Here is a 142,942-nt window from a genome sequence, read left to right as displayed (position 1 = left end):
TAAGACTCTGTCTTAACTTCAAGCTGAAAATCTGACTGGAAAATCCTCTCTGATCAGGTTCTCTGGCTTCAGCAAGACCCCAGCTACTCAAAAGTCAAGACACACTATTGCAAACATCGAGACACAACTCGTCCGAGCTCTGAGTGACAGCTGGATATTGGTTTTCTCCAAACTACTCTGGCTGCAAACAACCCGCAGCACAGCGAGGGAAACGGGGAACTCTTCATCGACGTGAACTAGCAGCTGATGCTGCTCCTTCTTTACCTTTCCACACCTCTGCCCCTGAAAACCCCAATATCAGACCTGCTGCCAGCCTCCCTGTGTTTTTTTCCATTTGCCACCGTCGTGCTTTGCCAGGCCTGCTGCATCATACTTGTTTTCTCACTCCAGTCCTATTGCATCAGAAACCCAGGGACGGAGGAGGAAGCAGGATGACAAACACGAGCATCCCTCGCTGCAACGCCAACAGAGGCGGAGGAAAGTGCCGTGCCAGGGTGGGGGGTGCCATTTCCTCAGGGCAGAGCGTAAATTGTGTGGCACTACCAGCCCACCCCACATTTGTGTCAGCCTTTTGCTGAAATGCTTGTAAGCCTGTCATTGCTGAAGTCTTTTTGGCAGCCGAGTCTTTAAATATAGACTCTAATCACAACTGCACATGTTGTAGAATCAGCCTAAAAACTGATTAACTTTTATATAAGCTTATGTTCAAGGGGCAATTCAAGATGTGGGAGCTGGCACCAGCTCAGGGTCTGAGTCTGTGTCTCTTTGCCACGAATACCATAAAAACAGTGTATGGCATACTAAAAGAGAATTTCCAATTATATATAATTGGAAATTAAGAGGAAGAACCATGGAACAGCCTTCATAAATTAGGTGGACCATCAGGCTATATTACATATACATATACGTATAATCCAATGGAATGAACTGCTGTGAAAACGCTTATTTTACTGAAGAGGCTTCACATGTTTTATTATTCAGCAGTTTTATTTCATCAACAGGGGGGGTTTCATTTCATTTTGAGAAAAGTGCAGGAGGGAAATATAAACCACTCCAGCTCACATCGGCTCTGGAAGGAGAGGGATGGTGTGGGAGAAGGAGGTATTTGTCAGTGTACGTATCCAAACCCACCACTGAGGTACCCTGTGAGTTCAGTTCAAACACATTATGGTAGATGTCCACAACATAGCTAATGTCATTCGGGACAGCTGTCATAGCTGATCTACAGCAAGGTCTACAGCTGAGGCCCAGCAAAAAAATTCCACCTCAGAAACTGAATTCCAGAAAAGTCTACACTTTTGCTTGAAAGAATCGCCACTCACCATGCTGGGAGGCATGGAGTTAGAATTGATGGCCCTTTGATCTCTTCTGGTCCTTTAATTGCACCCCATGAGTTTCTGAGGAACTGGATGTTATTTTCCATGCAACCCTCCTACAAAAATAATCCCTTTATTGGTCTGTAGTCCCTACTGGTCAGATTTCATATCCCAAGTCCCCAGTGCTTCTCACTGACTCCTGGTGCACTGAAAGCGAACTGTAAAGCAGCTAGTGTTTGAACAGCTGCCAGGAAGCGCTCCTACTCGCAGGGCTACTGGCTCGCTTTCCCAGGCAGTGGGTGCTTCATCTTTAAAATCAATCTGATGCACTGGCACAAGCCCAGAGAGTGTTAGTCCATCTGCTGCCTAACTCTTCCAGTTTGTTTGCAGAGGCTTGCCATCAGCTGTTCAAATCCCTCTTTTTTCCCCCTCCAAGGAATTTCCTCTTTTTTCCTCCCCTAGCCTTCCAGGATCCAAATAATCCCCACTTCACTTTTGCTATCTTAATCAGCCTCCAGAAAGCCATGGAAAGAAGCTTAGGAGCACACAGTGCAATTAACACTACTTCTCATTTAGCTGGCATGGCAAGCACTGTACAATGGGGTAGGGGAGGCGGGAGAAGCTCAAGTTTCCGAGACAGTGTTTGGCACAGTCAGTCCCCGAGCTGAACACCATTTCTCTGTGGAGCTAGAGAATGGGATTCTACTTCCCATGCTTTCCTCCTGCCTGTTGTGGTCAACAGCAGACTGCAGATCACTCCTGGTAAGAGACCAGTAGAAGACCCCACCAGTCACCTGCTGCCTGGTGGTGGTCTCAGCCAAACTCACACTGCTTTGGTACTTGTAATCAGAAGTACAGCTACTGCAGTGAGCAAGGAGGTTGGGAACTATGGGAAAGATAACGCTGCTGGTGGTCACAACAACTTGTTCTGTGGCTGCTAGCTGGCAGTCTAAGGCGATGTGATTTTCACAGCCCAGTGAGTGCCTGGAGACCCCTGGAGAGGGGCTTGCCAAGCCTCAGCCCTCTGCAACGGGTGTTAATCTGAATGACAGATTCAGTGCTAAGCCTGCCCCAACAAAGTCTAGAGGGGGATCCCATCCTTCGTGTAACACCTGGGTGAACGCAGGTGTCTGCTAGAGGAACAGGGCTCTGCACCGCCATCTCCATCCCTACCCTCCTCAGCAACTTCTGAAGGCCTTGTCGAGGGAGGATACCCTGTCCCAGCCAGGTAAGATTTGGGGCTGTTCAATCTCTTGCGTGGAACCTCAGCTAGCTGCAGGAGCAGGATGCGTGGCCTGGCTTGCTCCTGCCTGACCCCCACAATAGTCCTCTGAGAAAAGCAGCATCTGACCCATCCTCCTCTTCTCAGTGCAGAGCAGAGGTGAACACCAGCATGGACAGACACTGACCACGACCCCACAGGAGAGCCACTTGAGGATGGCACCGTTTTCCCTTTAGGGCTTCCCAGGGTTACCGAACACCTCCCCTGGGACAGGAGGAGAGATGGGGTGGGCTTTACCAGAACGCAGTTTCTCTCTCCCGCCTCTCCTGCTTGTGGCCGCGCTGTGTGACACAGTGCTTTGGTCCCGACTTGCAGTGCTCCGGCTGCTCCAGCCCTGAACAAAGACGGCCATTCAGCCCAGACCGCACAGTGGTTTAATGCTACAGATGAACATCTACCATTGTTGCCAGCACTGCAGCCCAGAGAAATTAAATGCAAATTGTCTTTGTCCCCGAGCACAGACCCCCATTTCTTCAGCCCCTGGAGCCTAACAAACACCCTCTGTGCTCCCCATTTGTTCTCTGTGCATCACCTGCTTGTCAGCTAATACCCGGCTAGGCTGCGGGATTTAGCCTTGGGTGCAGCCTGCTCGTGTGCAACAGCATACAGATAATCTTTCAGGGCTGTAGCTACACATATATCTTGTACGGTGGGATGTGTTTCAAAATAAAAACATCAAAGATCAGCCAGTGGGTCAGCGGGCAACACAGCTGAAACACAGCAGGTTTCCTGCTTACGAGGGAAAGGCATCACAGCTTCGAAGCCTGCCCATCCACAGCCGGGGCAACAGCGAGGCCGTGCCTCCAGACCTTGATGCAAGAAATCCTACTTCTCCTGCCATTGTCCCTTGTATCCAGGAATAAGAAGATAAAACTGAGCCAATGAAAGTCAGGCTTGAGATCAAAGAAAAATTTCCATGACATTAATCTTTAAAGGTAGGAAATAACTTCCCGAGGATACTGAGAAAGCTCCATTGTTTGGAGTGCTTAATCCTATGACAGAAGAAAACAAACAGCATGAAAAAAACCCAACTTTTTGACAGTACAGGTGACACGCTATATAATTTAATGAGTTTGGTTTGCCAAGACACTTCTAACGTACCAGAGGCACCCATCCTGTGAGGGCCCTGAATATACAAATCCCTGCACCCCCCCAGAGCTCCACTATGATCCACTGGTTTTCCTGCAAACGCAGTCTGAACCCCTGGCCTGCTGCAGCTCTGCCTCCTTCTTGTGGGTGGATCACAAACACTACTGAGAGAATTCAGTCTTGTGATAACAAAGATGGGCCCCTCAGCTCACAGTTCAGGTACTTGAACAGTTGCCACAGCTCAAGAAGACACTGCTTATCTGCCGAGCTGCAGTGGCAGGCTGCATACGCACTTAGCCTATCACAAAAGTGAGATAAAAATGTATTTGCTTAAATCTTTTTCATTGCGGCTTACGCAAATATGCTTTACCTCATGTTTGGTCACAGTGCACTTGCCTGCCTGAGCCTCCAGCTCAGAGCAGGTTGTGCTTGGAGATCCACAAATCCCAGGTTCAAGCCTACATGATGATGATGGTTGCCTAAGGCCATGATGTTCTATCAACACAGGACACAAGATCTGCACAGAGCTCACAGCAAGACTAAGGTTTGTATTTTATATCAGGCTTATCGCCATGGTATCTGATCAGTTCTATCCCCTATCAGCCATCGCTTACCTCTGTAAAGCAACAACATTCAGGTCACCAGCTTTGCAATTTGTGACCAACGAGGCAAACAAATCTCTCATTTAGAATAGATGAGCCTCTAATTGGCTGATGCATAAAATGAGAAGCTTTGTTTAAAATAACCAAATATGGTTTTTCCCCCACATTTAGAGATTTTCATCATCTGCACATTAGCTCACTAGCTTCCTCGAACACACACAGATATTCATTCTCCCAACACACTGAGGGAAAACTCCATTTCCATGAGTCAGTTCCTGGTAGAGAGCAGGGAGAGCTGGATAGTCTTCTGCCAAGAGGAAATGATTAAAGCCACAAATCAGCCAAAACCATATGGCAACAAAACACTGGGGTTCCCCTCCCTCCCCGTAAGGGCGGGGCAGGGCTCTTGCAGATGTTGAGTCTTTCCTTGGCCCACAAAATGCAGATCAGTCCATTTGATTAATTCTTAGCTGTGGAAATACCCAACCTAAGACGGGAGGAGCAAAAGTATCCACACAGTAGCACGGCTTTGTGCAGACAGCACGTAAAAGAAAAGCAGTCATTAGGCTGACAAGTGGCAGGGCTTATGATTTTCACGCTGTTGCAGAAGACCCCTGGAAACTGCTGTCAGCAGAATCAGAGAAAGAGAAGTCATTTCAGAAGACGTGCATTGAAAATGAGAGTTGAAAAGAGTTGAAACATTTAGAGCAGGTGAAACTGCGCAGTGGTCTGTTCTAGAGGCTGGCTTCCCCTCAAGTGGTTGTACGCACCACATTCATTTCTCAGAAGCCTGAGAGTTATGGACGTAGTTACCACATCTGGCCGGGGGAATGTTTCACACTCAGTACTGAGCTGCAGCTTTGCTTTTCTTTAACAGTCACAATAATAGCCTGCATTTCTGGAACCTAAAGAATGTTGTACAGCAGGCAAAAATTATTTCTGTAATCATTACACAAACAGAGGAAGTGCGGGAAGGGGTGAAATACTGCAGATGCAGGGATACGGCACTTAGCAAGGAGGATAAGCAGCTTGACAGAGATTACCCTGCCCAGCACCGAGGATTAGAACCTGGGCAAGATGAAGGCTCATGAGCCTAGGTATGCACAAAAGCTGAGCATAAAGCCACCTCAACGTTTGATTGGTCAAAGAGCAATGGAAGACATTACCTTATATATAGACCACAACACAAGGAGCCCATACTTTCCCCATCCCAGCTTATGCTGCCGTTGCTAACAGGCCACAGCTGGGTAGGGCTCACGTCTAGTGCCAAACACCTTGACAGAAAAGAGTAGCATATCCTGTGGGAATCCAAACCACCCGCACTGTATGTAACACATACCACGTAGCCTTCAAGACCTGCTTTTTAAAGCCCTGGAAATCCACCACTCCAGCTAATATCTGTCAGCTGCAAGAAATTAGTCTCATTGTGGCATTGCTCACCTGCAGTCTACATTGGCTCCAAAGGAAAAGGAAGAAGGGGCTACCACAGCAGTGCTTTTTTGTTTTAACCCGTCCCGTTGCACACTGCAATTCCCATCCCAGCTGTCTCTTGTAATAACAAAATAAACACATTCTTGAAGTACTATAAATAGAAACAGCAGGGCAGACCTTGCTTTGAACTGAGTTGCGCTGGGGATTTCTACTTTGCTGTCTTCCTGCATGCTTTCCACTTGAATGTTTCCTACTGGCTTTGAAACAACACCCTGAAACAAACTCGCATCTGAACTTGTGAATGTTTTATTTCAAGATTGTCCCAAAAGGATGGACTCCCAACCTTTTTGGTTCCTAAACAATAGGGTGTTGTCATTGCACCTGAAAGTAATGCAGCCTTGGGGGTTCATCTTTTTCCCCATTCACTGGACCAGGCTGAAAGCTCAGTTCTGACTACCGAGAGAGAACTGCATCACAAGCCCTGCAACCATAAACTTCACCCCAGTCCAGTCCAGTTTCAGTCCCTCCTTTCTCTCTCTTGCTGCAGAGTCTGAACAACTCCCATGCTGCCATAAGAAAGAGAATCCGTTCCTGTGCTGAAACCCAAGACAACGTTTTAAAGCCAAGGCATGTCTGCTTTGCCATCAAAGATATGACTGCAGTGCTTCTGGCTGTGCTTCGGCCTGCAAGGCAGGTGTGGTGGCAGTACCTGCGGTGCCAGGGTAATAAGGGCTAAAGGGAAGACAGCATCCCCACCCAAGGCAGGTAGTAGCGAGGACTGAAGCCTGACTTTTGAGCTTTGGCCCATGTGGGAAATCAGCTGAGAGCTAGTTTGCCTGCTGGTGCTGTGGGCGCCTCCATCTGCAGCACAGCCATACCACTGGGCAGGGTGGGAGGTTCGGGATGGGACTGAGCTCCACCCTGAGCGTGCAGGACCAGCAGTGCCCAGGACTTCACGGGCAACTCTGTCAGACTTAGCTGCTTCCCTTTCAGGTACTACCTTGAGTTTCACCAGCCATGTTTGTCCTGCCTGGGTGCCAAAGACCACTGGCCTGCAGTAGGGACCAGAGAGAGCAGAGGTGTGTTGGCTTCTCAGCAACTTTGTATGTTATTTTAAACCACTCTCCCTAGTGGCTTGGGGTAATGGATGAGGTTGAGAGCTGCAGGGTCTGAGGTGAGATCACTGTCTGCTCCACTGATGCTGCCGTGGGGAAAGTAACCTCCAACAGGGTGCGGTGGCATTGATAAGGCCCTACATGGCTTCAGTCAAACCAGCTGAAGCTCCTCCACCCGAGGGCTGTAAGAAGTGACTGCCAGCGATGGTGGTGGGCGCTGCTCCTGTTGCAGCAAATAAACTCTGGTCACTTCTCAGTGCACACGCTCGTCTCTCCCACTCCCTTTGCGGCCTGCAGGCAGTCCGGGGCAAACTCTACACAGCCAAAGGTGTCAAGGGGAAGAGATGAGCTCCTCTGACAACCAGGCAGGTGCTGAAGAAGGATCCTTCTAATTCCTATGACATTGTCCTGTCACAAACACTTCTATTTTCAGTCAAGGTTTTCTTCCTTCAATATTTCAGACTAGGTTAGCTTTTTCAGTAAGAGGATGCTGACAAACATCTTCCTGTTCTGACAGAGTTTGAACGAAGCTGTGGGAGTGTCAAATCCATATTAGCTGAAAGAATTCTTACCAAAAAAAGAACTATTTGCTCCATTTGGCAAGCCACTTTTCATCAAAGTGGCACAAGCAGACTAGTTGAACTTTAAATTAGGAATTAAGCAATGTAAGAACGGGGCTGATTCTCCATGTTTAATAAAATCTACATTTCAGACTCATAGCATTTATCCTGTATGCCATTAGCTGTAACATTTTACTCCCTTACTGCTGTATGGAGCTCAATAACTATTTGCAACTTACTGCAAATGTGCGTTGCTGGAGAACAGCTCCCAGCTATGTTGGGTTTTTTTGTTACAACCGCCTCCACTGCATTAAAGAGCCCTCCCAATACCTGGTCTGTTGCCCTGCAGCAGTATTTGCATACCAGAATTGAAAAGCCACCTCTCAAACTCCTTTCTGAAGGCTACAGTTCATATATAGTGGTTGGCTTCACAGCTTAAAAAAAAATAAAAAAATCTTTGCAAGCTTAACCAATAAAATATTAATAGATTTTATTATAATTAACATTATTGGTATTACACTTGTTGTTTTTCTTGGTGTTGATGTTGGTTTAATAGCACTGCTGAGAAGCTCTATTTAAAACATGAATAGAATACAACTCCTGCCCTGAAGAGCTTAATGTCAAAAATTTGGCTTTGTGGAAGATACGTTGCAACTACCCACAGGTTATTGGGCTCGCTACAGCAGTAACTATATCAAGCTCAATGGACTGTGATGTGATACACAAGAGTTCTGGTCAGATGATCTAGTAGTCCCTTCTGGTCTTAAGCTTGTGAATCTAAATAAACAAGACAGGAGGAAGACAGAGGTGAAACCACTTAGCAAGCGGCAGCGCACTGCCTAAGATGCAAATCGCTAAACTCACAGTGCAGCATCCCAGCTGCTAAGTCACTGAGTCTGAGAGCTTTTTGGGGGGCATGTCTTTATTCCAAGCAAACATTTTATGTCTTTCCATCAACATCTACCACAAAAGTAGGAGCAAAACAGCATACACGTGGTAACATACATAGCCCGTGCACAACAGACAATGGCTGAGGGGTAAAGACGGAGAAGGAAAGTGAGATTTCATTTGTTTTAGTATAATGTTTTCAATGCCTTAAACCCCCTGACATAGTCTTTCATGACTTTCTTCCACCTCCTGGGTCCTGCAACTCACCCCCTGTGAAATACTCTGCTAGATTATGCTGGTTCTCATAAAAACACCTAAGATTTTGTAAGCATATGCAGAAGTCAAACTTTCATATAGGCTTTCTTCACCTTGCAATTGCAAGCTATTTTCATGTTCTCCTTTCCCTCAGGCCCCAGTCATCCATGACCTCCTTTTTTTTGCATTTGCGTGTGCTAGCATAAATCTTGCATAGATGTGCAATTACATGTAGGTTTGGGGAGACACAAGCAACAAAAGCCGTGCAGCTGCCAGCTGGGAGTTGCAGGGGTAGGTGGAGTTATACCTAGAACGCAATTGCTCCTCTCCTTTCACAGTGCAGCTTTATTTACCTCGGTCTCTTGTTCTTCTCATCATTCCTGTTCCCTTTCATGTCTCTGCTATTAAAGTTATTATGAAAATTATTCATTCAATTGCTTGTAGAAGCTGCCCAAAGATAAATACATTCAGCTTAATAAACCTTGTTAGCAGGAAAGAAGGGGAGAATGCCTAATTAATGTATTAATGATTATAATGCACTTTGAAGATGAAAAGTGCCGTGAGCTCTAAGGGCACGTTTCTGCCCTCTGACGTCCCTAGGAATCGTGTGCAGAAGCTAATTCTAAACATTACCGCTACTACAGTGTAGCAGGGAAAAAGATGCACGTACCACAAGTCCTCCTCAATACCCTGGACCTGCATGTAGAAGTTAATCCATCTTCCAGATACCGCCTGTGTTAAGACAACACAGCTTCCTCCAATTCTCCTCCAAAAACAGGAATAGAGGGGTGCCAGGAAGAACCCTTTAATGTAGTTCCTTCACGCTCTGTGGATACACTGCCCAGCTATAATACCATTACACTTACCTAGAAAGAACAAATTGCAACTTCACACCTTGGAAGTTAAATGCTACCATTTCTTACCACTCACACTAATGGTGTTTCCCAACTCTTAGTACGCTAAGAGTTTCCCCTCAGAGCTGCTGGGACGGTCCCCTTGCTAATAAATGGGATGCGACAGGTCTGCTGATGCTTTTAGAGAACTAGCAGCTTAGGGCAGGAGTGCAGCCAGAAATACCTTGACAGATGATAATCCCTAGCAGTTGCAGTGAAAGGGCACGTGGGTCAAAGGAGATTTCCAGCTGGTGAAGTTTCCATGGCTCAGGAGCAAAAGTATTTCTCCTCTCCAGGTTTCTCCTCATCCAGCACAGGCTGAGATCTGAAGAACAGATTTGCCGCTTGCTGCAGTAAGAAATCTGCCTTTACAGCAAGGGAAAATAAGTTGCTTAGAAAGTCTCTTAGATGTCACTGCATAAACAAAATCCGAGCTACTAATAACAGGTTTCTTAGACACACATTTCCTTTGCCTGTGGTACCAGGAGGCACCTACTCTAGGCCCTCATTATTATGGGCTTAGGTTATGAAAACTTTAATGAACACATTTTAAAACATCAGTCTGAAGAGATCAGGTACTAGCAGCTTACATTTGCAGAGTTGCCTCCTGAAAACACTGAGCAGTCTCAACAAACCCTGGAAAATAAAGTAAAATTCACAGTAAAACAATAGCAAGTTTCACATACGTCTAGTGGGAGGACAACAGGGACAGAAATTATTCTGTCAGTCTACATATTTTCTGGTTATCACTTGAGAGATTGTGAACAAACCGAATAATGCTGTATCGCTCACTTCTGTAGCATTTAAAAAAAAATAATCTCAGCTCACCCAGGTACCTGCAGAGCGTTAAACATTCTGCAAACCTCATGAATCCCCTACAGGGAAGACTCAAGCCTGTGTCAGAGGCCAAAGAAGGTAAAGCCTCGGCAAGCAAAGCGCACAGGTGATGTGCAGCAGATGCAGGAACAAAGCCCCACCAAAGCCCCCATCTTCACTCCCAGCCGTGGGTGCTCAGAGTTGACTGCACCCCTGTGCCTCCTGGAGAGGAACAAGCAGCAGCCCCTTGCGCTCGGACAGACCAGCTGTGCTCAAGTGGACATGGTTTTTCACCAGGCTAAAATCAGCATCTGTTTGTTCTAGTGTCGCTTGCCAAGTGATAGGCATGGACAGCTACTTCCCCTTCAGGGGATTATGGGCTGACAATTACTGACTGGATGAAGAGTAATAAATTAGCCTTTCCTCCACGAGTTAATACAGTGTCTGATAAAGCTGAGGCTTTGTTTGTGCAGGCCATGGAATTTACCAATTGATCAGTTGATCAAATTGTCTTTTATGGATTTGTCTGTTTGTGCCTCAGCATGAAAATTTTATTTTTTTGTAACATGGTCATTTACTCTTCCTTCCTTTTCCTGGCGTGTTAACAAAACCCAACCCCAACAATACTACTCCCTGAGGTTACTGAAGGTAACTTCCACATGCTGCTCTAAAACTGGCATCAAAAACTAAACACAAATCAATCACTTCTCCCCGCAATGTTGTTTCTTCTCCCACCCACAGTCTCTCACACCTGGCAGTGTGTAAGGACAGCAAGTGCCTGCTCACAGTTCACACTGCTGCACACATGGAGCACCCAAAGAGGTTTCTAGGCGCTCATAGTACACCAAACAAAGCAACGGGTGTTTAAGATGCACTGAAAACCAGGAACAGCCTGGTTTGCAAAGCTGCTCTGCTTTCAGCTACCAGGACCTTCTTTCCTTCTTGTAAGCTGCTGATTCCTACCCAAAATCATCTCATCAGCAAAGAGCCCTGGCAATAATCTGACTGCATCCCAGACCTCTTTTCCTGCTCTTTTTCTTCTCTCCTTTCCCACAGCAGAAGCAGCCCACGGTCCTCAGCCTTAGGAGAGCAATGTTCGGCTTTGTGCACATCCCTGAGAAGCCCCACCACAGCTCTGTGAAAGCCTGCAGAACCAAGCCCTCAAGTGCAGGCTGTAGAAATAAAAGCAGGGGTGCCCAAACCTAACAGAAAACTCAGCTGCTGAAGGAATTAACAGGGGACATGTTCCTGATTTCCCTCTCCTTTTATTCTTTGCTTGCTTTCCAAATCCCTTCCACCAGCTATCAGCAGAAAGACCCTTGTCCTCTGGTTGTGGGGAAGAGCTGAAAAGGCATTACAATGACTTCCCTGCTGGAAAAAGAGGGTCCAGGCTCTGTGGCAACCTCCACAAGAAGATGCCTAGTTCAGAGCAGATCATCTGTGGAACTTCTCCCTTCAAGAAGCAATTCCGAATCCAACTTCTACAAAAAGTAATCAAACCAATGCCAATTACTTTGGGGCAGCGGTTGGTCTCCACCAATCTTAAAAGCCCCAGAACTACGTGTCAGAGTAAGGCTTTTCTGACACAACTCCACCTAGAAAAGACCAAGCAGCCACTGCTGGAAAGTCCTCGCAGGCCTGTATCTCTTGCCACTCAATGCTTGCATTAAAAGATGCCCACAAAAGACAAAATGGATTTTGCCATTTTCAGTTGTTACCATCTTTAGAAATAGGTACAGAAAAGTCAGCATCCTTCTTCAGGAGGAAAGGGATAGCAGTACAGCTCAGGCAGTTGGAATACCTTTAGTTATTCTTCCCAAGTTCTCCGGAAGAACTGTCAAGGGGCTTGCTAGAGGGCTCTCCTACACGAAAAGCTCTGAGAAGTTCACAGGGACACACTTTCTTTCACAAATTTTCCACGCTTTAAAGTCACACACACCCCTCCCCTCCCCCAACCCTTTCATCCTTTAAAAAAAGTATGTGAATACAAATCAGTACTACTCCACAGCAAGGCAGGTTTCACTTCCACTTGCCTGTGACACAAATCTTACAGGGTAGATACAATAACAGGACTTCTTACTTTTTGGAAACTTAAAACCATTTGCAGAATATTTCACTGATCATACGGCAGCAAGTATCAGCACTGCCAACAATGATACAACAGCACTTTTGTGTGTTATTGAAAAAAATCAAGCAGTCATTTCTCTGAAAAAAAAAAAAAAATATTTAAAAATCATTTCTCCATCCTTGCAAACACTGTTTAGGACACAAATGCAGTTCTCTCCCTGAATGGCTAGATTCTGCTTCAAGTAGAAAAGCAATCGTTGCACTTCAAGTTCTTAAAAGTCTGTAACACACAGAGATTATAGAATCCCAGCATAGCTATTATCACAGAATCATAGAATACCTGGTTGGAAGGGACATCAGGGATCATCTGGTCCAACCTTTCTTGGCAAAAGCACAGTCTAGACAAGGCGGCCCAGCACCCTTTCCAGCTGAATCTTACAAGTGTCCAATGTTGGGGAACCCACCCCTTCCCTGAGGAGATTATTCCAATGGTTGATTGTTCTCATTGTGAAAAATTTTCCTCCTACGGCCAACTGGAATATCCCCAGGAGTAACTTTACCCCTTATCTTTTCCATGTGACTCCTTGTAAAAAGGGAGTCTTCATCTTCTTTGTAGCCATCCTTTAAATACTGGAACATGGTGATAAGGTCTTCCCCAAACCTTCTTTTCTCAAGGCTGAACAAACCCAATTCTCTCAGCCTTTCCTCATGTGGCAGGCTTCCCAGTCCTTTGATCACCTTTGTGGCCCTTCTCTGGACCCTTTCCAGCCTGTCCACATCCTTTCGTTCAGCGGGGACCAAAATTGAACACAGTATCCCAGGTGTGGCCTGACAAGTGCTGAGTAGAGTGGGATAACGACTTCTTTATCTCTGCTGGTGATGCCCTTGTCGATGCAACCCAGCAGTCTGTTGGCTTTCTTAGTTGCTGCAGCACACTGTTCACTTCTATCAAGCTTGCTGTTCGCCAGAACCCCCAGGACCCTTTCCACAGCAGGTAGATCCCATCCTGTGCTGCACTCCTGGATTATGTTTTCCTTACATTTGTCTTTGTTGAATTTCATAAGGTACTTGTTAGCCCACTCTTCCAGCCTATCCAGGTCTTCCTGTAGGGTGGCTCTCCCTTCTGAAGTGTCCGTCCACTTCCCCGCTCAGTTTGGTATCATCAACAAACTATTATCACTGTAGACATTTAATGGTTCAGTAATAATGATATAGGAATCTCCCAAAGTACTCCTTTATTCACACTATTATGTTTGAACCCATAAAGAAAGCTTTGGAAGGAGCCTTCTGTTATCCAGCAGCCCCAGACTCACACCAAGAAGCAAACAAATAGGAAGTTACTCATCCATTTTAAACTCGAAAGAAAGTACTCAGTATGTGGTCTTCTCCCAGCAGGTAAGAACATGAAAAATAACTTCTTTCTAAACTTTCTAAACTAGCAAAATATTTTCTACCATCGTACAACATCATCTTTTTTGACGTTTCTATCCACAATAGCAAGATAAATCAAGCATCAAGCCCCATCCCCAGATAAGTAGAAAAATCAGCTGATTTTCACAGCAGCTACACAAAAACAAGGGATAACTAAAATCAACCTGATCTTTGCCAGTCATGACTGTTCTTCTTGCCCATCCTTTCTCTTTATATTTGAGCTAGTTTTGGCACAGCAGACTTGGGCACTGCCTGGGTACGAATAACTAACAGCCCACCCAGAGCCACCAGCTGAGCCCGCGGCACAGCCAGCAGGACCCTGATTGCCCAGCCTGTACGCTCTGCCTATGGCAGGCATTTCTGTCAGTGCAGCAACATCGAGAGCAGCCCTCGGAAGAGATGTGCTGCATCAACAGTTGGAAATCTGGCCAAGACTAATTGTTACAGAAGCCTCTAATGATTGTGCTTGTAGGTTCACTCACATGAAGCTAATGCTCAAGTGAAACAGGTCGCAATCCCATCCTTTAGCCCCGAGATAGTGCTTCTTCCATACCTTTTACCTTCCTGGTGCTCAGAGCTCATGAACTAACCCAGCCTAGGAGCAAGGACTCCAAAACTGTGATTTCAGATGGTGCTTTTGTACCCTTGCAGGATGGCTCCATCGCGTGACAAAAGAGGAACACTGCACCCACATGGGAATGTACTTAATAAAACAAAGCCTGCTTTCTCAGCAGGTGGTTCTCTGCCAGTGACTTAATTTATTCTAGCTAAAAAAAACCAGAGCAGTTCTTGGACAAAGACCTAGGATTAGCAAGTGAAATACAGCCTTCTTTTTAACCCCTTTGTAGCTTCTACACAGAAATGCTGCTTTGTGTTTCAGAGCACCACTGCTTAGCCTGGAGGAGGAGGGCTGTGGGATAAGCGGCAGTTGCACAGCATACTTGAAATAAAGATTTAATTGTGGCGGGGTTTCAGTTTTTCATTTATTCGAGCACTGCATCCTTTTTATAGCAAGAATTTGTTATTTTTCTCACCCCTGTCCATGTAAGTCAGCTACATGTTTTCATTTCCAGCCAAGAAGTTAAAATTGATAAAATTTTAAAAGTCAATATTAATGAATAAACCAGATATCAACTCAAGTAGTTTACCTCCTTTAAACCAATGATTAAGATGATATTTACTGTGTGGTCTACACCCAGAAGGTTTTGAGCTATGTGTGTGGCTTCCAACCATACAGCTACATCAGGGGAGCATTCACACTCACACACCAAAGATGCTACCTCACTTCCTTCCTCCCCTGCTCCAAACCTAGCTCTCCTTTTCTCACTGTTCTTTCCAGATCTTCTCCCAACAGCTATAACCTTCCTTCGTTTTACTCGCATATTAACTGTCTTCACCTTGGAGACCTCCCTCCCTTTGGTGCCCCTTTGGCTGCACCCAGCTCATACATGTTTCCCTGCTGGGACCTACCAGGCACTTCAGCATCACACAGCCTGGTGGGGCAGCAGGAATTGCCCTTCCCAACACTGGCCCACATCAGCTTTTCACCTTCAAAATAAAATACAAAAAATGCACAGTGGTGGTACAGAGTGTTGCTTCGTAGCAGCCCATGTGGTGCTGCGCTTTGCGTTTGTGGCTAGCATAGTGTTGATAACGCACCCCTGTGGTGGCTACTTCTCAACAGCGCTTGCACAGTATCAAAAGTTTCTCTCCAAGCTTCTTGTTCAACATGAGAAGGATCACCTCCAGTCCAAAGGATGAAGTTTAGCCAGCACAGGAGGCTCCACATGGCAAAGATGGAGAAGCTGAGCAGCCACCAGTGTGATTTGCTGCCCCAGGGCCGGGGCAGACGCTGTCCAGGAGCCACCCACAGGCCAGGGACCTGACACCACATCCTAGTCACGGTCCCAGTGGAGATCTGTGATGTGCCGTAAGTGCCCTGCTAGGGCCACAGCCAGTGGGGCAGTGCAGGAGGAGCAGGAAGGGCTTTATGTCAGACAGCAGCTGCCATGCCATACCCCTGCCCTGCCTGCCCCGAGGTCCAGCTCCACCTGCCACGGCACCCCCACAGCCCTGCTCACCTCCCTTGTCTGTGCCGTGTGGAGTCTCCTGCCTTGGCCAAACTTCATCCTTTGGACCTTGCTATGAGGCAGATGGACCCACTAAAAGTGGTAAGCCACATTCCAGTCTTCCTCTGCCCACCCCCTATCTGTAGATCAAAGCAGATAATCATGTGAGAGCATTGAGTTCTTATTACTAACTGTGTGCATGTGTGAAGATTGTTTTACCGCTTGCGTAGAAGTTTGGATCTTTAGTCTCTACCATTTTCAACAAAATAAACTTCTGTAGTTTAGCTAATAAAAGGAGCTATTTGATAAAGCTTCTTACAAGCTTTATCATGCTCAAATATGATTAATTTACCAGAACTTATTAAATTACTGTCAGCTGAGTTGCAATAAGTCCAGGGCGTACTCTTAACCTAGAGTGAATACAAAGCACCAAGGCTCAGCTTAGACCAAAGAGGTCTTGGATAGGTCTTGGTACTTAGCATTTGTCACAGGATGAAAATGTACACTGAGAGCGACCACAGCTCAGATGACTAAGTGTAATTGCTTAATGACAGTAAATCGACCAGAGCTCTAAGTAGTCAGACTTTTTGATTATCACAAGATCACAGGATAATTCAGTTGGGAAGGAAATTCAATAGGTCAGACCGGGTTGCCCAGGGCTGAACTCAAAGAGTAAAACCAACCAAGCAAAGAGATACAAACTTTCAATTTTTTTACTGTATTTCCACAGTTTTGCACAGTAGCCTACCACACAGCTGTGTAACATTCACAAATGTCTTCAGTAACAAAATGTAAAATAACAGGGTACAAAAATAAGCACTTTAACTGCTTTAATTCCGCTTACCATGTAAGCAAGAGTAGGAGTTATAACCCTCACTGGCTTTTACACCAGACTATTGCTTCCACAGAAAAGCACCATGACGTGCCAAAGCCTGAAGCCTGACATCTGCTGCCAGACTACAGCGAGCTCCCCAGGGCTCCCAGTGAGTTTCACCAGGGCCAGCACAGGTGCAGCAATTCTGCCATTTATGGCACACACACAGCAGGACCAGACCTACCAGCACATCCTCCCTCCCCATTCCCCTTGTCCCCATTACAGAGCCTGGCTGTATAGAGATAGATCCAATCCGTGTTTAGTAGACCCTCTTCAGATTTGATCTTACTAGTCATCCCAAACCAAACAATAACTGAGGATTTTCTGAGCACTGCAAGATCAATTCATAACCAATTATGCAGCACCAGGCAGGATTCATCATGCAGTATACTTTTCCTCCCCCTGTTTTTTTGCTTTGTGATAGTGGTTGTAATCGTTATACAGATCCTTAAAGACCTCCCTTACACCTGCTGGTAGCGACACATTTAAGAACTTGATGTCCCGTTCAATGCAAAGGTCAAGGATGTGATATATCCCTTCTGTGAGATGTTTCTTCACAGCCGGGTGCAAAGTCACCTACAAGAAGAACAAAACTGCATTAAACTTGAAGACAAAAAGGCAAGAAAACACCCTTTCCACAGTCAGCGTACGTCAAATGTTGACGTTACATCCAGTGCATCAGAATATCTGGAACAGTCCATTAGATAAAATCCGGGATTTTGACAAGTACAGTATTTTCCTGATTTTTGCAAACGTGTTTTGCAGAACAAGCACGTCCCTTGCAATAAAATGCACAAGAGTGATACTATACATGGTGCTGCACAGGCAAAGACACTGATCATCTTGGAATCACATGAACATTTCTCAGCAGAAAACCTGTAACTGAAAAAACTCTAAAATACTTGCCCTGGATTACACATTTCAGTAGATTCTGTATGTCTCATATTAGCTGTATGCTACTAAGCCTCAGTTTCCAAGGAGCACTTCCTTTAAGCTACTGCATAATTTACATTGGGTAGTCAACCAATTTTAACTTATCACTTAACAACTTGGTATTTATCTAACAGTTTGTATCTCAGGACTTCAACGTATAAGCCTTAATAAAATACGCCTTCAAAAAGCTCAGGAGATGTGCATTTCCTTGATCTGTTTTAACATCAGAAATCAGGTACCTTGCCTGAAGTCATGAAGGAGGCTGAAGGAATACGACGAATGACTCAGGACTCAGTGCCCTGCTCCTGCCATTACCCCTGCTCAACCTCACAACTGGCAGAACCACCACTACAACCAGGAACATCAGTGCTGACTCTGGAGTCCTTCGGTGCTTTGGGCTAACTGGAATTTGTCCTGTGCTCACAATCACTTGCTAAATACTTCACTACCGGAGGCAGTGCTGGCCTCTGGCATAATCACATTATTTTTGACGCAGAACCATGCCTTATCTTTGCCAAATCCCAAAATTAGCTTTATGCCTCCAGACCTAAGTCTCTGCACTCCAGGCCTAATGAAAATTACATAAAAAGCTGTCATTAAAATTCAGACTTCTTTCTTCCTGAGGCAACTAATAAACTTTCCACTAATGAAGTGCACTCCTAATCACTGTGACAAGCTCCTGCTCTCTTTCTGCCCTAAATGTAAAACAGCTAATATATTTTATTAGACCTTCTAACACAGCTGGGAAAAACACAGAGCAGGCATTAAGGCACATAAGCCTTTATTTGGATCTGTGATCCTGATGAGTTCGCATGTCCAAAAGTTTGTCGTTTTTCCCCTCTATGTCAGTTGATCTATTGGCTGGTTTATAACAGATGTTATTTCTGCCCACACCATGCACTAAAGTAACAGAACAGTTGAGCATCACAACTCCCAGTGAAGGCACTGGGCTGGCCTCTCCCTTTCTATGGCAGAGAAATTACTGCAGAGAACAAGGACAGGAAAACCCACAGCTATTGACAAGATGGACCAGATGTCCCACTGGGGATAAGCAGATACCTCAGAGCTGCAGTTAACGGAACTGCATCCTTTACATCACAAATTAATCCAGACCCATGTCTTATTTGGGCCATTCTTGCTTTGCAGTGCAGTTTCCTATAAACACCCTCCACTAACACTATGGGAAGCAGAACCAAAGATTTAAACAGCTGCCACTACTGGCTGGCAGTTAATTATGCCTGTAAGTGTTTTATGATCTATATAGTTAGCACAACCAATTCGCCAAGCATTACAGAGCTCTTGATGTGAGACATTAATGTAGGAAGAGGTATTTCACTATTGCTGAATTAAGCAACAGCTCATAGACAACAAGGGGAAAGCACTGTCAACAGTATGAAAGAGGCTATGGATGCCACCCACTTCAGCAAGGAATCCTTCTGGATTAACACAAAATAATTCACAAGGATGTTTTATTTCCTGGTATAAAGAGGAAGCACTGAAGGAACTGTTACACAACTACTTTAGGAGTAAGTGACTGTTTAGGCCGGTAGTTTTCATCAGTTTTAGTTTGCAGACCCTTAAAAGGGTTCCAGTAAGTGTGCAGATGCCAACACAAAGATTTAAATCTACCAACACGTTTTTCTCAGTTACCTTTGACGGACCCCCAGGGTCTCCAGATCACAGGCTGAAAGCCACTGATCTGGACTCAGAAGAGATGAATGGTTAAAGGAGTTTTTCTCTCCCTCTGCAGAGCAACATGAAAGATGTGTACGTGCCCGTTCAAGACAGGCATGCTGAGGCCTCCCCCTTCCTCCGATATCCATCAGTTCGCACCAGTCTAATGAGCAAATAAATCATCACCTACTTGTGATCTATCTATTCTGTCAGACAGAAAACGCCCCTTTGTCACAGCGTCTGGTGGCTCACTAGACCAATTCCCCTCTCCACGCCCAAAGGTTCCATGCATACATTACTGATCTGTGGTTTCAGCTATCATCCATCACTTTCCATTTCCCAATGATAAGTATTGCACAAAACTTTCCTAGAAGTCTCATGAGACTATGTACACTGCTAATACTGAGCAAGTGTCCTTTTAACTTGCAAAGGTCATTTGACAATTCAAGTCAGGCTTTCTGAGTAAAGGCTCTACATTCAGCAATGAACAGAGTTCAGAGATAGTTAAATAGAGCAGAAGTAGTCTTAACAGTAATTTGACCCTCATATTTGCTGAACTACTATGTTTACTATGTAAACAACAATCAGCTTACCAGGAACACTAAATAACATGGCTAAAAACTGACATATCCCATTGTTTTGTTCCTAAACCTTGGAAAAAAGCTGGGAAATAGAGAAGGCACCTGAGTTTAAGCTACATAACAACCTTCATGGTTAGTTACATTGGTTTCACTATAATCCTTCAGAAACATAGCACCAGTTAGGATATTTTCGTGGTAAGAGAGCCCAAAATCAAAGACTAAAATTCCTTTTTGTATTTCAGCCCATGCCCAGGCCAGAGTCACAAATAGTCAATTTGCAGGTACTTGCAACACAAGCCACATTCAAACCCTGGTGAAACCTAAATCCATTAGGCTGAACAGAATGCCAATTGTAACTTAGCTCTGGATGTGAGAAGCTACTGACCTGGCTCTGGCATTCATAATAGTAGGAGTAGCTGTTTTCAGCAAGGATGGGAATGATATCTTTGGTATGGAAGAAGAATTACTGAAAGGCTAACAATTCTCTAGCTTGGTAACATTTTCTCCATTCACTTACTCATTTAGACCAGATGAAAAGACATTTTCCTGGAGAATTTTTCTCCACTACTTTGCCAGGTGGGGCTCTAACTGCTATCAGCCCTGGATAACTGAGACTAGCTGGGCGAAGAACCTAACTACCACATGAAGAAAAAAAACACCCAACATGACAGAAAAGCAAAGCAGTTCTGTAAAGAGGCATTGCATTGTTTTGCCTTAAAGAAATCACAGCCCACACATTTAGAAAGTTTTCAGGAACTGAAAGAAAGATTCTCAGGAACTCTTGCTCAAAATAACAGAGAGTCTGGATTAAACCCGTATCCCCATGAGGCACAGCAACTTTTATAACTTCACAGATTTTACAGAACTTAACACAGCAGCCTTTGGAACAGGAACTTCAAAGCCAGCACAATACCATGGCACTTTCAAGATGGTTGAGAACACGTTACCTTCTGCAATTCGGTGACATACTGAGCCACAATGAAAGCAGAAAACACAGTAAAGTCCTCCATTTCTGCAGTGATATGAGTATACATCCGTTCCACCAAGTGTGCACACTTCAGTATAACTTCAAACTCATCTGCGTTGCCTACAACAGAAAGTAAGGTGCAGTCTAGAACGTAAGGCTTAAAAACACTAGGAAAAAAACAAAGAATCACCCAGTCTTCCACATGATTCTTGAATTACATGAAGCCAACGCCAGCTTGTCTATTTTACCTTCTTATCAAGCCACAACTGAGAGGCCCCCCAGATACCCACAACACACCATGTGCATCTCTTCCAATGGTTATTTTGTAAGAGCACACTGATTTCCACTCCACATGCACTGTAAGGCAAAAAACTATTTGTTATACACTCTGAAGTGCTAAAAGCAGCAGCTATGGTCCCTTCCATTATTCAGTCCCAACTAGCACCATGGAGGAGAGAACCAGGAGACTGGAAAATTAAATACTCTACCTACAGAAAATCAGAAGATATGTCTTACAAACAGCATAGTAAGAAAGCCTTCTGATGAGATCTATTACACAAAATACAGCAGCAGAAGCCACAGCACTGGAGATATTTAAAGTGAGACTGCAGAGATCACATGAGAATTTATTCTTTCAGTAGGCTGTGAATGAAGAGAACTAACACAAACAAGAGGGAAGGGAAATCTAAAAATTACTTTAATGTTGTCCGTTGTAAAAATAAAACAATCTTGCAAAGATAAACAGCATGTTTTTAAATTTTAGGACACCATGTACCCATAACTTTCCTGTGACCCTTGCCTTATGTAAGCATATTACAGAAGCTAGCAAATTCTCAGTTTGGCATCAGTTTAACATACCTTTTCCTCTATCACTGAGCTTTTGTTAGTATATTCCTTCATGATGCATACATACGCTTACATTTGCCTGCAGTTGTGGGCAACATACCAGCTGAGATAAATCTGAACATGGAATAAGCTGTAGGACATCAGTGGAAAACTGGCGTGCAAACAGTTGCAGGCCATGAAGTCAACTTGTCTCAAAAAGTCACCACTACTGATGACAGGGTATTTGTGCATAAAGCACAAGAGGATTACCTCAATCACTGTGAACATCTTTGACTTGGCTACTTTGACAATGCAAATTCTTTAACAACTTCCAGTAATAAGTCTTTTGTTTTCTTCTTTTTGAGATATTTAACTATACTAATTCCAAATCCTTGACCATACAGAGATATCATCTAATGCCAATTGATGCTTTAGATATTTGTAATTTCTAGCTTTATGCTTAGCACAAAATGGTGACAATTCAAGTCTGTAGTAAACATAGTTCCAGTCTCAAGAAGCTTGATTTAGTAGGATCTATTTGGGGCTATAACTCAGGCATATTAGCATGTATCACCAGAATTCACAGCCACCACACTTTCAGGCACAGAGGTTGATAGGAAGAGCAGAATTTGGGCACCTTACTGGTTCCTCTCTACTTGCCAGTCAGTCAGTGAAGGTTTTGTTCACCTAAAGCTCAACAGGAGCCCCAGTTATCTTCATAAGCCTGCAACACTACAAAGCTCAGCCTCAATTTTACGTAAAGGACAGATAGGGCTAGTAGCTTCAGTGCCACAGATAGGTTTTTAGGACTTTGCTTCTGGTGTCAGACTGCCCTGTTCTGCATCTTCTCTTCTAGAATATACAAAATTAGTGTGTATATATCGTGCAAAAGATATGGTACCTCTGTCTCCTTTCTGACGTCCTTCATGCATGACAGAAACAACCAGACGATGGAAACTGTTCAGAAAAGATGGTGCTGCTTTCAACAGCACCTGCAAAGATATGAAATAAAAACATCTGAGTTTATATAGTAAAGGGAGTGGAGAGGGTAGAGGTACACCACCCCATAGTCCGAGGGAAATCAATTCCTGTGAAGGAAACTATATAGCTTATACAGCTGTCAGGAGCAGAGACTATTTTTCATTCTGTATCTATACAGTATCTAGCACATGAGAATGCTGGAGCAGGACTGCAGTCCTGGCCATATTCAAATAAGAATAACAAGTAAACATCATATTAGAGTTACTGCCTCCCTCTGAAGCAGCATTTGATTTAGTACCCTGATGTCTAAGGAATTTGTTCTTGCTGGTAGAGAACCTGTGTAGCCAGACAGGTTCACAGAACACAGGGTCCAGTAACACTACAAATCACTGTGTGAAAACAGCCTGGATAGGCAGCTTTCTACCACAGGGGTTCTGTAAGGGCATTTCAGCAATGCATACTGCCTTACTTTTAGAATTTGACATTTCCCCATCTTTAACTTTCTTCACCCTCAGTCCTAATACAAATGCATGAGGCCCCTTTGCTTTTTTCTTCCACCCCTGCCTACATATTCCATGTAGGAGTATCTCAAATCCTGTGCAAGTCCTAGCACATCTTCACTTTCCCCTGCCAGAAGGCTGACAAGTTGGTACAACGTTTGAAGGTCACCAATTTCTAACATGTCTATTTTCAAAGGACTGCAGAATCTTGTTCTCCATTGACAATGAGGTCCTAACATCTGAGTCATTTGTGCTTCTAGAAATCAACCATAAAAAAAAAGGGAAAGTTTTATTCTAATCTAGCACCACATGTTGATAAGCAATCTGCTGCCACAGACCAACAATGCAGGCATAAAAAAAGCAGGAGAGCAACTGAAATGATGTGATTTTTAAAATGATGAGCGGTGCAAAGCACTTTCATACTATCAGGGCTAATTCTTTCAAAACCACTGTTATAACAAAAATTTCTCATCACTGGCCACTGTGTCAGTTCTTTCTACCTTTTTCCCCTCCTCCCACCCCCTCACAGATATACCTTCGGATGACACTGCACAATAGAGAAGAGCACTTCATGGACTCCATGGAAGACACTATTGTAGTCTTCTGTCTTCAGATGATCCAGAGGAACTGTCAGGAGAATGCTGAAAGCCAATGCCACATGGTGTGGATTCAAAAGAACCCCTTCTCCTTGCCTTAGCAGAGCTGCTACAGTCTCTAGAATAGGTACAACTATGGTGGAAATCAGTGACTGGTCCTGACAGGCCTCTTTGGTTTGCATCTACAAGGAGACAGGAAACAGACAAGGAGGAGTGTGTTAGCCACCTATCGCTAACATTCACACACCAGAGAACCATAATGCTCTAACTTGAGTCAATGGAACTAGACTGGTGCAAGCTGAACCAGCAGGGAGGCTCCTGCACTTTAGCCATTTTGGTGCAACTGCACCCCAGGTGAGGATGCATATGATGCATTTCAAGCAAGCACTGCTGTGAGTGTGGAATTGTAACTACTCCCCAGTCCCCTGACAAACAGCACCTCTTTGCACCTCCTTACATGAATGCATTGATGCAGTTCTCTCCTCTACAAGCATGCATACATACCAAAAAAGGGCAGAAATTGCGTGCTTACAATTCCCAGGCATCGTAGAGCCAACATGTGACAAAATCTGGTCTAGGGACACCATAACCATAAAAGAAAAACCTACAACACTGAGGTTTGTATGCTGTACAACTGAAGGACAGGAAACTTGGGTTTGGTTACTTTCAGTTAAATTTCCCATTCATAATTCAGTGAATTTATATTATTATTTTTTTAATATGAGCACTTTTTTCTTTTTGTTTCGCTGCTGTTAGCTTCTGCTTGTGACATGTGGCTGATAGTTACCTTCTCCTTTGGATAGGAGGAAGGGCAGGAGACTCAGACTCTCTTCTCTGCAGCCTAACAAGTTTCTTCCAAGCTCCAGATTACATGGTACAGTCCCAGAAAATTACTGACAATCACAAATGGATGACCTACACACTGCACTTGCAGGAAGAGATTTACTTAAGGAAGGAGGAGAGAATGGGTATAGACAAAAAAGTACAGGTGAATCCAGTATGGATTTGTCTAGTATGCACATTTTTTTTGGTTTTGTATGCCTCTGTTAGATGTAACTACTACAGACTCCAACAAATAAAAAGGGATAGGTAATGAAGTTACACTGAAGAGATACTTACAGCTAAAGCTGTGATTATCTGCGGGCTGGCAAACCAGAAAGCTTTCTCTTTGTCTCCACTTAATGGGCAGCTGAGCAACAATTTCGTTAGCGTAACAGCTGACAATACTTCCTGCAGAAAGCAGACTGATGATCAGTCACAGGTACAAGATGCACTGGCTCCTTTCAAGTACAGAGGAGCTCTTTCAAGGGCAGTGGCAGTTTTGAGCATTACCAGAGCCTTGACACATGAAAGTCCTCCCACCAGTAGATCTCTTTGGAAATTGTGAAGTAAGCAGCAGCTCAATAAAATTCAGTATGCTGAGCAGCACTGGCCCAAACGTACTGCATGTTACATTTATTTTTGAATCAAATTACCGTACAAAAAGGCTTATGTGATTTTTAAGAAAGGAAAGCCTTCTCCTTCAACTGCCACTAGATAACAGAGGGAAGCAGAGGTAATACAGGGACACCAGAACACTATACACTAAGAATGCTGAATTTGGCAGCAGTGTTTTTATTCACTTGCTGGCTGTTATGACAGACTGATTTAACAAACATATTACAAACTATACTCAGGTGGCAGGAATTATATGCATAGTGCAGGAATCCCAGATACACTTTCAAAAAGACATACCAAGAATTGATGCAGCATATACACATCTATTTCTGAGAAATAAGACAGAGCCAGATAAAACCCCAAGTTTAATCCAAGTTTCATTCTCAAGTCACTGAGCTTTCAATGGAGGGTACAGCTGGCTTTTTTGCCAGAAGTGTTCCATATGCTACCACTGCTGCCCAAGCTGCTCTGAAGGAAGGCATAGTATTAAAAAAGCTACTGAGTAGTATCTGATTATTACAGCATGAAAGTCTTTATAGAGACAAATACCAAAAGCACAGGTGCAGTTTTGGTTTTACTTAAAAATGCCAGCATTTTTAAAAGTGCCTTTAACCCTGTTAAGAAGAGCCACAAACAGCGGTTAAGCTCACTGACTGCAACTGTCTGCTGTGCAAGAGCTCTGATTGGCAAGCAGAAAAAAAATTCAGCACGGTCTGTAACATCACAGCTGTGTGAGTTCTGTTGACAGTACATGGAATTAAGACTGCTGAGTCCCTAAACTGGACAGAAAGCTTTTTCAGTAGGATTCCATGATCTTTCCACCTCTCTCAATTTATGTCCAGGAACATATCTCAGCACAGTCGCCAAGCCCTTAAATGTATAAATTAATTTGACCTAACCACTCAACATAAAGCAGGGAGAGAAAAAAATATTTATCAGATGTCATTCAGCTAACCAATCTTTTTCAAGATACAGAAAAATGAATGAAGAAGTTGACAATAAACTAAGTTCATGCCTTACTTTGGCCTTCTGTTGCCAAACATTCTTCATCTCCAGTCCCTGCAGCACCAGCCTCATTATGGTATAAAACTCCTCAGCAGAGCAGTTTCCCAGCAACTGGACAAGCACCTCTGTCAGCTCCATCTCAATACTTTGGATCACCTGAGTTGTGACTGCAGGACCTGCATATTCAAGAGACAGAAGCATGTCTTAATCATTTCCCAAGATAGGGACTTCTGCAGGTAAGAACAAGGTAAATCAAACCTTAAAACAGCTCTGTGGGTACCTGTTTAACACTCGAATGCAAAAAGGGCCCCAAGCTTTTCCTTTACCCATACCCACTACAATGAATTGCTGTTCTCAGGTATTTCCTACCCTAGGGTTCACAGAGCAGTCATCATACAGTTTCTTAGTTCCAAGTATCCACAGGATCTGAGACAAGGCTGAAAGTCGTCTTCAACAGGAATCCATATTTCATCTTATTGAATAGTTTACTTATTCATCAGAAATTCTTACAGCTTTTTACAGTGATTAATTATGTCTCCACGCTAAAGCACTTTACTAATCTTACACTAATAAAGAGAGGCACAGGACAAGAGAGAGAAAAGTCAGCAGAAAAATAACAGTAATTGACACTTCCTCATAGTCCCTAGTTTTAGTGTGAAATACCTGCTCTCAGTGCCCTTACTGAACCCCACAATGCTGAAGGATCAAAATACAGGCCAGAGAAGAGAGAGACTAAGCCTGTATCTATGTGTAAGTTCTAGCTCAAACTCAACCATGCAAACTCAAGATCAGATTTTCCATGGAGAGCTGTGCTCTGTTCTTAACTACCTGTTGCCAATATAAACATTGAGATCATGACTGTAGTTCACTTAAGCAGTACTTTTCAAAGTGGGCTGCGCACGCCCCAGGGTGTGCACAAGACAATCCATTGGGGTGCAAGAATTATAAATAAAATATATATTTATAAAATATATATTTAATAAATAAAATAAAAGCTAAAAATAGCGTTTATTTAATCTTTATCTCATACTTTTTAAACTTTTTTTGTGTATCCTTTGTAATGTACATAGTATACTAGTAGAGTAGCACACACATATAATTTATAAATAAACATATATTGGGGGTGTATGCTTATTGATAGGTGTGCGCAATCAAAAATGCTTGGAGACCATTGCACTAGAGCATGTTAGTATTAAGTTCCACAAATTCCAACTGTTTGGAGAAGTCAAAGAGAACAGTTATGTCTACGCTGTGTTTAGTTCACCTCGCTTTCTGAACGAGACAATATAAAGGAGCCATTAGGTCACACAGCTGGCAATAGGTTTTTCATGTCATTTCTAGCCCTGGCCCTTTATTTGATGGAGATATAGGGGCTGATCTGCCACAAACTTTATCAGAAGTACAGGTGTTCGGCATCTTTAACAGTTAGGTGACTTCCATTGTTTTACAACCTCGCCTCTCAGATCCAAAAATAGGTGAGTATTTTACTGTAAGGTCCCCCAAGATTCTCAGGTGAGACATATCAGATCTGACCTGGTGCACATCAGCTGCTTCAGTGGTGCCTACTACACCAACTACATGAGTAGAAGGATGCTGCACATTCAGCCCTACATCCAGAAGTATTACCATGTTCCAGTTACTGTCAAAACGCTCTACAGGGATGAGTAACTGAGGACCTCGCCATTATTAAGATGTTTGAATCCTCCAGAAAATCATTACCAAATTAGATGGTGGCTGTGGTCCAGAAAACATTGCCAGAAAACATATGACAACGTTGCCTCCTTGAAAAATTTCCTGTTATGCCTTATAAAAGCATTGCCTACTGCTTTAACACAAGTAAATAGATACAGACTTTTCAAAATGCTATATGTTTTGCTAAATGGCTTTTAACTTGCCTCTGCGCTGCAAAATTAGCAAAGAAAGTGAAGAAAGGGAGTTTTCATACCAGCGAGCAGCTTTTTTATAGTAAAAACAACCATGACCGCAGCTTCTTTTCCAGGATACAGCTCTGGCACCGAGCAGAAGACCGTCAGGAACTGCAACGCAGACTGAAGGAACTGCAGATTATCTCCTGCGCAGGGCAGCTCTCTCAGTATCTGAGAGTAAAACTTTTGGTACAGTTTAATACGGGGTTGCTCCAAAAACCCACTGGGCTCCTTCTGCCAGCACTTCTTGACAGCATGGCTCAGATCTGCTTTGAGAAGAGTAGTGACAGATGGTATGAATGCCACAGGCAAAGGCTGGTTTTGGGTGTTACTCTGAAGACCGTGTTCAACAGTTCTGACCATCTGCAGAACTACGGGCTCCAACAGAGCAGACAGTACATCCACAGACTGCAGCTTCTTTTGTGGCAGCTGCTGAAGGTAGAGTGTGACAACATGACACAGTGTGGTGAATGCCATGAGCAGTAACTGCCCAGCTGCAGGATTCCAGTTTTTGCACCCTTTGCTTTTGGCTGCACCAACATCTGGCTTACAGCTCACCAGGAAAGACATGAACTTTTCCAAGTTGAGCCTCACACTTTGCCTTCTTTCAACAATCATCTGAAGAAAGCTTTCCAAAAAGGCTCGGAATTCCTGGAGATACTGTGCCCAAACAGGAACAGTCAAAACATCAGTGAAGAATTTGCTTGCTGTAAGCTGGGAGGTCACGACAGCCTCAAGAACATCACTGGCATGAAACACCTTAAAAACAGAGTTGGCATTCCTGCCAGCTTGCAGGCACCTCAGGAGGTGGAAGCAGGTACTTAAAAACTTCAGTAATAACAGCTTGCTGCAAGAGACACTAGCCCTGGTATTGGCTAGCAGTGACAGTAGCACTAGAAAACACCGGGTACAGTCAGAGGGAAGAAGACTGTCTAGTTTCAGAAGGGAAGCAATTTCTAGCAAACCCAAGCAGCTTTCTAGCTGACTCTCTTTCAGGATGAGAGGGCAGCCATTTTTTGCTAACAATAATATACATTGGGCAACCTTCTCCAGTGTTTTCCAAGACAAGCTGAGCTCATCCTTCAGCAGTTTGTTCTCTGATGGTGCTTCCAACAGGTCAACAGGTCTGCAAGGAGCCAGGATTTCTTCATGCCAAGGGATATTACCTGCAGACAGCTGTTCAAGTGGCAGATCTACTGAATCCCCAGCAGCAGCGGGCAGCACCCTAGCAAACCGATGAATAAGACTGGTCAGAAAAGTACAATGCAAGACCGTCATTTCTGGGAGAAATGAGCTATGCATCAAACTGAGAGATATTTTTCCAATGCTGAGAGAAGGCTCCTGGTCTGTGGCAGCTTCCTGAGCTTTGGCCAATACTAATGTCTCTAGAAGCACGTTTGCAATATAGTCTACATCTTTCAGGGAAATATAAGGCAATAGGATAGTCAGGTTGGAGACGACAAGGTGCCAGTGGGCCGTGGGGTAGGTGAGATCACTTATCGCGCTGATACCTCCATCCCATGGTTCAGATTCTCCCCTGCTCATGCTGGATCTCCCAGACTCCAGGATGAAAGCTGCAGCATGCTGCAAGGCCTGTAGGTCAGCTTTGGTCTGCATTAAGATCATCTTCATTTTCTGAAGCGTGAGCAGTTCTAAGCAATATTTACTAGTGGAGGCAAAACTATTTGCAAGTTCCATGACTCTCTCCCAGCACTGTTCCTCCATGCTAGAGAGGAAAGCTGGGATGCTCCAGTGCCTTGCAGCAGATGCAGTAACAGCACCAGCAATTTCAGCTGCTGGAGATACATATTTACTGCAACTAACACCAAACAAAGTGTCTACCTCAACCCAAGTGTAGACAAGGAGGAAAGCAGAGTCACTGGCCTTTGTTAGCCAAAGGTGTGACTTCTCTTCCTCTCTTCTAGGAGCCTGCAGCAACTCCATCAGTGGCTGAATTATTCCTTTCTGCACCTTTGCCAGCAGACTCTGAGTGCGAAGAACCACAGGGGAAGGAGTGACATCATCTAGGCTCCTCATGTTGAACAGAAAAGCATGCAGCACCGAGCTCACTGACAGCAGCTTCAAGGCCATGTCAGCTGACCCTTCGACAGCAGGAATGATGAGGGTCTGGCATTTCTCCACAAAGAGATACAGAATGTCCAGAATCTGGTTGGGTGGCAGTTCAAGGAGGCACTCACGAAGCTTTACTGTCAGGCCAGCAGAGAAGACAGGCAGCCTCAGTTCATCAGCAGCTGGCCGGCAAATGACTGTCAGCACCTCCTCAAAGAGCCGTGGGAACTGTCGCAGCTTGGAGTAAGTCTGAAACATGGTGTTGATGAGAGCCTCCTGGGGCTTCTTTGTACGTGGCTCAGAGACCTCAGCATCAATCCAAGCCGAGGCTACTAAGTCATCCAAGTCTGGCTCTACTATAAGGTGATTTAATGACATCAAGAGTTTGAGACACCTGAACCAAGCAGGGATGGAAGCTTGGGAGTGACTCACCAACATCTGTGCTAGCTTGCGGTAAAACCCAAACTGTATCTCCTTGTGCCGGATACGGTCACTGGCAACATTATAGATATCACTGCTCAGCACCAAGTTCAGAAGCTGTTCCAGAGCAAGTAGCTCTATGCTCCAGTCCGCAGGGGAGAGCGTATCCTCCCTCACACCCTGCTGTAGGCCAGAGAGCCTGAGACAGCCAAAAAGCCTGCTGAGCATGTGGAAACACACAAGGTGGTTTTCTGCCTTACAGTACGAGTCCAGAAAGAGCTTATACAGCAGGGACACCGAACCAGCCACAACAGCTCCATGGAGGGCAGGTTCACAAAAGTCACTGCCCAGCTTGGTCTGTACTGTGTTGACTGGTAGCAAAAGACTTTTCAAAGCTCCTTTCTTCTTCACCTGGAGTTCCTGTTCTGGCAGCAGTTCCTCTTTGTAGGATGAGAAAAGCTCAGGCTGGAATAACCCAGCCTGCAGCAAAGTTTCTACTTGGTTTCGGATTTCCCTGCTCAGGTGCTGACGCACATGGTTGTCGTCTGCTTGTGTCCAGCTCCTCACAGTCAGCAAGTGCCTCAGGAGCAGACATGGCTGGAGCAAGTGACTTGTCACTTGCCCAAACACACGATTTGGGTTGGTTTGCTGCCTCTGGATCAGGAGGTACTGAGCAAAGGTAAGTTGGAGGACAGTGAACACCTGGGAGCCCACAGTGTCATCAGAAGCCAGCTGCTGACATGCCAGCTTGGACAGCTTGCTGAGGAGATCAACCAAGAGCTCACACTTTGCTGTGTAAATGATGGAGAGTGAAGGAGAAGAAAGAATGCCACTGGAGCAACTCAGCACTGTGCCAATGTTTTGCTGTGTTTTCTGAGAACAGGCCTCTGACAATCTTTCATTTATGACCTGAAGATTGAAAATAAAAACAAACCAAAAACAAACCCACCATCAGTTTTGCACACAAAGACAAAGCCTATCATAATGAACCAACAACCCCTTCTGTGAGCTCTGGTTGCAAGAAGGAAGCAACAGGGACCTGCCAACAGCTGCTGCTGGGCCTCTCTTATTGCGAGTCTCAAACTAGAAGCTCCCCTGGCCAGAACAGTGTCCCTGCATTTGTTTGCACCACAGGATGAGCAAGAAAGCCCTCCTTCAGTATGTGTGCTACCAGCAATAGCATAAGCTTATCCATACTTGATCCTAACAGTTGATCCTGCAGAAAGGCAGTAGGAGTAAATTCCCTCCCTTCTTGCAAGGTCCCCAAAATTACGTTCCAAACAAACAACAAAAAAACCACACACAACACTTTTGCATTGCCATTTTGACTGCCTTTGCAGCCATCCACTCACTAATTGTGCTGTTTCTGTAACCAGGAAGCTGAATAAGAAGCTTCACTTTCTGGTTCAGTTCTAAGCTGTAACTGAAGGCTCCCCCATTCACTTTCAGCTGAGGCTAAAATAATGATATGATTAAGATCAATAACGATTCAGTGCCACCACCATTCAGAGTCATCATAATAAGATGCAGGGTCTGCTGAACAGCACATCACACTGCACAAGTACTTAAGCCACACATACCGATGAGCCCCACAGTGAGGGGAAATCTCTCTCTCCCTATGACTCCCGGGCAAAATGGCAATATAAGCAGTAAATAATACAGAATAGCAACATATGGAACTGGGCCTTTACTTATTAAAATACTTAAACCATTTCACTCTCTGATAGTTTGAAGAAGTTAAAAACAGAGCATGATTAACTTTGAGGTTATTATTAGAATGATGTGCCATTTTCAGCCTTAGCACTGGACAAATACAAACTGTATCACAGAACAGAAACAGAGGAGTTTTTATTAGAGGTCCTAAAAGCCATCATATTAATTATTATATATTTCACGTAACACCCTACACTGTGAGGAAGAGACACGTACTGTAGAAGATACGCACTGCTATCCAACATGTTAGAAAATATCCAGTTTTATTTACCTGTGCAACTGAAAAACTGAGACCAATTGTCTTCCCACTCTTCAAGAGACTCTGTAGTCTTCTACTATGGATAACGTTGTCTAGATATGCCCAGAGTTTCTCAACAACTTCATCCTCCAGTTCAAGTTTCTTATTGTAGTACGAAACCAACGTATGGCTTACCCAATCGAGTAATACCTGTTAACAAAAGAAAAAAAGTAATCATTAATAATCCCCACGCGAGAACAAGACAAAAGTGGTACCTCTTCACCTTTACAGCACTCATGCCTTGAGAACTGCTCTGCATCCAAGCAGAACAGGCTCTGAATGAGCAGAAAAGCCCACCCTGGTAGGTTTTAACCAAGATCTAAATTCCTAAGAGCTTTCATTCTAAATCCAATGTTGGCCTGTGCTTCCCTGTACCCTCCCAAGACAGCTTCCAGGAGGCATCACCCTAAGGCCCTTTCATCAGGGTATAATTCCGACATTCGATACTGAGTAACAAACATAGTCTTTTAAATCAAAACTTAAAGAACCGTATGGTTTTCACTTTCTGACAATTGGCATTCCTTTCACATCTTCCTCTTGGTACGTTTAAATTTACTACCTAGAAATTCAGACATGTGTAAACTGGAAAAGGTTGAAACCTATTAATTTAAATTATTGATTTCAAAATAAAATTATGGTGTACAGCTAAGTTTAACATTCTAAGTATCTAAAATACCAGGAACTCAAAACACTGATCTCAGAAGGTGCAAACACTAGATTCTACAAGGCTATTAGGCTGAAGGAGCAGCACAAGGCACCCCTAATTTGGAGAAACACTGAACAGACCTTCAGGAAACAGGGTCAAAACAAAAGATTTGAGGGGAGGGTGGGTTACAAACATCTTCCAAGGAGATACCCATAAACTTAGAGTGCACTCCTTCCATGTGCACAAATTCAGAACACTGGGAAACATGCATGTAGCTACAGTCAGTTCTCCCACTCTGAAGTTCTTGCTCTTACCTATGACCAGAAGCATCAGACTTCAGAGCATCCTATATAGGCTATAATAAACAATGTCAACAACAGCTCCTAATACAATGGTTTCTCATCTATCCAGGAGACAGAGCACACACACCCCCTTTCTGTAAGAAAGACTCTTCCTGTCCTAATGCAGATATTTCTGCTGAAGCTACTTAAAAGATGATGTTATGAAAACATTTCATACAACCACACAGAAATCAAGAGCCACCCACAATTCCCCATCAGAGCTATATTTGCACCACCACCTAGGCTCAAAAGCTTAAGCAACTAGAGCTGTATTTTATGACCCGATCCATCCTCAGCAGCAATTAATTATTGGGATATTTTTTTCTTTCGCTGTTTACCATTAAAAAGTACTTACTTGCTCTTTATTAGGAAGAACGCACTGGTGAGAAACCCACGCAAAGTGGGCGAGTTTGAGTTTGTCTCCCCAAGAAGTCTTGGCGCTCTTCAGCTTCAGGTAAATGCCGGAGTAGATGGCTGCCATGGGGACAGCACACGGGCCTCCACAGGCGAAGAGACACTCCTGAAAGAAAGGCCGAAGAGAAGGCAGTCGGACGGGAAGGCGGCCCCGCACCCCCCGTCAGGGCCTAACCACCCCCTCCCGCCCGCCTCCCCCTCAGCGCGGCACACCGGGCCCCGCACCCCCCCTCCACCCGAGCGCCCCCCTCTCCCCGACACCCCAGTCCCCCTCGCGGGGATCCCACCACCCCCACACTCCCACCACGCACCCGCCACCGCCCGGACCTCACCGTCCTGCCGGGCCCACGCCGGCCCGCTCCGCCCGCCGACCTCCGCCCCCGCCAGGCAGCGCCAGCCGATCGCCGACCGCGGGGGGAGCTCGCGCCCATTGGCGGCCGCAGGGCGCCTGCGCGCGGGGCGGCCCCAGCCCCGCTCCCTCCCTCCCGCCCCCCCCCCCCCCGCGCCCGCTGCCCGCCCGCCGCGGCGTGTGTCAGCCGGCCATGGAGCGGCCGCCGCCAGCCGCCGCCGGCCCTCGGGCAGCGCCGGTCGCGCCAGCGCCACCACCACCACCGGCACCCAGGGGAGGCGGCAGCGGCGGCGCGCCCGCCGGCAGCGCCTGGCGCCGCTGGGCGCAGTGACAGCGCCCCCCCCGGCCCGCCGGCCCCCGCCTCCCGCCGCCGCCGCCGCCTGCGATGCTCAGTGAGTGGCGGGGAGCGGGGAGCGGGGAGCGGCGCGGGACTGCGGCCCGAGGCCCGCAGGGGGCCGGGGTGGGGGGCAGCGCGGGGCCGGCCGGCGGTGGGAGCGGGCCCCGGGCGTCCCGCCGGGCCGCCTCGTGGCGGAGGCCCCGCAGGCCCGGCCCGGCTCGGCCCGGCCCGGCAGGCGGCTCCCGGGAGGCCGGCGGGCCCCGGGGGGGGCCTGGGGCACGGGCGCGGCCCGCGGGGGCAGCCGCGGGTAAGGGCAGGGCCGGGCGCCTTCCCTGCGCCCGGAGGTCGCGGGGTGGGATATTATTTTCTTTTTTTTTTTTTTTTTTTTTCTTTCTCCTTGAAAAGTGTGTGGGTTTAATTAGCTCCTTCTTATCGCACCATTTCTCTTCCCGTATCTTTTTTTCCTTCTTTTTTTTTTTTTTTCGTGTTTTTTTTATTCTGATAGGGGAAGACTTTCACTCTCGCATCCCCTCACGCGAGCGCCCGCCAGCCCTCCCCCCCACACCCCCCACACCCCACCCGTGAGCGGCGTCCACGGGGCGGGCTCGGGGCTCGGGTGGGCGCCGGCTGTTGGGGCGGTGGGTGCGGCAGCCCCGCGGCGAGGCGGGGGGCGGGCTGGAGGCCTGCGGTGGGTGCTGTGGGCAGGAGGGGAGGGGGTGTCCTGGCCCGGGTAGCCCAGAGGAGATCGGACGGGGGGAGGGTCGCCGTTTGGCTCTGTCTTTGCGGGGGGGGGGGGGAGGAACATCGTGGAATGGGTAAACCCGTGGAGGGTGACCAAGTCGAGGTCCCATGCGAATGGATGCGGGGTCGTCAAAAATCACAGCTGTTTCCTCTCTGCCTGCTTCGCCTGAACGGCCGCTGCTCAGGCGAACGCCTTTGCAGATCGCAGGAACTACGGCAACACTTTTCCTATTTTGCACCACCACCGCGCCGAGTCTCCGTGTCAACTTATTTGCCTGTTTTTCTGAATTGCAGGTGCTGCATGTGTGAAGTCCCTTGGCTCTAGGTTCTGATCTTTGTATCAGTTTATCCTCATCTTGTTTATTCTGAAATTTCGTAAATCTTAGATCAACTTAAAAATTAGGTGATTTAGTATTGTTGGTAGATTCCAAATTTCACCTGTAGCGATAAAAGATGGCACTTTTCGGTCCACAACTGAGGCCTGAGATGCAGTTCTCGGTAGAGAATATTCAAAATGTGCTTTTGTGGGTTGTTTTATTGTTGGGTTTTTTTCTTTTTCAAGATTGCTTGTCGTTTGTTCTTCTCTGATGCTTACAGGTCCTTCCTTAATGTGTTGGAAGGAAGAGACCGCTATCCTAATGTCAGAACAGGAATACGTAGTCTTTAAAACCAGTGTTTCCAACACTGGTTTTCAAGCTTTTTTTCGTATGTCTAAGTAATATTTCAAGGCCGTGGAATCTGCCTAAACCTGTACCTGAGATGTAGCATAGGCAGGAAATTCATTTCCTTGGCCCAATGATTAGTGCACAGCTAACTTCCAGCTTTTCTAGGAAAGAGGAACTTGTGATGTGTTTTGTACGATCAGTCTTTCCTCTGGGTTTCTTCAGTGGTTTTGGTTCCTCAAAAAAATTAACCTAATATCCTATTTTTTTGGTGTGTGTGCGCTCCAATTTGTGACACTGCAGAAGACGCTGCATTGTAGCTGTGCAGACTGCTGATGTGATTGACCTTTCTTCTCTTTTTCCTTATGTATTTTGCTTATCAGTAAAAATAGTTAATGGCATTAGTATTTATTGTTCTCTCTGGCTGAGAAAAACGAGGCATCTGGGACTTCTGAACAATTACTTCAAGCTTTCTGCAGGCATGGACAGGGAATGCTATATGTGTTCGGTTTGTTTCATATTTTGGAGATTTCTTCAGCAATGAGAGCTAGAGTCTTAAAATTTATTGGAGGTTAAAGTGGCAGACGTCCTTTTTTGCCTTTAAATTTTGCATCATTGACCTGTTGTGAACTGGCTCAGCTTGAACCCAGTTAAAGGCATTTTGGCAGGCCGTCCTTATGTTTATTTTATGATATACTCTTAATTTTGAGGGCTTGATAAAGAATATTTGTAGGAATGTTGGGTTTGCTTTTCTTGCACTTTCCATGAGGACTTTCCCCACTCCTGTGACATTGCACCTTGTAATGCTGAAGTATAAAGGCAAAGTGAACAAAGAAACAAAGATCTGAAATGAAAGTAGGGGTGACAGTGCGTCTGATGCCAAGGGGTGTTTCTTGGTGAAGATGCATTTCCTGTAATGTAGTTCCTGTTCTGTCACCTGGGAGTAGGGACAGAGATCTCGAGATACCGCTTGTAACACATACTACTCTGACTGCCAGGAGGAGTATACGAAGGGAGCAAGAAACTGTACAGATTGCGTAAAGCAGCTGCAAACACCATCTTGCTAATCTTGGCTGAAGAAACTGGGGCTTCCCTGTTATCCTTAAAGCTCTGAAAAAGCTTGGACTTGAATCAGGTGCCAGCGACTGCTCCGTTCCCAGGCCCTTCTCTCTTGCTGCTAAAATGTCTGACCCTGATGTTAGAATTTGAGACTACTGGGTAACCCACTAATTTTTTTTTGTCTATCATTTGACATTTACCATTTTCTGTGTTGGTCATTTGCTTGTTCAGCAGCTTGAAAAGGCTTATCTCAGTGCTCCTCTTGTTTGTCACTGTCATTTCTAAGGGTCATTTGGAGTTCTGCATCTTTCAGACACCAGTTTTTGGTTTCTGCGATCCATTATGAGTTTACGAGGAAACATCTGTATGTGAATGCTGTGCGGTAATGAATAAGGGTTTTGTCATCAAATCTAACCTAGCACAAATTGATCCTATAACTGAAGCAAAAAAGTATGGGCAATGATATTTCTAGGTGCTCTCTCTTTGCAGTTGAACCACAGACCTAAGGCTGATTTGCACAGTTTTGACTGGCTAAACCACTTCAGAAACATTTAGTTGAATCTGTTCCGTGCCATTTTGTGAGTGAGTTTCTTTTGGATTATAAGCCAAGTACAGCAATCAAATGCAAACTCTCCAAAATGGTTTCTAGACCTGAAATAAGCATCTGTGAGAACATCTCAAATATAATTAAGTTGCTACCCAAACCTAAGCTGTATGTCAGACTGCGTGCAGAGGCATTAGTGTGGGCCTGAGCAAGTCACTTGTACGTGAGTCCATGCTGCTAGCTGTAATGCAGAATGGCAATGTCATACATTGTGAAGCTTAGTTCAGGGTGTGTTTTAGGAGGGTGCTAAGGTGCTCGTCCATCCCGGTATCCACCCCTCTTCATGGTCTTCATTAAAATTCTGTCTTTCCTATGGTTTTGTGCAGCAGAAAAAGTGTTATATTTGAGACAGTGTAAGTCTCAAATGTAATTTTTTTAATTACAAGGAAGATGAAAAGGAAGTTTGCTTTTGGAGTGGATAAAGTTGTGATTGAAACCCATGATTTTAATAAGTCTATCTGGAAGTGCTTTGAAAACTCCACACCTGTTGATGCCCCTTCCCCACCGTCAACAGTTATTTCACCTGTCAGAACGAATGGAAGTCTTTTTAAGGTTTTCCCTAGAGCATATGGGTTTGCAGTTCCACATACCTGTTTAACTTTTACTGAAACCTTGCATACCCATCTCCGTGGAACTCCACAGAGGGTTTATTGTCCTAACAAGCAGGATAAGCACTAAAGTGGCTCATTTATGATCATATTTTTGAGCTGTTGTTTTGTTGGAAATATGGTTCTTACAAGGGATAGGAATGGGCATCCTTGTCTGTCTCTGAAAAGTTGTTTTTCGTTGGATTTAGCCGCTCAAACCAGAAAGCATGTGCACCTGTAAAATGTGTGCAAGTCTTGTGGCAGTGGGGCTGTAAGGAACTACCTCGAGGCAGCCTGTACCTATTATTCTGGTAGAATAAAACTGTTGCTTAGTTCTACTTTATTTAAAGCCTTTTATGTTATCTAAACATCTGTGTAAAATTGATGGCTATTGCGAAGGATTGGTGGCAGTCAGGGACTACTCAAATAGCAAGGGAGCTATTGCATTCATCTTGCTGAGGTTCTTTTATTACAAGCCAGAGGCTAAAAGCTAGCATCACGCTCCTTTTGGTTTTGAGATACTACCAAGTGGTGTTTGTGTGGATGGCTTTCAAAATTTATATAAAGGAAACTTCAAAGGATGGTTGTTAAACTTTTGTAGGAGGGAAGTCTAGATAGATGGGGGCAGGCAAAAAAGGCAGAAGGCTCTGCTTTTGGTTTTAATTTCCCTGTTTTTTTTTCTGGGGACTTACCTGACTGAAGTGCCGGAAGTCTGGCTCTAACCTTTAAGTTCAATCAATAAGCCGTTGCTTCTTGGACTCCCCAAATAGGTAAAATTGGTGTGTTATTTAAAGCATTATGATTCCGAAATTTCCTTCATGTATATTAATTTCTTGTTCCCTTGACCCTTCTGATATCATTTTGTTGGTTGGTCAAGCAGAGGAATCAGAAAATGACTGAAGAATACCCAAACTGCTACTGTAAAAAAAGCAAGGAGGAGAAACGTTCCCTTTTTGTGAGTTAATTTTTAACAAAATCAAGTACTTCAGCTTACCACTGCAGTCTTAGTCCAGAATCCTCAAAAGTATTTGGATTCCTCGGTGAAATTAGTAGAATGAGGCAGCAAAGTATCTTCATGGATCTGATTCAAAGTGTCTGGTTACACCTTAGTACTGAGAGGCACATGCCTAAAGGTTTTGTTTCGTACTTCAGTAATGAAATTGGTTGACTTCAGCAATGAAAATACTGAGCTGTTTGTTCTCTGTCAGTCTTAGCGTATACCTACACAGTAAGAACTCTTTCTTTTCTTTTGAGGTCATGAAACGCGCACGCACAGAACAGATTCAGATGGCAGTGTCCTGCTACCTCAAGCGCCGTCAGTATGTGGACTCAGAAGGTCCCCTAAAACAAGGGCTGAGGCTGTGTCAGACTGCTGAAGAGATGGCAGCTAATCTCACAGGTAATCCTATCGTATTTTCCATGCATGCTTCTTGGCCGAGTTGTGACAAGTGTGAGTATGTATATTGGTAACTACATTAATTAGTCTGCACGTATGGACAGCTCTTCTTTTGAAATAGAGAGATTTCCCAGTGTGAAGTTGGCGTAAGTTACGAACTTCTGAAGAATGAAAACGTGGATGAAAGTGTAAAAAGGTGAGATTCGCAGTCTGTGGATCAGCAGGCTGAAATACCAAGTCACAGTAGTGGAAAACACATGTATTGTATCCCAAAGATCATGAAGTCTGGTGAGTAGTGGTGCTTTGGGACAGAGGTGAGAAGCAGCTAGATGAGGAATTAAGTAGAAGCAGGAAGATGTGTTGTACCTTTGTGCTCCAGGAGAGCTGTATCATGCAAAATGGAAGTGATACAGGCAGTTCCTTTCTCTGGCCTCGTCAGCTTTCTAGTTGTGAAAGCTCTGCTCTGTCACTTGAAAAAAATACTCCTTCAGTGGACAAGAGAGTTTATTTCCCTGCATGCCCTTTCTCCTCTTTCTTAAAGGCTTCTGAATCCTGCTACACTCTCTGCTTTTAAAATCCTGTCTGCGGCAGTCTTCATTGTAATAATTATTTTTGTTATTAGAAACTATGCTGCTGCTTGAGCACATACAAATATTGAAAGGATGCAAGCAACATGGAGGTTATAAAGATGAAATTTACTTAATAATAGAAAATACTGGGCTGACCTTTGGGTGAAAACGCAAGGAAGAAGTGTTTTCTAATAATGAAACTGCTTAGATTGTGACTAAGAGTGGTGGAGACCTTAGTTACTTGTGATACAGCTTGATTTGACAAAACATTAGTTGCTGTATAAGTCTGAGATTGTAGCTAGATAAGATTGGATGCCAAAATAGCTCTTTCCACCTCTAGAGTATTTTGCCATAGTTACAATCCAAAAATGAGTGATTTGTGGGTAAGTGTCCAGGCTGACTGTCTCAGGGGCCTAAAGGAAATCAGGTAATATTTCGTTATTAGAAGTGACTTACATCATCTTAGTACTTTTCATTTTCTTGCTGTTTTCAGAGTAACTATCGGAAGGTTGTTGCAGCTCCCTGGAATAATACTGGGAGGGAATGAAACCAGAGTAAAATGCTGAATTGTTTTTGATGGGAGATTTTAGGGGACAGGTCAGTAGAAAGGTCAGTGTTGAAATGGTATTAGAACTTGTGACCAATCGATACCAGGATGACACAAGAGTATCTGAAGTAAGAGAGATGAGTTGGATTGCAAGCCCTTGCATTCGCATATGGCAACACGCAGAAAAAAAAAATGTTTCAGTAGAGAGTGTGAATGAGTGTGTGATTGGGTTTTGTCTTTTTACTAATCTTCCACCAAATGTTATTACTAAATTTCTTCTTACTAGTCTGTATCCTCTTGCCAGTGCAAGGGTTTTGTGGCTGGTGATTCAGAACTTAGTCATCAGTTTTCATTAGAACTGAAAATGGTCTGCTCTCATGTATTCAGCTGCTTACTAATTCTTCTTGTCAAACATGCTCGTAGTAAGATGTCAGTGAGTATGCTGCAATTCCATGAATGACTGTTGAAAAAGAAAAACCCAGCTTGTACTTACTCTGACAGCAGAGGCTGAAAATACTTTCTGCTGCAGTCGTCTTAGTTTTGCAAACTGAATAAAAACTGACCAGATTCTAAAGCCTGCATTGCTTTATTTCAGGGAAAGCAATAAAATATTTTTTTCTGAAGATGTTTTGCTTGTTCCTTAATAAAACTCACCTTGCTTTTTTCAGCTCTTTCCTTTTGTTTGACTTTTAAATTAACCAGCCTGTATAAATGGAAAAGTTGCTTACTTTTGTCTTCAGTTCTGTGATTTCTTCTTTCACAGCGAAAAGCGTCCTCTGTTTTTGGTTTTAAATACTTTTGTTTCTCAGCTTTACCTTAGCATTTCACTTTGTCTTCTTCCAGAGTATCTTCAGTTCTGCCCTTCCCCATTGCTTCATATACTTGCTATACCCATACAGGTCTGTCTTCACAGAATCATAGAGCAGCCCAGGTTGGAAGGGACCTTGAAAGATTATCCAAGGGAAAGGCAGCCAAGATGAGATTATCCTAGCACCCTGTCCAATTGCATCCGCAATAAAATATAGCCTCGTGACTATATATGGGAAAACTAGAAGAATATTTGAGGACAGAATGAGTGACTAAGGAACGTGTTCCTCTAATATTGCCCATAGGATCCTATTGACACATAGGACTATCTGAAATAATGTAAAATTGTACATCGACATACTCAAATAAAAGAAGAATCAGTGGCTGTTCAACAGCGTTGACAGTAGCCCCACATTTGTTAGCTGGAAGCACTGCTGCTGCTCGTAGCCAACACACAAGATCAGGGGGGTACTGTCCATATCCCTGACATAGGGGTGAGTTCCTTTGAATTTGGTATCAGGTCTCGTAGCTGGCTGCAATTACTGGAAGTGAAATCAAGGAGGAGATGTTTCCAATAGATGTTCTAATGACCACTGAGGAAGGTGGAAAAGAAACTATGGTAGATTTACTAATATACGAGAAGGATATGGCCAGTGTTTTATTTCCACCAGGAGAAAAATACACCTGCAATTTTACTCTTGTTTTGGAATCAGTTGAGCTCTTGATCTTTTTTGCAGTTCTAGTTGGTGTAAAGTTTTGGGAAGGAAAAGAATGAGAATTTGAACTTGTTACAGTGTCTGGTATGTACAGTTCATTTACCATTTGCTTTATGGGAACAAGCTCTAGCATCATTACTGAAAGAGTTAGGGCACAATGATTGCCTAGTCAGACTGTTCAGGATAGGTAGCCAAAGATGATGTTCCTCTTTAAAGCATGAAGCACATCTTAATTTTGGAATTAAGTTGCTTGTGCAGAGAAAGATTTTATAGGGGGCACGGAGGGAGCATTTCATAAAGCCAAGGACAGTAAGTTGTGTTTGCATGGCACGAGCAAGGTAGCAAGTCATTCCTGTTCCTGCTGAAATGAGGCCACCAGACCTCTGTGAAGAGCTGACCCTTGTGACATAGCATAAAAGACAGAGCCTCATATTTCTGTTTTTCTTTGCTTTTACAGTGAGTAGTATGAGTGACATTGATAACCGTCACTAAGCATTTTTGAGTTACTACAGGTGTGCGCATGCAGTTTACTTTCTCTTGCTGAATATTGATTATATTAAATTTTAAGTGCAAATAGTGGAGTTTTTTTTACTTTGGCCGTTAAGTAATACCAGTATGTGAGCCTGGAGTTCTTACCAGCTTTGAGTTTCTGAAGCAGCCAGGCTGTAGAAAGCGCAGTGTATCTGTACCTTTCAACAGGTTATATTTGTTTATTTCTAAACTGATTTGAGAGAAGATAGGACATTGGTGCTGGAATCTGTATTTGTTTTTTCCGGTGAGGGGATGATGAACACAGCTCAGCTCTCTGTTTCCAAAGCTGAATTCAGATTGCCCTGGGGAGTTGGTAAACATACCTCCTGTATTTCCATAAGCTACAGGAAGATAGACCTGTGTCTTACCAGAGAGAGAGGAGGGGGGAGAATAGTGACAGGCTGCCTGTATGTACACCATGTGCTGATCTCTTTCTAATTAGAAGCATTGAGACAAGCTGGAGGCTGGCCTATCTCTCCTTAGCATGTGAACATTTGATGATGTTGTTTATAGACTTCCAGGGCTGTCAGAGTTGTGCCTCTGTGCATGAGCCAACTGCTGGAACAAAAAGCCATCAGTCAGGAGTAGGAAGGCAAAGAGAGGGGGTGGAAAGCATGGGGGACAGGGGAGACTGAAGGAAGTTGAAGGAGTTGAAAGTGAGTAATGAAGATAGGTTTTGTGGAGGGGAAAACAGTTATGAACTGAAAAAAAAAATAGGAAAGGAAAACAGTGAAACTCCTCTAACCCTTTATGCTCTTCTTAGAAGAGCAGATGAATAAAAGTATCAGTTTTAATTTTATGATTTGCATTTCTAATCACTGGTATTTGTATATGCTTAGGGTATGTTGGTGGGTGTCTGTAAACTTGCACAATAAGTCCCCTGTCAGATTCAGAGAGGTTTCCGGAAGAACAAAGGTTTGGTGCCAGAGAAGGAGAAGCCAATTCCTTTTCTAGATAGTTCAGAACCACTTTTACCAGAGTCAATACTGGTTCTAAAAAATCAGTTTACCACCACCTCAGGAGACCGTAACAATTGGGTTTGTGGTCAGATACCAGCTGCCCTTTAACTTAAAATCCTCAGGGAGGAGGACACATTTTGATTAAAAGCTACTAAGAGTTTGCTTAGAAATTCAGTGTGTTTTCACCACCACCTCTGGGATACTAGTAAATGGTAACGATGATAATTTGTTGTAAATGATAATGACTGGGACGAGGAATTTGAGACTCTGAAGTGTCACTGCAGACCTGTCCACGATGGTTGGTGCATCCTGCTGAAAAAGAAACTTCCTTTTGGAGAAAGTTGTAAATTCCGTTCCTCATCTTTTCTGAGTGCAAAGTAGTAAAACCGCTGAGAATTTTGTAAAACAGTTAAGGGATCTGTGACAGTGTTACTCTGTATTTCTTGGTAACGTAAGGTCGTATTTGAAAACTTCAAAATGCATTCTGCAAAGAGCAGGTGAGTTGCTGAGGTTTTTAGGGTGTCTTTTTAAGCTTTCAGTACACTTTCTCATTCATGATCTGATAATCCTGTGTTTAGATGCTTCGGACTACGTCATCCCTGGACAGTTTAAAAGACGAAATGTCATCTTGGTGGCTGCATTACCTTGAATTTTATGAGAAGCTGTGTTTCCAGACACATGCAAAACTCCTTAAATCCATATTTAATTTTTACTTATTTTGTTTCACAGTCCAATCTGAATCTGGTTGTGCCAACGTTGTGTCTGCAGCTCCCTGCCTGGCAGAGCCACAGCAATATGAAGTACAATTTGGACGATTACGCAATTTTCTCACAGGTAAATATGGGGAAGCAAGGAAGAGGAAAGTAACTGATTTTCTTGTCATTTCAGTGAGTAAAGGACAATACAGTAAAATTTAAAATCATGTCTCTGACAATCTTTTGATTTCTAGTTTTGAGATTTCAGTTGCTACAATTCGAAATATTTATTTTTTCTTTTTTGTTGTTTTCTGAGTGCTGAGTACCTTTGGCTTTGGTAGATAGCTGACTGCCCTTTCTTGTTCAAGCATTCGGCCTTCGTATATCTTCTAGACAACGCCATACATATACAGGACAAGAAGATTAGAGTATTTTATGTGAAAGGCAGGTAACTTAGAAATGAGTTTAGTTCTATGCTGTCTCCTAGATAAGGGCTTTTAATTTTATTCATGATTAGCTTATTTTTATGATGGTCTAGATTTTTAAGGGAGAATTTGTTCCCTTAAATTTACCTGTACTGGCTTTGATAATGGAGGTATATGACAGAAAGTGAAAAAATTGTCATTCAGTATTGTAATGCAGAAGACAATAATGATTTTTCTTTTTTTTTAATAATTTTTTAGTAAGTAAAGAAAAGGGGTACTCCTGAGAACGTCCTTATTTTTTCTATGACTCCCAAATGTGGGAAACAGAAAGCAGATAGGATTTTTGGAGAATAGTACCAAGGAAGGTGAGGTTGCCACTCTTCCTGCCTTTGGGCACACCTATGTTTGTCCAGTGTAAGGATTTGACCCCAGTATGCATAACGCTAGGATTAATATTCCTGATAGTTGCTGAAGGGAAAGGGAATGAGGAAGGCAGAGGCAGAAAATAGTGGAGTCTCAGCCTTGCCATCTAGAGCAGTTCAACACCATTGTGCTTTAGTATTGGAGGCAAATCCATACAGTGTAATAGATTTTTGAGAAGCATGATTGCTCTGTTCAGTGGATTAAATATCGCTTGGAGAAGTGGTAGGCATGGTTTTGGTGTTCAGGTTGACTGTTTTCATGTTTTTTGTCCCTCTTGCTCAGTTTCGATTTCTTACACACATGAACTGCTTCTGTTTCTGCAAGGGAGTAACTTGCCGGTCAGCCACAATGCGCAGCAGGACACTTTCCATTTCTGTGATGCCTGCCCTCAGGGGCACTGAGGAGTGGGCAGGGGACTAGGACCAATGAATAATGTAGGAATTACTCTAGAGGTCTCTAGTTCAACCAGCTGCTCAAAGCAGGCAAGACTGGAGTTTGATCAGGTTGCTCAGGGCCTTGTCCAGCCAGGTTTTGAAAATCAGAAAGCGTGGAGATTTCTCTGCGTCTCTGGGCCCCAGCTGCAGGGCTGAGCGATTTGGTGAGAATTTCCCTTGCAGCAGCTTGTCCTTTCACTGAGCACATCTGAGAAGAGGCTGGCTCTTTTTCCTCCATAATGTCCCACTAGGTACTGAAGGCAGCAGTTGGATACCCCCTAATTCTTCTCCAGGTTCGGCATACCCAGCTCCTGTAACCTCTCTTCACGTGTTCCTGGGGAACATTTTCTTCACTCCTGTTTCTGGCAACTTCCCACCTCTTCCCTTTTTACCCTGCTGCAGAGTGGAGTCCTTCCCCTTGTTGCGTTTCCGGACTAGAGCACCTGCTGGCTGCTTAGAGCTTTTACTACATACAGACCGCTGGTTTCACTGGCATTGGCCCAGTTTCAGTGGGGCAGAAATGAGAATGATACCTAAGTATGCAAATATGTATGTATACACTGCACACCACACTCGTACTCTGTAGTTACTCATATAGAAATGGGAGAGAGGCAGAGTGTGGACCAGAGAAAGTCTGGAAGAGTGCTCAACAGGAGAGGAAAAATAACCTAATGGAAAAGGGATAAAAAAAGAATATGCATGGGTGAGTGGCAGGAGGGGAGAACAAGTTGAAAGGAAGCATTGCTGTTTGAGGGCCAGCAGTGCTGTTTGAGGACCAGCAATGCCTATTTTGTTGCAGTAATTTGGGCCTCCGGCAACTCGTTGTTCTGGCCTTGCATGCTGCCGTCGCGTTATGCGGCAGGGCTCTGCTCCTTAGGCTCCCTGCAGCCGGCTGGACGTGGGAGGGAAACAGCCCCAAGAGGCTGATGCAGGAGGGGTGGAGCTGTCGCACAGCTTAGTCTCTGCAAGGTACAGCACAGCCTAATCGGGAGTTTGTTACACTGTGTACTAGGAATTACTGCTGGGATTTGCCTTGGCAGAGAGAGGGGGAGAGAGAGAGAGAGAGAGAGAAAAGCACACACATGAGCAGGCACAGAAATAAAACAGGAGCACAGCATATTGCCGTACATTTTGGAAACTGTAGCTTGCTTTCCCCCCAAGACAAATCAGTTCCATCCAATTGCACCACATGCAAGTTTTATTGAAGCTGAAAGGAAAAAAAGCCACCTAAGTTGAGGCCCGCACAAGCTAGGTAAATAATTTTGACTTAAACATATTAAATACTATTTTAAAATTTTTAAGTCCATTTATTGCAAAAAACAGAGGGCATATTCTTTTTAAATACATAGGGGAAGAATTCAGCTGTCAGCGTAGTTTGAGGTTGTACTTTAATAGCTGGTCCACACCTAAAAAGGGTTTTGAAATCTCTGCATTTTGTTCTGACAACATACCTCACTGACTTGAAAATCTCTCTTCAGATCTGTAAATAGGAACTGTGTATACCCTTTAGGTGATAGAAGATGTTGGTGTAGGTGTGCCAACAAGTGTCTCGTCTTGCTTGCTCTCTGATGCCACTGTCAAGGCTTTTTGCAGTAATTGTCCTTGCTCTGTTTTATTCCCAGTAGAAAGTGGATCGAGAAATCATTCAAAGTTTGTTGCTCTTTTTTATATAGATTCAGATTCTCAGCACAGCCATGAAGTGATGCCTCTTCTGTATCCCCTCTTCGTCTACCTCCATCTGAACATGGTCCAGAATGGCCTAAAAAGCACAGTGGACAGTTTTTACAGCCGCTTCCATGGCATGTTCTTGCAGAACGCCAGCCAGAAGGATATCATTGAGCAGTTGCAGACTACCATGACTATTCAAGATATCCTGTCCAACTTGAAGCTCCGGGCTTTTCTGGACAACAAGTACGTCATCCGCCTTCAAGAGGACAGCTACAACTACCTTCTTCGCTACCTCCAAAGTGACAACAACAACGCCCTGTGTAAAGTCCTGACCTTGCACATTCACCTGGATGTGCAGCCCGCCAAGAGGACTGACTACCAGCTCTACGCCGGTGGGAGCTCCTCGCGCAATGAGAGCAACGGCCTGGAACCCAGCGACGTGCCGGCTTCCATTCTGCAGAATGAGGCGGCGCTGGATTTACTGCAGGACAGCATTAAACGTGTCAAGGACGGGCCCCCTTCCTTAACGACCATCTGTTTCTATGCCTTCTATAACACAGAGCAGTTGCTGAACACTGCAGAGATTTCACCAAATAGCAAGCTGCTCGCTGCTGGGTTTGATAATTCATGTGTGAAGCTGTGGAGCCTGCGTTCCAGGAAGTTAAAATCTGAGCCCCACCTCGTTGATGTGTCCCGCATCCGCCTGGCTTGTGACATCTTGGATGAGGAGGTCTGGATGCTCTTTTTTTTTTTTTTTTTTTAATTCCCCGTGCCCCTGCCCTGCCCTCCCCCCCCCCCCTTTTCTGCCCAGGTATTTTGGACATGCATTGTGGAGTATCTAGTAATGTCTTAAGGGACTGTGAGGCTGTTCCACAACCTGTCTGCCTTGACGCACAAATTTTATAGCCTGCTCTCATCCTTGTGCTTTTCTGCAGTGGTTGTAAATGCTGCACTGAGGTGCAATGAGTTTGTGCTCGGGTCATAGTTTGTTAGTCCTAGGTGCTGATCTCCCTCCTCCAGCTGTCCTTGAACAGGTGACAGTACACAGGCAGCCCAGTAACGACAGGTGACTAGAGAAGGCTCCCATCCCTGAGGAGCCTTCTTATGGATGGGAAGATGAAACAAGGAGGTGTGAACAGTAAAAATGCACTGTGATAAATGAAAACTAAAAGGAAACTGGCTCAGAACAACCAGTCAGAAGGGTGGAGAGAAGGGGAGAGACACAGGAAGAGGAAAATAAAGACCAAGGGAGGAAGGAGCCAGAGGTGGCTGGTCTGAGACCTCGGGAAGAAGGAGGGATGCCCAAGTGCAAAACTATTTAAGGAACCACCTTAACCAGAGGTGAAGAGTTAGCATGGAAAAATTACGCAAAATGTCTCTGTTAAGGAATCTGTGTTGTAGAAACTTCAGAGGCTTCTTACGCTGGAGTGCTGGAGACAAGGACAGGGATGTCTCTGCCTTCACATGCTAGGCTAGATATTATCTTCTAGCTTACTTTTTTTTTTTTGCCTTCTAGTCACACCCTTCCTCCCCTCTCACCACAGCTGCCCACGTAGCATCTTATATCTGGTTAGAGATCAGAATTTGTGACTCTTCCTTTGTTTAAGCACTCCCCTCTTGAAGGGGGAGAAAAAAAAAGCCTCATTTGTTCTTGTGTTGAGCATTTAGCAGGAGAAACATCCTTTTTTTCTCTGTTTTTTCTTCTTTTAAAAAAATACCTAGTGGCAGGGTTCTGTTTGTTTTGGAAGGGTGCAGAGAGCTTGCTGTCGGAAGGGATCTATGGGTAGGGATTGCTTTGTCAGTCAGCTTGAGAACTAGAAGCAGGCATCCAGGTGAGATAGCACAGCAGCATGCTCACCTCTTCCCAGGTTAACTCTTTCTGCAGAGTGAGCAGGTAAGTGGGTCAGACTAGCCCGAGATAGAACTATGGACTTGTTTTCATTATAAGATGCAAGAGTTCTAGGACATGTGACTGTGTATTTCTTGTCATGGAAACCAAATGTCAATAATCTGTGACAGAGGATAATTTCTCTGGTAAATCAGCAGGTCACCTCCTTTGGCTCCAGACTATAGAAAAGTGAGATACTGCCAGGTTATCAGGAGTGTATATTAGCCTTTTTTGGCACGAAGGCACGTACTTGCATACTGTACGTGTATTATGAAACAGCTATGGAAGCTTGAGTACAAATGGCTCTTGTTGGGTATTTAATTTTTTGTGTATCCTGCAGTATTTATGCACAGGTCTAAAACCAAAAACTGGTCAAAGACCAGCACAGATCAAAGTCATCATTACCCTGAATAACTTCTACCACTGGCAAAACAAATAGTGACCTGATCAGGAGTTCAAAGTTAAGGGAGGATACCAGCCTGAACACACTGCTGGTTGTGTGTCCTGAATGAAAAACGCAAATGAAAGCCTATGGACTACAAAGGAAATAAAATTCCAGTATCTGGGAGCCCTCAGTTGAAATACAGAGACACCCACAGGGTCGTACGTGGGGGATGGGGGTGAAATGTTTTGGTTTAGTTTTTTGAAGTTATCATTGTTGCTTTCTGAGGCTCACTCATTCCCTTGAGGCCTATGCTGGGTGAAAGATAAAGATCATTTTTGTCAGCCAGATAATATTTGCTGCTTACAAGGTTAAATGCATCAGCAGTAAATTTTTTGGGGTCCAGATGACTGTCATGCAAAATCCATTACTGATTTAAGTAATAGCTGAGGAGGAGTTGGGCAGTCTGTCCATAGGTGTATCATTTGGAAGATGTCCTGCGAAACAAAACATGCCAACGTTTTTGTTCTTTTCAGTTTCTTAATAATACAATTTTTGGGAGTCTTGTACTTGCTCAGGAGGATTCCCTGTTCACTGTTGAAGAGTAAATTTTCTTGGACTCATTTTAGTAGTGTTGGTACATTTTCCAGTTCTGTCCTATTACTTAAAATCTGTTTTGATAGTTCTTCTTTTCAAAATGGGTAGCACAAATACTAAAAGATAGCTTTTAGTGTGTGTGCTTAAAATAGGCTTATGTAACTTAGTTTCTTATCCATTCCAAGAAAATACAAATTGTTCATGCAGTGGTTGCAGCAATGAACCACTTCAGAAGGAGCTAATGGATATCTGCGTCGTGCCCGGTGGTATGTTATATCCAGGAAACATATTCAGTGTGTGAAATTGGAATCCTGAAAAAACATTATAAAGAGAGATTCCCTGCCTCCCTGCTGATTTATAGCACAGGTTGTAACCTTTCTATAGCTGCTGTAAAGGCTTACCTACATGGTAGTAGCTGTGGGATGCAAGGAAGACTGTGCTTGATCTGACAAAAAAATGAAGCTTCATTCTGCAAGGTAGTAATTTAGTGGCTGAACTTCCAGCTGCTTTGTTAATCTGGTCAGCAGACTTACTTGGATAGGGAGGAAATGGAAAAGTTTAGTGACTCAGAAGCGTTATAGGTATACTGGTTTTGGTGAGCTGTAACAGCAGTGTGCAGTTGTTATGCCAAATGGGTGTCAAACAGAAGTCAAAGATAAGATTTGCTACCTGTGACCATATAGGAGTGTGGTTTTGAAGGCTGCAGAAGGCATTGTCAAATAAGCTGCTACTGTAATACAAGAAAAGAAGATTAGGTCCTTGTAAGAGAAAGAGTATGTGCTTGCATACACCCCAAGAAGCCCTGTATGAATTTGAAGGCATAAAATTAAGTACCTGTACTTGCAGAATTTACAGAAACTGTAGTACAATATCGGTAACTTGAATGGGCTTCCACTGGTAACTTGTCAGGAATCTTATGGTCATAATTAAATAGTATAAAATGCTGCAGGTATCAGCCTCTCTCCTTTAATGTGGTGACATAGCCTAGAGATGCTGTGGATTCCAGCAAGCAATGTTCTATCTGAGGTAGAAAAAGCCATTTGAATAAGAATGGGGCTTTGCATGCTAGAGCCTGCAATTTCTCTCTGCCTCACCTCCACAGTAGAGATGAAGTTGGCTCCCAGCCACATCATAAAAATCCCATGGGCACTGACTGCTCTGAAGAGAATTAGCATTGCCCAACACAGCTTGCTGCCTACCCCTAAACACGCAGTTGAGATGGGAGAAAGGCAGCAAGCTAGCTAAGTCAGAGTTTGCTCACCTCTGATGGGAGATTTGAAACCACTGGAGGAGAAGAGCTTTCAGGACTATTGCTAAGTCTGAAGCAAAACTGTCTGCATCCTGAGGTCAGGGACAGGAGATGTCACGTCAGCCAAGAGAGCTGCTCACGACGCACCGACTTGTGCTGGTCGTCAGCGGTCCGGCAGCCCTGGGGAATTGGTTTCCTCTCAGGGCAGGAAGTGCTTCTTCAGCAGGAAACAGGACAGTTTGTGATGATAAAAGTTAAAGGGGCTGCTCACAAACAAAAGGGTGTTGTATTGAATTTGATGTGCAGAGATTGTCCGTGGACGAGTGTTATTGATTCAGTACTGAGGAAAAGTGTCTGCCTGACAGCCCTGAGGAAGGGTTATCTCAAGCTACTACACAGGTGCACCCCAAGCCATGGTTATCTCACATTCTGTCAGTGAGACCCCGGCTTCTTGGGCAAGGACACTCCCTTGAGTTGAGTTTTGTTGAAAATTGTGCTGCGTGTAGCCCTTGATTGTCAAGAGATGCTACTTGAGTAGACTTTCAGAGACTGTCACCCTGCATTAGGAGATTCCTTTAGCACAGCTCACTGAGCAGTCTTTAAACGTGAAAGCCTTTACTTGTTGACTGTCTGCCCTGGTACTTGAATTGGAGAATTACAGGATAGAAACATTACCAGTGCCATCCTTTTTGTGATTATTCATCTTCTCCTACCCCAAAATGGATCCTTTGACCTAAATAAGCTGTGTACATTTGCTGTTCTTGAAGGGTGAAGATGTGAAAGCATCCAGATGGAGCTTGCATGGATATAGATATTACAGCCCTACTGGGTTTCTGTTCACGTGTGGGACTGAGAAGGAACATCCAGCAGACAGCGTGCCAAATATGCTTTGTCTTTCCATCTCCTGTCTTTTGTTTAAGACATCTGTGTTTCTTTTTCTCTATTGTGAGATTCCCTTCCCATAATGACCACACCAAAAGAGCAGATGCCAAAATCTGTTTCAACATCTTAGCCAAAAGTTTAATAGAGAGCGGATAGGGAATAAGCATATGTTTTAGCAAGTGGAAAAATGTCATAAAATACTTTTTTTTCTTTTTTTTTTTTTTTTTCCCTATTTGCCTACAATCCCAGGTTAAAGGTGCCTTCTGGAGTGGGCATGAGGCTACTAGAAATGAAGATAAAACCTTTACATAAACTCTTATCTCCCCATTTCAGCATTAACTTAGACGTAGCAAATGCACTAGCAATGTTTGTGCTTCAGAGTTGCACAAAACGTGCCATGTCTAAAATAACACCTTTGGTATTAACACCCACCTGTTTTCATCATGGTGGTTCCTGTATTTGTTGAACAGATAAACATGGGTTTCCTTTCTTGTTTATTTTTCTCTTCCCCAACCAGGAGGAAGAGGACGACAGCGCAGGCACAGAAATGAAGATCCTGAGAGGGCACTGTGGACCTGTGTATAGCACGAGGTTCCTTTCAGACAGTTCAGGACTCTTATCTTGTTCTGAGGACATGTCCATCAGATACTGGGACCTCGGCAGTTTTACAAACACTGTGTTGTACCAAGGACATGCCTATCCTGTCTGGGACTTGGATATTAGCCCCTGCAGCCTGTACTTTGCCAGTGGTTCCCACGATCGCACTGCAAGGCTCTGGTCATTTGATCGGACGTACCCACTGCGAATATACGCAGGCCATTTGGCGGACGTTGACTGTGTCAAGTTCCACCCCAATTCCAACTACTTAGCGACAGGCTCCACGGACAAAACTGTGCGCTTGTGGAGCACTCAGCAAGGCAACTCAGTGCGTCTTTTCACTGGGCACCGTGGCCCTGTGCTAGCGCTTGCGTTTTCTCCCAATGGTAAGTACCTGGCATCTGCAGGTGAAGACCAGCGGCTAAAGCTGTGGGACTTGGCCTCAGGAACTCTTTACAAAGAACTGAGGGGGCACACGGACAACATAACCAGCCTTACTTTTAGCCCCGACAGTAGTTTAATTGCTTCGGCGTCGATGGACAATTCAGTCCGGGTCTGGGACATTCGGAACACTTACTGCAATGCCCCTGCAGATGGGTCTTCCAGTGAACTGGTTGGTGTATATACCGGACAAATGAATAATGTACTGAGCGTACAGTTTATGGCCTGTAATCTTCTTCTAGTGACTGGAATTGCACAAGAAAATCAGGAACATTAATTTTTTTTTCTTAGGGAAGCGGGTGGGTGTATTGAATGCCAGAGTCCATTGCAAGCTGAGATTACTGACTGTGAAACACTTTTCTTCCTCTGTCCCCTTGAAAGGCATGTTCAGCGTGATGCAAATGCTTTAAAATGTCTTGCCCCCAAAAAGACTGTGGTGTTGAACAGAATAAGGAAAAAAGGAGGAGTGATGAAAATAGGTATACATTCTAACCTTGTAGGGATGGGGAAAAGGGGAGGAAATCCAGTAGCCTGGGGAAACCAAAAGCCTGGTCCAAACAAATTAAACTGCCAACCAGATAAGCTGCTGACCTGCACTTAAATATCCTGCATTGATTGATGGGCACATCTTACCTACTGTTAACTGAGGCTTGAGTGTGTGGAAAACTACTGGCCCAGTGTTTTTTGTTTTGTTTCGCTTTTGTTTTCCTGGTGTTGCAGAGGACCAGCATTTTAAGACCCATATTTTAAAAGAACGTTATGTATTTTCTACACTGATAGTGGTCTTAAATATTACAGCTCCCTATAGCACTTCTGGAATATTTTGGACTAGCTAAGTAGAAAATACCATCTTTCTTTTTAGTATGGGGATGTAAATCTGACCTCAGTTGGGGCCCATCTCTGCATTGTCATTTGGGTTTGGTTCCTGGTACTAGCTGTGATATTTGTATTTATGTTCTATTAATTAGGAATTTTTCTGAGTCTGGTTGCACTGTGTTTTGAGGATGGGAGGACAGTGGGGGTAGAGTGGTGGCTTTAAGGGTAATAAACAACTTGCCCTGTCTGGAGGGAGGGCGCAGTAGAACTGAAGCGGCTAAGTTTGGACTCCTAATGGAAACGGGGCATGTAAATCCACCACTGCACCTCACAGAAATATTTCCGTAAATGGAAGTTGGCAGTCTAGGGAGAGGGGGACGGGGAAAGAGACACACACAAAGTGACATGGGAAAAAATAGTATTACTAAATTATTGAGCGTACACAGAGGCAGCTCTGCCAGTGTTGAATTTTTCTCAAAAAATGTTGCAATATCAGTTTCATGAACACTTTGTGAGATAAATCATCAGCATTTACAACAAGGATCTATGGAAAAAGCACGTTCTAGTTTGTCATTTGGAGAGATTAAATATTTCTGCTTTCTGGAAAGAGTTATTTTGTATTTTGTTTTCTATTAAAAGCATTTAGTTTAAAACAAAATGGTTTGGTCCCTTTCTGGGAAACTTGGTCTGACTTGCATGGGAAGGAGAGAACAGGAGCATGCTTTTCCTACACTGCTTGAGCCAGAGCCCGCTTGGCGCTTGGAGGCTGAATCTGGTGGTCTCGCTTGGTTGGTGTGTGTTGTTTTGATATCCCCCTACTTGCTTTCCACAGAGCTGATTTGGCAGGTCGTGGAGTAGGGTATTGACTCAGCTTTGTAGGTCAGCTCAAATGCATGTGGAGGATCTAGGTACACCTTCAGGCTGACACTGTGCACTAAAAGGTCTTGTTCTGTAGTGCTGCATGACACTTACTCTGTGGGTTGATGTTCTAAAATGCCTCTTTTCAGCAAAGATACAATCCTAATGTCTTCTAGACAGGCTGTGGGTATTCAAGTGATAATTCCCTTCAGCGTCCCTTAGACCTTCCGGACTTTCATGAGAGAATTCTCTTCAGAACATCCAAACAATCTAAGAATTTAGATGACAGCTCACAATTGCCTTTTTTTTTTTTTCCTACTTAGGTTGGTAAATAACCAAAACCTTTTATCAGAAAAGTGTTTGACCTTTCTGAGATTAGTAACAGTGTGTGCTGCAGCTCAGCTTTGCGAGTACCAGAAACCCCTCTGTATGCTTGGAGCTGAATGGCACTGCTAATCTTTCGACAGCTGGTATCAAAAGTGTGAAGCAGCTCAACAATCCCAGACTATGATCAGGCATTTTGAAAAAAACAAACAAACAACAACAACAACAAAAACCAAAAAAAAAAAAAAACCACCACAGCATGGGAGATGGTTGTATTGCTGATGCTTTGTGCTATGCGGGTCTCTAGAGAGACCTTCTCCTTCAGATCTACTGAGCTGATACTGCTTACCAGTGTTCACTGGTACTCATTTTGTTGTTTGTTGCCATATGTCCTGAGTAGTGTTTAGATTTAGAGCAGCTGGATTTTTGGTCCTGAAGTAGGATGAACAGCAACCAAAAGGGGAGGAGTGGCGGGGGGGGGGCACACGGGCAAAGAGCAAATTTTCCCTTTAACATCTTACTTCTACAGTGGAATTGGGCATTTTATTAGTTGGTTATTCTGAAGTATTTTGCATATAAAAGTGATGAGTAGAGACTTAGGAAGAAAATTCTGTTATATGTACATAGACTAAAAGATGTGAAAGTGATTTCTGAGATGTTGGAAAAATGATATCACTAATGATGTGCTTCAAACCTAAAAACTTTTCTGTATTGTGTGGACAGTTTTTGATGCTCATGGAATGTAAGTGTTTGAAGGCAGGAAGCCAGAAAATAATCTAGACGATAAGAAATGTCTGCAATTGATTGACAGGCTGAATTTCAAGGCAGAATTGGGAGGAAAGTGTGAGTGGGAGGAAGGAATACCATTAAGTCTACCAAAATTTGGACCATAATCTCTGTTAACTGTGTACTTCAGAAATAAGTCTGCATTTGCATAGACCCCTTCCCTTTTCTATTTTAAATATATATCATAAGAACACAAAAGCATTTAAGTTGACGTAGTTAAGCACTTAATATTTAAGTGTCACATTAGGGACTGTTGCTGCTTGTGAGCCTGTGTGTAACGCAGTTCTCAGTCAGGTAACTGGGTACTCCTTCCCCCACAAAGCTCTGCTCACTTCATGCATCTCCTGGACAATGCTCATTGGCACCAGAAGCTGCATGGTATCAGGCAGTGGTGAACAGGAGATGCTCAGAGAAAGGGGGCATATAGACAGTGATCCTTCCAATGGTTTACACACTCCTATCTTCTCACAGTTACTGTTAGTCGGGTTTGGATTTGGGTTTGGTTTTGTGTTTGTTTTTTTTTTAAACAGACCTCCAGAGCTGCAGGCTATGTATCTGCAATAACTGCTGATGGATTTAGTTTCCATTAATTTTGTCTCATCCCTTTTATTAATGAGCTGTATACTTGTAGCTTCCACATTTTGCTGCAGCAGGAAGTTCTACACCTTGATTTTTGGGGGGTGGGGTGGTATTTCCTTAGTTTTGACATCTGTTATCTGATCATTTTGTTCTGTTCCCTAACCTCTTGAATTGATAAAGGCATTGAACAGCAAAACAGCCTTTCAAAAGGTGTCAGGTAGGCCAGGCGACAGTAAATATAGACAAAGCTGAGCTACAAGTCCATGCTTAGTTGCTTAGACACTGAATACTATGAAAGGAAAGGGTATTTGCTCTAATAAACAAACTGCTATGCCCATTCACAGGTCTATGTTAAAGTTGCCCTTCCCACTTTTAACACTGGCATCTCCTGAGCAGCGTGCTGCCACGCTGTTCAGTCTAAACAACTTCCCAAACGATGAAGTTCATCCTATTCCTCCCCACTCTGGTTCCTTTGTGAAAAAGCTGTCTCTAACAAGTGTCTTAAGTCTAAAAATATTTTACAGAAATGATATTTCCATTAACAGATCCTTTGGGTTCGCCAAGAAAAATAAAAAGGACTTCAGGCCATTTTGCTAACCTTGTTTCAACTGTGGCTGACTGTTTGTTAGTCTTCCAGGCTCAGTGGGTTCTTCAACAAAGCCCTGAAATGGCCTTCCTTCTGAGTGGTGTCTAGTTGCTCATGGTGAGACAGGCTCTAAAACTGTACCATTACAAGACATCGATGTGACAGTTAAATTAACTGCCTGGATGTTCCTTGCCAAAGACTATCCCGTCATGCTGCACGTTAGCTATGGGATTTTTTTAAAAGTACTGGATAGGAGCCCAAACTGACTGAAATAACTCAGCAATGCTCACCATGCTCAGTGTATTTCAAGTACAAAATACTGGTAAAAACTGTCTCTGGACTGGTAATCTTTTTTTAAACAATTTTAAACATGTGTCTGGCTTTCTGTTTCCTGGACACTGCTATACAACAGCACTGAGTGCCAGTTACACAGAGAAGGTGGTATATTCTCTCTCAGTGTCCAGTTTAAAACAAGGTATTATCCACCATGTCTGTCATCCTGCAGAAATGTTCTCTCGGGATGGTGAAATTCTTGAACAAGGCAGCTGTGGAAGCTATTTCTATAACTTGATATCATAGGTGTTACTCTGTAAATGAAACACGCGTCCTCTTTTCAAACAGGAGAAGGCATCGGCTGCATTAAGCTGAGGGTTAGACAAGAAGACTTCAGAGCTCCGCTTGCTTCAGGTAGCCCTGCCTTCTTACCTAGTCCAAATCTTTGCAGTTCCATTTAGGATAAAATTTTCTTCTCTTTGCATAAGTTTGTGATCTTCAGTGGTGTCATGATTTTCTGTTTATGACAAGTCTGATAACAAAAGTATTTTAGCACATACAGCCAGGGGATCAGTCAAGAACAGGACTTGATGGTGTTTGGTGCTGTACAAGCATATCAGTTAGCACATGGACAGTGCTCTGCTGACACTGCCTGAGAACAGGAGGAAGAAACTCTGAATACCTCTACCCCACCATCAAAAGGAAAGGGTGTACCAGTATCACTACCCCAGCTCTGAAAGACGGGATAGGAGGTGGTGCAGAAGCTATGCATGTCAGGGATTATGACCATGGTGGTGTCCATTTCTACTTCTTTACTACCGCTTCTTCCCCCAACCCAGCAGCAATGCCTCTGTTCACACTGCTACACATGGTGCAACACCACCCGCGCCAGCAGCTTTGGCAGGATAGTAGGGCTGGTCAAAGCAGCTTGTTGAAATAGTCAAGCTGCCTTCCTTGCTCATAAATTGCTTGAAGATATTTCTTTAATCAAGCATGTTTGGTTTTGGTGTTTTGTTTTGGATTTTTTGGTTTTACTTCTCCGCCCCCCCCCCCCCCTCCCCCATCCCAATTGTTTAACAGAAGTGGGCTGTAACATACTGAACTACCTGTTTCCATCTGAGAGAAGCCTTTGATCTTGTGATATCCTTTGGGATATTCAGGGAATATCCTGAACACCCTGCCCCTATTTTGGAAGGTGCTAGATCAGACTCTACTCTCTTTTTTACATTTTGGTAAGTGGGCTACCTAGACAGAAGCAGTGAGTGTGATGGCTCCATTTAGTGGCACAGTAATGCTCCCACTGAAACATCCAAAGGCTGGGTTGCATGAGTCTCAGGAGGTTCCTAAAAGCGATGCGTAGAGGAGAGGTAGATGGACACTAAAGGGAAAAAGGCCCCTAGATAACAAACCACTTTTGCCAGAAGCAGTTTCTTCATCTCTGGACAGCAGTGATAGTACCTTGTCTGTTCTAATGTCTGCCTTAGGCCAGCCCTGGGCCTGGCTTTGCAATAGCTGGTGATGCTTCATGGAGAGGGAAAGGACTGTGCAAATAAGGGCAGAAACTGCCACATGCTTACTGCAGTGATACACTGGGGTCACGCTGTAAGACAATCCCAGGCAAACTAGTGCCGACCCCATCTGGAGGACAGCCATTTGTCTGGCATCCAGAAAAGCAAAGCAAAACTCATGTAATGACAATTTGCCCTTTAGAACTAGCACAGATCCTTCCGGAGCTGCATGTAGTTCAACACCAGAAAGCAGCCAAGCCCAAGCTATTAGCTCGTACATCCCGAGGTCTGGAGTTGTGAGCACACACACAACTTCGTAGTATTTTACGTTAACACATCACAACTTCAGCCAGTTGCTGGAGTTGAAACGAGGCATGTTTGCACAGCTTTTGCTCATTTTTTTGTATTGGTGAGCAGCTTAGCTGGCGACTTATGTTCTGGACTGCTGTTGCTTTTGCCATTTTTGCTTAAGGCAATAGCAGAGCAATCTGCATGTGGTAAACAAACTGGAAAAGAATAGCCAGAATTTTGGCGTGCTCTTCCCTCCTGGCAATTCCACTCCACTAGCGCACATATTTCATGACCACTTAGGATGACTTTGTAACCATCTGTGAGTTTGGGGGTTGTGTTTTTTAAAGCTAGTTTTTTTCCCAGAAGCAAAGCGTAAAACAAACTGGAATGTATAGCTCTGCTGCACCTGAACTTCTGATCACCTTTGCCAGTCAGATCTCACTAGGGCAGAGACAGGGGGTGCTTGGCTTTCTTTCTCTTTTCTTTTTTTAATTACTTATCCATGATTATTTATTACATTACTTCTCCAAAGTCTCTCAAGCAAAACCATCTTGCATTCTCCAACAGCCCTCATGCTGTGGCTGGCACAGGAGACAAGAGTGCAGAGAACCTGCCTTCCTGAAGCACTGTTTGTGTCTGCAGAGATTATTTTATTGCAAGCACGTGGTGCTTACCTGCAAAATTTTATCAAGCGATCACCTCATGCATCTCAGTGACATCTACACACAGGGATGTCAGAGCCCCACCCTGCACGCCTTGCTGCTCCAGCTGCCTGTGCTCCTCCGGCTCGGGTGCACTCTGCACCTGGCAGTGGGAACTGCATACTTCAATCAGGTTTAATTTTGTGATGGAGATGTTCTGGTTGCCTTCAAATGGCACTGCAAAAGAACGTGCATGGTGGGATTTCAACGCACTGTGTTGCTTTTGTACTGCTTGCTTCACTTGACGCAAAGGCTTTTGTCCTGCAGTGCCCCGTTGTTTCTCCTTGCAGATGCAGAACAGGCTGAAAAACTATTTCAGTATCAAGCAATCACTGCATATAAATCTAGTGTTTGCAGTTTTATCTACAACATGCAACCCCATCAGCTGCCACACACCCAATCAGATAACCTGGGGACAGCGCAGGCTGGGCAGGACAGGACAGCCTGCAGCAGCCAAAGACAGAAACCCACATCTCTGCAAACTTTCTCGAGTGTGCCCTTCTGGTGGTGCTTGCACCTGCCTCCCTTTCACCTGTACCCTCCCCTGCATTCACTGAGTTTCCCCTCTGCATCTTCCAGCACCCTGCAGGGGAAGGGGGCCTGGGCTGTGGCAGGCTGGGCAACAGCCCCCCCCCCCTCCCAGCGCTCTGTATTGCACCCAGGCCAGAGGGTTGCTCTCAGTATGGTGTCCCAGACCCCAGTTAACCTCCAGCTCCTGGACACAGGGGTGGCCAGCCTGGGGCTGGTGTGGGGGGATGTGGTGTGGCCACAGAGAAGGGCACTGGCCCCTGGGCAGCACCACAGCACACAGCCTGCAGTGGTACACAGCTCCTCACAGGCCGCAACAGGCTCAACTAACTATCCCTCCTATTAAAATAAAATCGTATTTTATTAGGTCTTCCCTCTTTTAACAGACTTATATAGTTTTGCTCTAAAAAGCCCGTTTGTTCAGGACACGAAGGGGCCGAAGCCTAATAAGGGTGCTGACAGGGCCCTGTCTGTGCCCGCGAGAGGCGGCAAGGTGCTGCGCTGCTTTTCCCAAAGGGGAGCAAATTAACCAGAAACACTGAAACCGGCCTAAAACTGGCGGCGGGGGTGGGAAGGCAGGGAGTTCAGATCAACATTCCCCTCACAGGGAGGCCCCGCGCAGGGCCAGGGCGAGGCCTCGGCCTCTGCCCCTGCCCCGAAGGCCGCAGCGGGCCGGCACAGGGCGGCTGGGCGGTCCGCTGGGCCCGTCCCGGAGCAGCTCCGCCCCGTCCCGTCCCGCCAAGCCTCGCTCCTCGCCCGAGGGATCGATTGGTCGCGTCTCCGTTTCGAAGGCGGCTGGGGGAAGCCGCCGGCGCCAGAAACGTCCCCCGGGCCCTTCCGCGCGGGGGAGAGGCGCGAAAAATCGCCTCTCCCTCCGCCTCGCGCTTGCCGCCGGGCGGCGCCCTGCCCCCTGGTGGGCCGCCGCGGCGCCGGGCGCTGAGGGGAAGGCGCAACGGCTCCGTCCCCAACGGCAACGTTGGGCGAAGCACTAATTAACAGCGGGGCGGTGCTCGCCAGGAGCCGGTGAAGCCGCTCCCCCCGGTGCCCGTGGAGCTGGTAGGGGTGAGGTTCCACACGGGCGCTGCTCCCAGAGGCCTTGTGCGGAGCGGGGTCGGCGATGGCCTGAACCGCTGCTGGCAGGCTGTTACGGTTTGAGGAACCGACAAGAATTTATTGTCGTTTAGACAATTATTCTGTCACCCGGTGACCCCTCCCCACCCGGGAAGAGGGATCGTGGAAAAAACAAGGAAACACAAGGGTTGAAATATAAATAGGTTTTAGGATACGGCTAAATGAGAGGCTGAGAGAGTTGGGGTTGTTCAGCTTGGAGAAGGCTCCGGGGAGACCTTATTGCAGCCTTCCAGCATCTGAAGGGCACCTACCAGAAGGCTGGAGAGAGACTTTTTACAAGGACATGTAGTGATAGGATGAGGGGTAATGGCTTCAAACTGGAAGAGGGGAGATTTAGATTAGATATTAGGAAGAAATTTTTCACTCTGAGGGTGATGAGGCACTGGTACAGGCTGCCCAGAAAAGCTGTGGATGCTCCATCCCTGGAGGTGTTCAAGGCCAGGCTGGATGGGGCTTTGAGCAACCTGGTCTGGGGGGAGGTGTCCCTGCCCATGGCAGGGGGGTTGGAACCAGGTGATCTTTAAGGTCCCTTCCAACCTAAACCATTCTATGATTCTAAATAATTAACATTAATAACACTAAAGAACCAGTATTGATCCCAATACCAATATAAAATATACAGGATTATACTCAGCCAATTCTCTCAGTAGGAAGCTGTACACTCCCAGCAGTGGACCGCAAATGTTGGACACTGCGAGCGCTATGGCTTCAGGAGGAAGGGAAGGCGTCAGGGGTCCGGCACTGGGGCAAGAAGTTCTCTGGATCACAGCCATCAAGGAAGAGAGAGAACTCCTCAGCAAGCTTTCTAATTTATATTGAATGTGACATTCATGGTATGAAACAATCCTGTCGGCCAGCTTGGGTCAAGTGCTCAGGTTTCACTCCTCTTCATCCCTGCACCCGGCAAGCTTGAAAACACAGACCTTGAAACCCGTATACCATAGCTGACTATAAAGTAAGTATTTTCACAAATTCAGACACTAGGGTCTTCTAAAACTGCAATTTTCCCAAGCATTAGAGGAGACTTTACTGAAAAATAAAACTGCCGAAAGAGAAATTAATCCTGTGTTGCTCAAACCAGGACACACGCATGGGCCCGACAATGGCCACCGTGGGCTGTAGTGCCGGCCTCAGCAGCTGAATGCTGGCCTTGGCGCCCGGCTGTCCCGGGGCTTTGTTTGCTTTGGTTCTGTGAGGCACCTCAAGCACTGGGAAGTGACCCTGGAATTTCGCTGAAATGCACAGTTGCTCCTTGCAGCCTCAAAGGATGGCATGGTAAAGGGCAGGGAGGCTGGGTGTGAAAGGAGGAAAACCAAACATCTTTGGTGAGGTGGCTGTGCCGCTGCCCTCACGGTGTGGGTCTCACAACATTTCAGGTATTGCCGGAGGGCTGCAAGGAAGGTTTATGCTAATTTATGCAAATACCCAGGGAAACAGCTCCATCGAGGTGATGATTTTCCCAGGATGAGGCTCCATCACTCACCTTAGCACGCTCTCTGGGCGTGCTAACCCCTCGATTTCCCTAAACACTGGGAATTTGACTACAGGATTTGTGGTAGCAAAATGCTGTATTTGTGTTTTCTCCAGATCTTTTAATACAATTTTACTCATTTGCAGACTTTAAAGTGTGGTTGCTCAAACAGCGCTCTCGCAAACCAAATCTCACGAGCTGACATTAACCAATTCACAAAGCAGCTTGACACAAAAAGTTTTAAAAGTCAAGCGTAGGTATCCCTATACCGGGCTGTCCAGCAGGGAAAACAGGGTGCTGGGGTCAGTCCCCTGCTCTGGCTTCCAGGACTGCACAGCCTCAGGAAAGTTGCATCCCCGGGGACGCAGGTCCCTTTTCTTAAATCAGGGTTAGGGGCAGCAGATGCTTTGGAAAATGGCTTGTACCCCAAGCAGTAAGATGTGAAGGAAATAGTAACAATGTAGGGCTCTTTGTATGGATCCTGTAGCCTCCAGTCTGAGCATGGGCACATAAGGCCTGTTGATACGGATCCTGTAGCCACCAGTGTGAGCACAGGGTCGCGCAGGTGGTGCCTCTGAGGGGCTGGAGCTCTCCTCTGCCTGGAGATTTTCTCCTTCTCCAGACCAAGACCAAACCCACATACCGAGGCCACCAAGACCCGACAGCCAGCCCGAGATGGCCTCCCCTGGTGTGACCTGCACCGGCCTGGGAAGGAGGGACAGGGGAAGGGGCGAAACTCCCGGCCGAGGTCGGCTCCGGGCGAGCAGGGCAGAGACCCCCCCTTCCTTCTCCCGGGGTCGGGCACCTCAGCCCTCGGCCCCCTCCCAGGTGACACGCTGCCGCCACCGCGCAGGGGACGCTCGGGCGCCATTATGGCGGGCCCCGACCCTATTCCCACCCCGGGCCGGGCGGCGGCAGAGGGCGCTGGCTGCGGGCCGGGGCGCGGCCCGGTGACCGGGAGGAGGCCGACAACCGCAGCCTTATCAGCGTTCCGCAGGCCGGCTTGGGCCCGGGCCGCCGCGGGTCCCCCGTTGCCGGCCCATGGGCGGCGGCGGCGGCTCGGAGGCGCCTCCTCCTGCCGCAGACCCGCGCGGCGGGGACCGGCTGCAGCAGCACCAGTAGCAGCGCCGCCGCCGCTGCCGCCGCCGCCTGGGCTCCGCCGCGCCGGCCGCATGGCGGGCTACGCGCCGCGCCTGCCCTGGCTACTGCCGCTGCTGCGGCGGGCGGCGGCGCCCCCCTGGGCTCGGGCCGCCGGCGGGGCCGCCGGCCTCCGCGACCCGCCGCGACCGGCCGGCAGGTGCGGGACGCACCCCCCGCTACCGCTGCTGCTGTTGCCGGCGGCGGGCGCGCCGTGCTGCCGCCGCCGCCTCCTCCTCCTGCCGCCCGTGGCGGCGGCGGGCAGCGCCCCGCGCTCCCTCAGCGCCGCCGCGGGCGCGGAGCCACCGGCGCCGCCGCGGGGGGCTGCCGGCGCCTCCCCGCCGCGCTTCGAGGCTCGGAGGCTGCTGGCCCTGGCGCACCCCGAGCGCTGGAGACTGACAGGTACCGGCCGCGGCCCGGGGCTGCCCCGCCGCTACCGCCGCGCCGGGGGCCGCCCTGGGGCTTTGTCGGAGCGGGGAGGGGGCGGCGGGGACGCCGCGGCCGCGCCGGGCTCCCCTAGCCGCGCCCGGAGAGTCTCCCGAGGCCGAGCGGCGCGGCGGGCCCGGTGCGCGGCCCGGGTGGGGGTCCTGTCCTGCCACCGCCCGGCCCCCGGCGACGGGGGCGCTGGCCGGGGGGCACAGCCCGGAGCCGCCGGCAGCCGGCGTGGAGGAGGAGGCCGGATTTGCCTCCCGACCCGGCTTGTCTTGGTGGAATCAGAGCAGCATTTGATACGTGTTTAAAAAAAAAAAAAAAAAAAAAAAGCTAAAGGCATGTATTCTCTGCCCTCCTCCTTGCCACCTCTTAACTTGTTGTTTTGAAGGGAAGGCAAAAGTTTTGGAAGTTACAGAACTCTCTGTTTTGCTACTAGTGTTGGGTAATGCCTCTCCGCGTGGTCCCTGCTGGCTTTGCAAGAAGTGTGCAATAAACTCGGGCCTGAGACTGTGTGGAATGAAGTGGGGGAAAAAAGGAATCCTAAGGCTTTTTTTAAAAATGTAGTAGGTAAATTGGAGTTTTGTCTCCCAATAATTTCTTGTCTAGAACTTTTGTAAGTTGTTTTGAAAACTACTTATTTATTTATTTATAGTGTATGTATGGTAAAGTCAAGCACCACGGTTGTATAAATTGCACCCTTAATGGAATGATATTATCTACAAAGAGTAGAAGCAAACTTTTCTTGACATTGCTTCTCAAGGGGATAATAGCTGTTAGTAAGAAAACAGTATCAAATTATTATGTGGTTTGGTTTTTTTTATTGGCAGACAGCGTATGTGCTATCATGGTGGTGTGAGGCTTTTAGGCCTTTGCAAAAACTTCGGTAGTTTCCACAGAATGGGTAAATGGTGTTCAAGAGAAAAGAGATGAGGTAGATTTACCTAAAGTGGTTTTGAGAAATATGAAAGGCTTTGCACAAGATCTTATTCACAGTGGACAGTTACAGAACTTCCTCACATGTTGGCATTGCATAGCCAAAATAATTTGGATCCAAATGAATTTTTGTAAGAAATTAGAAGTATTTCTATGCTGTGAACACCTGTTTTATGCAGCTAAACCACTATCTTGGTTGTGTGGAAGAAAAGCAGGGGAAAATTGATAGGACAGGGTTGGACGGAGCAGGGAAAAGGTATAATGTTCAGTAAGGCTTCAGTCTTGCTCAGGATTCTTTTTCTCCATTGGCTTATGGACAAAAAAGTAAAAAGCCCTTTGCCAGTAACTAATGTTTAGTCTATTCAGATGTTGGTGAAGAAGTGAGTACCTGATCAGGTAGATTACCTGCTGATTTTACAATGAAGTTATTTGTTTTTATCATTGAAATTGAAACAAATAAATAAATAGGTTATTTTAAGGATGGCTGTTAGGAGCCAAAGGCTCCTAACTAACTGAGAATTTAATTTAGTTCCATTTACTGGGCACTTGCTGTTGGCTTGTTATCGCAGGCAGGGTACGGTATACTTATTTGTGTTTTGAAATAGGGCTAAGTGTCTTTAATCTGTGCAGTCTGCGTATGGTTTTATTTAAGCAAATCGACTATCACAGTTACTAAAAATCAGCTACATGCAGTTCTGCAAATGTAATAACTGCTTTTCAGTGTTCTGTTGGTCTTGGTTCTGGGAGATGAGTAAATCTATGTAAATTTTTTCTCCTTTATTGACACCCTACTTAATAACAAAAGTTTTCCCTTGTAATTAAGTGGGAGGATGGAAAAGCTAATAGGGAAAGTACTTTGGGTCGTTAGAGAGCTCAGGAATAACAAATGTGGGTAAAATGCCTTGTAGGTGGGTTGCAGGGAAATAACATCTGCCCATTGTATCTAAAATATGTTAAAATATGTTGCATTTTGTTCCTGTTGTATCTTTGTACTGAGAGAGTAGTCCATGGAAAAAAAACTCAGTATCTCTGTTTTTCCTGTGTTCAAATAAAGAGGAGGGTTAATGGTTTCGCTGCATGAAACAATGAACATAGGGTAAAACATTAATTTCCTCTTCAAGTCCATACAAATGGTAAGCAAATGTTGTGGGATCTCTTCAGAGGCTTTACAGGTGCAGTTTTGTTTTGCAAGAAAGTTGAGCTCTTCCAGATCTTTTGCATTTTATATAACCAGTAGTTGGTAACATAGGTGTATAGCATTACCACTGTGAAGTGATACTTTTCTATGATTTCACATGGCACAGGCCATGATACTCTGCTCATTACAGTTGTGCATTGAAATTCACGGTCACAGAAGATGAAGTAGATGTAATGATGACAGTGGAGTCCCGGCGAGCAGAGGATGATGATTTGTGAAGATGTTGAGTGAGATTAGGATCACCCATCTTGGTGCCGTGGGGAAATGGTGTCAACTGAGGAGGTGCAGGTTCAGAGGTGAAGGTGACCTGCTCCGGTTATGATTGACACCAAAAGAGACAGTTGCATCTTGTTTTACACAGGACCGCTTCACCATCTGCTGGCTTAGGAAGAAGTGGCGTGCTCTGGCCAGGAGTTCCAGTGTGCTGGTATACAGCACCTCTTTGCTATGCTCTCCTCGCAGAAGGAGGTTCTGACCCTCCGGAGGCTCTTAGGAATGAAAATAAATGTACCAAATGTCACGCTGTCCAGAAAAAGAAAAACAAAACCAACAGGGGGATCAGTGTAATATGTCCCATGTTTCATCTTCAGTTACTTCTAGAGCTGGGTAGAGCTGTGAATATATTTTAAACAGGACGTGTGTTAAATTTTGTTGTTCTTATTAAAGGTGGTAAAAAGATGCCTAAATACCATGATGGGAATTCACTGTCTTAGTGGCCACAGTTTTGTGTAGTGAAATTAGGAGTTTGTAAATTCTGTAATACCTCCCAGATTTCACAAAGGAGGGGAGTAATTTTAGGGTTTTTTTGGCTCATCCTGTGCAGTCAGGTCAGGTAAACCTGAGCCTTCAGTTAAATTCAATTCCCAGGGAAGAAGACGGGGCCATTGTTGAAATTATTGAATCCTGCTGTGTGTGCGAGGCCACAAAAATGCCTTTTCAAAACGATCTCTTTTATTTCCTCCTGCCTCCTTGTTTGTCCCTGTGAGAAACTGTCTGTTGCACTTTATCCAAACCACACTGGAAGGAAACAATAGTTCTATTGAATTGTAAAGTAAGTACAAGGAACTCTGCAATTTTTAATCCCATAGCAAAATGTGCCCTTTCCCTGTATAACACTTACTGTGCATTGAGTCAAAGTAAGAAGGTTTGGTTTATATGTAGGTTTTCTGTAGGGATGTGCAAGAAATGTTATTTCATAAGTTTTATTTTAGAACTTTGGGCATAATTTTTAATAGCTGTTTTCCTATAAGTTAGAATTTGCCATGAAATCAGAAGAGCTCTGCCTTATTCAGAATCTGATTTTTCTGTACTTTGAAGGTGATGCGCTTTCTTGTTCTTGAATGAGCAATACTGGATTCCTATAGATCTATCTTCTGTAGTTTCTAAGAAGGAATAAATCCCCATAAAAACAATTCTTAAGTATAACTTATTTTTAATTACCTTTCTTTAAGACTACCTGAATTTTCTATATTCTCTGTAATGTAGTTCAGAAACTATTTTAATCACTTTGGGGATGATCGAGGTAGTGAACAACTTGATATTTTTTTTTTGTACAAGATGCAGATAGAAGTGAACATATCAGCTGTGAGTATTGCTACTAGAAAGTCATGCTTTCGGTTATTTATACTTGTACAAGCTGACATTTCTTATGTTAAGTACTTGAGTAGGAGTATCTTTGAAAACTTCAGTTATTTTAGGAGATTAAACCAGGCAGATAATGTGTTTGGTTTGTAGTAACATTTAAATGGTTTAATTTTGAAACTTTTGCTCTTCCAAGCTTTGTAGCATGAGTTTGAACATCAACACACAATCCATGCACTGCTGAGGATATGCTTTTCCTCCCTCCATTTAAAAATTAATTAAAAGTCAGACAAGTGGGATCTCTCTGAAAAATGAGTTTTCATACACCCATTCAAACCTTGACAATGAGTCAAATTAATTCTGCAGTTTGCATAATGGGAAGAAAGCTAGTGGGACCAGAGGGCCTTACAGGCACTAGAATATCCTACTCTTTGGAACGTGGTTTGGACCCTGGTCTTGTAAATCCCAGTAGCTGGGACATTCCTGGCCAAAATTTGGGTTCACCTTTCAAGTCCATGTCACTGTTTTTTGTTACTCTATTTAGTTACTGTGAAGTGGTTCTGCTCATCTAAAAGGAACTCAATGACCACACTTAACTCGAATTTTCTGAAGGCAATTCTTGTGGTTTTAGAATCATAATTTGTGTGTGTATGGTATATACAGAGATATCTTACTGATTGTTTTCTCATGTGCAGTGTGCCTTTTGTAGAAATCGCACAGGCTACATGTTTTTTTCTGTTGTGTGCCCCCCCCCCCCCCCCCCCCCCCCCCCTACTTTTTCTTCTTCGGTGTTCGGTACAAAGCTTACAAAAGGTCCAAGCAGCCTTGTAGCTTTATCACAAAAAGTTTGCTTTTCTGTGGCTAGTTGGTGACAGTTCCTTATTTCAAATTGCTGGTGAACTATGAATGAAGCTATTTAGGTAAGACATTGCAGAAATAGTAGCTGCTGACCACTGTGCTCAGTTAGGTGCTTACAACTTAGTTTCTCTTGGGAATGTTTTTGCTGTGCTATTTGTATAAATTTTGAAGATGGAATAATAGATTGGTCTGACATAAAGACTGTCTTCTACAGAAGGTAAATATGAACAAGTTAAATGCTTAATTTTAAACATACGGTAAGAAAAAAAAGAAGTTGTACTCTCTCTGGTTTTGGGTGTTTTAAAGAGACTAGCTTGTGGTACTGTTTGTATTGATGATAACAAGTTGTAAAATAGAGATACCATTGTATTAAGAGAAAGTGAAGATGCTTGCTTACAGTCAGAGTCAAGCCTCCATATTTGCTTTCACAAAAGTTTTGCAGAGCTCTGCATAGGCCTTCCATCAGGCTCTGTGCCTTGTTACTTCTTCCTCCTTCTCTCCTGTGCAAAGTGGCAGTCTTACTCACTGTTCCCTTTCTTGGGCTTCCTCAAATCATTGTGTTCTGCTCTGCCTGGGAGGACGCTTCTCCTGTTAAATATCTTCTCTGAAAGCTCTTCTGACAAACCCTCTTTAGCCTTTTCTGCAAAGGCTTCTTGATGTTTTGTTTGCTCCATAGCAAAAGGCTCCTGGCAGGTCTGTCCTGCTTGATCATAGGAGCCTTACTGAGGAGCTACTGAGGGTGATTTCTGTCAATCCTGAACACGTCATGACTCAAAGAGCAGGCTTTCTTCAAGGTGGTAGACTTCTGTAAGCTGCATTGTGTAAATGTTACAAGCACGAGAGATGCTACCAGCTGATACTCTGGGGCTCGCTCATTGTGCCCTCCAAACCCTGCATACCCATCTTGTTCTTGAGATTCTGTCTCAAAGGTGTTGCCTGTCTCTCTTGTTTAATTCTGTCCCACTGCAATTTTCTGCAACTGTTAATTTCTCCAAACTGTTGTATAATCCTGGTCAGTCAGATGACCCACAGTATGCCCACCTTTTCATGAGCAGTCTTGAAGATGTTTTCAGTAAGTTGTGCAACTGTATTGTTGTACCAAGGAAAACAGGTTTTGCCATTTGTAAACCCGAATTGCTCTTTCATGCTTAAAAAAATAACAACAAAAAAAAAAAAAAGAAAAACCACCACAGATTCAATAACCGCATCAAACTGTCTGTAGAATACGCCTATAAACATTTTCTAAAAACTGTGATCATCACTGGAAATAGTAACTTGCAGGATTCAGTATATTGGTAATACCTGCAAATTAACACAACTCCACTCAAAAAAAAAAACTAGCAGCTTTCCAAAATGCACCAGGAGTGCGGTATACAATGGTGCTGTCAGACACGCACAATAATTTTTTCTAAGCACGGTATTACAATTGTTCTTAGTAAGGTAAGGAGGACAATTCTACAGGGTTTTTCTTGCATAACAGTAGGTGCAGTCCAGATATCATATATGAATTTACTTTAACACAGAAAGAAAACCACGCCAGTCAGACCTAACCTAGAACTATACAGAACATCCTTAAATGCTTACAGTGTACTCTGGAAGAAGATTCTATCTTGAAATAAATATTTGCAGAGCTGACTCTTTGCAGGGGTGGTAACAGTCCTTCAACCAGTCCAAAGCGAATTCACCAAATGGGAATGGACTCTACCTAACCAACAAATAAAAAATTTATCAGTGGATCTTTCTACCATAAAAGAACAACTGAAGAGGCCGGTCCCGGTGCATGCACATCATAGAATACAGCAGACTTTATTCATCGCTCCAAATGCCCTTCTGAAAATTCAGCGTTAAGCTAAAATAGTCACTGTATTAGAATAAAACTGCACAGATAAGGTAAAGGACAGACATTCTCTGTTACTGGTAGAAGGGTACTTCTCACAAATGCAAAGCTTGCTTTCTGACCTGCCAGCACTGATCTTCAAATGAAACAAGTAAAATACTTAAAAGATTCTGGGATGTAACCTTACTGAACAGTAAAAACTAGGTATTGTGTCCTGTTGCTGTGTTACCAGGCACTGCCAAACATCATCATTACCTCATTTTTCTGTCCTTCATCCCCGATTGGCTTGAATGATCTTAGTTCATCTGAGGTCAAATCTTTATGTATATATGTTTAAAATAGGTCTTCCCCCAACAGGCCTGCAAGCAATTTTTTAGCTTTGTGCTTTTCCACATACTGTACTGGGTGAGAAGGATGCTGTGGTAAGGACCAGCAAAATTGGAAACTATCGCTCTCTTGGTGTTCTTGCATGTAGCAAATTGGTTTATGATGCTTTGGAGTCACTCACTCCATGTTCTGAAGAGAGGTTTCTGATAGCTCTACCTGCTTATTGCTTGTAAACATCCTGGTTTATCAGTTGCGCCCAAATACATCTACTGTGAAATGAAATTGCAGATCTGCTGTCAAGAAGCAAGCCCACATTAGCCTTAATGGAGAGCATGTTGATCTCATAAAAGAGATGGCGATAGCGATATCATAGCGATAAAGGCATCGCTTTGTGCAGTGATATGGATTTCTTTGCAAGTAGACAAGCAAAATGTTTGCTTAACATTTCCAGGAGGACTGCTCAGCTGCTGCTGGAGCCAGTTTGCCTTGTCTTTGCTGCTGTTGCCACTTTGTAGCCCCGGTTTTATAAAAGTTCCATTGATCTGCTTCACGTTTTCTTTATTTTCACCCCATAGTCTACAAAACAGATCTACTCTAAAAAATAAAGCTTCCAAAATGCACTCTCTTGTGTGACATAATTTTCTGGGTAACAGAGTAAGCTATGTGAAACTAACACTGTAAAGTTTACTCTGACCTTCTTTCTGTCAGTAACAACCTTCAGTGTCACTGAAGTGTCTTCGTATCTAGTTGCTGAATACCTCGTACTCCTCCCTTTTGCCAGTTATCACAATGACAGCTCTTCTTTGAAAGGGGAGATAGAATGAGTGTTTGCTGATTCCTATTTCTTCAATTAGTCAACAGTTTAAAACAAAACAAAAAAAGAGCAACAGCCTGGCGTCTGTGCTATTTTCTAGTTGTTCTGCTGGTATAATCAAAGCGAGAGTTTCAGTTAGGCAGCCTTATTTTGCATGTGATTTGTGATTAAATTAGTATAGACAGGTACATTGCTTAAGGGGAAAATTAAAAGTGACATCTGGATTATATAAGCTTTCATCTTCAGGACTGCATTTTTCCAATATATTATTGAAACTTTGTCTAATGTTTAAGTAGTTTAGTAGTCTTCCGTTTACTTTACTAATATTTGCTTTTAGTTCAGTTAAGGCTGTTGGAAGTAATTACAGTGAAACCTATGCTAGTTTGAATGAAGAAGAGCTGAAGGTAAATCCAAGCCAGGAAGGCTGTACTGCTAAACAGAGACATACAGGATTTCAAGCCGTACAGTCATTTTCCTTCAGTGACTATCTATGCATTTGCCCAGTTCCATCCATAAGTGAAAAATTGTCTGGACTAGTGGAGCCTGAGCTGCCATGCAGCACTATGCTTATAAACAATGCTTTTGACCATCTCCAGCTGCCTTATTAGACCAGCTTTTCCTGACAGAAGATGACCTGGCTTTTGTTGGATTTTTCCTGCTGCTTCACAGCTTGACAACACCAATGCAGCCAGCCTGTTAATAAGGTCACTCGTTCTTAGGAAGTTTTAGCCAGTAAATAATATGCTTATGAGATGTGTTTGTGGCATGGATCACATTAAGTTTGCAGCAGGAAGGCTTTCCCTTTCTACTCTGGCTTACAGTTTCTATAGCTTCAAGTTAAAGATCCAAGTCCTTTATCTTTAAATGTTCTTGCTGGCCTGAGTGTAATGCAACGGAAAGATCGCTAACAAATCTTGACTAAGAAGTGCAGGCAGCAGGTTGGACACAACGGCAAAGGATAAAGCTTGTTTGGGCAGTGTGTGGAGCTCTCCCAGGACTGCTCTGGGGCACTGCAGTGAAGGTGCAGAGAAGTGTTTGCTTCAGGTGGTGGCAGGCATGCATTTTTTGGATCTTGAATTCTTCATCATAAATGCACAGCTGTATTTACCCTTCAAGTACAAACTGAAACAGAGCTTTCCACCTGTGTGTGGAGGTGGTAAGAGGCATCAAACCATCTGTGGCAGATGTTAGAAATATCGCATACAGCAGTACACTGCTGGGAGGCTCTCTGCTGTCTTCATCGTAGAAGCGACACAAGAAGCTCAGTAGAATGTAACTAAAACTCAGGAATTTTCAGGATTTTCAGTACGCTGTTTTTTGCCTTTAAAGGCATTATCTGCTAGTAGTTTTGTAGCAAGCCTATGAATGGTTGTTCTAAGTGTGGGGTTGGCTGTTGAAAAATCATGCTGTATAAATGGTATTGTTTGTTGTGGTTCAGTGGTTTTCATATCAAGTTTGTCCAGTTTTCAATTAAGAGGGTTTTTTTTTTCGAGTTCTCAGCCTTCCAAGCTTGTCTTGCCTTTTCAGAATCAAGAAATTCCTTTGCAGATTAAAGTTCAGAAGACTGTCTTGGTCCAGTGTGATTTTTTTTTTTTATTTATTTATTTATTTTTTTTTTAATACTCAAAGTTACACAGGTGGTGCCATGGGTGGTCTTGCAACTGGAATTCAAGAGTTCTGCTCACCAGCAAACAAGCTTCTATTCAAACTTATGCTGCTTTTCTTTTAGAACAGCAATAGTAAAGAGTAAACCAACACAAATGTATGTAAATTTTGTCAGTCAAGAGTAAATCAAATCAGGCTTTTTGGTTGGTTTTTTTTTTTTTCTTTTCCGAAATAAAAACATGTGTTTTGGACAGTTCTCGGATCAGATCTCTACTTCAGTCCATTGCTGTCTCAGAAATAGACAGTTGGAAGCTTTATTATGGTTGCAAGCATGAATAATAGAAAACAAACCAAACAGGAGTGAAAGACTCTGAGAGAGATATGGAAGACTTGCTGACTGTGAATGCTCTCTAAGGATGACATCTGTGAAGAGTAAACTTCGCTGAGTGGTGGTGGGAAAGGTTAGACAAGAGAAGTCATTCTAGGACTGTGATTATATACAGAGGCTTTCAGGATCTTAAAATGTGCCTTGCCTGAGTTAATTTATGCAGTGACTTAAAATGTCCTGTTCAGAACTGGGCCTAAAAGAATGCTGATTATTTGATGCTGACACTTGCAAGCTTAATAGAAATTTCAAGTGAAAAAATATTTCATATGTACTATTAATGATCTTGCAAATTCAGAATAATTTTCTTTTCCTTTTCTTTGTTGATTTGCAGCTGCTGTTGGCTTTCTGACAGTTTCCAGTGTCATTACCATGTCAGCCCCTTTCTTTCTGGGTAAAGTTATTGACGTTATTTATACAAATCCCAGTGAAGACTTCACTGTCAGCCTGACCAGCCTGTGTGCCTTGCTGAGTGGAATCTTTTTATGTGGTGCTGCTGCTAATGCTACTCGTGTCTACCTCATGCAGACTGCAGGTAAAAACAGAAGCAAAATGATCTGAAATAAATTCTTGACACTGGCTGATAAATCCTCTTGGAATCAGTAGCTTTTTTTACCAGATCAAAGGTAAACTAATAGCGCAAAGATAAGTACGCTGGAATAATTGTTTATTTACTGTTATGTGACATCTTAAAGCTCACTATCTTTTGTTATATTAAAACTCTGTAATGTGACTTGTTCAGTGCTGCGTAATCCTGTGATTTTTATATTGTTGGTGTCTGTGTAGTCGTGTGTGCCATGCTTGATGGACTTCTGTTTTTGACAGGGCAAAGGATTGTGAAACGTTTGAGAACAACCATGTTCTCCTCTATTCTGAAGCAAGAAACCGCTTTCTTTGACAAGACCAGAACAGGAGAGCTGATAAACCGCTTATCTTCAGATACAGCCCTTCTGGGCCGTTCAGTGACTGAAAACCTTTCAGATGGGCTCAGGGCAGGAGCACAGGCATCTGTGGGGGTTGGAATGATGGTATGGTGGTCTGTTCCCTGCTTGTCACTTCTTGTAGTTTCAAGTTTGTTTCAGTTCTGTTAAGTAATGTGTGAATGTGTTTCAGTCCAGAAACAGTTGTGTGTTCTTGGATACAAGTGTATTTCACTAGTTATCCATATACTACATTGCAATAGATGATGTGCCTGTAGCCACTTGATGTTTACTCAGAAGCTATTGCTGCCCGAATTTATCAAGCAAAGTATAGCTGGCAAATACCTTAACTCTATTCTTACTGAAGATATTAAAATCAGTTATAACTTTCCCATGGTTGTAGGTAAAATACAACTTCTCCTGATGGAAAAGTCATTGAAGTTGGTTGATTCTGTTTAAGGCCTAAGTGAGCAAAGGCAGCACTGAATATTAAATTACTGCTGAGGATTTGTGAGTCTGTTTTGGTCTGTCAGTAAAGAATATATTTAGGTAGGAAGCATGTTAATGAAGGCTTTAGTGCAGGCATCAGTTAATATTCCTTGGTGGCCAGTTGGTTTATATAAAAATCTGACTTCCCTTGATGGTTTTTGTGGTGTTAATTTTTTTTTATCCTTATCTGAAAAAAGATATATTGGTGGCAATTGTCTTAAATGAAAGACTCATAATTTCTGTCTACCTGGAGTTAAAAACGGATAGCAAAAAGTCTCTTCATAAAAATAAGCTTCCAAGATTGATGTTATTAGAAACTGTTGAGAGTTTTCACCATGAACCGTTAAAGCTTTAATACTTTGTCACTGATAAGAATTATGGCTTTCTGTGTTTATCTAAGTGAATAGAGCCTAAGGTTTTATCTTACCAGTAGATTAACTGGAATAACTTTATAGAAGGCATTACGCTCAAAAATGCTGCCATGATGCGGAGTTAAAAGGTGGACTATAAAAGCTTGCCCAGAAATAAGAGATTATTATGAAATAATTATAAAGCCTGTAAATTAATTCAATTTTGAATTTTTCTGGAGATTTTTCTGTTTTCAGTACAGAAAGCAAGATGAAATGAAAACACATTAGATCTAATTTCAATAAATCATATGAAAAGAACCTATTTAGGAGCTTTGGTGATGATTGTTACGAGTGATAAGGTTTTGCAACAGTAAATTAAATCCATTTTTCCAGGTTATGAACATTTGTGGGTGCTAGGGAGCACTGGTGACTCCATCTGTTCCTCGGTTACCCAGAAGTGGTATATGATATTTCTTTATTTACTCAAACTTTGTGTTACACCATCTATTTAAAAGTTGTGAAAGCGCTTTAGAAACTGTATGAAATAGCTTATGTCTTTCAGCATCCCCAAGAGACTTCCTGGTAGGCCTGTTTACTGGCAGGTTAAGATACTAGGCTAAGACCACACAGTGAACCAGTGAGAAAGCTAGAAATGAAATCCAGACCCCTTTGCTTATAATCCTTTGTTCTAACCATGGGATACATTCCCCAAACACTGTGGAGGAACGGATATTTTGCCTGAAAGTAATAAAACATGATAAATGAAAGCATGGCAGCACTAAATTACAATCCTACTGGTTTTAGAAAACTCTAGCGAGGGAGGTTACACTTCAGTACTCCAGTGGGTTATTTTTAATCTGAACGCTAACCCCTGACACACACCTTTTTCTTCTAGTTTTTTGTGTCTCCTAGCCTTGCTGCATTTGTTCTGAGCGTTGTGCCACCCTTGGCTGTCCTGGCTGTTATTTATGGAAGATACTTGCGAAAACTTACTAAAATGACCCAAGATTCTCTTGCAGAAGCAACACAGGTAATCTTTTAACAGACGCTTTCTAGTTAACTTCAAAGCTGCTCTAGTGTATTCAGGTTAATATCTCTGAAGTATAGATCTTCTGAAGATAATTGTACTGTTCATTGCCCTAAGCCATGCTGAGCCTGTAGTTTTGCAGCTGAACAGTATGAAAGGTAAACTTCAGCAACACTTACTCGCAGACCTCAAAAACAACAATACTTTCTAAAGAGCTGTCTGTAACAACATAATGTGGAGGTACCAGGCCTTGAGACTTTGGAAATGTAGGAAAGCATAAGGAGGTTAGGCTTTAGCTGTTTGAAAGCATAAAAAAAATCAGCCTATGAAGTCCTGTGTAATGCTGTACCTAGGTTTGAAAAACCCTTGGTCTATGGTTATAAGTTTGAAGCCATCAGAAGCATCCTAGATGGGTCTGTCTTTTAAGAAAACTTTGCTAGCAGTCCTTCTCTGGAATTAATTCTTGACGTTTGACCTTATTGTCAACTCTTTAGTGTTTATGAGGCTTGACTTTTTTTTTCTAAGTTTTTCTGGGCATGTCAGCACATACCCAAATATTTGTGAGAAAAGTAGAGGAAGTTGTTGTTCTAAAGAGGCTGTTGTAGAGGGGTCTTCATTGTGTTTGCTGACTGCACTGAAATATTGCAAAACACTATCAGAGAAATAGTAGTGATAGTGACCTTTTTCTCGCAGGCCGAGAGTGGGGAAACATCATTAAAATGCATATAAATATAAGTAGGAAAGACCTAGTTAAAATAGCCACAGTTGTCAGCTGTGTTAAAGTTGGGATGTCCTATGTAGGACTTCTGCAAATTGACTGTGCAGAAAGATTAGCCCTCTTCTGTTTATCTTCCTCATCCTGTGTTGAAGGGAAGCTCATGCCTTTGTAAACTAGGTGTGGGAATTCACATGAACAAGCAATTTTAGTGTTCCATTCAAATTTTCAGGTTGAATGGATGATGAAAGAAGGAGAATCCCATTTTTATGTCATACTTTTACTCACAAAAGGGGGCCTTCTTTTTTGTAAGACCATCCCAGTGTTTATTAACAGCTTCGTCTAAGTGGTTACAATTGAGGTAACTTTGGAATTAATACTGTGCTGTTTAGAAGTTAAAATACTGAGTTGAAATGGGTCATTAGTAGTTGAGCTTAATTAATTCCCAATGTTGCTTTGATCAAATGAGTGGAATTGTTTCATGAAATAACTGCGGGCTTTCCTGCATGTTTTAGTGTAGAACAGAATATTCTTTATTTTTCCCCTTTCCACATTGTTATTGCAAGTTATTGTGAATAGTAATTTCCTTATGTGTGGTGTTCACATCAAATTAAGGTTTTTTTTTAACCCTACTTTTATATTTTTCTTTCTTTGCTAACACTTAAGGCAATCTTGAAGTTCTTTTTAAACTGCCTGGGCACACAGTTACTTTTAACTTAAAAGAATTTAAAAAAAAAAGGGGGGAGAGAGGGATGAGGGAAGGAGGGCATGAGAAATTTTCCAGTGGTATCCAAAGGAATGTATTTGGAGATTAGTGTAGTGATACTGGTTTAACTTTCAAATGTTCTGTAATATGAACGTTCCTAATTGTGTGTTCGTGTGTATTTGTTTTGTTCTTTGCTTTAATGTAGTTAGCTGAAGAGCGTATTGGAAACATAAGAACAGTTCGAGCTTTTGGGCAAGAAGTGGCTGAAATGGAGAAGTATACAAATAAAGTTGATTATGTGCTACAGCTGGCTAAAAAAGAGGCATTAGCTCGGGCAGGCTTCTTTGGAGCAGTAAGTATTTTGATGAAAGTAAACCAACCTTGTTACACCAAGTCTCAATTATTTTAAAATTCATGAGGATACTTATAAATCTGCAAACAAATTATTTGAGTGTAAATTGAACCCACATGAAACTGTGGGAAGACTGGACTGAAATCAGTCTAAATTGCTGTGAAACTGCACCTCAAGATACAGTGGTGGGATAAAACCAGTTTGAGTCTCTCTTTCTGCCCCGCACCCCATAGCTTGGTACTATTTGTCTGAACCCATACCTCCTAGTCAGGGAACTAAACCAGTGGAAATCTTCCACCACCCTTAGCGTTTTACAGGTTTGGTTTTCTGATGAGATGAGTATCAATGCAAAGGGAGCTGGGGAGTGTGGAGGTGGGGGAGGGACAGTGGGATTGCAGTTTTCCATACCAGCTTGCAGTGAGTTTGCTTAACAGTATTCTTTAATGATGGTTGAGAATAATGTCTGGTGTTCCTTTCCATCTTGGGGAATTGGGTAAAAAAAAAAAAACCAAAACCAAAAGAGTTGCTTGGCTTTTGAACACTTGTTGGATAGCACAGTGCGGTGCTGCTGGCTGGCTGTTGATTTGCTTTAGAATTGGTTTTGTTCAAATTTAACTCAGTCCTCTAAAAATCTAGATACCTATAGTATAGGAATTCTTTTATTAGAAGGAAAATTCTGAAACAACATTTTAGAGGATGAAGTTTAAGATATACGTGACAAAGTCTGCCTTTCCCTCTTTTTCCTTAGACTGGCCTTTCTGGAAACTTAATCGTCCTCTCAGTCTTATACAAAGGAGGATTATTAATGGGCAGTGCCTACATGACAGTTGGTGAACTCTCATCTTTCCTAATGTATGCTTTCTGGGTTGGAATAAGCATTGGAGGTATGGAATGAAAGATTAGATTTTCTTCGCTTCAAAGCATTACAGTCAGTATGGGGCAGGAGGGAAGAAGCTCTTAAAAGATCTGGCTTTCTTAAAAATTCTCTTCCAAATGATCTTCCCAAGAAATCATACATATTTTTTTTCTGAAGAGTTAATGAAAAGAATAATTATAACTTAATATAAGCCTTTGATTTTCCAAAAGGAATACAGAGGTTATTTTTTTAATGTGTGTATGTGACAGATATATATTATTTTAATTTTCTTTGGGTCTAAATTAAGATACTTGGTATATTGTGTAAAGAAATAATACTGGTATTGTATTTTTACAGAGTATGTGGGTCTGCGTTAAACATTCTCTATTTAGAAAGGCATGTAGAATTTAGCTGTAATTCAGTATAGTGTCTTGAGCTGGAAGAGTAAACAAAGTGCCAGCAGAACACTACACTCTGGTGCTAACCTTTTGTTTTTCCTTACTGACTGACTCCTCCTTGAAGCTCAGACTCTATAATCTACTGGCCCAGAAACAAACTGTTCATCTTTTTGACAGAGCAGTCTTCACTACTGCATACAGGCAAAAATAAAGATAAGGTACTTTGAAGTTTGACAACTGATTGGAAGGGTTTTTCTTTAAAATGAGTCTGTTACTTCTGATAGACTGGCAGGGCAATGCAGCTCATCTGTACTCTTCTTTTCTAAGACTAAGCCTGATATCGTGGAAAGCACAAAGATGTGCCTAAGGGCAAAATTCACAAAACCTGCTTTCTTGGATATCAAAATTCCAGTGGCACCCGTTCCAGTTACCAAAACCCTTTCTTCTCTGCTTAAATCATTCAAGCTCGGTCAACAGACGGATACCTGGTACTTTAAAAACATGGGACAAATTAATGTTAAATAAATGAAAAATAAGGTTAGAAACACTGATAAAACATCATTGCATTAACTTTTATTTGTGTTAAAAACATTTTTTTAAATTCTACTTAAGATTGTTGAAGAATATAGTTCTGCACAGAGCTCATTCTCATGGAGACTCTGAAGTAAAGGTGTCCTGCCACAAGAAGCCTGCCTTTCTTGATGTTTACAAAGCATATAAATCTTTAAAGTGCTAAGTCTGCTCAGTATATTTCGTCATCAATACATATAGGAGTTCATTCAATGAACTGTGAAGTTCACTGCATAATTTGGGACGTTACCCCTTTTTGTTGTAAGTTTGCTGTGTTTTCTACCAAATACTGAAGATAGGTTATGAAAATCAAGAATGTTTTCTGATTAGTATTTGCTGTCCACGTTATCCAATGGGATTTTTTTTTTTTTTTGAGTGGTTGTGAATTTGCAAACCTCAGTGTCTCAGTTTCAAGGTGGTCTGTGAGGCCCATGCCTTCTCCCCCTGTGCCCTGCTCTGGGACGTAGACGCTTTGGCTCTTTTTTCCAAGCAGACAGCTTATTACCATGGCTAGTGGCTTGTGTTGCAAGCTTTCAAATAGTCCGCAGCAGCAGCATGATGAAATGCTCTGTCTACACTTACAGACTCGTGACCTTGTGCTGGGCTTGATGCTCTGCAAGAATAAACCAGTAAACCTTTTTTAATATACCCTGGGTTTTCTGCCCTCCTGGAACTGCCCTTTTAACACTATTCACATTTTAAGGTGGAAGTGGTTTATTCTGCATTGTTGGAATTCAGAAAATTTGAAATTGGTTACTCTATTTTGAAGGACACACAAAAAACGAAGAAATAAGACATTTTATATTTATGCCTTACTTGATTTTTGGTTCTAGGTTGGTTTCTATTTTTCAGCTGGAAAGCCCTTCAGCCACACTGGCTCAAAGGTGATTCACACAGCTGCTAAGAGCTGGGACCCAGTACTATACACAAGCCTCGTCCTTAGCTTTTGCTTGCTCCAGTAATGTTTGAAGCACGCTGACTTGGGAGACATATTTCTTTACATTGTCTGTTGTCCACATAACTTCTCAAGCGTCGGTTCAGAATTAGATTTTGTGTTCTCCCTCCCCTGTGGCTGACTCAGCCAGGCTCTCCTATAGTAGTATAACACTACCTGACAAAGAACAGCATTCAGAGTGCTTCATTCTACTGAATGATTTTGAAAATACAGCTGGTTGTATGCAAGGCTACTTCTCTAAAGTTGGATGCTGTTCTTCCTAGCAGATGAATGAAAAAGAGTTGCTTTGCTTTTGAGTATATGCAAGCTTACGTGTATTAACTTTTTCTATTTTTTTCCTTCAGAATGATTTGCTTTACAGATCTAAATAAGAATGATCAATAATGGTTATTGGAAGCTCTGAAGTGAGACTAGATAGGATTTAAATCAACATGTCTGATAGTGTGTTGGAGTAAAAGATCTGATGCTTCAGTGCTAGTGATGAAAACTGTAACGCAAGTTTAATGTCTCCTATGTCTTCCATTCCATATGGGTGCATAATACTGATCTGCTTTTTGTTTAGGTCTAAGTTCCTTTTATTCTGAACTGATGAAAGGGCTAGGTGCCGGTGGACGTCTATGGGAACTTATTGAAAGGAAGCCCCAACTTCCATTCAATGGTAGGTCCTTGGTTTGTTATTGTTCATGGGTTGATTTTTCTCCTATTGGTCACCAGTACTTCAGAAAGAGGTGTGTAATACTTAAAGGTATTACTTAAATTTTTATGAAAGCACCTAGATACAGTGGTAATTATTCTGAGTTTTCCTAACTATGAAACAGATGATGATTTCCTTTAATCAGAAGTTTCAGAAGCTGACATTTTTTAAAATAAAAATATATTGCCAGCAACACCTTACTTACAGCTTTATTGTTTGTAAGCTAGACAATGCCTGGAATTCCTCAAGTTCTTAATCTGATGGACACCAAGTCACAGTCTGGCCTCTGTCTCATTTCTCTTCATAGCTGCAAGCCTGTTTGTCGGATGCTTTTCAATGCCCGTATGCCACTTTACATAGCCAGTGAAAAGTAACAATATTGTCTCCAATGGATGGAGTCAGACTTAGAATAGCAGCCATTTGTCCAAAAGGTAACCACCAACTGGCTAATGAAAGGATAGCTACACACTCTTGTCTTCAGCAACGAAGCTGGCTTAAATTTCCTGCCGTGACTGACTGTCCAGTGCCACACTGCAGTATGCTGTGCCCTTCATAGACCTAGTGCAGCTGTTGATTTCATCATCATTTGGGTGTGATTGTTTTGTTTTTTTTTTTTTAATCTGGATTACTTCAGTGGTCTTCATCTTTACAGTGACCCCAGTGTAGAGTAAGCTGCAGTATTGGAGCAGAAGTTTTCCTTCCCATGGAAGGTATTGAATTGTTCAATTACACCAATAGTGACATCCAGAAAACAGAATCTTTATTTTATAGATGGAACATAAAACAGACAAAATTCCAGACATCCATGGAGTATAAGCTTATAGAAAGCGTCTTTTAAGTTTCCTGTCAGTATAAACTAAACAGGAAAGGATATGAAACTTTGTCTCAAAAAGCAATTATACTTGATTTCTGGCTCATCAGACAATAACACCAAGAGACTATTTCTCTAATGTCCAAACCTACCCAAAACGTCTACTCTTGGCTACTTAGGTTTTATATTCATGGAACTCCAGCTGTTGTTGGTGACAACAAATATCTCGGGGGGGGGGGGGGGGAAATATGTTGTCTTTTCCTGTATCTAGAATCCAAACAAGAAACAAGCACAATCCTATATATACCTTTTAGATATTTTTACAGTAATATATAGAGGAAGACTTGTGGTACCAGACTTCCTGTATTGCAGTAGATTTCAGTGTTTCAGTCCATGGAATAGACTGCAATAACTGGAACTGCAAATAAAGATAAGTGATTACTTGTAATTTTGATAATAGTAAGGATTATGCTGCTAGCACAGGATTTAGCAAATACATTTCTTTTCCCAAAGGGAGGTTTAGAGACCATTTACATAACAAACAAGTTACAATGTGTATGTCCATGGATTAAAGTCAAGGAAGGAGTCTGAAATTGTATGCTCTTGCCTTTGCCCTTTCTATGGTACTATCACTAAACTGAAAGCCTGGAGAAGAGGAGGGAATCTGGGAGAAAGAAAAGCAAAATAAATTATTTGCTTTAAGAACAGCAGGACTAGTGAAATCTTGATTGCTACAGATTGGTGTCTGTGTTTCCTGTCCAGTTACTGTTTAACAAAACATGGGCCATGTGCTACCATGTGTTGTGGCTAGTTGGGGGTTACTCGTGTGCTGCACCTGAAAGGAATTAAGGGGTTTGAATTGTGTGTCTTTAGCATGAACAAGCACTGATAAGGGGTTGCTCTGGTACTGCCAGTTTTCACAAAACTGGTAGGAACTTTGTCAGTGAGATGCTGTCCGTTGGGAATGCAGCACCACTGTCTAGTTAGTTTGCTTTGTATGGATATGTGTTGCTGGGATTTAACAGGGCTTGAATAAATTGTGTTTTTGTCTTACCTATTTATAAGCTTTTTCTAGTACTGATGGTCTTTTAAGATAATTGTTTAAATCAAATGCTGTGCTCCAGAAAGGAGCTGGTTTTAACTTTGGCAATCGTTCACTCGTGATGGTTTGTTACGGTATTTCACAAACTGAAATTTTAGTTTCAGTGAATTGTTGCCTAAAAAGTATGCCTCTGATTGGTCTTTGAATAGACTGTTGTACTGATTTTATTAAATATACTTTCCACTTAAAAAAAAAAAAAAAACCAAAAAAACCCCACAAAAAACTAAAAAATGGCCATGAATGAAACAAACATAGCAGCAGCTTTATTCCAGTGACAGCCTTTGTTTAAAAGCTACGCAGTTAACAGGTAGTGCAGAGGGAACTGCTCTTGTCCAAGAGCGAAGGTGCTTCACATGACTTTTGTGGTTCGGTGAAAGGGCAGCAAGTGATTTGCAATGTTTATCTTTTCGCATCTGTTCTATGCGGGACTTTGGCCTTCAACAATGTTACTTTATTTCATTGTTTCTAATTGACAAAACCTAAATTGTTTGTAATATGTTTAAAAATTCAGATAATTATACTAGAAGTGAACGTTGTTAGGTGTTAGCAAGATGCAAATTCTCCCTCTTGCTGTAAGTAGCCTACAGGTTCGCTGCTGATGAGCATCCTGAAATTGCATTCAGGAACGAGTGGTATACCGTGCTGATTCAGTCACAGCTGAAATATAACCCCTGTGGTCCTGAATTGTGTCTTGCAGCTATCCCTACATTTAACATGGAGATAGGCATTTCTGTTGAGTGTCTGTAAATCAAGTTCTAGGAGAGCTAAGCTGACTTTTTTTGTTTCTGTTCATGTTTCTGTATTTAATTCTTTGTCATACAGAGGGAATCACATTAGGCAAAGACACATTCAGGGGTGCTTTGGAATTCAAGGATGTTGAGTTTGCATATCCAACACGTCCAGAAACATCCATTTTCAAAGATTTTAGCCTTTCCATTCCAGCTGGCTCTGTTATGGCTCTGGTTGGCCCAAGTGGTACAGGGAAATCGACTATTGTATCCCTTCTGCTGAGGCTGTATGATCCTATCTCAGGTATGTTTTGTGGGTTGCTCTAATTTGTGACAATTGATGCTTTGCATCTCAGATACACCTTATAAACAGTGGGGGTTCCTGTGCTTGATGTCCTGGTGTAATTATTCCACTGATGCACCATGCTTCCCACTGGGGTGTATGGTTACCTTGTGGGGGTGCCTGCATAGCTTTGCATTTCTCATCCATCAGTATGTGATTCCTCAGGGGACGTTGTTCCCAACTGTTCCTTCTGCCTCTTTTCAGTACTTGTCAAACACACTTGACTTTACTGTTTCTTAATTTAAGGTACTATCACCGTTGATGGCTTTGATATCCGTCAGTTAAATCCACTGTGGTTCAGGACAAAGATTGGAACAGTGAGTCAGGTAAGGAAGAAAAAAAATTCCTAAGTGAATGAAATTATTTTGTGTAAAAAGCTGTGCCCCGCTTTTCATCTTTTTAACTTTAACTGCTGTTGTGCATGCTTATTCTAAAAATAAGTATTCAGGGCTAGTCCATTATTCTTTAGTCTGTTTTTACATAATCATAGAGATTCAAAGTGTTAGCTTGAAAGAATCGTGTGCATGTGGAGACTGGAAAGTACATTGTTGCAAATTGTATAGGTATGACCATCTTGATGTTCGCTATGATTTGTTGAAGAAAGAAACACAAAGCTTAACGTTTAATCACGTTTTGTATTAAGGGAAGTTGCATAATCATATTTTACACAGCCATTTGAAAACTGACCTTCTGTGCTCTGTGTTGTTTCCAGGCAAACACAATTCCATTAGGAAAGCATAAAAATACTGCACTGTGGGTGATTACTCTTATAGTGCTCTATCCTTAGCAACCCCTAGGCTCTGCAGGTACAGAGAGATGTTCAATGGTCTCTTGAAAATAAACTGTTTGACCAATTAAACTATGTATGTTCTTTCCCTTGTCTTCCCAGACGCCTCACAATGCAATTAACTGTTAGGTTGATGTTCTGATTAAACGCATAAGGAAAGCTGGAGAGAGACTTTTTACCAGGGCATGTAATGACAGGACGAGGGGTAATGGCTTCAAGCTGGAAAAGGGTAGATTTAGATTAAAAATTAGGAGGACATTTTTCACTCTGAGGGTGGTGAGACACTGGAACAGGTTGCCCAGAGAATTTGTGGATGCCCCATCCCTGGAAGTGTTCAAGGCCAGGCTGGATGGGGCTCAGAGCGACCTGGTCTAGTGGGAGGTGTCCCTGCCTATAGCAGGGGGGTTGGAAATCGATGATCTTTAAGGTCCCTTCTAACCTAAACCATTCTGTGGTTCTGTGTTGCATTTCAAAAAATCTGCCTCATGTAATAATGCCGCCAAAAGCTTTTCTGCAAAAATTGATTTCCTGCTGGGCATACTAGCATTTTTCTTTTTCAATGTATGTATTCCACTTGAGTTACCAGTAGGAGATTCATACTGGCATTCAGACTATAAGATGTCTTTATTTCATAAACAGAGCAGGCTTACTTTGTTTCAGACATTTTCCCATTGTACATCACTTGTCCTATCTGCCAGTCCTCTTCTCTGTTTTAAGCTTTAATATGAAATGAAGTGAACAAAATGCCATGAGATCTGTTTAGACATTGTTAAGAGAAGACTCATCATTGTTGCAAATGATGATACATAGTAACGTACAAAGGGGAGGTTTTCTGATGTTTGGATGAAGAGCTCTTTCTGGACTCTTCCTCAAATGTTAAGAATTGAGGGGTATGTCATGTTTTGTCAGTTTAAAAAACAACTTATTTTTTAATTGGTTTTGACTGTCCATTTTCGTGTTAAGAGAGTTTTTCTATTTGTTTTTATTTCAATTACCTCTAGCTTACATATTCTTTTGTGTGGATATAAAATAAATTAATGCTGGGTCTTGTAAGTGGGATTTATGTTATTTGAGATATAGGTAATACATGCATGTAATTACAGAGCTACCATATTAGTTATGTTTTTGAATTTATCAGGAACCAGTTCTGTTCTCCTGTTCTATTGCTGAAAATATTGCCTATGGTGCAGAGGATCCTTCTACTGTGACTGCAGAGGAGATTCAGAAAGTTGCTGAAATAGCTAATGCTGCTAGCTTTATCAGAGATTTTCCAAAAGGGTTTGACACCGTAGTTGGGGAAAAAGGCATTCTGCTTTCAGGTACATCTTTATATGGCTTATTTTAAAAATATGATAGTATAGAGTGAAGTAAAAATTCTGTTACTTTTCATTACCAGTTTTTTGTCTCCAAGTTGTAGCCTGCCATAAGTATTAAAAAAAAAAAATCCCTCCTTTATCTCCATTGACCACCCCCCCCAACCCCTTAATCACATGTGCCTAATTCTGTTCAGCCCAGGCATTCAGTTAAAATTACTTCACATCTGTTTTCCTCTTTCAATTTACTGACCTTTTCCCCACAGGTGGACAGAAGCAACGAATTGCGATTGCTCGAGCTCTGCTCAAGGTAAGCCAGCACCCATATAGCTAGTTAGTTACTTTGTGGGGAGGCAGGAAGAATTAAAAAGGAGGAGGCATTTCAATGGGAGAGGTGGAAAAATATTTTAAAAAAGAAAACTATATCTTTTACATTAATGAGGAAGTTTGAAAGGGCTGAGTATAACTAAAGACCATTTACTTATGGAAGTGCTTCTTCTTATCTTTCAGTCATGTTTTTCAATAGTTCTTGCCAAGGCTGATGGTAAATCATGTATAAAGGGCTCACTTTCATAAGACCAGGTCAAGGATGAAGGAAGACTTGAAGAATGTGGTGCTAGTAAACTCATATATGATACTTCTCACTCTGTTCAGATCTCTGTCACTCGTGGATTGATTTTTCTGGGTTGCAGCTTACCAGCGCTATAGATGCCCTGTCTTGGCTTTGAGGGGAGCTGGTCTGGATTTGATACAATCTCAGGCACAGTGTTGTGTCATTGTTTTGTTTTTTGGTTTGGGTGTTTTTTTTGTTTGTTTTTTTTTTTTTTTTTTTCCTTCAGGGGTTGGCATGGATCTAGCTTTAGGGCAGGCTCTCTGCTGCGCAAATTTGAGGAGGCTTCTGAGAATCAGAAGGACGAGGAGTTTGGTTCAGGGACAGCCACGGTGCTTCACAGGGAGGCAGTTTGGGGCTGAGGCTCAGCTGGAAGTTTTGAGCCTTACTGAATCCAGCTTACATTCACATTAATCCATATGAATGTCTATAGCACCCTAGCACACCCAGTTCTGCTAGATTACTGGGAATTTTTTTATTATATCGGTTCTCATTTACCACAAATGCTGAAAGCTGATTGCATTTCATGTCAAGTACAGTTGAAAAAAAAAAAAAGTTAAAAAAAATGAGTAGTTGATATATATATATATATAATATATATTATTATATATATTATTATATATATATATAATTGAGGGTGCAGTGGAGTCCCTTCTCTTCCTGATAAAGTTTGAAGCTTTTACTGTCAACTTCACCAAGCAAGTTTGGATTATGTACTGTAACTCAGAAGAAGCTTCTTAGGGATTTGAGTGCTAGTGATTTTTTTTTTAAATTATTTTTTATGTAATTGGGAAGAGTTCTTAAGTACTATGTATTTCATCTGTGGGTGAAATACTGCTTGTTGGTAGTTTTTTGTTATTTTTTATTACTAGACAGTTATACGTACTGCAAGCAGAGGGCAGTTCGGCCTCTGTGAAAGATCTGCATGAAAGCAGTACATGGGAAATTGAACTTTTGACCACAGTGCTGCCAAGTATACATTAAAAATCATCTCCCACCTTTAGTTTGTATCTTTCAAATAGTAATCTAGTCATAGTGTTCTTCCGCTTTAGTTTGCAAAATTTGAAGGTGTAAGAGTGTTGTTTCTGTTTTGTCCTCTTAGTATTTAGACTTCTTAAAAGTAATGCTTTGAATGACACTCAGTTCTTTTGATGAAAAAAGTGCACTTACTTGGAGTTTTAAGCTGTATGAATCCTGTTCTCTATTGATATATTCAGATCTTGTCTAATTATTTTTATAACCGATTTTACTTCTTCTTCAGAATCCTAAAATTCTTCTGTTAGATGAAGCAACAAGGTAAGAAAGATGACTTTTATTTATTTTCTATCTGTAAAACTCATATGTGAGGTGTTCTCTCTTTCTTTCTCTGCATGCCCTTGCACAAATTATCTAGCCCCTTTATTTTTCTCTACCCGTGAAAAGAATGTGCTTTTTAGAATGTGTGAATTGGTTAGGAAACCTGTGATAAAAACTAATTATGCAAAGTGGAAAGGATAGCTGGTACACTACAGTGTAATTTTTCATGGAATTAAATTTGTAATATGTAACTTGAAACATCTACTTACAGCTTTTTTTGTACCTTTAGTTTAAATGAAGATCTTAGTGTTAAAGAGAGATGATTATACTGCAGTATAACTTAATTTTTTTTCATTGAATTAATTTAGTGTTACTTCTCCATACATATTTTTGCATATGAGAATATGTAATGCCTATAGCTTGGATATGTGCACTAAGCACATTCACAAAACTTTCCCGCAGTTCCATCGGTTCATCGTCACCGACAATAGCAAGGGTCTGCAGTTTTAGCAAAATAAGCCTAAACAGAAGTAACCTGTCTTAAAATGCAAAATATCCTCCTCTCTCCCTTTCCTGTGTCCCATTTCTTACTAGTGCTTTGGATGCTGAAAACGAGTATCTAGTGCAAGAAGCTCTGGACCGGCTGATGGAAGGGAGGACCGTCCTAATTATTGCTCATCGTCTGTCTACTATTCAGAATGCTGATTTTGTTGCAGTCCTTGGCCAGGGTAAAATTCTTGAATGTGGAAAACATGAGGAACTACTTGCAAATCCAAATGGACTTTTCAGGAAACTAATGCAGAAACAAGCTTTTCTTCAGAATAATGATACTTTTGCATTAGATTTACAATCCAGAGAGAAGGATGTATTAAAAGAAAATGTATGAGAGAATGTATGAATAATGGAAGCTTACAAACTACAAAGAATATAACTTATGTTTCAGTTATGTAAAGTAAATATATTTTTCCAAAATGTACAAAATATTCTTTGAAAATCTAAATGTGCTTAAACTTTTTATTGAAAGCTTTTTAATAATTATTGCAACTTTTTAAAATGTCTATCACATAGAGATAATTTCAGTGTATAGATTTTCCTGCTTTGTGTTGAGACCATTTAGAATCTTGTGTTCTGTAATGCACTGTATGATGATGTGCTGCATTCTGAAGTAAGTTCAGTATTCTAAGGGTAATTAAATTACAATCTTATAATTTTCAAATCATTTTCTCTTCCGTTTTCAAGGAACTTTTGCTTTCTGTATTGTTAGTGGTCTTAAAATGCTGGAATTCAAAAATGCATGACACTAACGTACTCTGAAAGTTCTGTCTGACTTCCACTGCACTGTCCTTTCAGTTACCATTTGTTCTGAAATGGGTAAGTTGATTATGAACACCATCTACAGTTACTGTAGAGAATTGCACATGAGAACACATTTTGAAGAGTATGGAAGCAGTTGGAGGAAAGTTCTCTTAAAAACAAATGAAAAAGCACCCAACAAAAAAGCACCCAACCAAAAAACCAAACTGACTTTACATAGAGACAAAGGAAGTTTATTAGTATAAAGTCAGCATAGGAAAATCTAAAATTTGCATGCATTTTCTTCCCTTCTCTATTTTCCCAGTTCTTTAGTTTCACTTCCCTTCTAAGATTATGTCCAAAAGAACACGCTCTTATGTGTGTTTTATGTGTGTAAGGTTTGGTTTTGTTTTTATTGTTACTTGAAATTTCATTCATAGAAATCACAGGTTTTGCCTAACTACCTTATTAGGGACAACTAATAAACTACCTTATCAAGGACAATTATTAAAATAATAGCATTACATTAATTTGAATAACTGCAGCAGGGTACACATAACAACAGTAAAGATTAGGTTTCATGTTTCTAATTCAAGAATCTCTTCCAACGGAATCTCTTTAGGCTGTCTGAAGATGCAAAACCCCACAAGATAATTTAAAAAAGCTAGAAACTTTCCAGATCACATTAAAACTCATTTATACTAGGAAAACTTGTTGCTGGAAAACTTTATTGGCAATAAGCGAGATACCTATTGCTGGGCAAACTTAAAACGTTTTATCTAAGGTGCATTAAAAATTAGAAAAGAAAAAAGAAAGTATTGCATTATTTTCTTTACAAAAGTTGAAGACCTTCCTGTCGAAGGTGGAAACTCTTGGTGTATCTCTAACAATCCTGATAGGCGTCTTTTGCGAAGGACTTCTGTTTCACACTGCTGCCTTGTGCAGCATGGTCTGTAGGGCTAAAAGGGGCTGTGCAATGTATAAAAGACTTAATGTGAGAGTGTCTGACACTGCATCAGAAAGAAAACCAAGAAACCAACCTTTAAGTTCACTGACTGTATTTTTCATCATTGCCCCCTTCAGTTTTTATTAATACTGTATATCTGCTCTTTGTTTTGTTTAAGCTACTGTTCATAGGAAGAGGTTCGGTTCCATGAGGGATGGTATTAACAGCTCAAAACACAGCTGTGCTACTCCTGGTGTATTCCAAAGGCCAAAAGGTACTCAGAAATGCTTTTGATCACTGGTAAATACAACTTAAGTCAAATTAAACTTATCCAACATTTCCTGAAGGAAAGGCCAGATCTTATTCAGAATTGGTAGAGGTTTCAAAGTGTCCTTGTAGCCCTGGTGCAGCACACTATACAAGACCATCTCTCTTTTACGCTGCACACACTAGTGTTCAACTTTGGCCTAAACATATCTTTTCTGTGTATACAAGTAGTAAAGATTACTTCCCAGACACGCAAAAATAAATGTAATTAGTTTTACATGCACACAAGTATCTCAAATATGTAATATAAACATTTTTCAGTTTCTTTCACCAGTTGCTGTATTTTAGTTGGTACCTATGGGCATCATTTTGAAGTATTTTATTAATACTGCCTTTTTCGCCCTTGCCTCAGAGGCCAGAGCTATTTCCTTCCTTAACTTTTGCTACCCAGTCATGACTTTGGGGGTTTAAATACTGTATCTGGTTGGTTTCAAAACTACCTTGCTAAATTAAAGGTATTTCTTAGGGTTGAGTATTTGGAGACTCAATGATTAAGGTCAGCCCTCAATGTATGCTTAATCCCTTTACTGTGTTCCCAAATAGTTTTCTGATTCTTGACAGCATGAACGTTTTCCCCAAGAGAAATAAGACAATGAAAATAAAGTTTCGTGAGTAACTTTATTACTTAATCTACCTATAAAATATTCATTTTAATGCTTAAATAGAGTACTGATCACAACATCATCACTGCAGTTAATGACTAGCATCACTGAAAGAGCTGAAATTCTTTTCACTTGGGTTTCAAGTAGTAAATGCAACTTTTTGCTTTAATCTTCGGATACAGAGAGCCTCTTTTCTGTCAATACTTTCATCCCTGAAAAGGGAGTGGATTCCAGTTAGGGGAGTAATAGAAGAAAATACCCTGCCTCTGTGATCTCTGCCAGTGCTGTCTTTGCATTTCCACTGCTCAGCACTTTCAGCTGACTTGAATAGGGAGAATAGTTTCCAGTTGCTTAAGGGGTCTTAAACTCATGATGCAATGATCCAATAGATCTCTGACCTGTCAGGGAACTCTGTATTCTGATGAGCAAGACATTACATTTCTTACCTTACGAAGAAGAAAATGGTACTGATCTTTTATACACATCTTTGTTTAAACATCTGCATAGTTCCCTAAGGCATATTCAGTTAATGAATTCAAGAGAATTTTGTTTCCTCTGCAGATGATGGAGGTTGCTGCTGTCCTTTCAAACTAATTCTCTTTCTAAATAGGTAGGCAGCTATTTGTGGTTAGGCTATCCAAGCAGTATTTTGTAGACTGCTTTTCAATCCATCCATCAATAAATAAAAAAAAACAGAAGTAAAAAGATTATTAATCCCATATATTTTGAAGTTGTGGCTCTAATATAAGTCTGCTATTTCCATTCTCTTAGTTCAGGTCCCCACTAGGTGGTCAGTATTGTCAAAATTGCCTGCCGGACATTCTCCTTTTCATGTGAAAAACAATACCACATGAGTCCCCGAACTGGTGAAGCCTCTAACCAGTATCAGCACAAACTATTTCTGGGTCGAAAATGAGATTTAAAGGTTGAGTTGTATCCTCTCTCCTGAAGATGGAGCTCTTCACAGAGGGCTGGGACAGCAAAAAGAAGCCGAGTAATTCCCCGAGAAGTGTAGCAAAGTGCATGCAGGATTCAGTCAGCAAAAATCGACTGCTCACACTGCATAATCTTAAATATTTTAGAAACGAGATGTGAAGGGGAGCTTTCAGTTTTTAAAATAATCTGAACGTCACCATTCATGGATGTTGGGGAATGTGGATGGCTGCTTGAATTTTACTCAGTTTTTCCCTATTTGCTTGTTTGTGTGTGCATTTTCTGGTTTAGTTTGGTTTGTTTTTCTTGAGGAAACAACAGTAACGTGATAATTTAGCATCGCTGCATAATAGAGAAGGCTATATAGAATAATACTACATTAATTTAATAGTATAGTGAGGTTCCACTAAATGTTCATATTTTGTTTTTCCCATAAAATCAAAGCAAAAGGAAACGGAGTAAAGTTAAAAGGCAAAGCACTGAAATAGACAGGTGCTTCCTATTTCAGTACAGCCAGATGAAACATCTCAAGTTTATCTCCTCTGCATTTCAGGTATGGTCATACTGGACCAAAATCCACATAGAAAGCTTAACAGCCGTAACTCTTTTTAATCAAAGAACATTATTTTGGGGAATTGATGGGAAATTTTTGAATATTCTATTTTTAGTTAATTTTATCTTAACTAATTAGCTTCATCTATAATATACATACAACTCAACTTCTTCCCCGAGTAGATGGTACATATATTCCTTCTGAAAGCTTTTCATACAAATGAATGCAGTTTTTTGTTTCAATGAGAAAATATAGTTTCCTTTTAAAACTAAAATCTAATTCTAGACCATTGAATAGTTGTAGTGCATGATTGTTATTTACCATAGATGTGAAACATACCAAGGCTTGCATGGAATATTTTCTTTTTTATTAGAAATTTGAGGTCAAACACAGGTTACAGCACAGGCTATTTTAAAAATTAGGGAATTCTATTAGTGCAAAATACGTCCTTCCAAAAATGCCAAACAGCCATCTTTCAACAGCAGTTTTTTGAGTGTATCCAGCCACCTTTCTCTGCTCAAGTCAGTTAGCACCAGAACTGCATGAATTCAGTGAAAAATGGTTCCCAAATCCAGCCTTGTGCATCCCTCTGGGAGCATAACAAAGGACTGTGTGCATCCAGCCTTCCTCAGGAAGACCCAAGTGAGGGGACTTGTGTTTGTCTGAGACCAACTCACACCGCTGGCCACCTGAGCTGCTGGGTGAGGAAAGCGGCCACCCAGGCTCCTGTGCTGGGAAGGAGGGCACGGTAACACCCCCATACTCCCAAGGTCACGACATCACCATGGGCCTGAAGCCATCTCCTTCTGTTCTCCTCCTCTGGAAAAATCATAGATTTATAGAATAGTTTAGGTTGGAAGGGACCTTAAAGATCATCGAGTTCCAACCCCCCTGCCATAGGCAGGGACACCTCCCACTAGACCAGGTCGCTCTGAGCCCCATCCAGCCTGGCCTTGAACACTTCCAGGGATGGGGCATCCACAAATTCTCTGGGCAGCCTGTTCCAGTGTCTCACCACCCTCAGAGTGAAAAATGTCCTCCTAATTTTTAATCTAAATCTACCCTTTTCCAGCTTGAAGTCATTACCCTTTGTCCTATCACTACATGCCCTGGTAAAATGCCCCTCTTTCCAGCTTTCTCTCTCAGCCTGTCTTCATAGGAGAGGTGTTCCAGCCCTCTGATTATCTTCGCGGCCCTCCTCTGGACCCTCTCCAACAGGTCCATGTCCTTATTGTGCTGAGGACTCCAAAGCTGGACGCAGTACTCCAGGTGGGGTCTCACCAGAGTGAGGTATAGAATCATCGAATCATAGAATTGTCTAGGTTGGAAGAGACCTTTAAAATCATCAAGTCCAACGATCAACCTAACATTGCCAAAACAAACACGAAACCATGTCCCTAAGCACCATGTCTACTTGTCTTAAATACCTCCAGGGATGGCAACTCCACCACTTCCCTGGGCAGCCTTTTCTAATGCTTGACAACCCTTTTGATGAATAATTTTTTCCTAATATCCAATCTAAACCTCCCCTGGCATAACTTGAGGCTGTTTCCTCTTGTCCTATGGCTTGTTACTTGGGAGACCAACCCCCACCTCTCTACAACCTCCTTTCAGGTAGTTGTAGAGAGCGACAAAATCTCCCCTCAGCCTCCTTTTCTCCAGGCTAAACACCCCAGTTCCCTCAGCTGCTCCTCATAAGACTTGTTCTCCAGACCCCTCATCAGCTTTGTTGCCCTTCTCTGGAAACACTCCAGCACCTCAGTCTTTCTTGTAGTGAGGGGTCCAAAACCAAACTGGTAGTTGAGGTGGGGCCTCAGTAGTGCTGAGTACAGGGGGACAATAACTGCCCTAGTCCTGCTGGCCACACTATTCCTGATACTGTTGGCCTTCTCAGCCACCTGGGCACATTGCTGGCTCATGTTCGCCTGGCTGTCCACCAACACCCTCAGGTCCTTTTCTGCCGGGCAGCTTTCCAGCCACTCTTCCCCAAGCCTGTAGCGCTGCATGGGGTTGTTGTGACCCAAGTGCACGACCCGGCACTTAGCCTTGTTGAACCTCATACCATTGGCCTTGGCCCATTCATTCAGCCTGTACAGATCCCTCTGTAGGACCATCCTACCCACAAGCAGATCAACACTCTCACCCAACTTGGTATCATCTGCAAATTTACTGAGGGTGCACTTGATCCCCTCATCCAGGTCATTGATAAAGATATTAAAGACAACTGGTACCAGTACTGAGCTCTGTGGAACACCACTTGTGACCTGTAGTAGCAGGGAGAGAATCACCTCCCTCGACCTGCTTTTGATGCAGCCCAGGATACAGCTGGCTTTCTGGTCTGCGAGCGCACATTGCTGGCTCATGCTGAGCTTCTCATCCACCAACACCCCCAAATCCTTCTCCTCAGCGCTGCTCTCAATCCATTCTCCACCCAGCCCATATTTGTGCATGGGATTGCTTCTACCCACGTGCAGAACCTTGCACTTGGCCTTGCTGAACTTCATGAGGTTGGCATGGGCCTATCTCTCCAGCCTGTCCAGGTCCCTCTGGATGGCATCCCTCCCCTCCAGCGTGTCAACCGCGCCACACAGCTTGGTGTCATCGGCAAACTTGCTGAGGTTGCACTCGATCCCACTGTCCGTGTCGTCGACAAAGACGTTAAATAGCACCACTCCTGTACCGACCCCTGAAGAACACCACTCGTCACTGGTCTCCACCTGGACATCGAGCCGTTGCCCACAACCCTGAGGCGCGGCGAGAGCTCTGGGGCAGCGCAGGTAGAAATCGGACACTTCAGCGTCAACGCCCGAGCCTGTGACACCGGCGGTGTGTGTATTTATGAGGGAGCGCAGCCTCCCGCTTGCTGGGCCGTACTGAGGGGAACTAGGAAGGGGCCAGCGGCCTGCGAGGGCGACGGCGCGCGCAGATGCCGCGGGGTCTCCGCCGCTCCCCGGCAGGGGCTGCGCCGCGCTTTGGAGTGACGCAATCATCCGGCGCCCGGCGGGAATCCCGTGCCGGCCCCGCGCCTCTCTCCTCAGCCATGTTCCCTTCGGCGCCCGCTTCACCCCGCACTCCCGGCGGGTCGGCCCGCAGGAACCTCGGCAGCGCCGCCCCCAGCCCTCTCTCCCGCCCGGGCGGCAGGAAGAACCTGGCCGTCGTGGCGGCAGCCAGCTCGCCGGTGCTGTTCTCCCCGGTGGGGCGGAGGAGCGGTTCCCTCTCCGCCCGGTGAGTCCCTCGGCCGGGCTCGGGGCAGGGGCCGGGGCCGGGCAGCCGCCTTCTCCCTCCGGGCCGTTGCTGAGTCCCCCGGGCCCTTCGGCATCGCCGCCGGGCTGTCTCCCTGCCCCGGCGAGGGGAGGTGGCGTTGGCGCTGGTGGCATTACGGGGGGAGGAGGTGGCGGCCTGCCCCTCCCGGCCCCGGCCGCCCTGCTCGGGGGAGGCCCGCCCGGTTGTTGTCTGGGGAAAGGCTCTGTCCCGCGCGGTGAGGTTACTGTCCCCAAGGATGCGAACAGGCTGGCTTTTCGTTCGCTAAAGTAGCAGTAGTTGTTGAGAGAGCTATTAGGAAGTTAAGCTGGTGATTTTAGAAAAGTAGAAAAAAGTATCATAATTTAAAAAAAAAAAAAAAGGGAAAAAAAGAGCCAAGTGTTCATGTGCTTGCCATCTGAATCTCTTCCTTGAATCTTACAAACACAACCAAAACCCAGATGCAGACATATAGGCTTTGAGTTAGATAAAATCATTTAACCTTACTGGAGGGGAAAAAGTGTCATTTGGTCATGTGTAATAGTCAGCAGTTAGATTGTATTGGTCCTGAGCCTCAGTAGATGTATTAAGGTGTACTTCTAAATGAGCCTAATGAGAGGGCTCTGCATGAAAGCTCTTGCTTTCAGCTATCTATACAAGAAGGTTTAATAACATACTTCATCTCTGCAAACTGTGCCTCATTTTTATATGCTCAAGCCATTGTAGGTTACAACATTGCTGTTTCATTAGTGCAGTTTTGCCATTTGTTGTTCTGCTTGGACATATTGTAAGATACTCTGTATCTCTCTCTGATCATCCTTAAATCTCTTTTCAGTGTCTTCTACAATATCGTTTTGAGATGCATGCGTGCTATGTCATCCTATTACTCGAGAAGCTGTATGTGGAGTTGTCACGATGTTTTCTGTTTTGCCTTTTATTCTGTATTTAGTAACTCAGGTGTTCCTTTTGCTGTTTGACCGTCCTGAATAATATCGTACAGTCAAGGCACTGTCACTCTGGTAGTTGGTTTCTTTTATGACTGCTGAAGATTTTAGACACCAGTACAGGTTTATAGAATGGAAACTTCCCTGAAGTGTATAAATTAGCCTTTCTTTCCTCTGTATGGTTTTTGCTTATCGCTTGCTTTTATACGGGTTTTGGTCTACAGTAAGACATCTCCTCGTATCTCACACCTTGATTTCTTCAGGAATCTTTGATAAGGGATCTTTTTGAAAGATTTTGGGAAATTTAAGTACTTAATATTGTCTGCATTGTATTTGCTGACTTTTTTTTCGGAAAATTCTGTTAGAACTGTTAAGCATGACTTTTCTGTATGAAAAGGAGGAAAAAAAAGTTACTGATCTACATTTGCTCATTTTGCTCATTTACTTTTCTGCAGGAGTAGTAAGACTTTATTAGTCTGGTTTCTTGGGTGCTGTCAGATACTTTGTAGGATATTTGATATACTCTGTTCTCATGCTAACAAATTCCGACTGAAACATTTTATAGATGAACTGTTTTAAGGTTGTTTAAAAGTGGTATTATACATCACAACTATAAGTATACAATACCACATGTTCATTGTTCTAAATACCTCTTATTAGTATTTTAATTTGAGGGTTCTTCAGTGTATCCCTGGTATACAAAAAAAATGAAAATAATAAGAATCTCTGTATTTAAAAAGAAGATAAAATAGTCAAAGTTTAGGCTTCCCCCCAGCTTCCCCTCTCCTCCCTTCCATATGAATCAAAACTGAGATTTAACATGAGCCCCAGATCAGTTTCAGGGTTTCAGAATCTCTTTTCTCAGAAGCAGCTATTTGTTGTTGAGATAAACAAGATTGCCTATTTTTGGGTTTGGGGAACTGTTACTTCAGGTCTGTTTAATATGGTATTTTTCCAAACCGGGTGTCAGGCTTGTCTTCTAGCTATGTGTCATCATCTTTGGGCATTTCTGGGGAGGTCTGTGACATCATTTTACTTGTGAGGAGAAATAAAAAGAGAGCAGTATTTTCTAAGAGCAGAGAAATTTACCTACTTAATCATGTTCAAAAGACAAGACAGGCCTATGCTGTGGTGGAAGATGTGAAGCAGCTTTTATAAATTATATGGTGAAACAAATAATGACTGAAACAGGTAAGAACTCTAACCTCCACAGTAAGACAAGAGCAGTAGAAGTGCTAACTGATCCAAGCTGCCGCAGGTGTTCAAAATGTCGCACAGTGTGTACTGCCCAGCAGTGTTAGAACTGGGGATAGAAATAGGCTCTGCGGTCAAGGAAGAACTTGTTGAGCTTCTCCTGGCGTCATGGATAGCTTTATTCTATAGATAACCAGAATGTAGAGAAGTTCAACAGTGGTTTTGTTGCTGGGTGAGGAATGTATATTCAAAATCAGTTCTTTAGAAAATAAAGGAATTTGATGACAGCTAACAGCTTGTAAGGAGACACCAAATTACTGCTTTAGATGGCGCTCCCAAGAGGGAGCGTGTTTATTTTGTATAAACCCATTTTATCACATCTATTTCTAAACAGATACTAATGAAACAGATACAATGTCTGTTGAAACTGATGAAGAAACAACAAAAAACTAACACTTTTTGTTCTGTTTAAGAGCAACTCCTACCAGAGTTATCCAGCATCCCTCAGCAAGTGAGACTATTAACTATGATGTTAAGGCTTTTGGATCCTCTCTGCCTATTAAGGTTATGGAAGCCCTGAAGAAAGCTGATGGTAAGAACTGATTTTATCTTTCTCATGAAAATTGACAGGCAAGAGAAGTGTGAACATGTTGTTGATGCCATTTAAATGCTGACTTTATAGTGGAAACTGACATGTTTCTGCCTTGGTTTGAATCCAACTTGGTTAACTATGTAACTATAATTGTAATAACACCCTTGTGGGTATGGATGCTTGTAAGTATCCTTCAGGTGCTGTCTTAACTAATGTATTGTAAAATCCAAGGTTATAAAGAAAGCTAATAGGTTTTTTAGTAACTTTTCCTTATTGTTTTTTTTTTCTCACCTATTTCACTTGTTTGGGTTCTGTTGTGTCCTAGAGTGGATGGTCTAATGTTTTTTTGTTTTTTTTTTTTTATTATTTTTAATCCACATTTGTTGCCACTTATAAAAGCCTCAGTGATACAAACCTTTCCCTGAATTCAAGAAATTGGTCTTCTAAACAGTTTTTCCCTGTGGATAAGTTTTCTGTTTGTAGTAAATATAAGAGGAATCAAAAATACATATCTTAAAAAAAAAAAAAAAATCTTAAAATTGCTGAGCAATTTACAAAGTTATTGTAATCTGCTGTAAATTGATGGAAATAGCTTCTAGGATTGTCTTGCTTTTCACTCTCAAAAGCTGAGCATTTGTGAAATGGATATTTAAACTATATGTAGTAATTTGGTATCTTAATCAAATACACGGAAGTTCTAACATGGAATTTAATTTAATAGAAAATATATTTCTTGTTTTCATATGAGAATGAAAGTTTATTGATTTTAAGATTACTCTGCAGTGTTTTAAAAACCTGAGTGCTTTAAAAACATTACTTTTTACGTAGCTGATGACCAGCTGAGCGTTCAAGTGGATGAAAGTGGATGGGCCTGGCTAGTCCATAAGGAGAGGCTGATTATTTGGAAGATTGGTCAGTCTCCAGTAGCTAAGGTAACTGAAAGATCAAGATGGAAAAACTTCTGTTTTACACTAGTTGAACAGGTTATTCAGTTGTGTTTTTTTTAAACCAAGATTTTCTTTATAAATTGGAGTTTGTTTGGTTTCCCCCAAAAGCAGCGGGGTTGAAGTCATGCTAACAACAGTAACTGAAACTCAAGCTTTTGAGGGAGCGGAACGTTTTTATATCCTCTCTTCATTTTTAATTATCACCCTAACACTAAGATTAATTATTTGCATTTTAATAGGTGTGTCTCTTATGTTAGATAGTCTTGCTAAAGCTTATTTTAATAGTTAAAAACTAGTTGACATGTTACAGTTTGGTTTGGATTATTCTGAGACTGATTTTCAACTTGTCAAAAAAAAAAAAAGGTTAGTTTCAGCTTGCTGAACATATATTTAATCTAGGTTTCTTACGTCAAGATTTTCCCCCCCCCCTCTGGGCAGCATTTATTTCAGCATCATTTCAGTGAATAGCAAGTATGGTCAGAGGAAGCCTGTAGTTACAAAATCAATATCTTTCAATTAGTGCAACGTATGTTGATTATACAGATTCTGCACTTACAGTGGAGTGTCAGGTATACACATTCTGGTACTTGTAGACATTTTTCAAGGGATTAAAATTTTTCTAATTGTTTAACTTCAGGGGTGGGGAGGGAGGAGTGTTTCCCCGCTCCACTCTGTTACTACCTAGTGAGCTTTCTCAAGCCATTCTAGTTTAATTTTGGTTTGCTGCCTTGTTAGCATATTGTATTAAGGAATGGTTGAATAATTCCACCTCGGAAAGAAATAATTCAATATTGTAGTGTTGTGAGAAAAACTTAGAAATGACTAAAGAAAAAGAGTAATGTTTGAAAACGTACAAGTAGGTGTTTTTTAGCAGTTTGGTGGTTGTGGCAGCCTTGCTGAATATGTCTTGGGACATTCTTTTGGTTCCCTTACGCAGTGTCTGGGCTAGTTGAAAATTAATTTTTAGCAGGGTCAAAAAGTCTAAAGGCTTTGTGGCAGAAGAATAAATTCTTCCAGTTTCATGTGTATTATGGCATCTCTTTCATTCTTACAGTATGGCATCTCTTTCATTCTTACAGTTGTCTCTGTGCAAGGAACTGCAGCTGCCACCCAGTGACTTCCAGTGGAGTTCTAGTTTAGCAGCTATATCTTGTCTCAGTTCCTCAGGTGAAGCACCTTCTCTGCAGGTGATCAACTTTTAAATTGTAGTGTGTAAAAATACTTTTAGACTAACTTTGAATATATCATATTTTATCAAGTACTTACTTGAAAACTGCATTTGGTGTTGTACTATCTATTCAAAAGGTCATGGTTGATAGTTTATAATAAATATGTTTGAAATAAACAAAATTCTGCTAGTCTTTGCAAATTACACTATTCACATATTATAGGATCAGATTAAATAATAGTTTTCCTAAGGATTACTTGGTGTGCTTTCATAACAAACAAAATACAGTAAACTAAGAAGTATTGTGTTAACAAACACTAGGGCAATCAAATATTCAGTCTAAGCAAGTGCAATTTAAGTGCACGCTGACTGAAAAAGTTGTTCTGCAGTGGTTTAATTCTGAGTACACGTGGATGAGAAGCAAACACCAGCACCCTCCCTTGGCTGGGCTTTCTAAGGAGCTGGCACTGGGAGGACATATGATTTAATGTGCTGACTGGTTGCTTTCCTAAGTGTCTTTTCATAACATACTGTGCTAGAGCGTGAGGTTTGAAGATCGGTTAAGTTTTCTGAAAGTATGTTAATGTGTCTGTTACTATCATTCGTGAAGAAAAGAAGCTCTCATTTTCAGTTTGGGTGTAGTTTTCAGTTAATATATGTTGTGCGCCTAATAAGACTGGATAAGCAGTTGTCTTTGGAAGGAAGAAACAGTACAGAATATGTAATAGGGTCTTTTCTTTTGACTTGTTATTGTGTTACACTTCCCGATGATGAAAAACAATCATAGTGTCTTGTGATTAGCTCTTAAAACTCTAAGTGCTGTATGACTTAGTCATACCCAAAGAAGTTTAAGAGGAAATAAACCTAAACCAAGATTATTTTTTTTTATTTCATCTTTCTTCAGCTTGTGAGCTATGCATGGATACTATGATTTTATAGAGTGAGGTAGAAATATTAGTGGTAGAAAATATTTCACTAAAATGAAAGTTATTAAATAATGGTCAGGAATCACAAAGGACAAAGTGGTGTTTTTATAATTGTTACGATGTTCACTAGCCAACTGTGTTTGTTTTGTGAAGATCTGTGTCTAGTCAAAAATCAGTGAGAAGACTCCAAGGAGCTCAGTAACGGCTTTCAGCTACAGTTCTTCTGTTGTTCTGTGATATTATTATTTTTTTTTTTTTTTCCAACAACTGGTAGATTAGGTACAACGCTTTCTCTCTAAATATCTACTTCAACAGTCTCTTGCTTCATGATTTGAATTTGGTATCTGAGTGATTTCCTGAGTCAGAAGCCCTAACGTAGGCACACTGGGCTTATGTATTTATGAAGGGAAGAGCCACCATGTGATTTGATATTTCTCTTAATGACACTAGAGAGCTTTCTTTACTAAATTATAGTCACATTTTAAGTATTCCATAGTAGCTTGTAACTCTTGGCATCTGGAATTCTCTACAGTCTCTTTTCTTTTCTGTCTTGCAACTGTAAGTTTTGCTTGCATTTTAATAGCAGACCCTAAATTATCAGGAACAAGAACCAGCAGAAAATATTATTGCTAGCAAAATGAACAAGTATAACATGCCCTGCACACATTAAGTTATGTTACAGAATCATTTTGCAATTCAGTTCTAGATTTGTCAGTGTGTATCCATATGTATATATTACTTTTTGTGTGTTTTTCACAGAAAACCTTGATATGTAAAATAACATCTTTTAGTTAAAGCTGCATTCTGATTATTATTACTATCTTGCATGTGCTGTTAATTATTTTCTCACTTCAAGTCTCTGGCAATAATGGTTGCTACCAGCGAAGGTTCTGTGCGCTACTGGCCCAATCTTGCACATGAAGGTTCCTATACAGAGACTTCCACAGACTTTGGAGGCGCTCTGTGCAGTTTCTTAACAGCAGTAAAGGTACAGTACAGTATGATTTATAATACAATACTGCTTTAATTCCTCATTTAAAAATTAAAAAGTGTGCTTTACATTATCAGTCCTAGATCTCCAATAAATGTTGCAATGTGAACTATGAAATATTCTGAGGAGTAATTTCAGACATTGTTGATGAGTGTGATGATCTGAAGTAGCAGAGATGACTGAAGTCATAAATAATAATGTTAAAGTCAGGCAAGCATGCAAGATTCAATTGCAAGGTTGACAGGACTGGTTTGGTACCTCAGCCAATGAGGTGTGTCAGTATTACTACTGTGATTACTTCCTGCTATCACAAAACCAGAGAACTACTTCATCTGAATCCGCAGACCAAGCACTCAGCATCTTGTGGTATAGCTCACTAGTGACTGAATTTGAGAGATTTCTATATGAAAGTAATAAACAAGTATATTATGAATGGTACTCAGAAATCCTTTTTTATGCTGTTGATGTGCCTAAATGGGGAAAACTCTCAAAACGGAATATATAAAAAAAATTCAGTGTGTGTTACAATGTGTGTTCCTTCAAAACACTTTATTTTATAATCTTTTCAGCATCTGCTGTTCATATCCTATATTATAAATATTATTTTAGGGCATCAGCATGTCGTAAACTTTTGTAAACCTAATCAGAAGACAGTGATCTTAATGACAATTTTCTTAAGAGTTTCAAGTGTTAACACTAATATGTACCTACTGTATTAGAGTTGAATTGTGTCCAAGTTTCGGATATCAATATGAGGAATGTAAGGTCTTATCACACCTGTAGTTGAAACATTGACATCAATTCAGAGCTAGAGGAATTATTTTTTTTCCAGAAGAGAGCACTTTTATTAATCGGTGTTCTAAAGCTGCATTACATTATGTATGTGAGAACAGTACTTAATTAGCCATCCTGTCACTGGGCAGATTTAACCTTTAGCAAAATTTTTATATAGTATGATCATGAAAATGGTGCTGGTTTGTTGTTTGGTTTGTTTTTTTTTAATTTATTTTATTTTAGTTTTGTTCTGTGAACGTTTCCTGTACAGGTAAACAGTTCATTTGTTCAGCAACCTCAAGGCCCCTAGTATTCCTTTTTTTTTGAAAATTGTTGTGCATCTAACAGGCTTTGTTTGTTCCCTGTAATATACAAACTTTGACCAGTTTTGAATTAAAGGCACTTTTTTTAATGCCTTGGTGGAGGGCGCATGAAGGCTATGTCTGTGTTAGCAAGTATTTCAGAATCTATAAAGGTTAGTGCTGAGGCAATGCCACTATCTGTAGTGGTCATTCTGGGAGAGGGAGTTGTTATTTTAAACTAGTTCCAGCCTAGCTGCATGAAATGAATGTCTGTTAATGGTCAGACCCCATCCTTGAGTTTAGTTTCATTCAAAGGATGTGCAGCAGATACGCTCACACTGCTCTGTGGTGTGACGTGATCCAGCAGGTAGTATGTGGGGACTCACAGAAGGTCGCTTTAGAAAGACTCTTGTTATTAATTAAAGTGCTAATGTAGATGCACCCATTAGGACAGGCAAGAGATGCACTAACAGAAGTCTCTGCCTCCTGAGTGAGGTATATAAGCGCCTACAGTGGAGTGCATATTTTGCATAATGCACAAGACTTTTTCCACACTTTCTTAGTGCAAAGATAACGCTGTTTTTTATCATTAGGATTACATGAGATTTTAGTTCTCTTGTTAAACTGAAACAGAGTTTCATGGATAAAAATGTCATGCAATGATAAGAAAATGAGTCTCTGCCAGTGCTAAGTACCAGTCAGATGTTTGACTTAGTGCCAATGTTTATTTATTAAAAAGAAAAAATCAAAACCACCACAAAGAAACCCCAACAGAAAACAACTTATTTCTTTGTATCTGCATATTGTCTTCTTTCCTTGTCCGACACCAGCATTGTGATATCTGTTCTCAGTTATACATTCACTAATGCACTAGTAATATTTTAATTACCTGCCACAGTCTTTTTTGACATAACCAGATCGAAGATTTGTTATGCTGTTCATTTAGATTAGTGTACTATAGGATAAGATGCTATTTTAAAAAAAAAAGTTATAGTATGCTTAGTAACACTTCAAGTTTTAAATGCGCACATGGAAGTTGAGTGTTATTTAATTCATAATTTGATATACGAATATTACATGTAGTAGTGCCTATAGAGATTGATTAAATGTATTGTCTTTTCATATTTTTCAAAAATATAATTTAAAATTTAAAAAAGTATACTGTGAGCTATACACTGCACTGATTCAAGCATAGAGAATAATTTGGAAAATTTGTTTAAATGTTTTTTTTTTGTGATTAATGCTCTCTTTTTTTTTTATTTATTTTGTGTCTTGTTCTTTTTTAAGTGTTTACCCTTGTGAGCTGACATAAAGAGTTTTATCTGACGCTAGAATTCTTTTGGGAGTGTGATTTTAATTTTTTTTTAATACAGTTGCTTTTTCTTTTTGTTAGGGAGGAAGCTTTATTTTATCTTCTTCCAGAGGCCAGCTAGTTCGATTGATACCAGACAGTTCTGGCAAGATTTATCAGCATGCCCTGCCACAGGGCCAGGGCATGTTTTCTGGAATTGGTAGAAAGGTTTCTTCTCTTCTGGGTATATTGTCTCCTGGACATGATGCTGTGGTAAGCTTGAAAAACATTCATATGCTTTGATTTCTCTCTGTAATTTCTAGCCTCAGTGTTTAAGAAAGAAGAAGCCTGTGTAAGGATATATGATAACCAAAAAAAAGAGACAAGACAACTCATTTATGTTAGTTATTTTTTTTTTAAATTTGGAAGAAAGAGAGAAGCCAAATAAATCTCTATGCTTTGTAAAGGAGAACGCTGACTTGCTCTTTAGATCTGAATAAAAGTAGCCTTTAAAGTAGTAATACTTCCTGGGGAACATGCAATGATACAAAGTCTTGCCTCTTTCTAGGAATAGCCTCATTACTACTTGAAGAAACTAAAAGTAACATGTAATTTTACTTTTCTGATTTAGGGTTGCCAAGGGATGGTGATTGGGTTGAGCTTTGTCAGTGAATTCCACATAAGTTGGAAAGTATGAGAAACGTACTTACTATAGATGTTCTTATGTCTATAAAATAAGACTGCTCTGGAAATTATCGTAATACTCTCATCTTGTAGTGTAACTTGTATAGGTTGCCCAGGAAAGTGATTATTTTTTTTTTTTTTTGGCGGACTGAGAGTGGTGTAGATTGTTGCATCCAAATATTAAGGCTGTGCTTTAACCTTTTTAGCTTTTTCTTTTTTAAATGCAGATTTCTAGTGTTCTCTGGGATAAAGAGAGATCAAGCTTTTATATGCTAACAAGTTCAAATCTATATAAATGGGAGATTGAGGATTCATCAGAACGTTATATTCTCAGCTGGGATATCAACAGGATCCTGAAAGAACATATTACAGATGCAATTTGGGTAAGCTTACCTGGAAGGGATTTGTGTGTTTGTTTAGTTAATAGCCTATTTATGTATAGTTTTAAGTCAGTTGAATTGTTTTTTAGGGTTCTGAAAGTAACTATGAAGATATCAAAGGAGGAGTAAATATACAATACATGGATTTGCAACAGAATCGGTAAGGAATTACACTTGCATCTGGTAGGACTTATGTTAATGAGATAAATGTCTTCTGTTTTCTTGCGAAAACTTTATATAATTGCAAATTAATTTTTTTGAGTGCCACTGTTGATAAAATAAACATATCGTATTAGATAAATAGATTATCCTATACTTCACACTATCGTTCTCTTTAGCATTACAAATTCATTACCTAAGAATAATTCCTTTCACTTTTTTTAGTGTCCTTTTTTTAGTGTCATTTTATCAGGTTTGGGTATTTGTTTTGTCTTGATATCACAAAGAGAGCAAGTAAGCAATTGTAACTTGTTCCAGCAAATGCAGAGAATTCAGTATCTCTTGTGATTTTATGTAATTAAATTAAATACAAGTGCCTTGGTTCAGTTTTATACTGCAGCATAAATACTGTTAATAAAAGAGCTTGAAATAACAAATAGTATAGTCGTTCGTTCTGAAAAAAAAAATACAATATTGGAAAACATTTATTTGTAATTGTACTTAAAGATCTTGGGTTTTGTGTGGTAGACTGTGAGCAAGTAAAATACGTAATAATCATCTCTCAATGGTGTGACATCTGTTGTTGAATAGTGATGGACTGGTGATACTTGCTGCAGCATGGCATCCTGGAGATCGTCCGTGTCTTGTCTACTACACTCTGATAACAGTAGAAGATAAAGGCTACCAGATGTCTGATGATGTTGTTGTGGAGGTCACACAGTATAATCCATCTTTTCAGGTATGCAAATGAATGCTCTGAAACTGAGTGTTTCAGAATATTCCTATGCATAAATCAGCTATGACACTTTTGTCTAAAGGAAAATCAGGTTCTCTGTCTTAAGGTTGTTCTTGGAATATGTATTCGTAGTATTCTGAGGAAAATGTGTCCTAGTATCTTTCAGTGTTTAATAGTAACTGTATATAAAGTTTATACTTTACATTTTAAGGTATAACATAAACCCCCCTCAAAAATAGAATTCTAAACACCTGATTATTACTGATTTATTTTAATTTTTGTCCTGTCTGTGAAAGTTTCTACAGAGTAATTTTATGATATACTCATGCAGTCCACTTAGAACAGATTTCAGACTCTGTTGAGACTCTTGTAAGCAGGACAAGGAATTAAGAAATCTGTGTTTTGATCCTTGCTAGACAACTGGCTTGCTGGGAGGGGAGGACACGTTGGTTGTCCTTAAGTTGCCTCATTTGTGCTATCTCTTCTGGAAGCATAAACTTGGGCATTAACTAACTTTGGTAAACTTCTTCCACTCTCCCCCCTCTCCTCTCTGCCTGTAATGGCATTTTAAAATTGAATCTTAACATGGAAGGAGAGTGTGAAAACTGTAGACTAAATGATCTGTTTACTTATCTCCCCATGTGAAATTAGTAATAATTGAATATACATAAAATTAAAAAACCCCAGGAGCTTAAGTTTTAGGGCAAATTAAAAGTGGTTTTGTTTGTTTTTTATTTTAGGTTATAAGTTATATCCATATCTTCTTGTTAAAAATTAAAACAAATTCAGGCAACTTACATCTAAAATTTTAAAGGCTGATTTTTGTTTAAGATTTTGATTATACATGTGATATTCTTTGTATGTATTGCTTTCAGTCAGAAGAGGAAGTGTTGTGCTGTCTGGTAGTCCCAGATTACTTCAGCCATGGTGCTTACCTCTATAAGGAAGATGAAGTGTTTGCTTGTTCCACTGGAACTGGAAGAATTTCTTTACCACAGGAGAAAATCATATTTGGCATACAAGGTAACATGCAGGGGGGAAAAAAAAATCACATTTCATTGATACTTTCTAATTGAATGTTTTTACAGTATTTAGATTTCTCAGAGAGCAGAATCATATTTATGGTCCTTTTTCTTTTTATGAAATCTTTCAAGTTGAGAGTTTCTCATGAGCGTATGGAGAAAACATGACATAGAATCATAGAATAACATCCAGTATTGTTATCACTTACTCTGTGGTGGTTTTGGCTGAAAATGAAGTATGCTATATGAAGGAGTGGGGGTTTTGTTTGTGGGGGGTTTTGCCCTCTTCATTTACTGTGGGTGTTGGCTGTTTTGTTTTGTTTTGTTTTTTCTTTGAAGTTAACTTTGTGTTGAGGCTTAGCCTAAAATTCATAGTAGGTGCCTGTGTCGGATGTCTCTATGTCATCCTTGACCATCAGAGGTGTTTTCAAGTAGGACACGCACATCGGTCCTTAGGTAGAATTGGAACCACCTGAATCTTGATTATTTTCTTTTCTTCTTTGTTTCTTTAAACTTGCAGTATGTGGAAATCTGCATCTTAAGTAGCAAATAGTATCCACAATTTCTGTAAGTCGGGTGGAGCTGTCAGTTACTGTTAGTTCCTTCATGACAAAATTTAATAATTGTCTATGAAACTGCTACATTTTGTTCTTAAAGTGGCATTTATGTGCTTTTTTTCTTTTTCTTTTTTCTTTTTTTTCCTCTCCCCTCATCATAGGAGATAGCATTTTAGGAGCAGGTTCCTGTACTAGCCTCCCCATCTTCTTTACCAAAAAAAGTGGACTTCTCACCATCTTGTCCAGGGAAAACATTTCTGTGCTTCCTGAAGACCTGGAAGAATCCCTGTCCTCTTCTGTTGCAGGACCAAGAAGTGAGGTAATGGTTGTTTGCTTGGCTACTTGAAAACTGAGGGTAGAAATAAAATGTTTTCTGGCAGTTTTGAATTTTTGCTGTGGAAATCCTAGCTTGTTTGAGTTGTAAAGGGTTTTTTTAAATAGAGACTCAAACACTTGTAATGAAAGCAGTTTTCAAAACCCAAGAAATTTTACATCATATGCTGGTTTGAGTAACTTTTTTGTATTTTTTTTTTTTTTTAATTTGAGACTTCTATGAAATTTGTATTTTTTTTCATGTAGAGGTATGTCACTATATAACACTAAGAAAAGTTGTTATAATATATAAATATAACACTTGTTTTTATGGCTGATAGTACTCATGAATAACTTGTAAGTTCTGTCAAAAATGGTGGGTTTCAATGTTTAAATATTTAAAATTACTATAGAACGGTGAAATAAGTTGGCATAAATTCCTTTTGCAGTTTATGTAAATTTTATTCATTTATGCTTGAGGTCAAACCCCTGTGTGACTTTCATTGCAATGTACCTTGTAGGCTTATGTTTGGCTTAATGAACACAACTGCTTCCAGGTGGCATTTGTTTTTTAAAATCTGTGTTGTTGCTACATAGAAAGATTGTTTTAATTTCATGATGAAGGTTGATATTTGTCTTTCAGCTGAAGTTTTTACTTTGCATTTTCAGAGTCCTGCATTTGATGCAACCAGTAGGCTTGAAATTATAGCTCAAGAAGATAAGACTAAATTACTGAAAGCTGCTTTTCTACAGCACTGCAGGTAGAAACTGCACTTGATTTTTGAGGCTTTGTTTGCTATTCTTGAAGGCACTCTGATATTTGAGTAAGAGGTTGTCTTGGTAAAGATACTCTTGTGGTGTTTTAAGTAAAAGCTATTTTAACGATACACATACATCTTCATTAGGAAAGTATTAGATACATCTTGAGCTAGTGAAGGAGTGATATGTGCTAGAAAGGAGCAAACTTGTATAATCTCGATGACTTTTCATTTACTCTACATAAATTCTGTGGTGTTACATTACTGCCAGTGAAACAACTTCAAACTTCAATATTTTGACTTCTTCTAGTAAGTGGTCTTTTGTTGTTAAATATTCTTTCCTTTTCTTCTTCTCTTTTATTTGCATAGCTGTTTTCAGTAATACTTCCGAATATGTTTAATTACTACTTATGTGGCTGTGAAGAATAACTAGCATGGCAGATTCTGTGGCAAGATGGTATCTTTTTTTTTAGATTGACTGATATGGGCGAAGTGGGAGTGGAAGGAAATACGTGTTCGTCAGACTATCCTGATTAAAGCAACCTGACTATTGGGAGGCATGCAGTGCCTCTGAAAGGTTTGATGTAGACATGAGTGATGTAAACAAAAGAGGAAGAGGAGAGATAAGAAGATAAACAGAGCTGTAGACCTAGTATAATTATATTTAGAGGGGATTGTTTTCAATATATATTTATTTAAAAAAAAACCTCAACCCACAAACCCTCTTACAACTAATCTCCTTAAAGAGTCTTAAAACTTGGAAAGACTAGATTTGAGTAACAGGAAGTAGGAGTGCTTTTGACAGAGCTGTATGTGAGGTAGAAGATTATGAAGGGGATTAGGCGCATATAATAAAGGATATCAAGACAAGATCTGTAAACATGCACAGAATTTAGAAATAAAATCTATACGTATTCACAAGTGGACATGTCAGTATACAGAACTGCGGTTGAAGATGGTTGTAGGTGACTGGAGTAGCTAAGGTCTGAGAGCACAGGTAACAAATATGAAAGTTGGTATCACTGAGGATGTGAACAAGGGGGTTGGAAACAAGGTCAGAAGAAGGTAGGAGGTAGTAAGGAAAACAATGTCAAACAGTATGAAAGTTTAATGTTATTTTGATTAAAATCTGGGTTATATTTATGAAACTAGAATAAATTAATAATTTGATGTGTATAGTATTGATTCAGATTTTTCCAGAAAAATAGTATGGTAAAATGGATGGGGAGATCTTCCACAGAACAGATGTAGCTATGGCCTGTCCAGAGGGCGAAGTAGTTGATGCAGAGCAAATAATGGAAGGTTGTTTAACAGAAGATTAAGTATATTCCAGTTTTTAAAAGTATAGTTTGTTTTAGTAAACCTTTGTGCAATTTCTGGATGCACTGCTGTTTTTTTTATTTTATTTCAAGATACCGTGATCATAGAAACATTCAAACTGAAAGTCCCACAAAAGTTAGAAGTATTTCCAAAATCGGATGATGTATTGGGATCACAGTATCCCTTCTCAGTGAGAATACTATAATTTTTAGTCACAAATAGTCACAAAATTAAATCAGTGCTTTTTGTGAATATTGTGTACTTGCGCAGAGTTCTTCAGTACAATTTCATATGTTGGAGATTTAAGCATTTGGATGCTTCTTACTCTTTTACTTACTGACCTGAATAGAGAAGGATTTTCTGAAATTATAGGAAATAAGGGCAATGCATTATATTTGCTGAAGCATTTTCCTGGGAGCTTTTACTCTATTGCCATTTGTGGGAGTGATTACATGTACTTTTGGGAGGATTTTGAAGCAATCAATAGAAAGTCGGTGACTTAGCTACCAGAGACATCCAGACTTAGCTACGTGGTGCATCTTTTCTCTTAAATAGTAATAAAAGGGATAAAAAAAAAAAAAGTTACTTGAAACACTTTGTGGCTTGTGCTTTTTTGCTTTATAGACTTTGCAGTCTACTTGCTTTAGAAGAATCAGAATACCTTTTATCCATAGAATCAGTAATTTAAAGATAGCCCAAACAGCGCTTGATGTTTATAATCTAAAGCACTTTACAAAAAGCCTATCAGAAAATCCTACTAATGGAGCGGTTCTTGTTCCTATAATCCTATCTATTGTTTTTATTTCACATACTTTGTATTTATTTTATTTCAGGAAAGATGTCATCAATGCACAAAGCATGGTAGTTGAGCTTTTTCCAAGTAATGCAGATCTGGATTCTGATGCTGAACTGGATAGGGCAGTGACTCAGATCAGTGTGGACTTAATGGATGATTACCCTGCCTCTGATCCAAGATGGGCTGAATCTGTACCTGCAGGTAAACATAATGGTATAGAGGGGTTTTGCTGAGGTTTTGGTGTTGGTTGTGTTGGGTTGTTTGGTTTTTTGGGGGGGAAAAACTGTCTATAGTACTCTAGATAAAATCGGAGTTTAAGCTTTGCAAAAAAGGCATAGGTGTCCTTTGCCATCTTCCACCATTAGATATGTTTTCAGAAAGGCTAAAAAATGCATCCTGTGGGACTGCCAGATAAACTTGCAGTCTACTGTAATTAGTTCTTGACTTCATATAGAAAACACAAACAGCAAAAAAAAAAAAAAACATTTCTGAGAAGGGTACTTTATGCAAGGAACAGTTGGTGTCACTTTCATGTTTCCATGATTCCTTGGACCAATCTAAATTACTTTCCACAAATAAATGTGTTGAGAGAAAGAGTTTGTTCATGCTTAGCCCTTTGTTAACGTGGCTGCGCAGCTTCTGGTAGGCTTGGATCCTGGGTAGAGTGAGCTTGTATCCCTCTGGGGCATTGGTATTTGTGTCTGCTTGAAAGAGGACTGGAGAAATTTATTTTGGAGTATTTGTTCTATGGAAAGGGTTAAAGCAGACGTGTTTTCAGCAAGCAACTTTGTTCATGCTTCCCTGTCTCTTATGAACAGTGTTAATTTGAAACTGTCCCCAGGACCTCTAGGCAGCAATTTCCAGTTACTGAGCAGAGACTGAGTTTGAGAGTTCATCTAGTAAATAGTTACAGATGGATGATGCTTCCTGCTGTTGTTTCAGTGTGGCAGTCAGTTAGAAATTGTCAAGCATCAGGTACTTAGTATTTTCTGAATCAACTTTGTTTTTAATTCATCAGTTTATCCGCATTTTTTCCTGGTTAAAGCAAGAAGTGAAAATTGATAGCTTCTTGGAAATAGTCTTGCTAATTTTGCTCGTAGTGATAGTTCTTGTGAGGTTTTTGTCTCTTATTAGTCTTTTGGTTTAAAGCACAGTTAGAATATACAAAAATTCTGAAGTACAAAAATAATTTGGGCTCCAGAGAACTCTGCTAAGGTGAGATATTTAGACTCATAGCATTGTCTAGGTTGGAAGGGACCTTTAAGATCATCGAGTCCAACCATCAACCCAACACTGCCAAAACCACTACTAAACCATGTCCCTAAGTGCCATGTCTACATGTGTTTTAAATACCTGCAGGGATGGTGACTCCACCACTTCCCTGGGCAGCCTGCTCCAATGTTTGATAACTCTTTTGGTGAAGAAATTTTTCCTAATATCCATCCTAAACCTCCCCTGGCGTAACTTGAGGCCATTTGTGGGGATACTTTTGAGGAAACTTTCATCATCCTTACTGACTGCTTTAAGGACCTGATTGTCCAGACTGAAATGTTAGCTGATTTTTCAGATGTGAGCTCGTTTGAGGAAGAATAAAAATAGAGTGGTGCTGGGCAACCACTTATGTTGTGCAGTGGATTTGTGCAGGCAACCCAGAGTCAATTAGGCCTGAATGCCTGTTAACGCTATTCTGTAGTACCTGTGGTCTACAGCATAATAAATTTAGCAATAGCTAGTCCACAGTGAAGATAAAAATTTGAATCTTAATCTTACTGAAACTTGAATAAGCTGGTGAGCTGCTGTTTTAGCAGCATAATGGATTGAGTGCTTCAGAATAGTTGTACTGATTTAAAGATACTTGATTTCTTCTGAAGGCTTTACTTCAGCTATGACAGAGTTCAAAAAACACATTAAAAATAGCACGGTAAGCAATATATAAATGTGTTTGCATATATTTTAAAAAGTACCAGTGCAGTAACGCTATAGAAATATGTTTACCTCAGCAGCAAAAAAAAAAATACTTATCAAAGAAATGAAGATATCAAGTGCTCTTACCTAAGATTTTTCTCTTTTTAGAAGCAGCTGGTTTCACCAACACATCTCTCATTCTTCTTCATCAGCTAGAGGATAAGACAAAAGCACATTCCCTCTTCATTGAGTTTCTTCATCAGGTAAAATTCTACCATTCTTTTGGTATCAGCACCCATGGTAGAGTATTGTTTTGTCTTAAAGTAATTCTTTTAGAACACTGTTTAAAGTGCATGTGATGGTTTGTGTTTGTTTTTGTTTTTTAATAAAAGGTTGGTATATTTGAACGTCTGGGCAGTTTTCCAGTACGAGGGATGCCGATGGCAACTCGATTGTTGCTCTGTGAGCACGCAGAGAAGCTAGCAGCAGCTATTGTTCTCAAGAATCACCACTCCAGGCTGCCCGATCTAGTGAATGCTGCTATACTGATCGCATTAAACAAAAGAGAATGTGATGTTCCACCAAGTCTTACCCCTGCAGATGTGTTCTTTCGAGAGGTAAGAAACCTATTATTTATGAATCATTATATAGTATTGCATGTAGTAAAAGTTGCAATGCATTAATATATACTTTGAAACTTTTCCCTTTAAAGGGAAATAGTGTAAAGTTGAATTGATTTTTAAATAGGGATGGTGTGGTAGTGTTTTCCTCACTTTAGTATACGTATTTTTTTATGTCTGCAGCTGAAGCATGAATTCTGACAAATTTTGTATAGCAGAAGTAAAGTTGTTATGATTGCTGACTAACCTACATGGGTGAGCCATGAAAAAGACCAGTGACATTTTCTGCCACATCAGAAAACATACGCTAAATTATCATTTTTAAGGGGTGAACTGAAGAATATGAAGCTTTCCAGATAGGAGAACCGCTTTGATGCGCTACCCTGGATGGAATTGTATCAGTTCAGTCTCTTATAACTTTTTGTACCCTCTAACATTAGTGAGTCTAAGCTAGTTCTCAGTTTATGCTGCATTCCAGTCCAGCACCCAGTCTTTATTTCTTTCTTCCTTCTTGAGAAGAACTATACACAAAACATTAGTCTTACAAGTTTTTTTCCTGTAGAGGACAGTAGTTGCTAATGGAGAAAAATAAATATAAAAGAAAATAGAAATAATACTCTGCTATTTTAAAGCAATTATGTTATCCAGTATACTTTATCTAACAAAGGTTCTACTGCCAAGTGTTTCAGAAGGCTATGGAGGAATGTGCTTAATGAAAGTTTATGGAGTTGCCTTCAAAAAAGAGGATTTCTTTTTTTACTTCCAGATTTAAGTCCAGAAATAAAGCAATTCTTGTATTCAAAGTATTGAATGAGATGTAAGTTGGTGTTTTCTTTATCCATTTGAGAAGTTGATACCTTTTAATATTTTTGGCTATTGATGTGGTTTCTACTAATATTTGTTTATTTTTCTATACAATTCATAACTTGGCTTTCAAGTATCAGCTGGTAATGGATATGTTTGTGCTCAGTGCAATTTTTCTTTCTGTCTTTAAGGTGTCCCAGATAGATTCCATCTTTGAATGCTTACTAGAAGAAGAGGAACAAATCCTGAAAGATATGCCTATGGAATCAATTGAGTGGGCCCAGATAGTTGTCAATGTGAACAACATCATTAAGGTATAGAACTGCATTAACTCTAAAATGTTTGTGGGAGGGGAAGTTAAATATTGAAGAGCACCCAACAAGTTGAGTGCAGTACATCTGAGTTAACTGATATGAGAACAAAAGTGAACACAAGTGAACACACTTTTCACATGTGCAAATGTATTAGGAAGGAAAAGATGATCTCATGCAGAATTAGGGACATTCCTTTTACTCCTGACCCACTGCTAAAGAGAATTTGAGAAGTTGCAGCATTGTTGGAAGATGTGAAAACATGAGTACGTAGCAAGGAGTGAAGAGCTTATGCTTGAGCATTGAGGTTTCTTGCTCAGTCAGTATGTGCTCTTCTGTACAACGGAGAAAGTGGTGTGGAAAGAAGGGGGATATTAAAAGAATATTTCAGAATTAGAAAAGACAACATCTTTTATGATCTGTGTCTATGCAGGTAGACTTTAAAGTACTTATGTCCTTGCCTTTAAATAGGACATGCTACAAGCTGCCTGTCAGTATCGTCAATCTAGAGCCTCCTTATATAAAACAGGAGAGCTTCCAGAAGGAGAACCGGAATATATTCCATGGACAGGTGAGAAATTATTGTTACTACTAGTTTATTAATTATTGATACTAAACAAAAATACTTCTCATGAGTTTCAGAACACAAGAATTTCAATCTGACTGCTAAACTTACTGTTAAAAGCTGCTACAAGGTTGTCAGTAAGAACAGGAGAAGCTGAAGGTTTCATTTGGTGAATGAGATGGAATGAATCAATGAACACTTATTTTGTCCAGCATTGATGATAATTCTTTAAAACTTGCATTGCAAATTTGACTACAAAAACAAAGCTTGGGAGATGAAGTTAATTACAAAGTTAATTTATTTTTTTTTAGTATGCACTTGTTCTGGTTGGCAGACCTATGGGATACATAAAGTTAGAATGAATCATAAAATGTGATCTGTAACTATTCTAAAAGGACTGATGATTCGTGACTTCCTTAAGTGTTTTATTTTGATGGTTTAATAACATGAAAAACTATCAGAACAAATATTTGCAGAAGCAAGCACTTTCCAGTTGATGCTTAAGCTTCACTGCAGCCTCTACATATAAACCACACTTGCTTAGTGCTCCCAAGATAAAAATCTTTTGAAAAGCAGGACCCGTGCAAGCTATTTTGATGTATTATGTCCTGATGACTACATCAAGTATTTAAATCAGGTTAACAGAAGTTGCCTTTTCCTTGTGTGTATTCTCTACTTTGCTTACAGATTGTGCAAGTGATTATTTTCTTCTGAAAAATAGCTGGTATTGATAGTTGACAATGTAGATCTGTGTAGTTCAGGTGATTTTGTTCCTTTTCTTTTTTGTTTACTACCTTTTGGCCAAATTTAATATGCAAAGGTAGGTGGGAGTATGTGTTTGTTTTGGAGGTGTTTGGGGTTTTTTTTATAGTATTGCTTTGATTTTTAAAATTAAAATGTTTATTAGCTTTTTTCTTTCTATTTTTTTAATTATAGATAGTAATGTTTTTGTTATACTTCAGCATAGATTCCTGTGGGGATAGGATTATTTTATTTTTTTTAATGCTTATTGTGTTGTTTTCTCAAGCATCTAGTGGCCTTCGTACAGCAATAATGCGTCAGCATGGAATCATTCTGAAGATAGTGTATCCCCAGGTGGACAGTAACCTCCGTAGCATTGTGGCTGAACAGTTGGTGGCACTACTGGATTGTTTTCTAGATGGCTATGTTTCTCAGCTAAAATCTGTGGACCGCCCTGCTGATCAAGAGAGATACAGCACCGTGGAAATGGAATATGTGCAGAAAAGATCGGAACTCTTGTCTCCTCTTCGTAAGTACTGTCTGTTCTCCTTAATGCAAGGATTAAATGTTCTATTCAATTAGGAAATGATGCAGATCTGATGGAGTAAATGGCAGCTGTGTATGAATTCCATTTGCTCTACATGTTTGCCTTCGGAGTAAAATGACTTTTTATGATTTAATGGGATATTTACAAAATAACAACAGATTACAGACTTGCATCCAAGACTACACCCATGCCCACACCTATAATAAGACACGTTGCTGCATCAATTTTTTTCTTTTGCTAACTTGTTATATTTTTCTGGCAGGAATTTATCTTGTGCCAGCTGGCTGAAAGTAACCTATACATGGATTTCTAAATGTTTGCATTTTTGCTAGTTGACATAAACTTACATACCTGAAAGTTTGTTTAGTAACTTTTTCTTGATAAACACTTTTCAAATCTTGATTATTTAATAATCAAACCTGCTGTTAAACATGTAAGATGTTGTCAAGTCTTTAATGAGTAATTGAAGGCAAAGACCCCTTGTTAAGTGGAAATAACTCTGAGCAAATACATTTTAGTAAGCTTATAAAGTTTAAATTTTTTAGACTAAAAATGAATGCTATAAATAGAACAGTCTAATAATCACTGCCTTTTAACATTCTTAAACCTTAAGAAAAGTCACTTAACCTATCATTGTCAGTTTTACTGACATTCATGGGCTCTGTTAGCTTGTAAATACATTTTTTTTATCATTATGTTCAATCTAAAGTTGTATTTCCTTAAAAACAAATTCATCTTTTGCTAATTCTTATGTAATTGAACCTGAATGAAAGATTTTAAATAACATTTGTGTTCAAAATATGTTATCATTACTTGTTCTATTTGTTATCAAAACTATTTGCTTTTGTCACTTTGTGTAATTAAGTGGATATTATCAGTTAATTTTTTTCCCCTTTCCCCAAAAGCACTGTAGCAGATGCTGCTAATTTTCAGATAAAATAGGATGTATGCTTGTGATTTAGTTCTAAACTTCTCTTCTTCCCTCTTGTGTTGGGGAAGTGAGGTGGTTGGTATGTGATCTTGTGGGCACAGGGCATGGATGCACTGAGGGAATGCGTAAGTATCTCTGTGGTGTAAACACTTGAAACTTGTTTTCATTTTTATGGTCTCTGTTCTCAGTCATCCAACAGCCAAAGATGAGCTTGTTTGATATCACTTCTTTTTCTTCTTGGTTGCTTAGTTTCCCTGGGACAGTATCAGATGGCAGCTGCTTTAGCAGAGAAGTACTGTGACTTTGATATCCTGGTGCAAATGTGTGAGCAGACAGACAACCAGGCCAGGTTACAACGTTACATGAGTCAGTTTGCAGATCAGGTAACTCTTTTTTTTTTTTTTTCTTTTTTTTTTCCCCCCTAATTCCTTTAGATAGTGTTTTATAATATGTTTGCACCTGAAATGTTGCAAAAGTTATGACTGGGGAGAAAAGGGTCTGTTTTTTTAATGCATATGTATTTACACGTGCATAGGGGGGTAATGTGGAAGGCTGGAGGCAAGATTCACTGTGCAGAACTCAATGGTATATTTTACCCTGAAACTGCAAAATAAGTCAGCAAAAACATGGGTGTTACCTGTACGGGCAGTGGCTTTTCATCGGACCTTTTTTGTGTCTCAAACACATTGTCTCACTCCTAACATCTTTTGGCACTTTGTGACTTGTTCACCAAGGTGCTGTAGTCAGTGTACTACTGTTTTGTTAATCTAATGTAATGTAAATTTAAGGATAACTTCCAAAAAAGAAGGTGAGATTGTTTAATGTATAAATAGAAAAGTAGTTAAGAAGAATAGGAAGACAGGGGTGTTGCTGTGGTCTTTTTTTATTGTCCTGCCAGGTACTCGTTGGACAACTTTTCAGTGTCTGTCAAAATCTGGTGTAAAAACCCTTAAGTGTGCTGAAAAATTGGAAAGCTTAAGCAAAAGGCAATAGAGACTACTTGAAGTGGGACAAAAGCTTCTTAATTTTAGAGCTGGTGAGATAATTTGTTTTAGCTTTCCACAACAACTATAGAAAGAGAAATCCTACAACAGGTTTCCTAATAAAGAGAGTACAGAAAGGTTGTTTAATAAGAACAAGCAAAAGTATTAGTAACATACAGAAATTATAGTAAATGTTTTTAATAGTGAGGGTTAAATACTCACACATGCTGCCAAAGAAGGGGACATATCTCTGTTTGTCTCTTCAGTTCCTTGTTACTTTTTTCCTTTAAAAAAAAAACTTTCTGAAAAGAAGTTACTTTAGTGAATGTAGAGCTGAACAGATCAAGTCTAATGGATAGAATATCAGACTGGTGGCCTCTTCAGACTTTATTTTTTTAAATTGCTAATGCAATTAAAATTTAGCATTATTCTAAAATTACTTTGAAAAGACTAAGTTAAATCTCAAACATAAACCCTGATTAGTTATGTCACGTTGAAGTTTTGAGGATAAAATAGGTGGTGTTTTAAAAAAAGACATTAGTTTTTAAGGACTGAGAGAAGTAAGGTTGTAGGTTCATCTGGAGATAGGAGGGAATGTTTCAAAAACAGTGACAGCGGAAGCAAACTTATGTGAAAGAAAGTAGTTAGCACAGAGTTCTGAGGGGGGGAAAGGAACAGGTAAAAAAATAAGATTAGAACTGTGGGTGATGTGATACCTGTTTCCATTCTTGCGGGTTAACATGAAGAATTTACATTTGACACTTCCTTCACTTCCATTGAAAGATAAACCCTGTTGTGTGTATCAGCATCTCTTGCACTGTTAGCTGATGAATTCTTGAAATGCCATTTCTATCAGAACTCTTAAGTTTTTTCATCAACAGCATGTTCTTTCTTGTGTGTGTGTTTCTAAGCAGGTCCTTACTATGTTCCTACCAATTGTATTTTATGAAACATGTTGCCTTAGAAAACAAACAAGATATTTAAATGTAATCTCTTAAATTCTACTCATATTCCTGTTATCTTCAGAATTTTTCAGATTTCCTGTTTCGCTGGTATTTAGAAAAAGGAAAGCGAGGGAAGCTGTTATCTCAGCCTATTGCTCAGCACGGACAGCTGGCCAGTTTCTTGCAAGCTCACGAGCATCTGAGTTGGTTACATGAGATCAATAGTCAGGATTTGCAAAAGGTAGGGTTTCTTAATACAACCAAACTGAAATACCATATTTTAAATGAGTCAAGTACATACTCAGGTAGGCAAATTACCTAGTTCTGACTTCTCATTATCAAAAGAAGGCATCTTACCTGGGTGACTTAAGGGGGAGATGACATGGATCATTAATGGAGAACCAGAAGTCCCCCTCCAGGCACCATCTGGTATATCATATAAGCCACTGCACCATGTAATGGAAATTAGGGCTGCTTTTCATCCCTTGTTGGTGACTAATATTTTGTATCAAGGAAGGTTTATATGGCTACATGATCACCACTTTGGTGGAATTGAGAGTTTACAGTGAACATTAATAGCATTATCAGATTGTCCAGCAAGGGAAAATCTGAAATTTATATTTCAAAACTAACTATTTAAAGCAAATAAATTTGGCGGTATCACAAAAGTAAAAAAAATATTGATTACTTTAATCACATATATTCATTGTATAAAAGCAGTATTTTTTTAACAGCTAATGTGCCTGTGGCTAGGTTAACTTGACATTGTTTTTAAACTTGATTCTTTGTTGCCTTGTAGGCTGCCCAGTTAGTCTTCCCCTACTTTCTGTTGGTCAGTGTTCCATTCCTTCTGCTAGATCTGCTAGATTTATGAACGTATTTTACTTTAGCAAATAAATTAATTCTAAAGAAAAATGGCTTCTTTCAATCCGTGTGCACACTTACTAAGCACGCAGAGAATGGAAACACTTATCCTACTGCAAATTACAGGTCGATAATATTTTATGCCCCTGAAAAAAACCTACACAAAAACCAGCAAAAACCCCCAACCAACAACAACAAAAACCCCCAAACCTACCCTGAGAGTCTTGTAATATTCTATTTTCGTTGACTGAGGTTTTGTCTTTTATAGTAAAGTACTATGAATAGGGGACATGGATTCTAAAATATACTAGTAATTAAGTCTGGATAGTTTATTTCTAAGTAGGTGCTCAGAAATTTTTTGTTTCTTTGTCTGACAGACAAATAAATTCTTGCCTAAATGGTTACTGCAGTGGTTATACATATAATTCTGTTTTTCAGATTCCTGAATTAACACGTAAATCTATCTGTTTGCAAAGTTTTCCTTTCAAAGCATATTTGCCTGGCTTTTATGGCAAAGCCTTGAATAAGATCCCAGAGGCATAATACATGAAGTTGCAATTTATCCTTTGATCATAAGATAGTTTTTCTTGATTAGTATTGAAAATGGTTTTTGGGTATAATCGGAGTAGAGATTTATATCGCTTCCTGAAGAGTGTAATGCAGAGTTTTAATGTGCGAATTGTACGACTTCTGAAAAGGTTTGAAAAGGTTTATAGTATTACAAACAGTAAGTAGCTGTGAGACTGCAGTTCAGACTAAATCCTCATCTGTTAACCTTCTGATGTTAAATTCTAAACCTGATTTCTAACATCTTTATTAATTTCAGGCTCACAGAACATTGCAGACTTTAGCAAATATGGAGACCCGATATTTTGCAAAGAAGAAAACACTTCTTGGCTTGAGCAAATTAGCTGCACTGGCATCTGACTTCTCAGAAGATATACTGCAAGAGAAAATAGAAGGTAAGAAATAAAAACAGAGCAAAGCGAGGAATAGACTAATGAAGTAACTGAAATGGAATCATGTTAATTTTGCAGGTAGTTTATTAGTCTGAGGGCTCTAACTTAATGTGGTAAGGGTAAACGGGCTGATGATTTTGCTCATTGCAGGAAGGATAAGGAAGACAGTAACCTTAGTATTCACCTTCACCTGAGACTTAGGACTATGAGCAAGGGAAGTTTGTATCTTTACTTTTTCTATTAACACACAAAATATTGGTATAAATAACAAGCTGCAGAATCTTTTTGAGAAGTCATTAGATAGTTCTGAAGTAGGTGAAGCTGCATCTTATATTTCAGATGCAAGGTAGAAATGATTTAATTTCTTAAAGCGCTCTCAATTTTGAATTCGCAAGTCTGGAGCCTCTTAGGCTGTAACTGTTGTGATAATGTATCTGCCAATGTATACATTTGTCATCAAGAAGTGCTTTCTCAGCATCTTACTCTCTCTGTATCTAGAAAGGTTACAGTGACAGTGTTTCGTTATGCTGTATTATTTCTGTATGACACATGACATAGCTTTTAAAACTTACGCTTTTTGTGTATTGGTTTCCTATTGATAAAGAGTAATTATTTCTGCTGCATTCTGCTTATCCATTTAAACACATAAAATGCTCCTTTCTACAATGCAGTAGAACTTGAGGGGGGGGCGCTGGGTGGGTTTACATATCATGGCTGAAATTATTCCATTTTGATAGTTTCCACCTAATAAGTTTATAAACTTGAAGGAGATTATACTGGAAAATAAAACAACCAAAAATGGAATAATTCATGAGATGGAACACGTCCATGGCAGAAGTCCTCAGCCAAAAGATAGTTCCTAAAAATGGCAACCAACTTACTTTACTGCATAGTGCAACAGCTTCACTCCAATCCTACATATTCATTTTGTGGTTTTTAAGAAAAAGTGAAAGTTACCAGTCTGATTACACTGGAAGCCTGAGTGGAAAGTAAGAACTAGTTCACCAGGATGACAATATTGAAGTGGAAGTATTTCTGTGCTTCAGGAACATAGATAGATAAGTGCTCAAATAGAATGCATCATAACAAACAGCTGTAGACCTGAATAATATTGTGACTTGACAGTTATTACTATGGCATAGAATTTATTATTACATTTTAATAACACAAAACATTCATTTCCTTAAATGACTACAAGAAATATCAGAACAGGAACGCTTTCTGTTACATCAGGAGACGCTCCCTGAACAATTACTGGCAGAGAAACAGTTGAACCTCAATGATATGCCAGTGTTGTCTGCGTCTCAGCTCATTGATGTAAGTATTTCATGTTTTCTTCATTACACAGTTAAAGTTCCAGTATGTTTTCTGTCTCTGTGTGATAAAATAAATGAGATCACATCTGTCTTTATCCCTTACGTGACTTGCTAAGCACCTAAAGATCTGATATATGGATTTGTTTAGCTTAGTTTTTACCAGCACCGAACTTCAGAATGCTGGTTTTAGTTCAGATTTCTTTTTGTTGAATGTGTGCTTTAGAGTGCTGCTAGGAGAAAAAGCACATCAATCAGTGCCAGAAGTTGATTTACTGGTCTAAGCCAGTTTTTGGATATGAGACAATTTTTACCTTCTGTTACATTCTCAGTCGGGCAGAATTTGGAAGGTAGAAGGAAGAAAGAATTTCACCTTAGTGGAGAACGATGCTGCAATCTAGAAAAAGAAAGGGCTAGAAGCAGGAAGAGGCTTTGAATCACCTGCTGCAAAGAGGCACACAAAGTCTTTCTACTTTTTTTTTCTTCTTTTTCAAAATCAAACCAAAAAACCCCCAAGCCATACTGAAACAAAAACATTAATTGCTCCAGTACTGGGATAGTGCTAATAGTGCTGACTCCCTTTCCACACCCCTTTGGTGGTAGCCAGCAACCAGTAGCCTTATTGTTTCTATCTTGTTGGCAGCATATTTTTACCATCCAGTGATGTGCACAAAAAATACTCAGTGAGCAACAATACATTGTAAAAGAAATCAGGTCCTGCCTAGGTGTCAATTTTGCAACTCCTTACTTTTCCTGTGATTCTGTGGAAAATCAAAGGCTGATAGTGTGCTTGTTTACATTTTGCTTATTTTCTTAGAACAACGCTAATAGCAGATTCTGAAGTCATTACCTGTATCTTTAAGTGAGACTGTCTGTGGAATTAGGGGAGATTAGGAAGTGTCTTGGCAAGTGCTGGCACCATGACAGTTTTCATTCTGAATTCTCTATTGTCAAACCAGCGCTCATGCTTGCTAATTGCAATGTGAGAATGAAACTTGGGAAGTGTAAATTAAGAGAGAGTTAATGTTAATTTTCCTTTAAAGTACTAATTTAGAATTTTGTTGGGGAGGGGGGGATGAAATACTGATAGCAAACTTGTCTGGTTTTAAAAGGTGAAAGGCAGTACGTGTGCTTAAGTACTGCTTTGAGCTTAATTACCGAAATAATTCTGAGAGCTTATTTGTGGAGCTGAGCTCTGGCTACAATAGTCCAGGAATGTTACAGCCATAAATGGCATTTAAATTTGAAACCTAGCAGCCTTATATCCAATATCATTTGTCCACAGACCATTGTCATGTAGGTGGAATGCTGCTCTAAAACCTTAAGTATATTCCTTACTATAAAAATACTTGCGGTTGAATCAAGACATATTTTCATGAGAAGGTCACGTAAGTGGAAAATACATGGTGGTCTTCCCACAATGAGTTGTCCGTGATATCAGTTACATTAGTTTGTAGGCTAAAAATAATTCTCTACCTTCATCTCTCATATCATAGATGTACATATGTGACGAGAACAGAAGGGCCAATGAGTATGACTTCAAGAAAGCACTTGATCTACTAGAATATATTGATGAGGTAGGAAAAGGTTTTGAAGGATTTCTAATCCAGAGGGGTTTTTAAAATTTATTGTTATTTAAGATAGGATGGTGCATCTGTAGTTAGTTAACATATTAGCTTAGTGTACAGTAACTAAAAATAACCCCTAACGTGTCTTTTGCAGTTTGTTTTTTAAGTCACTGGAGGCTTAATGTGAAATGTGGGTTAGATCATTTAAGAAAAATGACACTCCTCATCTTCACTTCCCATTTATAGTCTACAGTTTCTTTTTTAGAGCCTTGCTTCCCTACAGGCTTTCTCCAAACAGAACAAAGATCATCTGTTTTCAGTAGTTTAGTTCTTGCATCTTCCCTATTGGCAGTTTCTCTGATGGTCATGAGATAATGTGGGATAGTCACCAGCTTTTTAACATGTAAATAGTACTGAACCATCGATTTGCTATCTGCTTTCTGACTGCATCTCATTGTATGATGTAGTATCTTGTCAGGAGTAATTTTCCACTAAGCATGAATAAATCGGCTTCTGAGAAGCATCAAACCTGAATTAACAATAGTCTTTGCTAAAAAGCTAAAGTTGTACTATTTCAGCAAAAGTATTCCTTACTAATTCAAAATGAGAACTCTTTTCAGATTACCCCAATTCCTGCTAGTCTGGGTAGAGGTCCAAGTTAATATCCTGTTTGTCGTAGTGCTTTGTAAACACCATTGTGACATTTTGTTGGCCTTCAATAACTTTGGTTTAATTATAAATTTCTTTACAATTTTTTTAATTGATTTTAAATTGTTTTAAATTGCATTCCTTTTATCAAAATGTCTTTTGAATAACATTACTGTTATTAACTAGGGTTTTTTTTCTTTGTGTATGAATATGTTTACTTATCCTGTGCTTAGCACTATATTGTATTTTGTGTACTGAGGAAAGAGTATTACTACTTAGAGTAGCGTGTTACTCTAAGTTAGTTCTCTTCAGTCTAAAAAGAAAAGCCAATGCTTTTTTGTTCTAACTTCCCTCTTCATTTTTACAACATAAATAGTCCAAACAGTGTTTTGCAGTAAAATAAACTTGAGTGAACTCATTTTGTTCTTTCCTTTAAATTAGTTTTCATCTTAAATTTTGTCAATGCAATTCATGAACACCGAGACAACTATATTGGTTTTTAACATCCAAATACAATAAATGTCACTCTAAAACCATGACATTCAAAATGATTTTTTGCTCAGATATTTGAGTTTTTAACAACTTCAGTAGAACCATTCAGCACAAATTAGAGATAGCGATTTAAACTAGAGCCTAAAAACTAGCTGTTCCCTAATTTTCCCTGCTTTTCTCTTGCAAAAGCATAGCATAAAGTCAAGACCCATCATCTTGCCTTCAGGCTTCTAAATTAAAAAGGTTGTGGTTTCTCTTGTTTCTTATGAGGGGAATTTAAAGTAGATTGAATGTCCAGAAGCATCACGAGGTGGAAAAAAAATTGGTCTTTTTCTGATGTTATATTTTAAAAGGGGCTCTGACACCAATTATCTCAAAAGTTTCTGTGCAATGAAGGGACTGCTTTTTCCAAGAAAAATGTGTATCTTTGAAGACATTTACTATATATTCATAAAACGTACATCCTAATGTGGACACTGATGCGTGCTAGTTAGCTTGGTCATGCTGAAAAAAAAGCCTTGACTTCAGTCGCTATTTAGCACACTTTAAAATAAAACTTGCCTAGAATACACTGTTTTATAAATTGGTATTTGTTCGTGTGCTTTGAAATAGGCCCTTTTTCAAATTGAGGTATTTAGTTTTCAGCAGTCGTGTGGTGATATATAAAGTCTGAGCCATGTTTTCAAATGGAAATGAACGCTCTTTGATGTTCCAACAGTCTGATCAGGTCCTCTGTTAAAATATCATGTGTTTAAAAACAATGTTCAGTAATTGAAGAATTTAATTCATTGGTGTAACCTGTATGACAGAGTGATTATTTCTTTAAAAAAAAAAAAAATTAATTTACCTGTCTTTTCTCCTTATATGAATTGAAGGAAGAGGAAGTGGATGTAAATGATCTTAAACTTAAAATTCTCTGTAAGGCTCTCCAAAGAGATGGGTAAGTCCAACGAGAATATAAATTACTGGGAGTATTTGTGACATAGCTTTTCCAGAATTACATATCAGTGTACTATTCTCTAGCTCACTGAAAAGATTGAATTTCATAGTATAAGGTTAGTAAAGTATAAAGTATCTGATCTGAATGTGTCTTTTTATTTGTAAAGTGAAACCCCAGCAAAAAATGTCTGTAGTGCTTTATTTGCTTAGCTCACTGGCAACCTACTATGCATTCTCAGCATCTGAGACAGAAATATACCTGTGAACTTTCATTTTTGAACCCTTTGTTAGGGTAAAAGAATGACTGATGTGGAAACTTTTTTTCCCCCTTGAAGTATCTCAAATAGAAGCTTTTTAAGAGCAACATGTGCAGAGGTTGCTCCTGCAAACATTTATCTCACTTATTTTTGGCCATTGAACCACATCGACAAGTTCATGACCTTTTTGAGTTAAAGCTTCATTCCTGAATGTAAGAAATCAAAGCCTTAAATACTGCTGAAAGGAGCCCCTCTTGTGGACATCCAACACCAAATACAGGCTGAATCTAATTGGTCAGAACAATCTTCTCATCAAGCAGTGCCACTCTTGCAGGTTAAATAACTCAAATGGCATTTCCTCCCTTTCCTCTCTAATTTCAGAAGTTACCTAGCTTTTCTAGCTCCAATCCATGTTCCTAGAGGACATACGGAAGAAAGGATGAGAATACATTTGAAATGTACTGCGCCATTTGTGATTAAAATGGAAATAAGCGCCATTTGTGATTAAAATGGAAATAAGCGCCATTTGGATTCACACTTATGCATAGGATAGATTCCAAAGGACAGTGGTCCGTAGAAAATAAATTCCTAGTTTCATGGCTAAGGTAGTGTCACATCTGACACAAATAATATGCAGAAACAGGTTTGTGCTTTTCCAAGTGTTTTGTTCCCTTCCTATTATTTTCAAGACAGAAGAATCCAGAAGTCCTACATGGCACCAGTCCAATAATGGGTTTATGTCCTGTCTACCCTGGGCCAAGAACAGAGTTTTGGACATAATATTTAAACCATTTAAATCATATACACTGCTGACCAGATTTTGCCCACTCTGCCAGCTAACCAATTGGAGATCACTTTGCGCTGAATAGCGTTTAGAAACCTTGATGCCCCAGTTGGGTTTCCAGTCCAGCAAGGCTCACAAAGAGGTAGATCGCTATTTCAAAAGCAGAAGTGTTAACTTTCATCTGCATGCAAAAGTAAGCTTTTGACATGTTACAGTACCTACTTTTAAGGATGGCATCTGTTTCCTAGCTTAACAGCTACAAATGGTGGTAAGGTTCTTCGGTAGAGTGGAGAGCCTTGCTGAGCGTGCTCCTGACCTTCTGGTAGGGTCCTCACTGTCTTCCTCAGTGCCCAAGAGTGATTTGTTTCCTCAAATCCCCCTACCCCTTCCCCTTACCTCCCTCCTTCCTCCCCTCACACTCTTCTCAATAGAATTAAAGATGAAGTCTTAGAAGTTCGGGAGTTTAAGTGACATCCAGGGTAAAACTGCGGTTTCAGTGAAGTACAGAGGATTTGGCAGTTATAGCTTCTGGGAGCTGGGTACAGATCAGTTGCAAGTGTGTCCCATTGGCCCAAGGAGGTTCAAGTTGGTTTAGGGAGTAATATGCGAACTGGTTTTGCCTGGCAGGTTAACACATGGAACAGAAAATTTTAACAACTGAAAGGTTAGAACTACAGCAAAAGAAGTTAGGTTGGTATAGACTTAAAACTGCTTCACATAAAGTTCTGAAAATATGAAAAATTGTCATTTAAAATACTCTTTCTCTTAGAAAAATCTGTTTGGGATTTTCTTATCAGAGATGAGACTTGCATTCATAAGTCTTCCCCTTCACATTTAATCACGAAGGAGACAAACCATTTGGTTTGTGTCTGTGTGTGATGTTAAGGGGCTGCAACTTAGGTTTTACAATTTTTTTTTCCTCCTCCTTCCTTTTCTCAGTGTTTGCTTTTTTGTTTTGTCTTTTTTCAAATAGGTTAGAAAATTGCTGGTCTCACTTTATTCTACCAAAAATAAATCTATACTTGCATCATCTCAATTTTAAAATATAATTACTATGAATAGGTAATTCTTATCTTGATGGATTATATTTTTTATTTTATCAAATAAATAATGTTTTCTTTTACAGTTTAGAAGACAGGAATAATTTCTATTGTCCTCCTAACTAGGCTATGTTATAGTAGTGCAATTTTATTGCAGTTTTACTCTTGTAATAAAGAATGATTAACACAAGATAGAAAAAACCCTCTTGCTTTGAGCTATAGTGTAGCACGTAACACTTATGTGATTATGTATTAATTACCTTTGATAATTTATTAATTTCCTTCATATTTTTTCTTGTGAGTTTTCATTTGATTTCATCTGTGCAATTCTTTCCACAAATTATTCTTTGACTTGCAGATGGTCCAGTTCTGATGGTAAAGATGATCCAATTGAAGCATCTAAAGATAGTATATTTGTGAAAGTATTACAGAAACTATTGAAGGAAGGTAAAGTGTACTTAAATGTAATTGAACTTCTTAAAATTGTTTAGTTGTTTCAAAAGCTGCTTAAGATGAACACTGTTATGTAAGAAATAGTGTTAATAAACTCGGAGTAGTAAGAACTTCCATATGCATTCCACTAGACAATTATATTCATATGGAGCTAATTCTACCTCCGTAAAATGCTGAAGGGATAAGAGATGAGCAGATCTCTTGGTTATAATCTTAGTACCCTCAAATTATTTGCTTAGTAGGGCAGCCATCGGATTTTTAGCAGTTTCTTACTGTACAGTAAAGTATATCTTCTGGAGTTAAATATGTATGTTCCTTAAGATAAAGGATTATGAACTATTTGTCTGTGTTGTGGCTTGAGAAATAAATATAAGCAGGAGCCTCTCTGCATACTATTCCTTGGTATTAATTATAAACATCAGGCCTTATCTCTGCTAGAAGCTGACACTGAAAAACATGCTGTTAATTTCAGAGTGCAGTTAGTTAGAAGAGACTTAACTGAAAAGCAAAATTACTGAACAGAAAATTGGTTCTGTTTTACCTCAAACCAAGACAGTCTGTCACTCAGAAGAGCTTAATCTATTTTAGCTTAAATGTGTGTTTTTGTTTTCCTGCCCCAAAAGCAAACAAAAAAAAAAAAAACAAACCAAAACCAACAAAAACCCCACCAAAACAAACAAACAAAACCCCACCCTCCCCCAGTTAAACCTGACCATGGATGGGAAGTTAGGGCCATGGAAATGACAGCTGGGGGGCAGGGCAAGAGGCAGGAAGCAATTTAGAGTCAAAGTCTGTTTTAAATACTACTGCATATGAACTTTTTCCAGAACAGAGAAGGCTTCATGTCAAAAATATAAAAAATAAGTTCTTCAGAACAGTTCTAGTTTTGTGTTCAATCCTGCCAATTTCTTTCCTTTTGTGAGATTCACGGAGGCCTGACTGAAATGTTGCAGCTGATGACATAAGATTTATTATATGACTGATCTTTCTTTTCTTTTTTTTTTTTTTTTGGTGAAGTGTTATGTAAAGACTTGGAATTTAAGTTTAATGATAAATTCACTGAAAAGGTCTGTTTGTGTAAGACAAACATATTTTTCCTAACTTAGTTTTACAGGCTACTTAAGCTTTACTGCATTTCTTGACATGTATAATAGAATTAGATCTCCTCAATTCCCAAAGAGTAATTTAACTCTGAGGGAGGCACAGGTGTTTACTTAAAAATCATCTTAACTGCTAATGCAAAGTACTCTTATCAGTGCTGTAATAAAAGATTTTGTTTTCTAGGAGTCCAGTTAAGTGAATATTTACCGGAGGTGAAGGACTTGCTGCAAGCAAACGAACTTAGCAACTTGAAATGTAGTGCTTACTTCGAATTTGTGTTAAAGGCAATCTACGAACTCTATGTTCAGGGACAAGCATGATTATCACTATTTTTTAAAATATTTTTTCTAAAGAACTGTTAAATTCATGTATACTTTTGTTACATTCTGTTCTTATTTTGCTAAAACTTTGTAATAAAATCTATATAAGTAATATGCTTGGTCTTAGATTTATAAATGTTGACGCTTTAGTCAGGAGAGGCAGAATTTTGTTTTCAGGCAAAAGAAAAAGAAAACTAGTTTTCTGTGCCTTTCATAAACTTGCTGGTTTGTTTTATATTGTCATTGGTATGAGTCCTGCCTGAGATTCACACACAGATGCACAGGCTAAAATGTGGGGACCCACTGCAGAAGGTGGAAACTTTTGCTCTCGCTTCACTTGAGGCTGTGATTTCAGTTCAGAAAGCGTACTGAAAACATTAATGTTGGGTGACTGTGTAGCTTACTGAAGAAACAAATAATTATTCTGTAAAGTAACTCTGCTGTCTCTTAATACAACATCTTTTGCTGTAGAAACTAGGTAATTTCAATTTTGCGTTGAAGATTACTGGCACAAAAAGGATAACTGGCTTGTCACTGGTCTGGTCACTCAGCTTGCCCATGACAGAAAGGAGTAAAGCACGGTTCTCATTCAAAGTGCAGTAAATTTCCCATGCTTACAGTTTAGATCTGTAAGATTCAACTTTTTAAAAACATTTTAATATTTTATCTATGTAACTTTCATTTAAGTTATATGCAGATTTCCAGAATATACGTAAAAATGAGATTAGCAGCTCACCATGCAGTCATTCACAGCAACTGCTTGAACCTAGGCTCAGAAGAAACCTAGAAAGCAGTTATGAAAGTGTGGGAGTCCAGCACGATCTTCCTTACTCGGCGACTTGTTCTCTCTACTGGTTGATGCTACTAGTTTTCTTTTTTTTTTTTTTTTCTTTACCCTACTGCCCCAATTAGTTATCTCTGACATGGGAATAAAAAAAAAATCATTTAACTTTTCAATTTTAATTATTCTTATTGGCAGCAGATGTTAATCGCTAAATAAAAGTTACTTTAATCTGACATGTTGTACCTTTCTTTTGCAAGTAGCTCAACAGCCAGAGAGCAAATGCAGGCAACTTGCATGCCCTTATGTTTTACTTGTCTGGCTGAATGCCTGCTGCAACAATTTGATCCAACAGCTGAGAAGGTCAGAAGTTAAATTGGTTGAAGAGAATCCAGTTTCTAGTTTTAAAAGCACAGCTCCCCTTCCATGGCTTCCCCTCCTCCCTGTACTAATACAGTAAGCTGGGCTGAGAGTCTGAACATGTTTGGAAGAATAGATTTATCTAGAGAGGTTCTAACTAATATGGGAAAGAAATGTACTAGCAGCAGTCATCTTCTAAGATTGTTCTAAGAAGCGAACTTTGCTCTTCTGCAGCCTTGCATGGCTGAGAGGAAGAAGTGCGGGTGTAACTCTCAGCTTCAAAGGAGTGGGTCATTTAAAGCTTTAGAAGAGTTCCATTAGCTTGTTTAAATGTCACTTTAAAGGTGGTTTCACATTATTGATAAACTTAACATTTGGGGTGAAAGGGAATAATCTAATAAAAGATTGCCACCCCCTGCTGAAATGCGTTCTGCCAGAACTTCTACTAGACTCTAAATTTTGTTTGAAGAGGAATCTCTGTAATTGACCGTCCACAGTAAAACACTTTGGGGGCTATCTCATCCCTTTCTAGACTGCTGACCGCCTGTATTCTCTCAGGAGGAGCAGAGGAAGCCCCCGAAAGCCTGCTCCAGAAGCAGGCGTTTCTGTTCATCATCAGCTATCCATCTCTTTCAAAGTGCCTGGCTTCTCTGCTGAGATGGGTTTATTCCGGTTGGTGTAAGAGCATTCTCCAGGTTCTCGGGGAACGATCAGCTGTGTCGGCTTCGCAACTAATGTTTTACTCTATTGCTGTGTTGGGACGCATTTGGCATTTGTACAACGGCTTTCCATCTGACTATTGCCAAAACAGAAGGCTGCAGGCAATGAGTTTACTTACATAAAACCTCATTAAAATAACTTCCGTGTCTAAACTGAAGTTTAATGTTCTTGTACTAGGAGTGTTGAGCTGGTTCCCTATTCTGTTGGGAAGCTTGAAGAGGCTGGGATTTGGGGCTGTTCCTCCTCTCCAACCTCTGTTTCATTATGTAATAAGATGTTCTGGTGCAGAACTCCCATCTCAGATTACCATGTGGGGAGGATGCCTTCATTTACCACCACATATCGAAGGTCATGCCAGAGCTCTAGGTTGTTTCCAAGTGTAACAAAAACAGAAATAAACTTGGGACAAAAAGATTCGAGTTTTGGTTAAAGCAGCTCAAGGAGTATGGATAGCTTCTTTAGAAGAAGGAAGTTCATGTTGTTTCTCAAATGGTTGTTTTCTCAGTAATGGGAAATACACAAGGTGCAGGATGTCAACACTTTTATCCTCTGTTGTCACCGGAGTAGCAGGAAAGCTTATCAGCAGAAAAGCATATTTGTGATCAATTTCAGAAGTTACATGTTGCAGATAGTGATCTGCTCCATGTGCAGCTCTGTTATGGAAACTAACTTCAAATTGTTTCTGACATGGGACCAAAATCAAACTCATTTCATGAGTCCAGCTAAATATCAGACGAGTGCAGAACGTGATCTTTTACACAGAACTAAAAGGTAAGGATTTAACATTACCATCAGGCATTTTGCTGTAAACTAGACTGGGGTAGAGAGAAAATTAAAAGAAACAGAAGGGATAGAGTGGGTTTATGCTTGCGTCAGGTTTCATTGAGGGATTAAGAATGTTTATCTTGCAGCGATGTTAGGCTTTCTGTTACTTGATTTCTGATTCAACACAACCAACCATATTTTGGAATCCACAGCAGAGCATTACAGTTCTGTAAATAGATTTGATGGCTGCGACGCCTTTAAGTGCTTTCAGGCTTCCGATTTTTGTACTGCCAGTTGTTGATGACAGAACTGAAGAATAACACGAGAGGCTGCAGAACAGTATGAGAATAGCATGTTTTATCCCCAGCATACTTTAATACAATAACTTGACAGGAAATGAAAATCTATACAGAATGAAATAGCGAGCAGCCAGAGGTAAAGAGGCACTCTGCCAAACTGGAGGGTGCAGAAATTAGAGAAGAAGAAAAGTTTTCTGCTTCTCTGTTGCCCCTTCTGCTCTGCCTTCCAGTGGAGGAGATCAGCTGCAGAAATGCCTTCAGTTGCAGGAGACTCCTCACAGCATGAACGTTTCTCGCTTACTATTTCTTCTTCCTCCTCCCCTGACTCCCTAAATTTTAAAAGAATTCACCCATGGCCAGTTGTGCCTTCAGAGAAGGTCTTGAAGGTTGATTTGCATCGACTCATTGGCAGGGCTGCAAATCTGCTTGCGTTACTGTCTCTTCTTTCCATAGGTAACCGTAATTTCTATATGAAATCTTCTGACTGTCCCACATGGAATCTCTGCTTAAATATCCACAGCTAGAGATGAACTGTACCTCTTCGCTTGCACAGTACCTTCAGCTCATCAGAGATGACTTGCCCGTGAGACACCACTCCGTTAGGGAAGGGTGAGCCGCAGGGATAGCTGGCGGATTGCTGTGTTGCCCGGTCGAGCTCAGCGGTCATCAATGGGTACTCGGTAACAGCACCAGCATTCACGGCTCCTGGGATCAGACGGTCACTGGGATTAATGGTTCACCGGGCTTCTCTTCAGGCATTTGTCTAACAGATGTCATCCCCTGCATTTATTTTCCATTTTTAAATCACAGCAAAGAAAAAAAAAAAAAAGCACAGCTTAACTCGGCATGTGAAGCAGTGGCTTTTACGTGGGCTGTCGCCACAGACAATGGCATTACGTACAATGGTATTACGCGCATACCGCAGGTGGGCCTCGTCCCTTCGCCTTCTTTCACCACCCCCTTCCTCCTCCCCGGCGCCGGCCTCTACCTGTCTGGCCAGAACAAGGCAACATCCCTAAGGGCCGCCTTTCCCTTTGCGGCCCCTGACTCAAAACGGGGCCACAGCCGAAGGCCCCTGCCCTCCCCCGGCCCGCCCAGCCCCGGCAGGGCCGCGGCCCGCTCCGCCCTCACGCCCCGGCGGCCCGGGCCCGCTGCGGCCTCCCCCGCCGAAAGGCCCGAGCCTGCGCCCGGCGGGCCCGCCATGGCCGCCCCCACCTGCTTTGCCCTTAACGGGCCCGGCGGTGCCGGGGGATTATTTCGGCCCCGGCCGCGGGTGGTGGCGGCGGCGGGGGGGAAGGGGCCCGGCAGACGCTCCTTATACGGCCGGGCCTGGCTCACCTGGGCCGCGGCCAGGAGCGCCTTCTTTGGGCAGTGCCGGGCCGGGGCCGCGCCGGGCCCGACGCCCAAATATGGCGACGGCCGGGGCCGCATTCCTGGGGGCCGGCTGCCGCCGCGATAAAAGGCTCGGCGGCCGGCGGCGCCTCCACGAGCTACCCGGCGAGGAGCGGGAGGCCTCTCTGCCAGCGGCCCGAGGCGCGGAGCCCGCAGCCAGCCCAGGTAAGTTCCCCCCCGCCCCGGCCCCGCCGCCCTCACTCCGTGGCTGCCGGGCGGCCGTGAGGCTCAGCCCGTGCCCCTGTGCCCCCACAGACAGCCGACACCATGTGCGACGAGGACGAGACCACCGCGCTCGTGTGCGACAACGGCTCCGGCCTGGTGAAGGCCGGCTTCGCCGGGGATGACGCCCCCAGGGCTGTGTTCCCCTCCATCGTGGGCCGTCCCCGCCACCAGGTACAGCGCCGTCCCCCTGCCAGCATCCTCCCCCCCTAGGCCCTGCCACAGCGATAGCCACCAGTCCCCGCCACCTCCTAGTCCTCTGTGTGGAGGGGGTATGCCTGGACCACCAGGGAGCCCCATGCCGCTGCCCATGGAGCGGTTGCTGAGCCCCCCTCTTTCCTCCCCTGCAGGGCGTCATGGTGGGTATGGGTCAGAAGGACTCCTACGTAGGAGACGAAGCCCAGAGCAAGAGAGGTATCCTGACCCTGAAGTACCCCATTGAACACGGCATCATCACAAACTGGGACGACATGGAGAAGATCTGGCACCACACCTTCTACAATGAGCTGCGTGTGGCCCCTGAGGAGCACCCCACCCTGCTCACTGAGGCCCCCCTTAACCCCAAAGCCAACCGTGAAAAGATGACCCAAATCATGTTTGAGACCTTCAACGTCCCTGCCATGTATGTGGCCATCCAGGCTGTGCTGTCCCTGTATGCCTCTGGCCGTACCACTGGTGAGTTGCAAGTGTGCTGCTGGCCCCTGTTCCCCAAGCAAGGACACCCAGGATGGGTCCCCTACAGCTGACAAGTGCTCTGCGCCTTAGGGCAGGATCCTTCATGGGCTGCGTCTCAGTCAGTGGTTTTTTATTTCCCCAGGTATCGTGCTGGACTCCGGCGATGGTGTGACACACAATGTCCCCATCTATGAAGGGTATGCCCTGCCCCATGCCATCATGCGCTTGGATCTGGCTGGCCGTGACCTTACTGACTACCTGATGAAGATCCTGACTGAGCGTGGCTATTCCTTTGTCACCACAGGTAAGCACTATTCCGTCCTTCATAATGTCCCCCCGGCTTCCAACCCTTGCACCTCCAGGGATGCTGCAGCCTCTTGCCCCATTGCAAGCCCCGCGAGCGCTCCCTGTTGGGAGTTTGCCTGTGCTTGGGGGTCTGGAGTTCCAGCAGACCTATGGAGGAGATGCAGGTGTTCCCTGTTCCTCCTTTACAATCGCTGATGCCTTTGGTCTCCCTTCACAGCTGAACGTGAGATTGTCCGTGACATCAAGGAGAAGCTGTGCTATGTGGCACTGGACTTTGAGAACGAGATGGCCACCGCTGCCTCTTCCTCCTCCCTCGAAAAGAGCTATGAGCTGCCTGATGGGCAGGTCATCACCATTGGCAATGAACGTTTCCGCTGCCCAGAAACCCTCTTCCAGCCTTCCTTCATTGGTGCGTGTGCCCCCTTCCCTCTCTCCCCCACCACCAGCTCTCCCCTCTCTCCTGAGTCCTCCCACAGAGCTCTCCCTGGGCACTCACCTTGTGCCTGCTTTTCTCCCCTTCCCTGCCCCCAGGTATGGAGTCCGCAGGGATCCATGAGACCACCTACAACAGCATCATGAAGTGCGACATTGACATCAGGAAGGACCTGTACGCCAACAATGTCATGTCTGGGGGTACCACCATGTACCCAGGTATTGCTGACCGCATGCAAAAGGAGATCACAGCCCTGGCCCCCAGCACAATGAAGATCAAGGTAAGGCTGAAGCGTGAAGGACTTGAGTGCAGGAGCAGCCACCTTTTGCCCTCCTGCAAAGAGCGCGTGGGGCTGTGTGCACCCCTGTGGCTGCCATCCACAGCAGCTGCTTGTTTACTGATCTCGGCTCTCTTGGCTTTTCCTAGATCATCGCCCCACCTGAGCGTAAGTACTCTGTCTGGATCGGTGGCTCTATCCTGGCCTCCCTGTCCACCTTCCAGCAGATGTGGATCACAAAGCAGGAGTACGACGAAGCTGGCCCATCCATTGTCCACCGTAAATGCTTCTAAACATGTTTACATGATCTCTCTGCCAACCATGCTCAGGATGACAACCTTCTACGTTGCAGGCTGCCTAGGACCTGCAACAGCCATGTAACTTTCTATTTTGTAACGATTTCTGGTTACTGTTGCTGCAAAGCTCCATGTGACACAGTGTATGTAAAGTGTACATAAATTAATTTATTTTACCTCGTTTTGTTTGTTTTTAAAACCAACGCCCTGTGGAAGGAAACAAAAAACTTCAAGAAGCATTAAATCATCAGTCATTCTGTCACACCCCTAATGCGGTTGTTTCTGTCATCATTTGCTTGGGTTCTTCCATCACTCGCTGACGTAGTGCGTTGTCTTAACAGTGAGGGCCAGAGGGTGGGCTGGAGCTCCCCAGACCAGAGGAGGACCGGGGAGGGGAAGAGACCCCAGCCTGAGGAACCAGCCCTGCCTCGCTTGCTGGGGTTGCAGAGAGCTTGGCCATGCTGAGAGGGGCTGGGGGCGGTTGGGTGTTGCGTCATGCTGCTGTTCCCTCTGCAACACGCTCCTCCTAGACCCAGGAGGGGAAAGGGTTACCCGGAGACTTGGCTTGCAAAGGATTTTATTTGTCTCAGCCTGCCAAAGAAGTAGCCCTGGCATGCTCCTGCAACTCCAAGCTGTGATGGATGGAGGTGGGGCTGAGGGCAGGTGGCGGGTGCAGGTTAAAGACAGACCTTTCCACTCCGCTTATGGGAAGCCTGCCTGCCATCACGCCCTCCCTGGGGGGCTGAGGGCAGCTGGGGCCACTTCCTCACCCAGCTTGACATGCTTGCCCTTGCCAGTGCTCATGCTTGAGGGGCTGCCTGCAGAGGGGCCACCCCTCCTCTGCCCTCCTGGACCAGCCCCTCCCAGGGCCAGATCCTTCACACAGGGACTCCCGGGGGGAAAACCCTGGGGGCTTTCCCCCTGTCACAGGCATTTGCCTGCCCTTTTTGGCTCTGGGGGGGGCAGAGCAGGGTGGGAGGTGTGGAAGCTGCTCCATCTCTCTTTTCTCTTGCTGGAGTGGGGGACTCTGGGGCTCCCCTTTGCTTCCACAGCCTCCCACCCTCCTCCCCCCCCCCCCCCCCCCCCCCCCCAGCTGCTCAGGTCCCTTGGGGAGCCACCCTAAAGCCCTGCCAGGCTTGGCACAGCTCTCTGGGTCAGGGCACGTGCACAGGAGCAGGCAGCCTTTGGAGGACTCCTCCTGGAGCAGAGGGCTCTGGCAGGAAAGCAGCACTTGAGTTTTGGGGTTTCTCTTTGCTAGGGGAGACAGCAGCTCTAGGGAAAAGGATCATTTTCAGCTAAACTTCCAGCCCAGTAAGGTTTTTTTGCTCTGCTGTGACTACCCTAAGGGCGCACCTGTTTTGAATTTTGGCTGGTTTTACCTGCATTAAAGTGAGACTCATACATGAACACACTCTTTTGTAGCCCTATCCCAAAGGAAATCCTGTGGGAGGAGCCGGCCTGATTCTTCCCCAGTATCTGGGGTCAGGGAGGCCCCTGGGCAGCTCTAAGAGCTCCTGAGCTAAAATCTCCCTCTGAGTGACAGGGATTGGACAGGAAAGCAGGAAAACAGTTGCTTCTTAAAAACTAAACAGGAGCTTTTACTTGCCATGTGTGCAAGTCGTTGCATTGTGGCACATGTTTCATCTGACAGCTCTGTGTTGGGATTTGGGGAGATGCTGAACTAACATTAAGTTCTCAGTACTTGATCACTGATCTCAGGTTCAATTGTGGTGTAAGTGGTGTTATGAGATGGATTTTAGGACCTGCTTCTGCTGTTTGATTAAAAAGCTGTTTCAGAAGCACAGATAAAAGTTAAGTTAGAAAAGAAGCCTCATGGATTAGACGGCGCTGGCGGTGGGGTACCAGGGCAGACTCAGCTTTTCCACCTGCATGATTAAATTTAGGGTCCTAAATCCACAATAGAAAGTGTTGATTTGTGGGGGGAGTGATGCTAAGTAGACATCCTCCCTCCAGCCTGATGAAAATCAGTGGGAGCAGGGGATGCCTGCTCCCTCCGAATGAAGACCTAGATTTTACAGTGCCAAACTTGGGTTTAGAACCGCTCACCAGCACAGCTGTGGGCAGAGGACAGCCCTCTGGCAGCCAGGGCATCTCACAGGCACTGCCTTGCGTGGGGAGGCTGATGCTGCCATCGGCATCTCATTGTCAGCTGTTTCTACTGGCAGCATTTTGTCTTGGACAAACATACAGCATCAGGTATTCACAGTAGTCTCAGTGCCAATTTCAACCTGTTGAAGTTAAGTGCCAAAAAGTGCATTTTTACGGCTGAAAAAAACAATTCGTTTGTTGTTTTGGTTGCTGAATCAATGAACTGAGATGCAACGAATTTTCAAGCCTACCAAACCAAACCTGTTCAGGTTTTAATTTCAAACGAAAACACATTCTTTATCCTGAAACCAGCCTTTCATTTGGATTTGGGATTTTCAGCAATCGAAGACACAGATTATCTGGAAACAAGTGAGTTGGATTTTCACATGGCTCCCAAGCCCTGGCGTTGGGAAGGTGTTGGAAATTTCACTCGTGCACTGTGGGCCAGGTTTGATCTTTGTTGTACATTTCTCAAGGATGTCACTACCCTCCCTGTGCCTGTAACAGAGGCTGCCTCGAGCCTGTCCCTCAGAACCCAGGTTTCCCTGTTACTTACCTTCTTAAATATTTTTGCTAACAGCCCGGACACGTGGAGACCCTGGGGCTCCAAAACTGCAGAAACAAAAGGCACTTTGACCCACGGTATTTACTGGGTTTGGCTTGGCTGAGAGGACCCGAACACCCGCTCAGCACCGACACCAGTGCAGCTCCACTGCGTACTCAGCTGACTGTGAAACCTGCATGGGCATTTGGCCAATAATATTTCTTCAGTAAGATTTAGTAGAAGGACAAAATAGAGGCTACTTGAAAATTACCGTTATTTTTCGTGGGAAACTCCTAAGCAACAAATTCTGTGGCATTCTTTATTTTTGAAAGTGAAGCATTAAAACAAAGCCCTTCAAAGCACAGTTGTTCAAAACTTCTACTGCTTTTATTTTATAAGAATATATTTTGCTGTTTCTATTTCTTTAATGCACAGGAAAATGTAGTCAAATGAAACATTGCCTGTTAGGGCTTCTTTCTTTCTTTCTTTCTCTTTCTTTTTTTCTTTCTTTCTTTCCTTCCTTCCTTCCTTTCTTCCTTCCTTCCTTCCTTCTTTCCTTCTTTCCTTCTTTCCTTCTTTCCTTCTTTCCTTCTTTCCTTCTTTCCTTCTTTCCTTTCTTTCTTCCTTCCTTCCTTCTTTCTTTCCTTCTTTCCTTCTTTCCTTCTTTCCTTCTTTCCTTCTTTCCTTCTTTCCTTCTTTCCTTCTTTCCCTCTTAACCAAACAGGCATTTTTCTTTAAAAAATAATTAAAAGACCTATTCAGATGTGTAGATTTCCATGGTGTACCTCCTGGGGCTGGAAAAAGGAGCACATGAGGGTGACCGTAACCTATTGATCAACCGATGGATAACTGCAGGCAGTGCTGGTGTGGAAGGGCTCCCACATGGGACAGATGCCAATCAGTGTGGGCAGCTTCAGTGACAGGGCCATTCAGAGCATCCCCCCACTTCATGCTCTCTCCTGGGAACTGCTGGCGGCTTTGGGGGTCCTTTTCAGTCCCCCAGGGGCAGAACAGCCTTTGGGGTGACCAAAACTGTCCGTCTTAGATGTAATGGCTGCTGGCAAAGGCTCAATTTTTAATTTGTTCAGGATCTGAAAAATAAATCGGCTTCTGATTGCTGTGCAGTGGGGACAGCCAGGAGTATCACTGGCTCCCACTGGGGATGTGCATTCTGTATGATGGCGATGGGAGAAACTTTTTGTGGTCCAGGGGGTCTCCTTCTTCCTGCCCCCTCCCAGGGCATCCCATCAACCTTGAAATTACACCGTCCGGCGCAGAGCTGGGGCCAGCAGCATGCAAACCCCCGGCACTGTGGCGACCCTGAGCAGCTTATCCTCTTGCGCTTGCAGGGACCACAGCCAAACCCCGTCTTGTCCCGGCGGCTCAA

The 142,942-nt window shown here is 41.9% G+C and overlaps 5 protein-coding genes across 7 annotated transcripts; 4 read left to right on the top strand and 1 right to left on the bottom strand.

The window, feature by feature from the left end:
- Positions 1–16,521: 16,521 nt before the first annotated feature.
- On the bottom strand, positions 16,522–34,109 carry URB2 (URB2 ribosome biogenesis homolog). Its single transcript, XM_082481093.1, has 9 exons — positions 33,956–34,109; positions 32,587–32,763; positions 28,133–31,511; positions 26,203–26,363; positions 24,865–24,975; positions 23,685–23,927; positions 22,570–22,660; positions 20,824–20,963; positions 16,522–17,264 (listed from the first exon to the last, which is right to left on the bottom strand). The coding sequence occupies exons 1-9, from the start codon at positions 34,079–34,081 to the stop codon at positions 17,067–17,069; spliced, it is 4,626 nt and encodes a 1,541-aa protein (XP_082337219.1). The 5' UTR covers positions 34,082–34,109; the 3' UTR covers positions 16,522–17,066.
- A 5,501-nt stretch (positions 34,110–39,610) lies between these two features.
- TAF5L (TATA-box binding protein associated factor 5 like) lies at positions 39,611–55,023 on the top strand (the record flags this gene model as incomplete). 2 transcript variants are annotated; one of them, XM_082481558.1, is made up of 4 exons in its annotated part: positions 39,611–39,752; positions 44,608–44,712; positions 47,529–48,253; positions 53,039–55,023. In XM_082481558.1, 4 exons carry the CDS (start codon positions 39,611–39,613, stop codon positions 53,834–53,836), a joined length of 1,770 nt encoding a protein of 589 aa, XP_082337684.1. In that variant the 3' UTR covers positions 53,837–55,023. The 2 variants fall into 2 exon arrangements, with proteins under 2 accessions (XP_082337684.1, XP_082337683.1); XM_082481557.1 differs by lacking the exon at positions 39,611–39,752 and having other exon boundaries at positions 44,432–44,712.
- Positions 55,024–64,502: 9,479 nt separating this feature from the next.
- Positions 64,503–90,759, top strand: ABCB10 (ATP binding cassette subfamily B member 10). Of its 2 annotated transcripts, none has more exons than XM_082481308.1 (13): positions 64,503–64,950; positions 74,853–75,053; positions 75,344–75,546; positions 77,173–77,307; positions 78,931–79,077; positions 79,826–79,961; positions 82,419–82,514; positions 85,286–85,495; positions 85,781–85,860; positions 87,460–87,640; positions 87,901–87,944; positions 89,506–89,540; positions 90,135–90,759. In XM_082481308.1, exons 1-13 carry the CDS (start codon positions 64,584–64,586, stop codon positions 90,424–90,426), a joined length of 2,127 nt encoding a protein of 708 aa, XP_082337434.1. In that variant the 5' UTR covers positions 64,503–64,583; the 3' UTR covers positions 90,427–90,759. The 2 variants fall into 2 exon arrangements, with proteins under 2 accessions (XP_082337434.1, XP_082337433.1); XM_082481307.1 differs by lacking the exon at positions 64,503–64,950 and adding an exon at positions 74,325–74,594.
- Positions 90,760–97,234: 6,475 nt separating this feature from the next.
- NUP133 (nucleoporin 133) lies at positions 97,235–132,593 on the top strand (the record flags this gene model as incomplete). Its single annotated transcript, XM_082480440.1, has 26 exons — positions 97,235–97,419; positions 100,046–100,164; positions 100,993–101,096; positions 102,191–102,298; positions 104,062–104,193; positions 106,666–106,836; positions 107,475–107,630; positions 107,717–107,787; positions 108,378–108,525; positions 109,398–109,545; positions 110,263–110,420; positions 111,083–111,174; positions 113,325–113,488; positions 115,361–115,455; positions 115,585–115,809; positions 116,808–116,930; positions 117,399–117,498; positions 118,520–118,762; positions 119,961–120,094; positions 121,721–121,879; positions 123,329–123,464; positions 124,660–124,778; positions 126,271–126,351; positions 128,358–128,422; positions 130,861–130,949; positions 132,240–132,593. The coding sequence occupies 26 exons, from the start codon at positions 97,235–97,237 to the stop codon at positions 132,374–132,376; spliced, it is 3,462 nt and encodes a 1,153-aa protein (XP_082336566.1). The 3' UTR covers positions 132,377–132,593.
- Positions 132,594–136,735: 4,142 nt separating this feature from the next.
- Positions 136,736–139,173, top strand: ACTA1 (actin alpha 1, skeletal muscle). The gene is made up of 7 exons (XM_082480251.1): positions 136,736–136,858; positions 136,949–137,089; positions 137,266–137,590; positions 137,733–137,894; positions 138,114–138,305; positions 138,428–138,609; positions 138,756–139,173. The coding sequence occupies exons 2-7, from the start codon at positions 136,961–136,963 to the stop codon at positions 138,897–138,899; spliced, it is 1,134 nt and encodes a 377-aa protein (XP_082336377.1). The 5' UTR covers positions 136,736–136,858; positions 136,949–136,960; the 3' UTR covers positions 138,900–139,173.
- The last annotated feature ends 3,769 nt before the right edge of the window (positions 139,174–142,942 follow it).

This window comes from Vanellus vanellus (assembly GCF_965231255.1).
Source record: "Vanellus vanellus genome assembly, chromosome: 3".
Taxonomy (NCBI): domain Eukaryota; kingdom Metazoa; phylum Chordata; class Aves; order Charadriiformes; family Charadriidae; genus Vanellus; species Vanellus vanellus.
Note: the sequence above shows the minus strand (reverse complement) of the source record. Positions and strands in the feature narration are given on the sequence as shown.

Excerpts from the sequence above, each read along its gene's own strand:
- URB2 (XM_082481093.1), bottom strand. The coding sequence starts at position 34,081 with ATGGCAGCCATCTACTCCGGCATTTACCTGAAGCTGAAGAGCGCCAAG. Across the intron at positions 24,976-26,202 it reads TTTGGCAACAGAAGGCCAAA|GAAGTATTGTCAGCTGTTAC; the intron begins GTAAGGCATGAA and ends TGCTTTCTGCAG. Across the intron at positions 20,964-22,569 it reads ACGTCAGAAAGGAGACAGAG|GCAACGCAGATGAGTTTGAA; the intron begins GTACCATATCTT and ends TTTCTGTTGTAG.
- ABCB10 (XM_082481308.1), top strand. The coding sequence starts at position 64,584 with ATGGCGGGCTACGCGCCGCGCCTGCCCTGGCTACTGCCGCTGCTGCGG. Across the intron at positions 64,951-74,852 it reads CGAGCGCTGGAGACTGACAG|CTGCTGTTGGCTTTCTGACA; the intron begins GTACCGGCCGCG and ends GTTGATTTGCAG. Across the intron at positions 85,496-85,780 it reads GCTGTATGATCCTATCTCAG|GTACTATCACCGTTGATGGC; the intron begins GTATGTTTTGTG and ends TCTTAATTTAAG.
- ACTA1 (XM_082480251.1), top strand. The coding sequence starts at position 136,961 with ATGTGCGACGAGGACGAGACCACCGCGCTCGTGTGCGACAACGGCTCC. Across the intron at positions 137,090-137,265 it reads TGGGCCGTCCCCGCCACCAG|GGCGTCATGGTGGGTATGGG; the intron begins GTACAGCGCCGT and ends CCTCCCCTGCAG. Across the intron at positions 137,895-138,113 it reads CTATTCCTTTGTCACCACAG|CTGAACGTGAGATTGTCCGT; the intron begins GTAAGCACTATT and ends CTCCCTTCACAG.